Source organism: Eulemur rufifrons, chromosome 30 (assembly GCF_041146395.1).
Source record: "Eulemur rufifrons isolate Redbay chromosome 30, OSU_ERuf_1, whole genome shotgun sequence".
In the NCBI taxonomy this organism is placed as follows: Eukaryota; Metazoa; Chordata; class Mammalia; order Primates; family Lemuridae; genus Eulemur; species Eulemur rufifrons.
In genome coordinates, this window is record NC_091012.1 from 20,247,192 (window position 1) to 20,373,615 (window position 126,424).

A 126,424-nucleotide genomic window follows, 5' to 3' on the forward strand; every position below is an offset into this window, starting at 1 on the left:
ACCCAAAAGCAGCAGGACCATCTCAGCTCGGGTCTGAGCGAGCAAGCCAGGAAGACTGCCTGTCTCGTTTTTCTCTTTTTTCATTGTATTTATTTATTTATTTATTTTTATTACACCACAATAGCTCAAGAGGTCGAACTGCCTGTCTTACAATAGGTGCCCTGGGCGTTTGCGAGCAGGGCCTGCCTTCCCATGGCCGCAGGAAGAAGCTTCGTGTCTCTGCGAACCCCTGGCTGAGAGAGCACCTCGCCTCCCTGGTGTGGTCATGCTGCCGGCGTCCCGGCAGAGCAAACCCGCCCTCCCTAGAGGGGACACTTCACCCCAGGATTGCCACACGGGACTCCCAGAGGTAAAGCTGAAGACGGCCAGCAGCCTCAGGTTGACCGCGCCGGCCACCATGCTCGACGTTCAGCAGGTAGGTCAAAGAGCAAGGGCAGACCGGCCTGTGACACTGCACGGGGACCTGCTGACACGATGCTCGGTGCCGGCCAGGCATGTTTGCTCCGAGCCGGGCCGCTGCCAAGCGCCTCAGCAGCGCTCATCCCCCCGATCCTCACAGCAGCCCGCAGAGCTGGCTGCCAGTTAGTTACCCCGTGTTCCAGATGAGGACACGAGGGAAGTGTGACACAGAAGGCTGAAGTCGCTTGTTCAGAGTCACTAGATGGCAAGTAGCAGAGGCAGGATGTGGGCCAAGGACATTGGCCTCCAGGGCCTGATCCTTTTCCTGACTATGCTTTACTGCCTCCAGCTCCCCCCTTCTCTCCCTGCGAGGTTCCCACGGGGTGTGTGTGTGTGTGTGTGTGTCTGTGTGTGTGTGTCTGTGTAAGGAGTGGGAGGGAGCCTGGCTGAATATCCCCCAGGCCTTGGGCCACCATATGAGAAAGGGAGGAGGGTAGGAAGAGAACCCGTGTTCTCCTATCAAGCTCGACTGGGTGAATTTTGCAAACAGAGATTCACATTGCCTTTGAATTCTCATGAGATCAGAGTGCAGGTCTCATGGACTTTTACAAATTGTGTGCGTAATTGTGATGTCAAGCTACTCGGACTCCTCCGGTTTTTATGTAAAACAAATTTTTTTTTAGACACAAGGTCTCTGTTGTGCCACCCAAGCTGGAGTACAGTGGCAAGATCATAGCTCATGGAAGCCTCAAACTCCTGGGCTCAAGCGACCCTCCTGCCTCAGCCACCGGAGTAGCTGGGACCACAGGCAAGTGCCACCACACCCGGGTAATTTTTTAATGTTTTTTTGTAGAGATGGGGTCTCACTACGTTGTCCAGTCTGGCCTCAAACTCCTGGCCTCAAGCAATCCCTCTGCCTTCCTTCCCAAAGTGCTGGGATTACAGGTGTGAGCTACTGTGCCTGGCCCCTCCTCGAGTCTTTAATAGTCTCTGAGACACAAGAGTATAAAGATAGAAAGGAAGGAAGAATAAAAGGTATAAATAAGTTTAAATGTGCAGGCAGATTTGAAAAAGAAGTGAACAGAACTTTTAGAAGTCAAAAAGCGTAGTCATCCTGTAGCCCCAGCTACTCGGGAGGTTGAGGTAGGAGGATCACTTGAACCCAGGAGTTTGAGGTTGCTGTGAGCTAGGCTGACGCCACGGCACTCTAGCCAGGACAACAGAGTGAGAGTCTGTCTCAAAGAAAAAGAAAAGAAAAGAAAAATTAAAAAAAAAAAAGTGTAGTCATTACGGTGAAAATCTCGACCGATGGAGTCAACAAGAAATAGATGCCAGTGAAGAGAGAATTAGTGATCTGGAAGATGATGCCAAAGAGATTTCCTCCTGGCCTGTTCTCCTTCGTAGCTGATGATAGTGCTTCCTCCTTCCCTGAGAAATGGCAGCAGCCCTTCCTCAGAGATCTGAGCCCTAGGTCTTCAGTGCTCCTCATGCTTGCTTCTAGGCTCCTGATAACCCCAACCTCTTCCCCCGCCCCTTGATCTGGGAGTGGTAGCTTCTTCCTTCATCCAGTTCAGTATCCCTTTTCGCATGTTCAGCCCTCAAAACCCCGAGTAAACAATGCCTTAAATTAAGTCCCCTGTCTTGAGAGTCTTGGTATGTTTTTGTGTCTCCTGAGTGGTCCGTGATTAACCCTGAACTGGTCCTGGGGGAGGTTCCAGAAGACAGGCCTACGTACGTGGAGGTTTGGATGGGTCTGCTCATGCCTTTGGGCTGGAGTGCAGGGCTGAGCATTTTGCCAATGGGGAGCGGGGCGCTAGTCATCCATGGCCTGCAGCAGCTTCACAATTAGTCCAGCTGCCACCTTTGGCTGACGGGGATCATGGGCCAACTGAAGCCAGTGCCTGGGGAGCTCGAGTCACTGCTGCACCCGACTGTCATGGCGGCCATGGAGGGCTGTGAGGACTGGTGTGGGATGACTTCTGGGGGTGGACCTGACTGTGTACAGGAAAGACGTGCTGACCTCGGGTTCCTTAACTCTCAGCTCAAGTCACAGGAAGGGAACCAGAGGGCTTCCAGGACAGCCTTAAACATTCTCTTACTCCTTGTACCTGCAGGGCTGACGGTTCTGACACTCGCACACGAAGTTGAATTGTGTGAGCGCCAGAATCTCAATGTGTTGAACCCCCAGCCTCGCCACATTTCCCATGTGTAACGTAAGCAGTGGTTGGGGAGGATTGGGACCTGGAACCTGGAATGGGGACATCTTGTTGGCTTCGACTGAAGCTGAGACTCAGGAAGCCGCCACTCCCTCTGAGCCTCTCTTGCCAGTGGAAGCGGCTTGACCTCTTGTGTCTGGAGGACTGGTGTTCCTTTGCTGGAGAACTGTCACAACTTTGCCTGGACAGGAGCCTTGTAAGGGAACACGCGTAACCCACGAGACTCTCCGTAACTACAACCTGTTGCCCTCAGACCCGCAAGTCATGTGCAATCTCCCGCGCTCCAGGTGCGCACTAATGGAGGGAGGGCATCTCATGCCTGCCCCTATATAGCACCAGGTCCACACTTGCTTTCATGCCCTGACTAGTTTGTAATTCCGCTTGCCTGTTTTCCTCACCCAAATAGGGAATCACGTGGAGATCATTTCACATTTCCTGAATGCAAAAGCCAGAGATTTTCTAATCCCAGACTCAGCGTGGCAGGGCAAGGTAGCATAGTGGAACGGTAGAAGGAACCTCTCACAATGTTCCCTAGTAAGTCAGGGCACCCCAGGGTGTTGTTGCTCGGGTATGCGTGCCATGCTGGGAGAATTCAGCCTGGGAGAGCTCAGTTGCTTTAGAGCTCTGAGCGTGAGGGATTCACTGCTCTCCAGGGCTTCCCTTCCGCTTTCGGAGTCTAGCAGGGCCTGGGTTGCACACTCCACCCCCTCCCCACCTGCACCTCCATCCGCTTCTCCACCCGCCTCGGGCGTCCCTTCGCTGTGGCCATACCTCTGCCCTTCACTGCCGTTCAGCCCGCCGTTAGGTGCAGTGCCCGCCAGGTAGCGCCCGAGTGGCTGGGCTCCCCAGCGGCGCAGGGACCTCACTGCCAGTCTAGCTGAAGCCCCTTCCCGCGGGCGACGCTGATTGGCTGTGGGTCAGTGAGTGACGGGACAAAAACCCTATGACGTGACCCGGCCGCTGCCCGCGGGTGGTTTGGTCCCGGTCACCCGCAGGGGGGCGGCGCGGCAGGCGCGGGCGGGAGCGAGGCAGCATCAATGGTGGGTATCCAGGCGGCTGGGGCGGGACAGGCGAGCAGCCAGGGCCGCAGAGCAGGAGGAGGGCTGGCAAGGGAGAGGAAAGGCGGGTCGGAGTCGCTGCCAACCCCAATATAATCCCAGTGATGCTGGGAAGGAGCGTGCAGAGAGGCCGATGGGGTGGCACAGCCGGTATCCGCGGCCCCGGGTGTGGCTGCGAAGTAGGAACCTGTGAGGTAGGCAGGGAAGGCCTAAATGGGGACATTTCAACAGCATTTCTAAAATTCTCACCGCAGCCCTGTTAGATAGTAACACCATCATCAGCACCATCATCCCCTTTTGCAGATGAAAAAACGGAGGCAAGAAGGATTTCCTGGTTACCTAAGGCCCCACAGCCAACAAGTAGCAGGTTTGGGGATTAAAGCCAGCCATGGGACACCACCTGGGCACCTGAGTCCCTGCTGGGTGGCTTTTCCATGGGAGGGAATCAGAGCAGTACGTACATGTTAGTTAAGTCTCAGGGGTGAGGAGGCTGGCCCCAGAGGCCAGGGTCCATGGCATCCTTCAGTGAGTGTTCCTGAGTATTCTTACAAGTTTGCAATGTCCCTGCCTGCATCACTGTAGTGTGACACCTTGGCTACTCAGAAGCTACAGCCAGGCCAAGCTGGCAAGAGGGCTCCCTCTCCTCCGGTGATCATGGCTCCTGTGCCCCATTACTTTTAACTTTCCTACCGTTTCTGCTCAGAACCTTCTAGGGGCCTGAGTTGAGGCTTTTGGGCCCTTTCCTGCATTTTTGGATTGCACTTTTATCATGGATATTTGTTGCTCCATTTAGGCTGCCACAGTGCATTTGTGTGCACCGTTTCTGGTGTAGATATCACCAAATTTGGCATTTTACATCTGAATACAAGCAAGCACGGTCACCCATGTTCTGGTTTGTTAATAATGGCTTACCTTATAGTACATGACACTTTACTGATCACAGATCACCTTCACAGTCATTGTCTCGTTTACTCCTCACAAAACTTTAGACAAACCCCACAGGCACTCAAAAGGGTAAACAGAATTGCCATATGACCCAAGAGCAGTGAAAATCTACATCTGCCCACAAACTTGTATGTATGAATATTCAGAGCAGCACTATTCACAAAAGACAAAGTGGAAACAACCCAAATGTCCATCAACTGATGAACAGCTAAAATGTGCTAGATCCATACGATGGAACATATGTGGCCAGAAAAAGGAATGTGGTTCTGAACCTCAAATGCACTCTGCTAAGTGGCATGAGTCCCTTTACATGAACTATGCAGAAGAGGTCAATCCACGGGGACTGAAAATAGATCAGTAAGTGCCAGGGGCTTGAGCAGGGGAGGGAGAATGGGCAGTGACTAATAATGGGCACGGGGTTTCTTTTTGGGGTGATAAAAATGTTCTAAAATTGAATGTGGTGGTGGTTGCACTACTAAAAACCACTGAATTGTACACTTTAAATGAGTGAATTGTAGAGTGTGGGAAACTGATTACCTCAAAATAAATTTTTTGCTTATTTGCATTTTCCCAATTTTCTACACTCAGTATCAACTATTTTTCCAAAGTAATTTTTGAAATCTTATGAAATAAGCAGAGCAGTTATGCTCATTTTACAGGCCAGGACACCTGTAACTTAAATGGGGCAGGAGTAGAATACGTAGGCCCTGAAAACTCCCGAGTCCCAGGCTCGTTCTTCCATCTCTATCCCACACATTCTAGAATAACAGCCCTGAGACAAACCGGTCATGGCTCCAAAGAACCCTGATGACCACTTCATTAAGGCAATAAAAAGGAATGTGACATACCAGGCACATTTAGTATAATTTTCTTTTTTGAGACAGAGTCTCACTGTCACCTGGGCCAGAGTGCTGTGGCGTCAGCCCACCACCACCTCAAACTCCTGGGCTCAAGCGGATCCTCCTGCCTCAGCCCCGACCCCAGTAGCTGGGACTACAGGTGCATGGGCCACCACACCTGGCTAATTTTTTTCTATTTTTGGTAGAGACGGGGTCTCGCTCTTGCTTAGGCTGGTCTTGAACTCCTGAGCTCTAGCAATTCTCCCGCCTCGGCCTCCCAGGGTGCTAGGATTACAGCCATTAGCCACTGTGCCCGGCCTCCAGTGTAATTCTAAATTTAGTTTCGAAGCTCACGTCCACCTTTATCTGGCTGGTACTTTTCTTGTATTCCAGCCACACAATTTATGTGCTCAGATGACAGGAAGGAGTTGGCTCGGGGGTAGCTTTTCGGGCCGTACACTGTTGTCTAGCAAGTGGTCCCTCTGCAGCCCATTATCCTTGTCCAGGCTTACTGCTGGGGCCGTGGCTCTTTCCTTCTGGTTTAGATAGGAGCCCCTTCCCTGTTTTGGACTTTACCCCAGAGAAACTGAATTGCACAGAAGGCACAGACTGAACAAAGTAGCTGGTTTTGAGATGCTTTATTAACACTCAACAGTACAGTGTGGAGACTACAACTAGCTGTGCTCTCATCTCTTCACAGAATGGTCAACACAGGCAGCACGGGACATCCTAACAGCTTTCACTGCTGCCTCACAGCCCCCGAACCATGGATGGGAGATGAGGGCAAACATCGAAGGAAATTCCAGGGCAACTGCAGGCACACATCACCCAGGAAGCTGCAGGTAGGAAGGCAGCGCATGGAATCTCAAACTGGGAACAGCAGTATGTATCATGGCGCTACAGCGCTGTAAAAGTTACGTTTTCTCTGCTTGCAAGGGAAACACACATTTAAGAAACTAGTACCCTACACATTGATCCCTGAACCAGTTACCTGTAGTCTCGTCAGAAAATTTAGTATCAGGTGGTTGCTTTGTTACCTATTTTGTCACTTAAAATCTTATTACTCCCTCTAATGATAAGAAAGCGGTAACATTTGTATATGCAGTTACAGTTTAAAAGAAAAGTAGTTAACTTGAATTTCTGAATTAGGAATGAAGAAAAGTTGTTATCAGGCTTTGCTTTTGAACAGAACAAAACAGTATGTGTTTACAAATGGTGGTTTTGGAACAAGAATAGCTGTTAAGGTAAACGTTTTAGTTTATTACAATGCGTTTCACGGCCGCGGTAATGTGTCTGGCACTGATTCCAAACATATCCAGCAGCTCAGCCGGCTTCCCATTCCGAGGCACTCCCGACACGGCCAGCTGATGAACCAGGATGTCAGGCTCCTTGGAGACGGCCGCACACACAGCTTCCCCAATGCCGCCTGGGGAAGCAAGAGACACTGGGATCTTTTCTGGAAGTGGCTAGTTAGCCTTAAAGCCCCATCATATAGAGGCTTTTGAGTTTGCTGGTTCCCAGGGGAAAATTTTTTCACTAGTCATTGATACATGTAAGCAGTCATTCTCAGACTGGCCTGAAGAGTTCTTACTCTAAAGTGCACGTCTCCAAATTGCTCACCCTCCCCCGCCCCCACCTACAGCAGGTGCTGCTCTCGACCTGGGCTCCATGGATGGGGAGCTTAGGTTCTTAAAGCTGTCAGGGACCTGAAAAGGATTAACACACTGACTGCCACACTAGGAAAAAATGTTTTTCCTTGGGGCCACAGTGTTTTATTTTGAAAAGAGAATAAAAACTTTGAAAACAAAATGATCCTTTCTAATTTAATGAAAAAATTTGTTATTTTTTTAGTTTTCTGTGCGTTGAGTTATGTGCAACTTGAAAAATAGTTATTGAGGTTCCTAAGGTGAAGAGATGTGTGAGTTACATATACTTCACGAGGCCCCACGCTCAAAACTAGTGTGTTAAATACAACTAACATGGCAATTAATGTGTTAAAACCAACAAATGAACTGTGTAGGAGAGAGTCACCAGCAGGCCTGAGGCCGCTGGCTCGCAGGGTTGGCCCTTGGCTGGTGCAAGTTCCCTCCACTGCTGTGACACTTTCTCTACTGATGACGGCGGGCCCTGCACCTGGAATGTTTATACAAACGATGTGTGGTTTATGCCAAGCACCTGCTTTCTTGCTGGGAGTTGGGAATTTTTGGTACGTGCCTGGCCGAAGCTGCCAACATGACCAGACCCTGATAAAAACCTGGGGTCCTGAGTGTCTAGTGGGCATCCCTGGGCAGAACACAGTCCATGTGGGATGTGTTTTTGTTGTGCCCCTCATGTGGGAGGGGGAGGGAGGGGGAAGCCTAAGGCAGGGCTTCTCCAAACTCCACCTGCGGCTCCTGCCCCGACAGGTCCTGCCACGTGCCCTTTCTCTGTGACCGACCTTAGCTGTGGCGTGACTGTGTGCCAGGTCCTGTGAGTCCTTCCAGAGAATCACACACCATGAGTGCGGTCCTGGGGCCCGTGACACAGGATGAAGTTCCTCATTGCATCACACTGTCTGCCCTGCTTAACTTTCTCAGACCCAAACATCACCCAGCTCCCTCTCCCTGGCATCCTCTTTTCCTGTGTTTGCCCTGTTCTCTGCTTGTAAGGCACTATTCCCACTTTTTTTGGTGGGGGCAAACTATTAATCATTCAAAACTCAAACTGTAAAGCTTTTCATGACTCCTTCCTACCCACAATGCTGACTTAGCCACTCCTCTGTGTTGCCACTGACCCCCCTGGGCACCCCCTTGGTGACCAGGCACTGTGCAGTCTGCCGGGGACACACAAATGCATATGAGCGCGGCTCCACACTTAGGGAACCAGTTCAGGCGGGTGCAGAGAGACCCCTAGATCGCTACTCCTGCAGAAAGCAACAATTGAAGGGATGCTGTCTGAGGGGCAGGGCCGCCGCAGGTGATGCCCGAGAGAGCAGGGCACGTCTCCAATCAAGGGAAACACTGTGCCCGATGCCCACACACACCTTCTGGGTAATGATCCTCCACTGTGATGACCCGGCCGCCTGTGGCTTTTGCATTGGAAATGATGGTGGCAGCATCCAGGGGTTTGATGGTAAACAGGTCGATGACACGGATAGAAATATCTGGAGAATAGCAATAACTAGCTTAGTATATGATGCAAACTTAGAATAAAGAATATATAAGGATAAAAATAAAACGACTGATCAACGCACACAAGCTAGCTGAAGTCCGACCTCTCCCCAGCTTGAATTTTAATGTTCAGACATAACCAACTCACCTTGTTTAGAAAGATCATCAGCAGCTGCTAAGGCTTCGTGCAGAGTAATTCCAGCTCCAATAACTGTGACTTTGTCATTGTCACTGTGGCGGACAACCTGGTGTAGCACCAGCAAAACAAAATGCTGTGGTTACTACCTGCTTCATACAGAGCGCATCTCAAAGTAGGGGGCATGGTGCTCTGCTATACTGCTCTTCCCCAATCCTAACAATTTCATCCCTTAATAATTCACTATTAAAAAAATCATGCCAGGTGCGATGGCCCATGCCTGTAATCCTAGCACTCTGGGAGGCCAAGGAGGGAGGATCACATGAACCCAGGACTTTGAGGTTGCAGTGAGGTATGATCACACCACTGCACTCTAGCCTGAGCGACAGAGCAAATCCTGTCTCTGAAAAAAAAAAATCAGATGCATTTAAAAGCCAGGACACACTCTTTTTATAAGACCTATTTTACATCTGCTTTACAAATTCATCTGCCTTTCCTCTTGCTTTAGAGTGAGTTCGAGATTAAATTCTTTTTTTTTTTGAGACAGAGTCTTGCTCTGTTGCCCAGGCTAGAGTGCCGTGGCGTCAGCCTAGCTCACAGCAACCTCAAACTCCTGGGCTCAAGCAATCCTCCTGCCTCAGCCTCCCAAGTAGCTGGGACTACAGGCATGCGCCAACATGCCCACCTAATTTTTTTTCTGTATCTATTTTTAGTTGTCCAGATCTCTTTCTATTTTTAGTAGAGACAGAGTCTTGCTCTTGCTCAGGCTGGTCTTGAACTCCTGACCTTGAGTGATCCTCCCACCTCAGCCTCCCAGAGTGCTAGGATTACAGGCGTGAGCCACTAAATTCTTGTATAACAGAAACACAAAATGACCCTTTAACAAAGAAGGTGGATTTCAAACTAGGCTTAAAAACGCAGAGGGCCAGAAGCAATCGTACCACCCATCTGCCCTGGAGCACAGATAAGTACCCTGCCTCACACCCACCAAGGGGTCTCGGAAATGTACAGCCTCTGGACTGGTTTGAGAGCTTACTGCGACATGCACACAGTTTGGACCCCAACAACTAATAAGTTAATAGAGAACACGCTGGGCATTTGCAGCGTGCTGTGTGCTAAGCGTCTTGCATGCCTAAGCTCTGAGAACCCTCAGTCTCCCTGTAAAATCTATCAGTAGTAGGACCATCCTGTAGCTGAGAAAAGTGAATCTCAGAGCAGGAGGAACTGGCCCAGGACAGGGCTGATGTCAAAGCCCTTGCTCTCAACAACTTACTATGCTGCGAACAAAGACAGTTCCCAGGCTTATTTCATACAGTTTTGTTGTCTTCAAAGCCACCCTGAAGGCATATGCAATTATTCTTCATTTCATCTCTCTCAATAGGTTTCCCTGTAGCTTAAGAACCATTGCTGATCGTATAAACAGTCAGGGTTTCTAAGCCTCTCCACTCTTTGAGAATGTCCTAGCCTTTAAAAATAAACGTAAATGCACATATACATACACACACATCTATGTCCCCTTTGCAAAACCCAGTCCTTAATTATCCATGCCATGCACATTATCACACACATTGAACTCACATCCTTGACATCATCATGAAATTTACTTGTTTTTTCAGGAGAAGGAAAATATGAGGAAAAAGAAGACAAGAGAGAAATGAAAAAGCTCTGCAAACCATATAAATGTCAAGACACTCTCCCCACAGAAATAGAACCTATAGTTAACATTAAAGGTGAACATTAAAGTTTTTGCATTCAGTGTTATTTTCTGGTTACCTAATGGCACACAGCGGACAGTTCCGGAAAATACCTGCTTTTTTGTGGCACTATAGCCATTCAGAGCCACTAGTGACTATGAATTCTGGAGCAGCCTACCCCTTAGCAATCAAGTTGGATGCTGACTGCTGACTCCTTCAAGAGTAGCTATAGGTATTTCACATATTTAAGAAGAATATTAATGGCATTATAAAATGCTTTTAAGATAAAAGCAGGACTTAACACTTTTCCACACAGTATGATCGCAACTGTATAAAATATACATATATGCCTCGGAAAAAGCAGGAGGGAAAATATGCCAAAATGTCTGTAAGTCCCACTCTCTACGTGGTGAGTAGAGTCATTTATTTTCTCCATAGACTTTTCTGGCTTTCCCTACACATGGCCCTGACAAGCAGGCAGAGCAGGAGGGGGACGGTTTGGTGGGCAGGCCCAGAGAGGCTGGGCTCACTACCTGGGCCTGAATCCAGGTTTTGGTGCTCACAAGCTGTAAACCCTTGAGAGAGCTGCTTACCTTCTCTGATCCACACCTACAGGCCAGGCTGACAATATGAGCTTCTCACCAGAGCTTGCAAGTGCCAGCAATGCCAGTTTTTATCAGCAGGCCTGCAGGCGAGTCTATACCCTATGTGCAAGACCAACCTCAGGGCCACAGAATTTCCAGTAGAAAGATGGTCCATGTTCCCTTTTCTGCCTGGCCTTAGATCTGTAAAATCTGAACCTAAGGGATCTTTTATTCATTGAAAACAGCTATGATACATTACAGCCAAGACACTCAAGTGGCTTCCTGTTGTTGTTATTTATCTTTAAGAGTTCAACAAAGGCCGGGCGCGGTGGCTCACGCCTGTAATCCTAGCACTCTGGGAGGCTGAGGCAGGTGGATCATTTGAGTTCAGGAGTTCGAGACCAGCCTGAGCAAGAGCGAGACCCCTGTCTCTACTAAAAAAATAGAAAGAAATTAGCTGGATGACTAAAAATATATATAGAAAAAATTAGGCGGGCATGGTGGCACATGCCTGTAGTCCCAGCTACTCGGGAGGCTGAAGCAGAAGGATCACTTGAGCCCAGGAGTTTGAGGTTGCTGTGAGCTAGGCAGACGCCATGGCACTCTAGCCTGGGCAACAGAGTGAGACTCTGTCTCGGGAAAAAAAAAAAAAAAAAAAAAGGAAGGAAAAAAAAAGAAAAAAGATTTCAATGAAAAGTGACTCCATTCAGAAAGAAGAAAAGTTCAGGCCAAGATGAAATTGGTAGAATGTTCCTTCCTGAGGAAAAGCAAGTAAAGGTCACAGTTTATTTTACTTTTTAAAAAAAGCAGAGCAAAGAATGGACGACACCTCGACTGTGGAGATACCTTCACTGTGATATTTAGAACAGTTCTGTTCGCGTGAAATGATACCAAACAACACTGGAGGACTGAAGCCCTTACCTTGGCCTGTCCGATCTCAAAGGTTTCTTGTGGGTTGTAAATAACTGCCGTTTCGGGACGGGTGGTCCGAATGAAGCACATTCCCTGGGGTAGAAATGAAAACCAGAGCCACAGTTTAGAAAATCAAACTATAAATTTCCAACTAAAGGACCTTAAAACAAGTGGGGGAAAGGAGGACTGAATAGTTCTTTTTACTAAAAACAAAGCGTACACCTTGGAGCAAAGGACAAGCATCTACAACCACTGGCAAACAGGTCACACGTCATCTGATCATGCCAGGCAAAGCCCAAGCAGGAACCTAGCAGATGCCCTCAGTGCGAGGCGCACCGCACTACCACGTCTATTGGCCCGGGAAAGACTTCCCACGTACACACCCACCTGTTCTGTCTCCACAGGACACAACGTCAGGGCAGGAGCACTGACTCATGTTGACTAGAAAGCCCAGAACACAATGTTTAAAAATGAATTTTTACCACAATACCCCGTTGTAATGGTTTATCTTTAGAAAGACTTTAAATATCTAAATACGAAATGACTTGCCCTTTTCCCAATGAGAAGATGTAAATACATTTTGTTATCAACTTGAACACAAACACTTAGTATAAAAGAATATTCAGGTCCTATGTGGAGCACTTCATAAACTCTGACAAAGGCGTCACCACGTCATCATCACCCAAGCCCAGAAGCCTCTTTCAGTCACTGGCCACCCCTAATGAGCAATCTGTACTCTCATTTCTGTATCGTATTTGCCTCCTTTGATCTTTCTAGAAATGAAATCCTGTGGCATGCATGAAATCATAAAACAGAACAAACTCTAAGATGTAGTAAGTAAAAAAGCAAGTACAGAATAATGAGTACAGTTTGAACCTACTTATAAAACAAATCAAAGAAACATCTGTCCGTATGTGTTGCAAATGCTTAGGTTGGGAACTCACAAGAGCTGCCCCAACTGTGCCCAGGGTTACCTGCGCAGGGGCACGGGTGAGGCACAGGGGTGGCGAGGGCGCCACGGCAAACGTTAGCTGGAGAGGCTGGAAAGGCAAAGACTGCGCTCGCTTGTCCCTTGTGGCTAGGTCCTGCATAGGAACTTAATTCTGTCCCTCTGGTGCCCTTGCGTGAGATCTCAGGAGGAAAAGCAAGGCTGAGGCCACACTCTTGCCCTTCTCAGCTGTTTCTGAGGGCGAGCTAGGGCCCGGGCCTGGGCTTTGTCTGCAGTAGCGTCCTGCCACCCACTCTCCAGCTCCCTGGATGTCAAAAGGCAGTGGCAACAGTGGCTTCTTTATCCCTGTCTGCAGCAACCAGGGTGTGTCTTAAGTCTAACACGCCCAGTAAGCAGTGGCCTCAGAAGTGGCTTTTCCACTGGTGGGTTAATACTTTATAGTTTGGGATCCTGCCTGTAGCCCACTACTGCGACTTCATAAGCAACATTTGCTAAACCTCTTCTTGTTTAGAATACCCAGAGTGGTCCTTGTTTCTTGTGCTGAGCCCAGATACAGGCTGTCAGTTTTGTTCAGTATCCTTCTGCTTGAAAGTACTGTTTGATACAAAGCAAATGTGTTTGTGTGCATACTCACCTGTTTTTGCAACGGTTGCATTTTTAAAAAGAATCCTAATGCCAAATTTTCTATAATGAATTCACTTTTGTGCTAAGAAAAAAAATCCAATCATTGCTATCAAACTAGTATCAGAGCCCAGAAGCATTTTCTGTCTGAACCAGTGTCCCCTTAAAAATACCTTGGCATTAGCCGCCAGATAAAGAGCGTGCTCCATCGAGACAGCATCGCTTGGATAGAAAATAATGCAGTTGGGAATGGCTCGGAACATGGCCATATCCTCCAGTGCCATGTGGGATGGGCTGTCTTCACCTGAGAAAGGCACAGTCCAACAAAAACATGAGCATAACCCCACCAGGAACCTGCCCTCCACCTCCCACTCACTCTTGAGAAGCAGTAACTCTTACTGGTGTGGGTGACCCCAACCACGGCACAGTCCTCTGGTACGGTCCAATTGTGGTGCCGACTGAACTGGTTATAATTCATACTGAGCTTTCACAGGCCTACTTCCCTTGAGATCGTACCATAACACCTCAGGTCAGGCTCCTGATTGGCCTTTCAGATCCCTCAGTGCTACTATCCAAGTTCACTGAGCACGGGTGGCCTGAGTCGGCCCTGCTGGGCCGCTGGCCCTGCCCTCCTTTGGAGGGTCCGCTCAGGCTTTGGCCTTCCTTCTCTGCTCTCCATCAAGAGACTGCACTTGGCAGATCCAAGTGGTCTCTTTCATTTCTCCAGGCCTTCAAAGTAGTTGAACATAACACCCTTTTGGGTGCCGCCTTCAGCTTGACCCAGATGGCCGTGACTCCCAGAGCCATCTAGAGCCATCTTCTCCAGCTAATTCTCCCCGGGAGTCGCTCAGGTGGCTCCCTCATGTGCACCTGCAGCATTCCAGTAGCAGGCGTAAGCGGCCATGTCTACCCCGCTGAGCTGCCTACCACAGGCCCGCCAGATGGCTCATCTTTCCCGTGTCCTCACCGCTGTCGCTCACGAACTCAACTCCCTGACATTTCCCAGGTGAGAAAACCCCTGAGACCTGTTTTTGGCTTTTCAAGGCCCTCCATCTGCTAGCGACATTTACTTCTTCCGTCAGACTCTCTCAGGTCCACCCTGGACTTTCTGCCCTGCTGCTGCCACACCCCTTGTTCCCACCCCCTCCCTGGCCTCCCTACTTCCTGTGCTTCTCTTCTAGCCCGCCCGCCAGGTTAGCATTCCTGGAACAGTGCTGCTGTTGGCCTTATTTCCCTTGCATCATGCTCCCCAAGGGTTCCCACTGCCCAAAGCAGGAAGGCACTGGCGGTCACCCTCGCCCCCATGCCATCCGAGCAGGCCCCACACCAGCCGGAATTCTCCTCTCTTCCCTCTGCCCACGCTGCCCACCCCCAGTTAGACTGCCACCAAAGTGAGGGCGGGAGGGGCTGCTGCCCTCATCATCCCCTGTACATGGCCCAGTACGTAAGGACGCTCAGGACAGACTACTTCTTGGTGCAAGGGAGGCACTCTACAGCAGCACCAAAAGATTCACTTCAAAAGCTTCCCAGAGCATCTGACCTTTTAAAATATAACATGGCTTTTGTAAAAAAAAGTCATGAACAATCAAACTTTATGGAACCGTAAGAAGTTCACGGTTCCGCCAACCACATTCGAACCCTTCCTTGTAAAGGCGGAAGGCTATCAAGAGATGGCCCACGGAACTCCTACCGACAGATACTCCACAGTGGGAGCCAATGAGGTTGATGTTGGTTTGAGAGATGACTCCCATCCGGATCTGATCAAATGCTCGGGTCAAAAAGGCACCAAAGTTGCTAGCAAAAGCAATGGTCCGACCACGGGTGGCACAGCCCAGTGCCACGCTCACCTGTAACACAAAGAACATGGATCAGAAAAGCCCTGGGCCCCGCCCGCCCCCTGGTTTAGACTACACGGTCCCCATGATAATAACCCCTGCTCTGCACTGCCACACCGCTCTGCAGCTCCAGTGTGCCTCCCTGCCATTCTCTTTTCTCAGGCCCTCTGTACCCCTTCCTGCCCCCTCCTGCTCAGACGGTACCCTCGCCTCGTATCTCCTGGGGATGGAGTCTTGCCCATCTGCCCCTGTCCACTACTGACCCGCCCTCCCTGCACCTCCCTAAGCCCAATGTGCCCACTGATCATCCTGAATCTCATCCCTCTCTTGCTTTCTCAAAGTTATCTGCAATCGTGCAGTCCCCCTTCCCCTCTCATATTAACTTGGTTTTTCTCCCTTTCTCTTGGATCCTTCTGTTGCCATTTAAATACACGCCAGTACCTTTCATCTGCACTCTCCCACCGCTGCCTTACCTTCTTCCTGAGACTGCCCTGCATCTATGTTCTCTTTCACAGAAAACTTCCCGTTAAGCTGTCTATAGTCATCGTCCTTGTTTTCTCATCCTCCACTCTCTCCCCAGCCTCCTTCATCTAGGCTGCCACCCCATGACGGACCTCAAAGCTGCCAGGCGCAAGAGGTTCCCTGACCTCAGCTGGCATCTTATTTGACCTCTCAGCAGCAGTAAGCACAATAATTCACCCCTTTTTTCTCAAAGCATCTGCTTTTCCAGGTTTCCATGACACTGCAACAGTCTAGTCCTGCTGTCTCACTGGATTTGCTGGACTGCGTGCCTCTTCCCAACAGGCCTTTGGGGTGGGCCCTCAGGGCTCCACGCTCACACTCTTCCCCATTTGCCCTCTGGCTCTGGGAAGTCAAATCTGGCCCAATGCCACTCTGATCTGCATTCTGGTCATGCCTCCCACTTTGTATCTCTATTTCTTACCTTCCCCTACAACTCCAGGCTCATATCTCCAGCAGGTTTCGAACCAGAGTATAAGCCTCTTCAGGGATAAACCAAGACTTTCCAAGGGGGATGTGGCCATGGATGATTTCCAAGTCAAGACCCCCTGCTCCGTCCATATCAACTTGGTTGCATTCGTCTGCCCCAGAGAAGGCCTGTGCTCCTTCCCACTGTCTCCCTAACTTCCAAAGGCACTCTCTCACCCACCCCACTCTCACAGTGCGAAAACGTCCCTGAATGCAAAACCTCCACATGGAACCCAACGGGACAATTTGAAATAATCACGCTGATACTGAGAAAGTGAAGAGGAGAAACCATCAGATGACAAGTACTTTTGCAAGTCAGGTGGTTCCCGATTCTTTCAACAAAATTGAGAAGAGAATCTAATGAAACTGTCTACAAATAATTTTTCTAACCAACTTTAAAGGAAAAAAATCACTATGTGATTTCTGGCTTATAAATGGAAAGGAATTCAAAGAACTGAGTGACATTCCTACAACAAAACTTCCCTTCCCATCGACTTATTACGTGAATAAGTTCTCTTAGCACTTACACCGTTAAACAGGAAAAGAATCTGTTTTGAATCTCATCACATTCAAATTACAAGTTTATTCACTGATACAAAAACTAATAATAGCCATAACAATAAGAAAAAAATTCTAATGCTCAGAGGCCTATGGATATAAGAAAAAAGCTATCAATTTACATGCATATTTTTGTTGCAGAGAAGAAAGTCAGACAATTGATAAAAGGCTTTCATGCATAAAGATATACTGGGGAAATGGAATGGAAATAAGAATTGAAATAGAAAAGGGGATTTAATTTCTGACAAAAGAAGAGTCTTACCATAATCTTTAATTGAATGATTTGAGTATTAATATAAAATATCAAAAATTGGCTGGGCCTGGTGGCACATGCCTATAATCCCAGCACTTTGAGAAGCTGAGGCAGGAGGATCACTCAAGGTCAGGAGTTCAAGACCAGCCTGGCAACATAGGGAGACCTCATCTTTAAACAAATAAAAATAAAAAAATTAGCCAGGCATGGTGGTGCATGCCTATAGTCCCAGTCACTTGGAAGAGGCTGAGGCAGGAGGATCGCTTGAGCCCAGGAGTTTGAGGCTACAATGAGCTGTGATTGCAACACTGCACTCTGGCCTGAATGACAGAGCAAGACCCTTTTTCTTAAAAAAAAAAAAAATTTAGATGTTAGGGGCTGGGTATAGTGTCTCATGCCTGTAATCCTAGCACTTCGGGAGGCCAAGGTGAGAGGACTGCTTGAGGCCAGGAGCTCCAGACCAGCCTGGGCAATGCAATGAGACCATATACCTACAAAAAATTTTTAAAAAGTTAGCTGGGCATGGTAGTACATGCCTGTGGTCCCAGCTACTCCAGAGGCTGAAGGAGGAGGATTGTCTGAGCCCAGGAGTTTGAGGCTGCAGTGAGCTATGATTGTGTCACTGTACTCCAGCCTGGGTGACAGAATGAAACCCTGTCGCTAAAACAAAAAATTAAAAAGAAAATTTAGATATTAGCTTAAAACTAGGCAAAAGGGTGTGTAGCTTAGAAAAACACATTCAGTGATTTGGAGAGCAGACACACTTGAGGACAATTGATCTCTGGCTGACCTACCTGACAGCACTGTACTCTCCTCCTTTGCACACCTAGCAGATACTCTGACCCTCTGGGTCCAAACAGAGCTCCTGATGGTCCTCCCAAACCCACTCCTCCCCCAGTCTTCTCAATCTCAAGAGGTGAGGCCAACCTCACCCAGGCATCCTGGCCCACACCCAGTACCAACCTTGGCTCCTGCCCTTACATCAACTCCTGGGCATCCTGCCAGCTCTCATGCCAAGGAAGTTTGCCATAAGTCTGGTTCTCCCCAAGCTCACAGCTACTGCCCTGGTCCAGGCCACCCTCCTCTCCTTCACCTCCTTCCCTTCCCCGACAAAGCCATTCTCCATATTGCAAGGTTTCCTGGCAAACTGCAAGAGAAGCCGAGATGTGCAAGTGGCCCCTAAGACCCTGTATGATCTGGTCTCTGGAGACGTTTCCAAGCCAATTTCCTTCTGTACTCGTCATACTTCTGCCACTCCGGCCTTCCGTCCGCTCCCTGGACACTCCAAGCTTGGGCCTGCCTCACAGGTAGCTGTGCCCTCTGCTGGGAATGCCAACACCCACATCTGTGCACGACTGACTCCTTGTCACCCGAGTCTCAGCTTAAATGTCACCTCTTCTGAGAGGCTGTCCCTGATTGTCCCTTGTCATGCACTTACTGTAGCTACCTCTTTCGGCATGGCACTAAATATTAGCTGCTGGCCCCCTTTTTACGAGTTTTCTTCCAAGTGTGAGAACACATCAACAGGCACAGAGTATATGGCTGTTGACTAAAGGAGTCGATGACTTGGGGAGCCAACTTTTTGACAGGAGAGTCAGTCCAGAAAATTATGGATTGCATTATTCCCATTCAAAACGAAATGAAACCCACAGAAAAACATATTTTACAACCGTGATGACCCACTTTACTGAACAGGGGTGCTTAAATCTCAACACCAATGAGGCACTGGCTGTGAGTGCCCATCTAAGCAGGGCTGCTGCTTGGCTCCAGTCAACCAGCATTAGGAGGCAATGCCAGCCTGCGGTGGCAGTCCTTCCCATTTTTCAAGACAATCCAGAAATTTGGATTCTATATGCAAATCCCCTAATTTTTAAATGCTGAACTAATTTTTAAAAGATTTTAAATACTACTTGTTCCAAGTAAAGTATTGCTGGACAATAAAGTATTGCAAGCAAAACCAAATGCTTTCCAAGTAGCCACCTAGAAGAAGAGAAAAAGTCAAGTGGCAGAGTTTCTTAGAATGCATTTAGAAGGAAGGTATAATTTTGTAGACCTACAATTTGTCATCTGTCTTGATGATAAATTTGTGACTCACCAGTAATTTCTTCTAGGGTCATAAACAAGGATTGCTAGCCAATCTTAATATCTCAGATCACATGACACCTGCTGGCCTCTGGTTTTCTGGCCAGAAGAAAATCACTGAGGTACCCAGTGCAGTTTTGGCCTCTGTGACATAAAGACAGGAGGCGGGCATCATGCTGGTACAGAGCTTTAGAGGTCAAAGGTTTACTTGCATTAACTCCCTTCTCTCTTGAGGGTCGGACGTGTGTGCACGCACAAGAGCGACTCTCTGCGTTAATACAACTCTGAGGTGAGACTGAGGCACACAAGAGCAGAACAGTTTTATGCAAGGTGCCAGCTCTAACTACTGGTATTCCTGAGACTGCAACTGGTGTGACATTTGCATTTCTATAATGTATTAGGCCCTGTGCTGCAGTAGAGAAAGGAAAAACACATTCCCTGTGGCTCCTCAACCTATTTGCTCTGGGTGGTTGTCAGGTTGCCTAGTTATGGGCTGGACTGGACGGAAAGAGCCACTAGGGAGCTTGGGGCACCTGCTGCCCCCGGCCTGCCTGCGGAGAGAGCTGAGAAGTCTACCATGCCCCTCCTAGCAGACCTGCCTCCTGTTTCCCTGGAGACTTTTTTCCAGTCCCTTTGCTTTGATAAATGGAAAGAAAAAGTGTAATGCAGGGTGGGCCTCCTGTGTCCTGTGGGCCACTGACAGTTAGCAAGAAGACCGGAAAGAGATGCTACACACTCACCATGTTTTGCTCAGCAATAAAACACTCGATGAATCGCTCAGGGTACTCTTTCTTGAATATCTCAGAGAAACTAGCGTTCTTGCTGTCACCATCCAGCACAACGACTCTGTCATTTGCATGGCCCAGCTTAGCCAGAGCAAAACTGCAAGCCTTCAGAGTAGACATCTGGAAGAGAGAAAAAGTCAAGTGGTAGAGTTTCTTTGAATACATTTAGAAGGAAGGTATAATTTTGTACAATTACAAATTGTCATCTGTCTTGATGAAAAAAGTAAATTTGTGACTCACCAGTAATTTCCTTTAGGGTCATAAACATGGATTGCTAGCCAATTTTAAACCCACACTTGGCTCATCTGGTACCAATTTCTCAAAAATGTGTCTCACAAATGGCTGATATCATACCCAACTTTTTCTGGAATTGTGCTCTTTTTAGTTAACATCCTCCTACTCCTACTTCCCAAGCAGGAAAACACCCCATGACCCATCAGTGAGATTTCAGACATTAACAGTCCTTATTGTATTCTTTTAATTACTTTGCTACGTTAATCGGTCTACTGCCTAAAACTTTACAGATGGCATTTTACTTGAAACATTTGCCTCATCTAAATTTATTCTGTCTCATCCATATAGTTTATTTAAAATTTTAAAATTTATTTTCCAAAAATACAAATGCTTCTGTGGCTCTTTAATTATAAAACTAATATTACTCATTGCAAAAAATTAAAATACAGAACTTTAGAATCATGACACCAATGATAAAGAATTCCACTAGAAGGCCGGGCGTGGTGGCTCACGCCTGTAATCCTAGCACTCTGGGAGGCCGAGGCGGGTGGATCGCTCGAGGTCAGGAGTTCAAGACCAGCCTGAGCAAGAGTGAGACCCCATCTCTACTAAAAATAGAAAGAAATTATCTGGCCAACTAAAATATATATTTTATTTTATTTTTTTGAGACAGAGTCTCACTCTGTTGCCCGGGCTAGAGTGAGTGCCGTGGCGTCAGCCTAGCTCACAGCAACCTCAAACTCCTGAGCTCAAGGGATCCTCCTGTCTCAGCCTCCCCAGTAGCTGGGACTACAGGCATGTGCCACCATGCCTGGCTAAATTTTTCTATATATATTTTTAGCTGTCTATATAATTTCTTTCTATTTTTAGTAGAGATGGGGTCTCGCTCTTGCTCAGGCTGGTCTCGAACTCCTGAGCTCAAACGATCCACCCACCTCGGCCTCCCAGAGTGCTAGGATTACAGGCGTGAGCCACCGCGTCCAGCCTTAAAATATATATATAGAAAAAAATTACCCAGGCATGGTGGTGCATGCCTGTAGTCCCAGCTACGCGGGAGGCTGAGGCAGTAGGATCGCTTGAGGCCAGGAGTTTGAGGTTGCTGTGAGCTAGGCTGATGCCATGGCACTCACTCTAGCCCAGGCAACAGAGTGAGACTCTGTCTCAAAAAAAAAAAAAAAAAAAAAAAAAAAGGAATTCCACTAGAATATTACTTGAGATTGGACTGAATTTATAAATTAATTTCGGGAAGAACTGACATCTTTACAATATTGACTTTTTCTATTAAAAAACAAAGTTTGGGCTGGGCATGGTGGCTCACGCCTGTAATCCTAGCACTCTGGGAGGCTGAGGCAGGAGGAATGCTTGAGGCTAGGAGTTCAAGACCAGCATGAGCAACAGCAAGACCCCATCTCTACAAAAAGTAGAAAAATTAGCTGGGCATGGTGGCATGTGCCTATAGTCCCAGCTACTCAGGAGACTGAGGCAGGAGGATCACTTGAGCCCCCGAGTTGGAGGTTTCAGTGAGCTATGATGACATCATTGCACTCTGGCCTGGGTGACAGAACAAGACCCTGTCTAAAAAACAAAAAATCCCACAAGGTTTGGCAGCCCCTCAAACTGTTAAACACAGAATTACCATATGAACCAGCAATACCACCCCTAGGTATATACCCAAGAGAAAACATACATCTATACAAAAACTTGTACACAAATGTTCAAAGCAGCATTATTCACAATAGTCAAAAGGTAGAAACAAACCAAATGCATATCAGCAGGTGAACGGATAAACAAAATGTGGTCTATCTATAAAATGCCTTTTCCGACTACAAAAAGCAATGGGTTACTGGTACATGCTACATATGGATGAATCTCAAAACCATTGTGCTAAGGGAAAGAAGTCAGACACAAAAGATCACTGTACCTCAAACTCCTGGGCTCATGATCTCATTTATGTGAAACGTCCAGAAGACGCAAATCCAGAGAGACAGAAAGTAGGTTAGGTTACCAGGGGTGACAGGTCAGGAATGGGGAGTGACTGCTAATGGGTATGGGGTTTCTTTTGGGGTGATGGAAATGTAAGATTGACTTTTGTGATGGTTTCACAACTCTGTCAACATGCTAAAAACCACTAATTTGTACACTTTAAATGGGTATAAAGCTGTTAAAAAGGCAAACAAGGTTTGCCTCTTCATTTGTCTTTGTTCTTTCATCCAAGCACTCTAAAAAGATACAGCTGGGTGCAGTGGTTCACACCAATAATCCCAGCACTTTGGGAGGGCGATGTGGGAGGATCCCTTGAGGCCAGGAGGACAAGAGCAGCCTGGGCGACAGTGGCGGATTAGCTGGACACAGTGGTGAAAACCTGTAGTCCCAGCTGCTCGGGAGGGTCGCTTGAGCCCAGGAGTTTAGGACTGCAGTGTGCTGTGATCGTGCCACTGCACTCTAGCCGGAGCAACAGAGACCTTGTCTCCAGAAAATAAAATACAGAAATAAATAGGAGGATGTCAAGTGAAGAGGCCATTTTCCTCCTGTTCTTCTCCCGTAGCCACCGAGTTCCCCTCCTCCCCAGAGATAAACATCAACAATAGGTTTGCGAGATGACCTTTCAGAAACAGTCTACACACAAATATTAGGTTGGTGCAAAAGTAACTGTGGTTTTTAGCATTGTTGAAATTTGCCATTTGATACTGGAAAACATTCTTAAAAATAAATGTGGTTATGTTATCCATCACTTAAATGCGTATTTTTCACTGTTTTTTTTTTTTGCTATTGCCTTATTACTTGCTGTTTATATTTATTTTAGACCATGAAAATGATGTTAGACAAAAAGCAAATTCGAGCGATTTTTTTTAAATCCTTCATATTTGGCAATACAGTTAAAACAAAGCACCCTAAAAGTTCCACTGAAGTTGTGTATGTCACAACTACTAAAACTCTTTTAAAATAAAAACTCTCATGGTCTTTAAAGGAAAAGAGAAACAATAACATCTTCCCTACTTCATCTACTTTAATGCCATCCAGGTTTTAGCCACGCTACCTAATGGCTTATTTATTCTTACTGGGGAGACAGTTCCCTGTGAATTTTGGATTAAGACAAACCTGGTAAGTCCAGGTCTTATTATTCACTATTTCTATGACCTGAAGTGGCTCTCTCAGCCTTAATTTTCTCACCTATAAAGTGGGGGTAAAGTAACAGTAGCAATCTCACGGTGTTGTGGTGAGCAGAGACAAGCATGTGAAGTGCTTAGCACATAGTGGAAGCTCGGTAACTGCTTGCTACTAAATACACTACGCGATAAGGCCTTGTGCAAGCCGTACTGTGTACAAGCGCTACTCCAAGAACTTTACGTATACTGACTTTTTCAATCTTAACAACTATGACAGAGATAGATATTACTACTATCCCCATTTAACAGGTGAGAAACTGAAGCAAAGAGGTTGAGAACTTGCCTAAGTTTACCTGGGATTTGAATCCCATCAGTCTAGCTCCAGAGTCCTTACCCTCAACCACTGCACTGCAGTCCGCCTCCTGAATCAACAAGCCTTCTTAGAAAAGGAGAAGGGAGAGGGGCGGCCAGGCCTGGTAATGTTGAATTATTTGAGATGTTAAGGAGCACCCTAATATCTCAGATTAGGGCTCACCCCGCTCTCCCCTGACCCACCCCCATTTAAGATACTCCGAGGAACCTTTATGAATTTCGAAGTTTATGCTCAGCCAGTTTTACATTTGATGTCTTTTTTTTTTTTTTTTGAGACAGAGTCTTACTCTGTTGCCTGGGCTAGAGTGCCATGGCATCAGCCTAGCTCACAGCAACCTCAAACTCCTGGGCTCAAGCGATCCTCCTGCCTCAGCCTCCCAAGTAGCCGGGACTACAGGCATGCGCCACCATGCCCGGCTAATTTTTTCTATATATATTTTTAGCAGTCCATATAATTTCTTTCTATTTTTAGTAAAGACGGGCTCTCGCTCTTGCCCAGGCTGGTCTCGAACTCCTGAGCTCAAACAATCCACCCGCCTCGGCCTCCCAGAATGCTAGGATTACAGGCATGAGCCACTACGCCTGGTCTGATGTCATCTTTTGAAAGTTCTTACTAATCAGTCTCATGCAGAGCGAGGTGGGTAATAGAGGAAAAGGCGGCAGGAAACTGGACACTCAGCAGGCACAGGAGCAGCACCAAATGCCTGACTCACTTGGGGTTTTTTAAAAAGAGAAAGAACATCTTCCGACAAGTAATAAGACGTGGCCTTGACCACATGGGAATGGGATCCATCTCCCACCCCACAAAACCGAGAAAAGGGTAGCAGGAGTTGGTGTGAGCAGGACGTGGGGAGTGCCTCACTCCTGACAGCATGGAAACCTCGTTCGTCCCCCTCAATGCCTCTGACCCACGATTCAGGGTCACCTGTAGGGACTGGACTCCACCACCTCTGGGCTCATCTTCTCGATGTGGGCCGGCCGCACAGTCCATCACTGCTTCCAAGGACCCACTGACTTCTCTCCTGAGCAATTTCCCGCTACAGCTCCTGTACCCACTGCTGCTGCAGCCCCATGCTACGCTGGGCCCCAGAGGGGTAAGTGAGTAGGCACCTACCCACCGCCTTCCTAGCCCAGAGCCCTGGGAAAGTGCTCCCAGCACCTCACAAACAGACACATCTCTGCCACTCCAAGGGCTTTCCCTCGAGCAATTTTCTTGTTGTAAAGCAGCAGAGACAACTCGCAACATCAACAACGCATCTGGCCCAGGAACTGCTAACGAACATACAGTGCAGTCGTGGTTCAAGAAGTTTTGCAGACTGGGCACAGTGGCTCACGCCTGTAATCTTAGCACTCTGGGAGGCCGAGGCGGGTGGATCGCTCGAGGTCAGGAGTTCGAGAGCAGCCTGAGCAAGAGCGAGACCTCGTCTCTACTAAAAAAATAGAAAGAAATTATCTGGCCAACTAAAAATACATATAGAAAAAAGTAGCCGGGCATGGTGGCGCATGACTGTAGTCCCAGCTACTCGGGAGGCTGAGGCAGTAGGATTGCTTAAGCCCAGGAGTTTGAGGTTGCTGTGAGCTAGGCTGACGCCACGGCACTCACTCTAGCCCGGGCAACAAAGCGAGACTCTGGAAAAAAAAAAAAAAAAAAAAGAAGTTTTGCAAAGGAGATGAGAGCCTCGAAGATGAGGAGTACAGTGGCCGGCCATTGGAAGTTGACAACGACCAACTGAGAGAAATCATTGAAGCTGATCCCCTTACAACTACACGAGAAGTTGCCGAAGAACTCGACATCGACCATTCTATGGTCGGGTCATTTGGCATTTGAAGCAAATTGGAAAGGTGAAAAAGCTCGATAAGTGGGTGCCTCATGAGCTCACTGATAATCAAAAAAATGAAATGTCGTTTTCTCTTATTATACGCAACAATGAACCATTTCTCTTTTCCATCAGATTGTGATGTGTGTCGAAAAGTGGATTTTCTATGACAACCTACAACAGGTGACGACCAGCTCAGTGGCTGGACCGAGAAGCTCCAAAGCACTTCCCAAAGCCAAACTTGCACTACAAAAAGGTCATGGTCGCTGTTTGGTGGTCTTCTGCCAGTCTGATCCACTACAGCTTTCTGAATCCGAGCGAAACCATTCTATCTGAGAAGTATGCTTAGCAAATCGATGAGATGAACCAAAAACTGCAACGCCTAGCAGCCGGCATTGGTCAACAGGAAGGGCCCAGTTCTTCCCCATGACAATGTCTGATCACATGTCGCACAACCAACGTTGAACAAACTGGGCTACAGAAGTTTTGCCTCAGACACCATATTCACCTGACCTCTCACCAATCATCACTTCTTCAAGCATCGTGACAACTTTTTGCAGCGAAAATGCTCCCACAACCAGCATGATGCAGAAAATGCTTTCCAAGAGTTCATCAAATCCCAAAGCATAGATTTTTATGCTACGGGAATAAACACTTATTTCTCAATGGCAAAAATGTGTTGATTGTAATGGTTCCTATTTTGATTAATAAAGATGCGTTGGAGCCTAGTTATAATGATTTAAAATTCATGGTCTGAAACTGCAATTATCTTCACACCAACCTAATACTTGGTGAGCATCTCATCTTTTACATATAAGACGTACATAAGTCGGCCGGGAATGGTGGCTCACGCCTGTAATCCTAGCACTTTGGGAGGCTGAGGCGGGTGGATTGTTTGAGCTCAGGAGTTCGAGACCAGCCTGAGCAAGAGCGAGACCCCGTATCTACTAAAAAAAAAAAAAATGGAAAGAAATTATCTGGACAACTAAAAATATATAGAAAAAATTAGCCGGGCATGATGGCACATGCTTGTAGTCCCAGCTACTCGGGAGGCTGAAGCAGCAGGATTGCTTGAGCCCAGGAGTTTGAGGTTGCTGTGAGCTAGGCTGACGCCACGGCACTCTAGCCCAGGCAACAGAGTAAGACTCTGTCTCAAAAAACAAAAACAAACAAACAAACAAAAAAAAACATACAGTCTTGTTTTGGCTTGTAGTTGTATAAGCATCTTAGTATACATAGACTGTATATGATTATTTTTAGATATTTTAATTTCTATTACTATTATCAAAGGGATATCTTACCATTATATCTACTAACTAATTATTTAATATAAGAAAGGAACTGATCTTGTATACTAGTTTTGCTACAAGCTCTCTTACTGGTCAGTCTCTGTTCTTATTTCTAACCATTTCTGGTAGATTCTCTTGGGTTTTTCCAGACATACAACTCTATCACCTGCAAATAAGGATAGACTTGCTGTCTCCTTATTGGTACTGACATGTTTCTTTTTTAAGACAGGGTTCCACTGTCACCCAGGCTAGACATACTGGCATCCTCATAGCTCACTGCAACGTCAAACTCTTGGGTTCAAGTGATCCTCCTGTATCAGCCTCCTGAGTAGCTGGGACTACAAGCACATGTCACCACATCTGGCTTAGGTACTGGTTCTTTTATTCCTTAACTGCAACGACTAATACTTCCAGAGCAGGGCTGATAGGTGCAAAAGGGGCTCCAGATTTAAGATGTCTACATCTAGAGTCAAATTGAGGAAGTATCTCACTGGTCTTATTTTGTTTTACTAAGGTTTTTTCCTAAAAAAACCCAAAACAAAACAAAAAAAAAACACCACCAGAAATGTTGAATTTTATGAATTTCTTTTGTTTAGCATGCATAAATATGATCATAATTTTCCTCCTTCCTTTGATCTAATAATTTGACAATGAATTATATTAGTAAGTCTCCTAATAGTGATGAATCATCTGCATTACTAATTTGAACTTCACTGATTCATACACTTCTTTTAATGTACTAATGGAGTTGAGATTGGTTAATGTTTTATTTAGAATTTTACATTAACATTCATAAATGAGGCTGGTCTACAGTTTTTTTCCCCTTTGGGCTAGCTTTGCAACATTTTTGCTTCATAAATGAATCAAGATGACACTTTCCATCTTCTTCCATATTTGGAAAGGTTTGAAATAGCTTAGGGATTACCCATTCCTTGAAGGTTAAAAATAAATCACTCTTGTAACTTGGTGAGCCCGGTGCTTTTAAGTATAGCTCTTGGACAGTTTCCCAACTTATTTCTATGGCTATTGACCTATTTAAGGTTTTTGTATCTCTTTTAGTCAATTTTGATATTTAATGTACTCCAAAAAATTGTTTAACATGTGTTTATACCAATTAGCATGGAGTTGTTTATGGTTTTCTTATAATTATTTAAATGTTCTTTGTACCTACGGTTATCATCTCTTTCCAATGACTAAGTTTACATATGTTTTTTATCTCCTTGAGTAAGCTAGCTAATGGCTTGTCTATTGTATTAGTAATTCAAAGAGCCAGATTTGCACATTAATGTGATTTATTTTTGAACTCACTGACTTTTTTTTTTTTTGAGACAGAGTCTCACTCTGTCGCCCCGGCTGGAGTGCAGTGGCATCATTACAGTTCACTGCAACCTCCAACTCTTGGGCTGAAGCGATCCTCCTGCCTCAGCCTCCCAGGTAGTTGGAAGAACAGGTGCTCATCACCCCACACCTGGCTAAATTTTTAATTTTTAAAAATTTTTTGTAGAGATGAGGTCTCACTATTGCCCAGGCTGGTCTCGAACTCCTGGCCTCAAGTAATCCTTCTGCCTCAGCCTCTCAAAGGGCTAGGATTATAGGCGTGAGCCACTGTGGCTGGCCCAAAATCATTTATTTTTAACCCTTATCACCAGGCTAAGAAAACAAGCAACTCTCAAAATTTCTCCAAATAAGGAAGGATCAGAAACATGTTCTTCCTCCCAGGCTTGCCACCCTATTTCCTCTAGATCCTGAAGACCCTGCCTATTTCAGTTCTGCTATAATATAGCAGAAGGCAAGATATAAAAATGGTAAAAAACAAGAAAGCTTTATCCTCAGGGTTTCATGCATAATTTGATTCCTTTTCACAGAACTGGTTTTGATGAACTTCCCTGCTGCCCTGTGTAATCCAGAGAGTATGTCCAAAAGATCAGCCCACCTGGGCCACCATCCTTACAGGAGAGACAGAATTGTGGCAGTTTCATGCACAGTAGACTGTCAGCTCACAAACCAAAGTTAGGAAGCAAGAAAAAGCCACAGGCCGGGTGCGGTGGCTCATGCCTATAATCCTAGCACTCTGGGCGGCCAAGGTAGGAGGATCGCTTTTTTTTTTTTATTATTATTTTTATTTTCCCCTCCCCAAGGAGGATCGCTTGAGGTTAGGAGTTCAAGACCAGCCTGAGCAAGAGCGAGTGCCTGTCTCTACTAAAAATAGAAAGAAATTATATGGACAACTAAAAAATAAATACAGAAAAAAAAATTAGCTGGGTATGGTGGTGCATGCCTGTAGTCCCAGCTACTTGGGAGGCCGAGGCAGAAGGATGGCTTGAGCCCAGGAGTTTGAGGTTGCTGTGAGCTAGGCTGACACCACGGCACTCTAGCCCGGGCAACAGAAGTGAGACTGTCTCCACAAAAAAAAAAAAAAGAAAAGAAAAGAAAAAGCCACACAACACCAAGTGCTAATAAATAGCAACTGACCAATAAAAATATTCAGACCTAAGTGTTAAAGCAGAGAATAAAAATCAGAGCTACTAAAAGAGACAGTAAACCCATCTTTGTTGCTTATAACTGCTAATTAAATGTCATACTGTCCAGTAATTCGTTTATCCATGGAGATCAGAATAAATGAAGAATCCTGTGTATTTAGGAACAAAATTGGAGAACAAAGCAGTTGATGTACATGATTTATCCAATTATCCACCTTTTTGCCTACCTTGTCACCAACTTTGTAAGCAGGTGGAGAGGTCATTTCTATACCCACGATGCTGATTTGAGGTGAATCCTCAATAGGGGGTTTTGGTACAGGATTCCTGTTGGTCTGTATCTGGGTCTCAATTAATTTGATAATGGCATCTGCTCTTTCTTTTGACACTGGCTTTCCATACCAATTTTCTGCATCCTCAACATCTGTAACAAAACAAATAAAAGACATTCATTCTATAAATATTTAAAAGGTGCCTATCAGGTCATCTGAAAGACATCCCGATGGAAATGATGTCAGTCTGGGACTCACAGGAGTAAAAACCTGGCACAGGAGGGCCTGCGACAGCATTGAAGTCAGATAGAACAGCCTGGACCAAATCCTGAGGCTCTTGAAGGGGCCACTGGCCCAGGTGCTGTGAATGGAGGGGAGAGTGAGGGAGACAAGGCTGGAGAGACAGGCGGGACAGACTATGGAGGGCGGGTCTCATGGATATGATAAGGAGTTTGAGTTTTATCCCAAGCAAGACGGGAAATCACTGAAGGGTTTGGAGTGAAGAAAGTGACTGATCAGATCCATTTTAGAAAGACCATTGTGGCAGCAGTGTGGGGGCTGGCGTGGAGGGGATGCAAGCTGTACGCGCAAAGACTGCTGGCAAACTGCTACAGTCCGGGAGAAATGAAAGGGTGTGGCAATGGTCATGGGAGTAGAGATGGGGAGGAAGAGTGGATCTGACATGCGCTCTAGGGGACCAGGTATGTGTGTGGGGGCATATCAAGGAGAAATGGAGGCAAGGACAATACCCAGGGTTCTGCCAGGAGCACGCTGGCAAAATTGTCATTTATTGAACTGGAGGTATCAGATAAGACTGTATTTTGGGGTGGAGTCATAGAACGGTTTTATTCTAAAAATTCTATATTTTTAAAAAAAAGGAACCACAACCTTTGTAACTATTTAAACTTGAGATAAACAAGGTCAGATGTCAGCCTTGAAATGTGCAAGGAGTTACTCTTTCAAAACTCCCTCCTTCCCCAGACCCCAGTTCCACAGCTCCACTTCCCAGAGGTGACGCTTTACTAGTTTTGTGTGTGTTCTTCCACACAGTCCAGGCCTAGGTAAGCATGTTTTTACACACAGCACGCTTCCTGACTCTGATTCTATCCTGACCATGGAGATTGTCCCCTGCCAATCCTCTCATGGACTGTTTTCCCAGCTGCTCCCTCACGCAGGTAGAAAGCCACTGTTCACTTCCTGGGGGTTTCAGCTTTCCCTCCCACCCTAGCCAGACACTGTTGGTGAAGGCAAGACAGAGCAGGGGCCTCCAGCACATATTACAGGCATAACCACTGTTCACTAAACAAGCCCTCTCTACTGCCTCCTTCCCTGCTGCGCAGCTTTCTCCAGACTTCTCCATGTGGGTGAGCATTGCTCCGAGAGGCAGCTCGTGCTGACCCTGTAACCCGAAGGAAGAAACAGCTGGATAAGCACAGCCTTGGTAACTGAGTTAAAGACAGACTCCCTTAGAGATTCAGCAAGGAGATTCAGCTGAGGGACTCAGCAGAGCAGGGCCGCTGAGCTGCTGCTCTCAGAAACTCCCGCAAGCTCGGTACAAGGATCCCACAGGTCAGAGCCTGGCGGATTGAAGCCACAGATCCAAGCCATAGGTCAGAGCCAGGAGCTGGAGAAACTCCAACAGAGCAGCCATGATGAAGATTCAAGCAGGTTCCTGAGTCCTCGAGCATGGGAAGAAAGCCCCCCAAATTAGGAGGAGAATATGAAGGAGCAGGATGTTGGCAGAGATCAACCCCCGAGAGGCTTGCTGTCCAGTGAGAAGGGCAGGTGGAGTGGCTTATTTCTCTCTACCCTATATCTCTGGCAGGCAGTGGGCTCCTGAGCTGCTGGAGAGCTCTTCTACCCTCACAAGCCCAAAAGCTGCTGCTGTCAGTGAACTGGGAGCTTCGCAAGGACAAACCATCAGGCAGCTGGCGCCCTTGGGGTCACTTCCCATCACTGCAGACCCGAGCCAAGACAGCAGGCACCATATTGCTTCTCTATGCACCTCGCACCTTTGTCCTTCCCAGGGGGCCTCAGCCCCTTGCTTTTTGTCTCATTCATTCCCACACAAACATTTTCCAACTCCAGCCCAGACTGTGGGAGCCAGAGGGGGCTGGAGGGTCCCAGGGGATCTGTGTGACCCCAGAGTCTGGACATTCTGGGTGGGCTGCCTTCTGGAGAGAGGGACAGAGACGACCAGAGTGCTAGCTTTATTTCACTCACACTCTTTTCTTCCTCTTCCCCTGCCCTGCCCATGGCTGCTGAGAGACGACTGAGCCAGGGCTCTCGGGAACTGCTTCTCCTCTCCTTCCCCTCTCCCACCTGTGGCTGCTTAGAGAGACAATTGAGCCACCATGCCGAGGATTCATTCCACAGACAATGGGGCTCAGTCCTTTCCTCCAGGGATCCTACAGCAGACTGAGGGGTGCTTGGTCTGTGAGCTCTCTGTCTGTTGGCCCTTCCTGGTGCCACTTGCTGGGCGACTCCATCAGTGCAGGGCATGCCCCGAGGCAGATGGACATCAAACCTGCTTGGGAACCTGGTGGACAACTCGGGACCAGCATGCTTCTCCCTGGCACAGTCAGGGATTGATCTTTGGGGACCTGGGGACAGGCCTACAGGCCAGATCCCGTACCTCCAGGTCTCAACTGCATTGCTTGGGGGCAACGAGGGGGGAGATTTGTGACTGGGTGAGGCTACTATAGCCCCTCCCTGGCAGCTTTGCCTAGAAGCTGGGAGCAGATCCTTTGACCCCTGCTGAAACAGATACCTTATCACCTTTGGTGGAGCCTGAGGGCAAGCTCATACAACCCAGCCCTGCCCAGCTGCACTCCTCCACCCGCCTCTGCTGTGGCAGAGAAAAAGGAATCACCTGAAGTTCCAGGGCCCCACACACCACCTGGGGAAATCAAGTGCTTCTCAGGAGGGACTAGAGCTGGTCACAGGACCCAAAAACAACACTGAAGCTTGTTCCTTCCAGCAAGCACCACCTATTGGCAGGGAGGTCAATTTGTACTCCCTTTACAGCATTTACTGAGTCAATCATACAGGGTGTAGTTGAGTCTCACCCATTAAGCACCACCCACTGTCTCAGAGATTAAACTGGGCTTGTCATTATCTAATCAAAAGAAAACCTAAAAATAAGAAGCAAAAGCTGCTCCAGATGAGAAGGAATTAGTAAAAGATCTCTGGATACATGAAAAATCAGAGTGAAAGGACACTCCCTCGAACGAAAACAATAACTCTGTACCCATGCAAACCAACCCAAACGAGAATATTGAAATGACTAATAAAGAATTTTGAATATGAATTTTAAGGAAGGTCAATGAAATACAAGAGAAAATAAAAACTCAACACAAAGAAACCATGAAAACAATTCAAGAAATAAAGGAAAAATTCACTAAAGAAATTGAATTATTAAAAAAAAAATCAAGCAGAGCTTCTGGAAATGAAAAATTCATTCAAGGAAATACAAAACACAGTGGAAAGCCTTAAGAGTAGGCTAGATCAGGCGGAAGAAAGAATCTCAGAGCTGGAAGACAATGCCTTTGAATTAAACAAGTCAATTAAAGAGAAAGAACAGAGTAATAAGAGGAACAATGCAAGCCTACAAGAAATGTGGGATTATGTAAAGAGGCCTAACATAAGAATTATAGACATCCCTGAGGGCGAAGAAAAAAAATACACAAGGGCTGGAAAACCTATTTGAGGGAATACTTCAAGAAAATTTCCCAGGTCTTGCTAGAAATCTGGACATCCAGGTACTAGAAACACAATGGACTCATGGGAAATTCATGGCAAGAGGCAATCACCACAACATATAGCCATCAGACTGGCCAGAGTTAACACGAAAGAGGAACTCCTATGAACCATAAGGTAACTTACAAAGGAAAACCCATCAGACTAACTGCAGACTTCTCAACTGAGACATTATAAGCCACAAGGGACTGGGGCCCCATTCTCAGTCTTCTCAAACAGAATAATGGCCAGCCTAGAATTTTGTATCCTGCATAACTAAGTTTCTTATATGAGGGAGAAATAAAGACTTTTCTCAGACAAGCAAACACTGAGGGAATTTGTCAAGACCAGACCTTCCCTGCAGGAAGTACTCAGATCTGAATTATACATTGATCAACACAATAGATACCCACCAGCATAAAACAATCCAAAAGCTAAAGTTCAGAGCCCAGATACCACAATGGCTGAAGGGGTAAAACAAAACAATAAAGTTCTATGTAACAAGATGAACAGAAATCCACCTCACTTATCACTTCTTTCAATAAATATGTATGGCTTGAACTCCCCACTCAAGAGACAAAGACTGGCTGAATGGACAAAAAAATACAAGCCAAGTATCTGCTGTCTCCAGGAAATGCATCTGACCCACAAGGACTCATTCAGACTCAAAGTGAAAAGATGGAAAACAATATTCCATGCAAATGGAAACCAAAAGAAAGCTGGTGTAGCCATTCTCATATCAGATAGCATAGACTTCGAATCAACAAAAGTAAAGAAAGACAAAGACAGTCATTATATAACGGTGAACAATTCAACAAAAAGACTTAACGATCCTAAATATCTATGCACCTAACACAGGTGCACCCAGATTCACAAAGCAAATCCTACTTGATCTAAACAAAATTATAAACAGTAGCACTGTAGTAGTTGGGGACTTCGACACCCCACTGACAGAACGAGACAGATTCCACAAACAGAAAATAAACAAAGAAACAATGGACTTAAACATGACTCTAGAAGAAATGGGCCTAACAGACATTTACAGAACATTCTACCCCCAAACTACCGAATATATGATGTTCTCATCAGCTCACACAACATTCCCTAAGACTGACCACATCCTAGGCCACAAAACATGTCACAACAAATTAAAAAAAAATAGAAATTATACTATATATCTTCTCAGACCACAGTGGAATAAATGTAGAAATCAATTCGAACAGCAACACTCAACTCTACACAAAGTCATGGAAATTAACCTACCGCTGAACGATTATTAGGTCAAGGTGGAAATTAAGGTGGAAATCAAAAGATTCTTTGAACTAAATGACAAAGAGCACACAAGTTATCCAAATCTGTGGGATTCCGTAAAAGCAGCCCTAAGAGGAAACATCACAGTCTTAAATACCTATGTCCAAAAGACAGAAAGATCACAAATCAACAATCTAATGAATTGTCTCAAGGAATTGGAAAAGGAAGAGCAAACCAATCCCAAACCCAGCAGAAGAAAATAACTAAGTTCAGAGCAGAACTAAATGAAATCGATTCCAAAAGAATTATACAGAAGATTAATAAAACAAAAAGTTGGTTCTTTGAAAAGATAAGCAAAATCAACAGGCCTCTCGCTAGACTAACCAGAGACAGAAAAGGACCCTAAAATAAGCTCAATCAGAAATGAAAAAGGAGATATTACAACTGATACCACAGAAATATAAAATATCATCTCTGAATACTATAAAAATCTCTATGCACACAAACTTGAAAATGTTGAGGAAATGGATGAATTCCTGGAAACACACAACCTCCCTAGACTCAATCAGGAAGAAACAGAACTCTTGAACAGATCGATATCAAATAACAAAATTGAAGCAGCAATAAAAATCTTCCAACAAAAAAAGTCCCAGACCAGATGGTTTCACAGCCAAATTTTACCAGACCTACAAAGAAGAACTGGTACCTATACTGCAAAATTTTTTTCGTACCTTTGAGAAGGAAGGAATCTTCCCCAACTCATTCTATGAAGCCAGTATCACCTTGCTACCAAAGTCAGAAAATGACACAACAAAAAAAAGAAAACTACAGATCAATATCCCACATTAATACAGATGCAAACATTCTCAGTAAAATTCTAGCAAACTGAATTCAGCTGCACATCAAAAAAATAATCCACCATGACCAGGTGGGCTTCATCCCAGAGATGCAAGGATGGTTAAACATACACAAACCCACAGCCAAACATCATACTCAACAGGGAAAAATTGAGAGCATTCCCACTTAGAACTGGAACCAGACAAGGTTGCCCACTGTCATCAATTCTATTCAACATAGTGTTGGAAGTCATAGCCAGGGCAATCAGACAAGAGAAGGAAATCAAGGGTATCTTAATGGGGAAAGAAGAGGTCAAACTATCTTTGCTGATGATATGATCTTATATCTAGAAAACCCCAAAGATTCTGCCAAGAGACTCCTGAAATTGATAAATTCAGCAAAGTTTAAGGTTACAAAATCAATGTACACAAATCAGTAGCATTCCTCTATGCCAACAACAGTCAAGCTGAGAATCAAATCAAAGACTGAATACCTTTCACAATAGCGACAAAGAAAATCATATGCCTAGCACTATATTTAACCAAGGAGGTGAAAGACCTCTACAAGGAGAACTATGAAACACTGAGGAAGGAAATCACAAGGGATGTAAACAAATGGAAAAACATCATGCTCAGCAGAATCAACATTGTTAAAATGTCTATACTGCCCAAAGTAATTTACAGATTCAATGCAATCCCCATTAAAATACCAACGTCATTTTTTACAGATCTAGAAAAAAATAATTCCATGCTTCATATGGAACCAGAAAAAAGACCAAATAACCAATGCAACATTAAGCAAAAAGAACCAATCAGGAGGCATTGGGCTGGGCGAGGTGGCTCACGCCTATAATCCTAGCACTCTGGGAGGCCGAGGCGGGAGGATCACTTGAGGCCAGGAGTTCGAGGAGGCATCACTGTATCAGACTTCAAGCTATACTCAAGGCTATAGTAGCCAAAACAGCATGGTACTGGCAGAAGAACAGACATAGAGCAATGGAACACAACGGAGAACCCAGATATAAAACCATCCTCATATAGCCATCTGATCTTTGACAAAGCAGACAAAAACATACACTGGGGAAAAGAAACCCTATTCAATAAATGGTGCTGGGAAAATTGGATAGCCACATGTATAAAACTGAACAGGATCTGCCCTTCTCACCACTCACAAATATCAACTCATGATGAATAATAGACTTAAACCTAAGGTATGAAACTAAGAATTCTGGAAGAAAATGTTGGAAAAACTCTTATAGATATCAACCTAGGCAAAGAATTTATGAAGACAACCCCAAAAGCAACCACAGCAACAACAAAAATAAATAAATGGGACCTGATCAAATTAAAAAGCTTCTGCACAGCCAAGGAAACAATCAATAAAGTGAACAGACAACCTACAGAATGAGAGAAAATGTTTGCATGCTATATATCTGATAAAGGGCTGACAACAAGAATCTACAAAGAACTCAAGCAAATCAGCAGGAAAAAAAAAATCAAACAATCCCATTAAAAAGTAGGCAAAAGACACGAACAAAAACTTTTTAAAAGAAGATCAACTAATGGTCAACAAACATGAAAAAATGCTCAAAGTCTATAATCATCAGGGAAATGCAAATCAAAACCACAATGGGATATCACCTAACTCCAGTGAGAATGGCTTTTATCAAAAAATCCCAAACAAATGCCCGTGTGGATGTGGAAACATAGGAACAGTTACACACTGCTGGTGGGACTGCAAACAAGTACAACCTCTATGGAAGGTAGTATGGAGATAACTCAAAGAACTAAAAGTAGAGCTACCATTTGATCCAGCAATCCCACTACTGGGTATTTACCCAAAGGAAAAAAGGACATTTTATTAAAAAAAAGACACCTGCACCTGAATGTTTGTTTATAGCAGCACAATTCACAATTGCAAAGATGTGGAAACAACCCAAGTACCCATCAGTATATGAGTGGATGAATAAAACGTGGTATATGTATACCATGAACTACTACTCAGTCATAAAAAATGGTTAACTAATACCTCTTGTATTTACCTGGATGGAACTAGAGACCATTATTCTAAGTGAAATATCACAAGAATGGAAAAAACAAACACCACGTGTACTCACCATTAAATTGGAACTAACTGAAGAACACTTATGTGCACATACGGAAATAAAACTCATCAGAAATCAAGCAGGTCTGAAGGGGAGAAGGGGATGAGTAAATTCACACCTAACAGGTACAATGCACACTGTTTGGGTGATGGGCACACTTACAACTTTGACTCAAACTGTACAGAAGCAATTTATGTAACCAAACATTTGTATCCCCATAGTACTCTGAAATTTAAAAAAAAGTCCTCTCCCTAGGCCAGTTTAGGCCTCCTTCTGCCTCTTCTGTTGTGCAGACAGATGTTTTTAATAACTACAAGCAGGAAAGAAACACTTGCTTACTCGGTAAGCCGCGGCCTTTGAAGGTCTTGGCAACCACAGCAGTGGGCTTGTTCCTCACTTGAGTTGCCTGCCAGAACACCTGGCACAGTGCTGCCACATCACGGCCATCCACCACGTAAGTATTCCACCTGTCAACGGAGAAAGAGGCCAGGTTACAAGAGACAAAGGATGGTGGGACAGAAAGAAGGTAAAGCAAGAGAGGATGTGGTTACCCGAAGGCTTCACAGCGCTTCTGATAGATATCTATGCAGTGCTCAGCGGGCAAGGCGCTACTGTGTCCCAGGCGGTTCACATCAAAGATTGCCACGAGGTTGTCCAGACCATAGTAGGATGCAAAAGCCAATGCTTCCCAGACGGAGCCTTCTGAGGACTCACCATCTCCCATGAGGCAGAATACTCGGTAGCTAGAGCAAGACAAGCGAGGTTTAGGACCTTCTCTTGGGCGGAGGGCTCATCGGGCCACCCAGCAAATGTACTTCACGAAGAGAAACAAAGGAACAGCCTGGAGAAGCTGCTTTAGATCAGGTCCCTAAGACTATTTTCCTCATCAGCTCTGCCCAAACTCAGCAGCTGAGGAAATGAAGCTTTAAAAGCTTGGGCCTCACGAGGCGGGCTTCTCTTTCTGCTAGTTCTCGCATTCTAGCCGTGAGCCTATTTTTAGGTTCTCCTACTACTTCTCCTGATCAACAAGCATGATGACAAGAGGGGAATGGGAAAAAAGCAGTCCCCTTAAATCCCCAAACCATTTACACATACATTTTCTTATATTCTATTTCAAGTTGCATTTTAAAGCACTGCCACCTTTTATTTCTGATCTTACAGCTCATTCACAATAATCCCAACAGTCAAAACATTCTACGCCTCAGGAGCACATGTTCTGTTAAAAACATTAAACTCCCCCACAAAAAAACATGAATGTTTATCTCCCAGACCCCACTCAAGTGTTGGAATGTTTTAAAAAGTTTTTAACCCTAGGATAAGAACTAAGAGAGGCAATAACGGATGAATTTCAACAGACTTGTGGGAAACGGAGCAGAGGGGTTGCCATAGGATGGAATGGGGACTGGCCCTATAGGGCTCTTCTCCACCCCATGGAGCTGGGTACCTGTCCCGAGATCTCCAGAGGGCGCGCGGGTCAGGGCAGGTAAGTGGTTTCTGGGTAAGCACCTTACCTGGCCTTGTCGAAGTACTTGCCAGTATATGCCATCCCGCATGCGGCCCCCAGTCCCTGTCCGAGCCATCCTGTTGCCACATCAACAAATGACAGTCTCTGTGAGAGAGAGAAGGGACCTAATGAACCTAGGCACAGTTGCAGGACAGTTATCGGCTCAACTTCCCACTCTGGGCGCAGGCCGCTCCTGCTGGCCACATAGCAGTATCCCATCAGAACAGCCACCCACACCCTGCTGGGTGAATTCCTCTTCACCGCACCCACATGCACCCCAAGTTTCAGATCAATGTTACAGGTGGACCACGGTCAAGAACAGAGCCCTGCCTGGGCTAGAAACTGGGGTTGACAAAGAAGATGAAGACATCTATTGTCCATGCCCAGGGAGCTATAGGTAATCCACACAGTGTGGTGAGCATGACTGGAGTTTTGGGAACACAGAGGAGGGAGGCTAAGTGTAAAGCAGGAAACATAAGGCATGATTCTTGCCATTTTCACAAGGCCTTTTTCCAGCCACGAACAAATCACACGTTGCATCTTTTAGGGAATACGGGTTCTCAGAATGATGTTCCACTACCATTCTGCCCTCCCCTGAAACATCCTGTTTGTATGCACAGGGTTATCATTGTCCCAAGACAATGTGGCCCTCTGAGGGCCACAAGACCATGCCAAAGGTCTGCTGCACTGATGAGAGAGGCTCCAGTTTGAAGCTTTCAGACACACTGTATTTATTCAACAGCTTCTGCTGCCACTATCTCGGCACGGCCTCTATCATCGCAGGGCCCTCCTTCCCGGCCTCCCTGCCTCACCCATAGCCATGCTCAACCCAGCCACCAGGGGGAGCCTGTTAAAACTTAAGCTGGCTCATGTCTCTGTTAACTATCCCAGGTCTTCCCATCTCCTGTCAAGCAGAGCTCGACTTCTTACACTGGCCTGCCCACTCCAGCCCCCATCACCTCCAAATCCCCCCCCTCCCACTGCTCCAGCATCCGGGCCTCCTTGTTGCCCCTTGAACACAATGGGCGTAGGCCTGCCTCAGGGCCTTAGCACTTGTGGTTTCTTCTACCTGAGTGCTCATGCCTAGATATGTGCACAGCTCACTCTCCGATCACTTCCAAATCTCTGCTCAAATGTCAAAATCAAGATCTTTCTCGGCCGGGCGCAGTGGCTCACGCCTGTAATCCTAGCACTCTGGGAGGCTGAGGCAGGTGGATTGTTTGAGGTCAGGAGTTCGAGACCAGCCTGAGCAAGAGCAAGACCCCATCTCTACTAAAAATAGAAAGAAATTATATGGACAACTAAAAATATATGTAGAAAAATTAGCCAGGCATGGTGGTGCATGCCTGTAGTCCCAGCTACTTGGGAGGCTGAGGCAGGAGGATTGCTTGAGCCCAGGAGTTTGAGGTTGCTGTGAGCTAGGCTGACGCCACGGCACTCTAGCCTGGGCAACAGAGGGAGACTCCGTCTCAGGAAAAAAAAGAAAAAAAAAAAAGATCTTTCTGAATCATTCTTTTACAATTAATGCCTCCTACCCCCTCTACTTTACTTGATTTCAAATGCTCAGCTCCATCTGACATATTATCTATTCATCCATGAGTTTGTTTCTTGTCTATCCCCGTCCTCTGTTCAAACATCAGCTCCATTCAAGCAGAGATTGGTGTGTTCATCACTACCACAGATGAATGAATGGTACTTGTTATTCTCTGATCTCTCTCCCTTCTTGCTTCCTACCCTCGACTCTTTTCTGGGCTCTTCTGAACTTCCCTGGTATTCTCTACATGCTTTGTGTCCTCGGACTCCTTTTCAGTTTTGCATCTCTAGCCTAGCAGAACTGTCCCACTGAAGTCTCTTCTGGCCAAGTCTCTAGCTCCAACTTCCTCCCCATGGCACTGACCTCACTCCTGTAACAAGCTCTGGCTCCCAGCTGCCTTGCACACCCTTGGAGGCCCTACAATACCATGGACCCAGCCTGGGCTCAGCACTCAAACCAACTCTGCCTCCCCCACTGTGAAGCATGGGGCAAGCAAGCCCACCTTCTAAAGGCTTCACCTTATGGGTACAACGGAGACAAGAGCCTCCTTTAGGTGGCAGGAGGATGTAAGGGTACACCAAGAATGGTGGGGGTCAGCATGATGCCCGGCATGGTGGAAGTGCCCCCACATGGGTTCCCTTCTTTCCCCAAAAAACCCACATGCTGTGGGAGAACACAGGGAGGCTGAGGGCTAGAATGTGTGTAAGGTGCTACCGGCACCGAAAAAAGAAAGACTTCTCTCCCAGATGGTACTTCTCATCTTTGTTCCAGCACAAAGTGTGCTTCAAGAACAAGTTTACAAAAAGGCCTTTTGGTTGCTTTCCAGGCCTCCCTGGCTGGAGAAAACAAAAGAGCTGATAAAACCAAAACAAAAGCCTGGGTAGGGGGACAGGGATCACAAGCCCCTCCACCCTGCAAAGTCTGCAGCACCACGACAGCTCTAAGGGAATCCAAGAACCTGATAGTCAGTGACAATGCCGGGCCTTGGCAGTCAGCCTCTTAATGTGATATTCTGCATTAGACACCTGCACCTAAAGAGATGACTGCTTTGGGAGCACCCGCCGTGAAGGCCCTAACTGTTCTCCTGCAGTGTGTCCATTTACTCCATTCCAAGTCGAAACCATGACAGATTGTGCTTCCTGTGCGTTTTCTCTTTTCTTCCCGATTTTATTTGCTGGCTAAATCTGATGAACACATAGATTCTGGCAGCTGAACAGTACCCAGTGTGTTTTTATCCCTCTAAGGCCAATGACTCTGATAGCAGTGGTTATATGATAATCTACACATCCTTCCTTTTTTTAAACCAGAAATCTGAACACCCATATTGTGTTTGTATATCCAAATTTTTTCAATTTTTTTGAGACAGAGTCTCGCTCTGTTGCCTGGGCTAGAGTGAGTGCCATGGCGTCAGCCTAGCTCACAGCAACCTCAAACTCCTGGGCTTAAGCAATCCTACTGCCTCAGCCTCCCCAGTAGCTGGGACTACAGGCATGCGCCCCCATGCCTGGCTAATTTTTTCTATATATATTTTAGTTTGCCAGAAAATTTCTTTCTATTTTTAGTAGAGACGGGGTCTCGCTCTTGCTCGGGCTGGTCTTGAACTCCTGACTTCGAGCGATCCACCCGCCTCGGCCTCCCAGAGTGCTAGGATTACAGGTGTGAGCCACCACGCTCGGTCTCAATTTTTTTTTTTTTTTTTTGTAAAGAAAGTTTAAGGTTATAGACAAGTTGTAAGACTAGTACAATGAATTCCCACACACCCTTTACTCTGATTCACCAACTGTTACCAATGGACCATACTTACTCCATGTCTCTCTTTACACACACATAAAATCTATTTATTTTTTTGCCAAACTGTTTCAGACACCAAGACAAAGGTCACAATTATGACCCCTAGGCTACAGAGCTCTAACCCCCCACCCCCCCCCCCCGCCCCTGGGAAAAACTGCCTTTCATGAAACTTAGGAAGGGGGGCACACAGCAGGAGGTGAGCAGCAGGTGCAAAACTTCACCTGTATTTACAGCTGCTCACCCTCCCCATTGCTTGCGTCACCACCTGAGCTCTGCCTCCCACCTCCCCCATCTGTGGAAAAATTGTCTTCCATGAAACCGGTCCCTGGTGCCAAAAAGGTTGGGGACCGCTGCGCCCCTAGGTACTTCAACCATGCCGACAGTTTGATTTTGTCTTTAAACTACTTCCCACTGCCCTAATCTGGTATTTCTTATTTTAAAATTTTTTATTTTTAATTATTGTAGGTGCGCAATAGTTGTATGTATTTATAGGATACATGTGATGTTTTGATACAGGTATACAATGTGAATTAATCAAATCAGGACAATCGAGGCATCCATCACCTCAAGCATTGATCATTTCTTTGTGTTGGGAACATTCCGATTCCACTCTTTTAGTTAAAGTGACCCCTCACTTATTGTTGATTATAGTCACTTTGTTGTTCTATCAAACATTGTTCATTCTACCTAACTATTTTTGCACTCATTTAACTATCCCTACTTCCTAATCTGGTATTTCTGTTTGGACATGGTGCTGTACCAGCCAGGTTTTAAGTGATTTCCTTCAGGACACAGCACACTTTCAGATGGCGTCAAACCAGCAACACGTTCTCAGATTGACCTTGTTTTTAAGGTCCCTTTTCTTTCTTGTCCCCTAACATCATGAGGTAGCTGGTATTTATACCTAGTCTAATGAGAAGGCGCCCCAGCAACTGCAGGCCAGATCTGCAGAGAAATGGAAGGGAAAGCTGACTGATAGGGACAGGATGTCCTTCCAAATCATACGCACTTTTCCTCAGGCTCAGCAAGTTGGATCCACTGAGGTGGCCCGCCTCTGTCCAGGCAGCCCAGAGGATGGGAGCAGCACAGCCCCACCAAGGGGGGCTTCAGTGTGAGGTGCGGTGAGGCAGGGCACCACCAAAGGAAAGGAAGCACACCTGCTGCCACAAGCCACCCTTCCAGCTACACAAGCCACATGGCTTCAAGTGGTCCTCACTAGAACACCTTTTAGATCTTTACGATGCCAAAAAGGAAGAACCACAATGACAAACAGGGTCCATTCCAGGCCTTGTTCCTACATGGTGGCTTTTAAAAATGGACTTAAGAAGCAACCACTGGAGCAAGCCCTGGGCTCCCCTGCTGGCATACCTTTGAGAGGATGAATCGGTCATTGTCCGGGTTCTCCGGGTCTGATTGTTTATACCGCATCGTGTGGAAGAACAGCACAGACATGATCTCAGCGGCACTGCTGCATGACATGGGGTGGCTGAAAGGCAGGCACGACACAGGTCAGTTCTCACAGCCAAGTGATTTCCCAGGGACCCTGCCTCAGCACATGGTCTCCTCAGACCAGAAGCAGCAGTCATTTCTCCCAGTCCAGGAAGAACCCAGCCAAGGGGAAGGGATGCAGGGCCACAGCTTTCCAAGTTCATGGCTTTGAAGCACACTTTAAAGCACAGTAACCTCATGACCTCCCTCCCTGCACACAGCAAGATGCTCTGAGACCAGCCCCCTTCTATCAGTGGAATATCCTGCACTTGGGGAAAGCTCACTGTGACTCCAACTTGAGTATTCTTTCACTTGTTTGAATTCATTTACAGTGCTTCACCTGCTGAGAAAATTTCGGAAGCATTGCTGATGAGAAACACCATGAAGGTCTCATCCTACTACCTAAAATGCATTTCTTTTAGGAAGTGAATGGTAAAAGACTGAGAAATGTCTCATGGTCAGTTAACTCAGGCCCTTTCTGAATGCCACCAAAATAACTACTGTTCTTAAAAATCAGCCTGCATGTGAGTCCAGCCAGTCCCTAATTAATTAAAAAGGGGGAGGGGACAGGACAAAACCAAATCCCTGGAGTCCTGCCCCAACTGTTAGAAAAATAAGATTTTAGGCCTAGTTCATTCATGTCAATAATCTCATTTCAAATTTCACAATAAAGAGAACAAGGACTTAAACCTTTTACCTTGCAACTGTCCCTCACACAGATGATTTATATTTAAAGGCCATAGAGATCCCTTGAGAAAATGCAACCCTCTGTTATTAATTTTGAGAGTGAAAGGATCAAAATAAACATGTAACAATATTTCAAAAATATATAGGTCTTAACTACATTCACTGTCCTTTTACTATCATAGCCCAGGCTCCAGAGCAAGATTCAAAGAGAGATATACTAAGTATTTCCTCTGACCACAATGGGATGAAGTTAGAAATCATAACAGAAGGAAAACTAGAAAATTCATGCATTTGTGAAAATTAAGCAACACACCACCAGTGGGTCAAACAAAATCACAAGGAAAATTAGAAAACACTTAGAAACAAATGAAAACAAAAGCACAAGATACCTAAACTTCTGGGATGTAGCAAAAGTAGTGCCTAGAGGGATTTTTTTTTTTTTTTGAAACAGAGTTCTGCTCTGTCACCCCGGCTAGAGTGCAGTGGCATCATCATAGCTCACTGCAACCTCAAACTCTTGGGCTCAAGCGATCTTCCTGCCTCAGCCTCCTGAGTAGCTGGGACTACAGGTGTGTACCACCATGCCCCGGTAATTTTTCTATTTTTTGTAGAGATGGGGTCTCACTATGTTGCCCTGGCTGGTCTCTAACAGCTGGGCTCAAGTGATCCTCCCACCTCAACCTCCCAAATAGCTGGGACTATAGGCACATGTCATCACTCCTGGCCCAAGAGGGAAATTTATAGCTGTAAACACATTTTTAAAAAACACCTAAAACCAATAACCTAACTTTACAACTTAAGTAACTAGAAAAAGAGAAAACAAAACCTAAAGGTAGCAGAAGGAAGAAAAAAATAAAGGTTAGAACAGAAATAAATTAGAGAGACTAGGAAAACAATAGAGAAAAAAATCAATGAAATCAAAAGTTGGTTTTTTGGCCAGGAGCGGTGGGCTCATGCCTGTAATCCTAGCACTCTGGGAGGCCAAGGTGGGGGATTGTTTGAGCTCAGGAGTTCCAGACCAGCCTAAGCAAGAGTGAGATCTCATCTCTACTAAAAAAAAAAAAAAAAAAAAAAAAAAAAATAGAAATTAGCTGGACAACTGAAAATATATATAAAAAAAATTAGCCGGGCATGGTGGCGCATGCCTATGGTCCCAGTTACTTGGGAGGCTGAGGCAGGAGGATCACTTGAGCCCAGGAGTTTGAGGTTGCTATGAGCTAGACTGATGCCAAGTCACCCTAGCCCGGGCAACAGAGCAAGACTCTGTCAAAAAAAAAAAAAAAAAAAAAGGTTGGTTTTTCGAAAAAAGATTTTAAAAACTAGCTAGATAAACGAAGTAAAAAACAGAGAAGACAACTGAAATCAGAAATGAAAGTGGGAACATTACTACCTCTTCCACAGAAGTAAAAAGGATAAGAGAGTATCACGGTAACTGTATGCCAACAAAACGGTTAACGTCTAAGAAATGGATAAATTCCAGGAACACAAAACTCCGTATGACTTAATCATGACAATAAAATGTGAATAGACTTACAACTATTAACAGTAAGGAGATTGAAGTGGTAATCAAAAAACTCCAGACATGGCCGGATGCAGTAGCTCACACCTGTAATCCTAGCACTCTGGGAGGCCAGACGATTGCTTGAGGTCAGGAGTTCGAGACCAGCCTGAGCAAGAATGAGACCTCCATCTCTAATAAAAATAGAAAAAAATTAGCTGGGCGTGGTGGTGGCGCCTGCAGTCCCAGCTACTCGGGAGGGGCTATAGGAAGACTGCTTCAGCCCAGGAGTTTAAGGTTGCTGTGAGCTAGGCTGACGCCAGGGCACTCTAGCTCAGGCGACAGACTAAGACTGGTCTCAAAACAAAAACAAACAAACAAAAAAACCACTTCCTACAAAGAAAAGCTCTCCACCTGATGGTCTCAGTGGTGAATTCTACCAAACATTTAAAAAAGAATTAACAATCCTCTTCAAACGCTTACAAAATACTGAGGAATCACTTCAAAACTCATTCTATGAAACCAACATTACCTTGGCACCAAAGCCACTCTACAAAAATTTACAGACCAATATCCCTTATGAATATTGATGCAAAAATCCTCCACAAGATACCAGCAAACCCAACAACTCATTTTTGCTCCGATTCTTATCCGCCGACCGCTTTCTTTTCATTTCTTTTACCCTGAAGTCCTGGGTTAGAGTCACTCATTCGTTCCCTGGCACCCGGTACAAACGCTTACACGGGAAGCCTCGCTTCCCGCTAAGTTGCAAACCACAGCTAGCCCGGTCTGATCCCAGGGACATCGCCAGCCCATCCGACTCAGATCTGAATTCTTCTCTCCTAATGGGTAAGGCTGTGGGGACCTCCAGAGCCTCGGCTGCGGGGGGGAGCAAGGGGCGGGCACCCAAGCACAGGCTGGCCACTTAGGCTGGCGGGGATAGTGCCTCAAGGGCGTCGAAGGGTGGTGGCTGGACCCCAGTGGCCCGAGATAAGTCCTCTACAACCAAGTCCACCGAGCTCCCTTTATTGTATGGCGGCGTCGTCGTCGCCGCCAGGCCCGCTGCCCCACACGACGCGACCTTAGACGAGGGAAGCTTACCCAGAGCTTGAGGCGCACGTGGCCCTGATGGCATGGATGCGCAGGCGGTTGGCCAAGTCTCGCAGCACCTGTACCGTCTTTTCGTCGGGCCTGGCCTCGTCTGCCATGGCACTGCCCGCTTCGGCGCCGGCCATGGCTGCGATCTCCTCGGCAGCCTCAGACCAAATGTGGCTTGGCGTGCTCCGCAGCGGTCACGTGACCTCCGGCCGATCCCTCCGCGCCGCTCCTTCCGCCGCCCACTTCAATGTATTTCAATAGTTATCACTTCCACGTGCAACATCATTCAGAATAATTCCATTTCTTTTTGTCTTTTCTCAGGCTGTCAGTTGTCAAGGGGTTTCCCTCTGCCAGCGAGCACAGAGTCTCCTTTGGGGTGGTAAAAAAGTTCTTCGTGGTCGCGGAGGTGGTCCAACGTACCGAATGTACTCATGGGACGAATTACACACTTGAAAGTAGTTACAACAGTGACGTTTCCATTGTGCTCATTTTATCGCGATATATAAAAAGTCACGGTGGAATTTCAAAGTTGGACAATGGCCACCCCTCCCCCATAGCAACCCACGCTCTAGGTAGCCGCCCCCTCCCCCCAGCATGTTCTAGAAATGTCCTTTCTAGAATATACTTTTTTTTTTTTTTTGACAGAGTCTCGCTCTGTCACCCGGTGTCACCCGGGCTAGAGTGCCGTGGCATCAGCCTAGCTCACAGCAACCTCAAACTCCTGGGCTCAAGCAGTCTTCCCATAGCCCCTCCCTAGTAGCTGGGACTGCAGACACGCAGTGCCAGGCCCGGCTAATTTTTTCTATTTTTAGTAGGGGGGGGGGGTCTTGCTCTTGCTCAGGCTGGTCTCGAAACCCTGAGCTCAAGGGATCCTCCCGCCTCGGCCTCCCAGAGTGCTAGGATTGTGGGCGTGAGCCACTGCGCCCAGCCTCTTTTCTAGAACATTCTATACTGCAAGCTCCGAGCTCCACGTGCCTGTTGAAGTGGCGTTGGCCCAATGCCAGCCTGTAATGTGACCAGCCTGACTGCAGTGAGCTCCTGGAACTGACTTTGCCTTCAAAGATGCCATCTCCACAACAATGTACCCAAGTTCAATCACTTGGGAGCCCAAGTGCTGCATCTTAGTTCAAAAATGCCAAATTTCTGCATGAAATTCCCGGAGTGTCACCTGAATGCCATTAGGTTCCCATGTTCTTGCTGGGTTAAAGGGTATGTACATTTCAAATTTTAATAGATATTGCCTAATTGCTCATCAAAAACCCTGAACCTGTATATACTCCTACTTGCAGAATATGAGAGTGCTCATTTCCCTGCATCATCATCAACACCAGGTATCATTAGACTTTCTCATTTTTGGCTTTCGGATGGATGAAAAAATAGTAATCATTGCTTTCACTTAGCATTTCCCAATCACCTTGCAGTTGTGCAGGTTGTTTTGTATTTCAACCTGTCTGAAGTGTCCATTACTATCCTTTTATGTCTTTATATCAGATTATGTGTTTGTAGTTTACAAATTTGTAGTTCTTTATATATTATGTTGATTATTCACTTATCTATTGGAGATATTCCGAGTCTTTTTTCTCATTCTGTTGCATTTTTCAATGGTAAAGGAAATACTTTATTTTTAAGAAAAAACAAACCCTAAATGTTGCTTCCTTTTAACTTTGGGTTTTCTTCTCCGTGCAGAAGGTTTTGAAATTTTTTATGTAGTAAAATATGTAAATCTTTTCTTTATGGCATTTTGGTTTGAGTCTTGCTTAGAAAGCTCTTCTTTACCCAAAGATTATAAAAACATTTCTTGTTATGTCCTAATAATAATTTTATAGCTTTCTTTTTTATATTTCTTTGTTCTGTCTGCACTTTATTATTGCATAAAATATAAAGTAGCACTGTAACTTAATATTTTTGAAGTAGTCCATTTTCCTAATTCCATGTTTAGTATTCTTTTTCAAAATTTTCGTAGCTATTATTTTGCATTTTCTCTTCTAAATAAACTTTGGAATCAGCTAATTTAAGATTCATGAGACATTCATTCCCCCTGGGTTTTTAATTGGGATTTCATGGAAGGTTATTATGTAGAGGGATAATGTCTTTACACTACTGAGTCTTCTCAAGAATATAGCATATAGCCATTAAAAATCACATCTTTTTGGCATCCTATTTTATATTTTCTGTTTATCCTGAGGTCTTACTTCTCCTTGTTCTTCCTTCTCATCCTTTTGTTGGATTAATCAAGTTCCATTTTCCACCCCCTTGGTTATTTGGATGCTATGTACATATCTGGGTTGTATACTTCTCCTGTTACTTTTAATTTTTTCCACCAATATATTTTCCCTCAATTTTGAGTTTTACATTGTACTTATTAATATAAAATCCCCCCAGAATAAGTCATTAGCAAACTTTTATTTTCCCTGTTTACAACTAGCTTTTTAAAGTTACTTAGATCCTTTTTTGGGGGGGAGGGGTTACATTTTATGTCTTTGCCTCACCCAAGTGAGGTTTAGAGGCATGCCCTCCCCCTCTACAATGCTCACTGTGTCCATTAGTTGTGAGTTTTACTTAGATCTTACATTTATCAATGGTATACATGAATATAGTTTACAGCAGGGGTCAGCAAACTTTTCTGTAAAGGGTGAGATAGTAAATACTTTAGGCCATATGGTCTCTGTTGCAACTAACCAACTCAGCTATTGCTGTAACATGAAAGCAGCCATAGGCAATCCCTAAATGCATGAGTGTGGATGTGTTCCAATAAAACTTTGGTTATAGACATTGAAGTTTAAATCTTACATAGTTTTCACATGTCACAAAATATTCTATTTTTGATTTTTTTCCAACAATTTGAAAGTGTAAAAGCTATTCTTAGGTCATAGGCCATATAAAAACAGGCAGACGGCCTTTGGGGAATACTTTGCTGACCACTGGTTCAAAGAGTTAAGTGGTTCTATAAGGTTTATTATCAAAAAAAGTAGCAATCCTTGGCCTTTAACCACCCAATTATCCACTTCCCAGGATCAACCACTTTCAATGCTTTTAGCTGTTTCTTTTGGTATTTACCTCCAATTCTCTAAATAATTTGTTTATAGTGTTATTTCTTTGTTTTTTAAATATATATTAGCAATTACCAGTTGATTTCTCACTATAAAAGATGATGATGGCTGGATGCCACGGCTCACTCCTGTAATCTCAGCACTTTGGGAGGCTGAGGCGGGAGGATCGCTTGAGGCCAGGAGTTTGAGACCAGCCTGGGCAACATAGCGAAACTCTCTCTATACAAAAATTTTAAAAATTAACCAGGTGTGTTGATAGGGGCCTGTAGTCCTAGCTACCTGGGACGCTGAGGTGGGAGGTTGGCTTGAGCCCAGGAGTTCGGGGTTACAGTGAGCTGTGATGACACCATTGCACTCTAGCCTGGGCAACAGAGTGAGACCTTGTCTCTATTAAAAAAAAAAAAGATGATGATATAGCTCTTTCACCTGCCCCCACCAACACATACTTCCTGTTCCTCATCCTTCTGGTCCTGTGTACGATGATTTTGGTTAGATAGTTCTGTGGTGTTTACATTATCAAATCCATAGAAACATTAGGCACAACTGAATAATGACTATGATGACTCTTTCTTTCTCTCCCAACTTTTTGTTTTCCTTGGAATCACCCCCTTTTTGCTTGTTCTCTATTACTGATCACTAGTTCAAGATTTCCCCCAATTGTCTAAATCTCCTATGCGTAAGTTCAAAGATGTCTGGCATTCTAGTAGTATTCATTCCCTGGAGCTGTCTTGGAGCCTTTTGACTTGCTCTCCAGGACTGCTGCCAAGCCATTAGCCTGGGCTCTCCTATCATCTTGGAGATTGCCTCTCTTTTGGCTTGGGTTCCCTGTTTTCTAGATCCCATCTCCATCTCTTCCTTAGAATACTGCCTGATTTGGTGGCACACTTTCTTGAGTAGCTTCCAGAGGAAGAATGTAGAAGAAGTAAACTATTTGAGTTCTTTCGTGTCTGAAAATGTTTCCAGTCTAACTTCATAAGTTGACAGTTTGGGTGAAGAATTCTAGGTTGGAAAATCATTTTTTCCCTCAGAATTTTGAAGCCATTACTTTATCATCTTCTAGTTCCCCCATGCTGTTGCTTAAAAGTCTGAAGGTACTCTGACTTCTGATTGTGACCTTTTTTCCCCCTCTCTGACAGTTACTCTCTCAGCGTATTGAAGATATTATTCAACTGTCTTCTGGATTTCATTGGTGCTATTGAGAAGTCAGCTTGCAGTCTAAAAATAATGGTTTTAAAGGTAATCAGCTTTTTATCTGTGACTGCTTTTAAGATCTTGTGTCTAGGTATGGACCTATTTCTGTCTTTCCTGCTTGGGATATATTGGGCTTTTTTAATTTGTGGATTTGTGTCTTTCATAAGTTTTGGAAAGTTCTTAGGTAGTATCTTTTATTTTATTTATTTATTTATTTATTTTTTGTTATTGACACAGAGTCTCGCTCTGTTGCCTGGGCTAGGGTGCCATGGCGTCAGCCTAGCTCACAACAACCTCCAACTCCTGGGCTCAAGCAATCCTACTGCCTCAGCTTGGGACTACAGGTGTGCGCCACCATGCCCGGCTAATGTTTTCTCTCTCTCTCTCTCTTTCTCTCTGTGTGTGTGTATGTATGTGTATATATATATATATATATATATATTCTTTTTTTAGTTGTCCAGCTAATTTCTTTCTATTTTTCTAGTAGAGACGGCGTCTCGCTCTTGCTCAGGCTGGTCTCGAACTCCTGAGCTCGAGCGATCCTCCCACCTCGGCCTCCCAGAGTGCTAGGATTACAGGTGTGAGCCACCGCGCCCGGCCGTATTTTTTAAAATTTTGCTGCTATTTCATTCTATCTTCTCTTTCTGTCATGACAATTAGATTTTTGTTAGACCTTCTCACACTTTCTTCCATGTCTTCTATTTTTCAAATTTTCTATTTCTTTGAGCCTCTGTGGTGCATTCTGGATACTTTCTTTAGCTCTGTTGTACAGTTTACTAATAGTCTCTCCAGTCATATCTAATCTGCTACTAAATCCATCTATTGAACATTTAAATTTTTTTTTTTTGAGACAGACTCTCACTCTGTTGTCCGGGCTGAGTGCCGTGGTGTCAGCCTAGCTCACAGCAGCCTCAAACTCCTGGGCTCAAGCAATCCTCCTGCCTCAGCCTCCCTAGTAGCTGGGACTACAGCTATGCGCCACCATGCCCGGCTAATTTTTTTTATTTATATTTTTTAGTTGTCCAGTTAATTTCTTTCTATTTTTAGTAGAGACGGGGTCTCGCTCTTGCTCAGGCTGGTCTTGAACTCCTGAGCTCAAATGATCCTCCCACCTCGGCCTCCCAGAGTGCTAGGATTACAGGCGTGAGCCACCGCGCCCAGCCGAACATTTAAAAAATTTATAAACAGTGAAATCTGACATATGTACATAAAGGTACAGAAAACATCAACATATATTTTAAGAAATAATGATAACATGAACGCATGTTTAACTAGTACTCAAGGCAAGCACCCCAGCCTCCACGTGTTCTCTCCAGTCATAATCCCCTTCTCCCAGCTCAGTGGAAACCATCATCCTGAAGTTTATGTTACAACATCCCTGCTTTTCTGTATAGCTTTACTGCTTGTGTAGGCATCTCTACATAAAATCATTTTGTTTGGCCTGCTTTTGGAATTTATATAAATGGAATCATACACAATATGGATTTTCTGTTTGGCTCCTTCAACATTATGCTTGTGAAATTCATTCGTGCTTTTCAAGGATGTAGTTCATTTTCATTGCTGTACAGTTGTATATTGTTGCATAGATTACAGTTTCCTTACACATTCTACTCTTGATAGGCAGGTGAGTTGTTTCTAGTAGTTGGTTTTTGGGAACATTAGTGTACCTGTCTCCTGGGGATATTGCTGACAAATGCAATTGCTGGATCATTCAGTATGCATATCTTCAACTTTATACTACCAAATGCTTTTCCAAAGTAGTTATACCAATTTACTCTCCCCCCAGTAGTGATTGAGAGTTCCTGTTGCCCCACATCCTTATTCAGCACTTATTATTGTTTGCCTAAATTTGGCCAATCTGCTGGGTGTGTAGTGGTATCACACTGTGTTTTTTAAATCAAGGTATAATTTACTTACAGTAAATAAAATACCCAGAACCAAGGTGTCTATTACATATAATCACTTCTGACTTGCCACCGGGAGAGCATTTTCAGATTGCAAACTGTTGCGAAGGTACTTACAGTTTCAAAGTAGAAACAAGGCTGGGCGAGGTGGTTCATGCCTGTTATCCCAGCACTTTGGGAGACTGAGATGGGAGAATCACTTGAGGCCAGGAGTTCAAGACCAGCTTGGGCAACATAGCAAGACCCCATCTCTACAAAAAAATTTTAAAAAATTAGCGGGGCATGGTGGCACACACCTGTAGTCCCAGCTACTCAGGAGGCAAAGTCAAGAGGATTGTTTGAGCCTGGGAGTTTGAGGTTGCAGTGAGCTATGATCATACCACTGTACTCCAGCCTGGATGACAGAGTGAGCTCCAGTCTCAAAAAAAAAAAAAGAAAAAAGAAAGAAACAGAACAGAGGTTTCACCTGAGCTGGCCCCACCTTCGTCTTCTAGATCCTTGTCCCCTACTCTGCCCTCCTGGTCTACTGGACTCCAGCTATGTTGCTGTTGCCATCTTTATTTTAGAGGTGAGAAAACTGGGCCTCTGAGTGGCTTATTAACTCACTCAGGGTCTCAGGGTGGTGGATCACGGATTTGAACTGGGCTCTATCTCAAAGGCAATGTTATTCCTCACCATGTGTGAGACTCATTATTTTGTGTTACGATAGACTTTTCCATCCTGGGCTGTCAGCTCTACGTGAGCAAGGAATTTATCTGGCTTCTATGCCACATAGTAGGCCCTCAAGAAATATGTGTTGAATAAATGATTGAATGAATGAATGAACCTGGTTAGGATGCAAATTTCTCTGGGAGTCGCATTAGGGCAAGCCATATGGGTTAATGGGAATGAGTTTATTCCATACTTTACAAGAACAGTTCTTTACAAATGAGAATCACATTGGTAAATAATTCTTTTTTTTTTTTTTTTTTTGAGACAGAGTCTCGCTTTGTTGCCGGGGCTAGAGTGAGTGTTGTGGCATCAGCCTAGGTCACAGAAACCTCAAACTCCTGGGCTCAAGCAATCCTCCTGCCTCAGCCTCCCGAGTAGCTGGGACTACAGGCATGCACCACCATGCCCAGCTAATTTTTTCTGTATATATTTTTAGTTGTCCATATAATTTCTTTCTATTTTTAGTAGAGATGGGGTCTTGCTCTTGCTCAGGGTGGTCTCGAACTCCTGAGCTCAAGCAATCCTCCCGCCTCGGCCTCCCAGAGTGTTAGGATTACAGGCGTGAGCCACTGCGCCCAGCCCACAGTGGGTAATTCTTGAAAGGGAAAATAGAGCAAGAGGCAGGGCAGTTGTGGAGGGGAGATTCTAGCCATCTGGGGATCATAGGTAGTAAGGTACACCCATAGAGCAAGGAGTCAGATGCTGAAAAGGAGGGGAGAAGAGCCCAGAAGATGAACTTGACCTCCCAGTGTGCATTGGCCCCATCTTGAATGCACGAATGTTGTATGCATTAGTATTCATGCATATGTATGTTTTCATGAAGTGAAGTCATGATGTGTCCAATTCTCCTGCTATTTGCAGGTCACAGAGTACCTATTTTGTGATTTCTTATTTCCAGATGCAGGCAGAATACAAGAGCTCAAGTGCAACCCTCCCCTCCAATGTGCCTTCATGCAGGTCCCTGTCCAGGGAAGATGGCCCCAGTGGCCACTGCAGCCTCTCGGATAGGGAGTTTCCCCGGAACTTACAGGATGGCATCAAGTACCGCATCTTCTACCTGTCAGAGCAGCTGAGAGTGGAGAAGGCCGTCCGGGACGAGAACACCGTGGGCTACCTCAAGCTGGTGGCCAAAGCAGACCGGCAACAGGCCCTGCATATCCGGCAGGCCTTTGAGAAGGTAAACCAACGTGCCTCTGCTACCATCGCCCAGATCGAGCGAAGGCTCCTCCAGTGTCACCAGCAGCTCCAGGAGCTGGAGGAAGGATGCAGGCCCAAAGGCTTAGCGCTGACAACAGAAAGTAACCTGGACAACTGTGAGCAGCCCAGTGAGGAGGCCCCATTTTCCGAGTCCCCCAAGCCGGGTAGGGAAGACTGCCTGCCCACCAACCTGCCCAATGTCATCAAACCCTTCCCGGGCTTGCAACAGGGGAAGTTGTCAGAGACAAAATGCGTGGCCCGGCAACGAAACCTGCTGTTGCAGAAGGTGAAGGAAGAGCTGAAAGAAGTCAAGAAGTTCCTCATCAGCGTCAAGATATCCTATCAGAGCCTAAAGGACAAGTATCTGACAGACCTGCAGGTGTCGCTGGAGTCCCTTCAGGAGGAGAAATGCAGGTGAGGCGGAGTCCTTTCTCCTGCCTTTGGCTCTGGGGACGGAAGCGGTGGCGGGGGGGGGGGGGGGGGGGGGGGGGGCGGAGCAGCCCCCAGGACCCCTCTGTGGGAGGGTGAAAGGAGCTGAGACTTGGGCTTGGAGAGTCAGGGTGAGGGGTAGTGGGAAGAGAAGGGTCAGCAGGTCCTGCAGTGGAGCGGGCTGGTCCTCTTCCTGTGGTCTCACACCTGCTCTGTCCCTTGCTGGCAAATGAGGCTTCAGCTCTGTGGTTCCTGCCAGGTGGTTGTGGCGGTGGCTGCACAGAGTCACCGGCTCTGGCTCTGCAGGGGCAGGAGACAGTGCAGTGGTGGCGAGAGTCCCTCAGATACCTCTGGTCCTATTCAGCTGGGAAGGTTTGACTCAGGACTGGAGTCACCTTGCCAGCCCTAATCTCTTCACCTGTGCTTGCAGGCGAGCTGGGGTACAAGGTCAAGTATCCGATATTGGTTCTGAAGGTGACTGCCTTCTGATGAATGCTTTGTCCCCACAGTGCAGTGGCTCGGTTTTATTTTCCTCTAAGACAAGACTAGGGCCCACCAATAGGAAAAAAAAAAAGGCAACCCCCATCTCTCCATTCCTAATGGGACCATTCTCTGGGTTCCCACTGCCCTTCAGGGGCACCACACTCTCTCCCCCTCGCCACAGCCAATGGCTAAAGAACGCTGCTCCTTCCGGCTGCCTGGCAAGGGAGTGAGGGATTCCCTTAGGTGAGCCAGGATTCTCAGCATTTTCATGAAAATAAGAACTCTGCAGTCCTTTTAGTGCCTACGTGTACGTGGGAGAAGAGGTGAGCGGGAATCACCCTCTTCAGTTTCCCAGGGAAAGCTTCCCAGCGTTCACGTGGCCTAAGAATTCATAAAGCGCAGCTGAAGAACATTACTTACACTAGCAAGCGAGATAACCAGTCAGAATTACCGGGTTCTTTTTCTTTTTTCTTTCTTTTTGAGACAGAGTTTTGCTCTGTTGCCTGGGCTAGAGTACCGTGGCGTCAGCCTAACTCACAGCAACCTCAAACTCCTGGGCTCAAGCAATCCTCCTGCCTCAGCCTCCTGAGTAGCTGGGACTACAGGCATGCACCACCATGCCCGGCTAATTTTTCTATTTTTAGTAGAGATGGAGTCTTGCTCTTGCTCAGGCTAGTCTCAGACTCCTGAGCTGAAGCGATCCTCCTGCCTCGACCTCCCAGAGTGCTAGGATTGCAGGTATGAGCCATTGCACTCGCCCAAGAATTACAGATTTCTTTTGGAGGTATTTTTTATAGGACATGGCAATCAAGTCTAAAATCTTGAGAACGTTAAAGACTCCTTTGTTGAAATGACATTTACAAGGTTAGATTTGTATTAAGCAAGAGTAGAGCTTGGTGGCAGTTACACATATCCCTGTATGTTTCCATACGGCACAGGCCCATGGGACTGCTGTGCTCAGACGAACTCTTAACTCCTATCAAATCAGAATCTTTCAGCTGGCCTCTTGATGCAGGGGTTGACCACAGGGGAGCAGGGCAATACCTCTCTCTCGATCTCTCTCTCTCTCTCTGTCTCTCAGATTCTACAAACTTGCACTTCTGACCCAGTAGCTCCTGCCAACGACTGCGATATGAGTGTGAAATAAGTTTTATTGTGTTCAGCCCCTGAGATTGCTGGTTGTTTGCTACAGCAGTTAGCCTACCCTGACCAATACATATCCCAAGCAAAAAAGCAGGTCTGCGGGGCTCAAGTTTCCCAGGAGGAATGGACGGAGGCCTGAAGATGATTTTCACTGTTAGCATGTGCTCACAGCTGAGCCAGGGCACAAGGTCAAGTGGCATTGTCCTCCTGTAGTCTTCAGACGTCCACTTTATAGATGAGGAAACAGAGTCTCCGAGAGGCACGTGCGGGCCACCCAACTGGTAAGTGCAGACCGGAGAGCATTTCACAGCACCCTGGCCACGTGGCTCAGTGGGAAAGTTAGATTTGGGTGTGTGTCAGGTGAGATGCAATGAGGAGGTGAAAAGAAAATGCATGAAACCGAAGAAATGTATTATTCACAGATCCCAGAGACATTCAGCTTTCCTGCAGGGCTTGTCGATTAGCTGGTTTAAAGAAAACATATAGGAAGGGGCACTCGCGTGGGACATTCGGTTTTATTGTGGTCAGCAGCTGTGGGGTGTGTTGGACTTTTGGGTCAGTGAGACAGGAACAAGTGGGTTATATGATAAACGGCCACCTGGGGCAGGGGAGTTTTATCTAGGCCAAAGGCGACAGGGTACAGCTGGGTTTCAGGTGACTTAATGGCAGCCTAAAAATGGATGCTGAGGCTGTAACTATATTAAACAAATTTATGACAAGGACTTTCTTTTCTCCAATTGAGATAGAATTCACATAATATTAAATTAACCATTTTAAAGTGTACAATTCAGTGGCGTTACATACAGCCACGATGTTGTACACAACCTTCGCCTCTTTCTAGTTGCAGAACATTTTTGTCACCCCAAAAGGAGACCCCCAGACCCATATGCGGTCAGTCCCCATTGCCTCTCATCCTTAGCTCTAGCCATTCAGTAACCTCTTTTCTATCTCTATGAATTTGCCTATTCTGGGCATTTCATATAAATGGGATCATGCAACATGTGGCCTTTTGTGTCTAACTTCTTTCACTGAACATGATGTTTCCAAGGCTCATCCACGTTGCAGCATGGATTAGTACTTCATTTTTTTATGGCTGAAGAATAGCCCCGTGCATGGATAGACCATATCTTGTTTATCTGTCCATCAGTAGATGGATATTTGCGTTGTTTTCACCTTTTAGCTGTTGTGAAAAGCTTGGCTACGGGCACTCGTGTACGTGCATTTGTTTGAACACTAGTTTTCAATTCTTTGTGGTCTGTACCCAGCAGTGGAATTGCTGGGTCCTCTGGTGACTCCAGGTAAATGTTCAGAGGAACTGCCAGACTGTTTTCCACGGTGGCTGCACCATGTTGCCTTCCCGCCAGCAATGTACAAGGCTTCTAATTTCTTCACGTCCTTACCAACAGTCCTTATTGTCCTTTTTCTCCAATGGATGCGATTGTGAAGTGGTATTTCATTATGAGGGCTTTCTTTCCTTTTTATTTCTCTGAGTCTTTTGATGGGCTGAAATTCTTTTTGTGCATTTTTTATTGTGGTAAAAAAAAACACATAACATAAAATTTACCATGTTAGCCATGATTCTGAGAAGTGCAGGGTCTCTCTCACAGCCTCAGTCAGACTTGGGAGGCTTGGGACTGGCCTAGTGGCCCTGGGGTCCTCCTTCAGGAGATCTGGATTTGTGGGTCCTCCCAGGGGACACTCCTGCTTCCTCTGGAGTTGCTCGAGGTTCCTGCTACACTCTGCGGTCTGTACCGAAGAGAAGCCTCAGCCTGGATGGGGAGTGCGGAAGCCCCTGACTCCTGCAACAGGGTGTCGTGGACTTGAGGATTTGGGACAGAAGGGTCTTTGCCAGGCTTCTCTTCCCTCTTTTTTTTTTTTTTTTGAGACAGAGTCTCACTCTGTTGCCCGGGCTAGAGTGAGTGCCGTGGCGTCTGCCTAGCTCACAGCAACCTCAAACTCCTGAGCTCAAGCGATCCTCCTGTCTCAGCCTCCCGAGTAGTTGGGACTACAGGCATGCACCACCATGCCCGGCTAATTTTTTCTATATATATATTTTTAGCTGTCCATATAATTTCTTTCTATTTTTAGTAGAGATGGGGTCTCGCTCTTGCTCAGGCTGGTCTCGAACTCCTGAGCTCAAACGATCCGCCCACCTCGGCCTCCCAGAGTGCTAGGATTACAGGCGTGAGCCACCTCACCCGGCCTTCTCTTCCCTCTTGTGGAAATAATTAGGGGCTTCAGCTCTCCACGAAGCTAGCAGTGAACAACTGGCTTTGTTGTCTCCTCAGCAAAGCCGGTCTCATGGGGGACCAGAAGGCCCTGCTCCTCAGCGTCTGCACGGGTCAGAAAGGAAGAAGCCTGAGAGATTCAGAAAATGTCCATTTGTAGAAGAGACGGCACCCAGGGAAGGCCTGGGGAGTCTTCAAGTGAAAGTCTTGGCTGACCAGATCTCATCCGGGCACCTCCCGTGAGGGGTTGGGGGAAACCTTCTCGAGCCTCCTAATGAGGGAGCTCTGGGAGGGTCCTGAAGGCCCCATCCCCTCTCTCTAATAGGAGGCTTGATGGTGAAAGAAGTGGCCTCCTGAGACTGCGCATGAATAAGCCCTGGAGTTGGGGGGCGGTGCCAGCAAAACCGTCATTACTCCCCGAGGCCTGCAGCCGGTCCCAGCCGGCCCAGCTCCACAGGCAGCTTGCCTGGTGGCACGCACTTGTCTGGCATCTGCTTTCATGCGGGCAAAGCCCTCCTCTTTCTTCTTCACCCATGCAGCCCAGTGGGTGGGTCAGTGCCTGGGGAAGAGCTATTGTTGGGACATCTTTGTTTTTTTTTTTTTTTGTTTGTTTGTTTTTTTTTTTGAGAAAGAGTCTCACTCTGTTGCCCGGGCTAGGGTGCCGTGGCATCAGCCCAGCTCACAGCAACCTCAAACTCCTGGGCTCAAGCGATCCTCCTGCCTCAGCCTCCCGAGTAGCTGGGACTACAGGCATGCGCCACCATGCCCGGCTAATTTTTCTATATGTATGTGTATATATATATATATATATATATATATTTTTTAAGCTGTCCATATAATTTCTTTCTATTTTTAGTAGAGACGGGCTCTCGCTCTTGCTCAGGCTGGTCTCGAACTCCTGACCTTGAGCGATCCACCCGCCTCAGTCTCCCAGAGTGCTAGGATTACAGGCGTGAGCCACCGTGCCCAGCCTGGGACATCTTTGATGAACGAATAAAATAGTCATAGGAGAAAACCCACCGAGAGGGTGACGTTGCTTCTTACCCTATTCCTGTTTCCCTAGACCTAACCTCGGACTTGGTGATCAATTCATGCCACCGCATCCACTCATTCAAAGCTCCACTTGATGATAGCAAACCAGCTTATTTGGAAATAGCGTTGTTGCAGATGTAGTGAGTTAAATCAATACAAGGTCATACTAGAGTAGGGTGGGCCCCTGATCCAACATGACTAGCGTTCTTATAAAAAGGGCACATTTGGACACAGACACACCCAGAGGGAGAAAGCCACGGGAAGACAGGCAGAAGTCGGGTGAGGCAGCAGAAGCTAAGGGATCCCCAAAGGTTGCCAGCAACCCCATGCCCTGGGAGAGAGGCCTGGAACGCACTCTCCCGCACGGTTCTCGGGAGGAACCCACCCTGCCGGCACCTCAGTCTCAGGCTTCTGGCCTCCCAAACTGGGAGAGTCCGTTTCTGGTGTTCAAGCTGCTCAGAGTCTGTGGTACTTCATTAGGGCAGCCGCAGACTCTGCTCAGCCTCCTCACGGGTCTGCCCAGGCTACTGTGTTCAATGGCCTCTCCATTTATTCTTTGCTAAAAGTTGCTTTTTTAAATTGAGGTGATTTTTAAATGTGAAATTGCATTTAAATTTAGGTGTACAACTTAATATGTTTTGATAAAAGTGTACACCTGGCAACTAAAACCTCAGTAAAGAACTTTTCCGTTGCCTTGGAAAGTTCCCTCCTGCCCCTTCTAGTCAATGCCCACCTCCCATACGCAGCCACTGTCTGGTTCCTGTCTCTCCAGCTCTGTCTATTCTAGAACTTCATATGCATGGAATCATACAGTATGTAGTCTTTTTTTTTTTTTTTCCAAGACAGAGTCTCACTCTGTTGCCCAGGCTAGAGTGCCATGGCGTCAGCCTAGCTCACAGCAACCTCAAACTCCTGGGCTCAAGCGATCCTCCCACCTCGGCCTCCCAAGTAGCTGGGACTACAGGCATGCGCCACCATGCCCGGCTAATTTTTAATACACACACACACACACACACACACACACACACTTTTAGTTGTCCGACTAATTTCTTTCTATTTTTAGTGGAGACGGGGGTCTCACTCTTGCTCAGGCTGGTCTCGAACTCCTGAGCTCAAACGATCCACCCGCCTCGGCCTCCCAGAGTGCTAGGATTACAGGCCTGAGCCACTGCGCCAGGCCTTGACCAAGATCTTGACCGGACCTCACCTTCCTCTTCTTTCCCTCAGGCAGCACCTCCTGGGTTTCTTTCTCCTGCTGCCCTCTCCTCTCCACCAATGTCACGATGCCCCACTGCCCCATTACTGTGGTTCCCTGTCACTTTCTAGCAACTTCTCCAGGACCATCTCCACATACCTGCTGGTCTTGTTACATCTCTCATTCATGAATTGCTGGCAAAGGTTCAGCGATAAGAAGCTGCTCAAGTCAGAAAGCAGATTGGTGGCTTCCAGGCGCTGGGGGGCCAGGGCAATGGGGAGGCTGCTTAATGGATTTGGGGGGGTTGATGAAAATGTCTTGGAACCAACCAGACAGCAGTGGTGGCTGCATAAACAACACTGTGACTGTGCTAAATGCCACTAAATTGTTCACTTTAGAATAATTGTACATTATGTGAATTTTACCTCAATGAAAAATTAAATTAAATAAAAAGAAACTGCTCAAGTGCCATACGCTCAGGAACCTCGTTCTTGCTTTGTGTCTGTGGCTGTGTGTACAGATGGGCATGCACGACACTTTCCCGCAGTCTGTCTTGTACTGAATTCCTCATACAGTGAAAATGTCCTGAAGTGAATCTGCCCGGTCCCTGTGCTTGTCCTTCCCTTCTGGATACCAGGTCTTTGGGGGCATCCAAACTCTAGCCCCTCTGTCCAGCAGTGTTCTGGTACGATTCATTTTGAGACAAGGTTTGGAGAGAAAAGGCTGCGGTTAACAGAGGCTTCACTGTCGCTCTGGGAGTCTTGGCCCCAGGGATCCAGTCTTGGGCTGATGTCTCTCAAGGTATCTGCTCAGGCCTCCTGCAGGCTCAGGTCATGTTGACCAGGTGGCACGAGAGCTTTCATCCCAGACTTCTCCTTCAGGTTGGGGCGTCCCACATCTTTGGGTCTCGGAGGAGGCCTGACCTGAGGTCTGAGCTTCTCTCTGAACTGTTTCCTGCCATCCCTGTCGTGCTGAAGCAAAGGGCAGACATCCTATCAGTTTATCTATAAATATTTCAGTGTGTACCTGAAACATGGATCTTTTTGTTGACATAGCCTAAATACCACACCTAAATTTTTTTTTTACTTTTTTTTTTTTTTTTTGAGGCAGAGTCTCACTCTGTTGCCCGGGCTAGAGTTCCGTGGCGTCAGCCTAGCTCACAGCAACCTCAAATTCCTGGGCTCAAGCGATCCTCCTACCTCAGCCTCCCGAGTAGCTGTGACTACAGGCACGCGCCACATGCCCGGCTGATTTTTTCTATGTATTTGTTTTAGTTGTCCAGCTAATTTCTTTCTATTTTTAGTAGAGACGGGGTCTCGCTCTTGCTCAGGCTGGTCTCGAACTCCTGACCTTGAGTGATCCTCCCACCTCGGCCTCCCAGAGTGCTAAGATTATAGGAGTGAGCCACCACGCACAGCCCACACTAATTTTGTTAAACAATTCCATAGTATTAAATATGCAGTGTCGCTTTACTGCCACATACATGTCATACATTCCCTTTTATTTCTGAAGGATATTTTTGCTGGGCACAGAATTCTCGGTTGGCATTTATTTTCTTTTTGAAATACTAAGCATTTTGAAAAAATTGTTCCCTTTTTGAACTCCTGACCTCGAGCGATCCTCCTGCCTTGGCCTCCCAGAGTGCCAGGATTACAGGCTTGAGCCGCTGCCCTGGCCAGTTGTTCCCTTCTGACTTTCATTGTTTCTGTTAAAAAGGCAGCTGTCATTCTATTGTTGCTCCTTGGGACATAATCAGTCTTATTTTCCTCTGGCTCCTTTTAAGATCCTCTCTTTCTCTTTGGTGTTTAGTGCTTTTGCTCTGATGATGCTTGGTGTGATTTTATTTGCACTTATCTTGCTTGGGGTTTGCATTGCTGCTTGGGTTTGTGACATGATGTCTTTTGTCAGTTTTGGAAATTCTCAGCCATTATTGATTCTACCCTATTCTCTCATTCCTCCCCTTCTAAGACTCTGGTTACATGTGCGTTAGACCTTTTCACCATATGCCTATGTCTCCTAGGTTCCTGTCTGCGTTTTCCAGCCTTTTGTCTCTATGTATTCTGAATACTTTCTTCTGAACTGTCTTCCAGGTCACTAAATTGCGTGGGTCTAATTTGCTTTTAAACCCCTCACTGACTTCTTAAATTAATGTATTTTTTAGTTCTCCGTTGGTTCTTTTTGGAGTTCCTAGGTTGGTTGGTTGTTTGTTTTTGACACAGTGTCTCACTCTGTTGTCCAGGCTAGAGTACAATGGCATCATCACAGCTCACAGCAACCTCAAATTCCTGGGCTCAAGCAATCCTCCTGGCTCACCGTCCCGAGTGGCTGGGGCTACAGGCATGCGCCACCATGCCTGGCTAATTTTTCTATTTTTTGTAGAGATGGGGTCTTGCTATGTTGCTCAGGCTGGTCTTGAACTCCTGACCTCAAACGATCCTCCCTCCTTAGCCTCCCAAATTGCTAGGATGACAGGTGTGAGCCACCCCAACTGGCCTGGAATTCTTAGTTTTCTGCTGAAATTCTTAACATTTTTCATCTTAACAAAAAAAGAAACAAGAAAACCATCCCCACCCAGGCACAGTGACTCACGCCTGTAATCCTAGCACTCTGGGAGGCTGAGGTGGGAGGATTGCTTGAGATCAGGAGTTTGAGACAAGCCCCGTCTCTAATAAAAATAGAAAAAATTAGCCGGGCATGGTGGCGCATGCCTGTAGTCCCAGCTACGCGGGAGGCTCAGGCAGGAGGATCGCTTCAGCCTAGGAGTTGGAAGTTGCTGTGAGCTAGGCTGATGTCACGGCACTCTAGCCCAGGCCACAGACAGAGACTCTGTCAAAAAAAAAAAAAAAAGAAAGGACGGGGAGGGGAGGGGAGGGGAGGGGAGGAGACAGAGGAAAGAAGAAAGGAAGAAAGAAAGAAAACCGTCCTTGGAGCCTGTATCTATCTCCACCACCCCCTCCCCACCAACCCCCACACTGTGGCTGAGACCATAGAAGACCTACATGTTAGAAGTATACTGGACACTTTTCAGGAATTATTTAACCTCACAGGAGCTTTTCTTATAGCTGATCACTTCTTTTTTGAAAAACCCTGTTCTTCCTTAGCTTCTGTGACACCACAATCTCCTGGTTTTACTCTGTCTCTTTTGCTAGTCTCTCCTCCTCTATGTGACCTTTAAATGTGCGAGTGCCTCAGCCTAAGCCTTTTCCTCATTTACACACTCTCCCTGGGCAATCGCCCACAGCGGCAGTTACCATGTGCATGTCAATCCCCACATTTGTGTCTTGCACCCCAGTTCTCTGTCTGTTTTCGCTGGGCTGTTTCACAGGCAGCTCAAACTCAGCCTGTCCCAGGTTGAAGGCAAGCTTCGCTAATGCTCACCGGTCTCGCCTGTCTTCCAGTCTGTCAGCCCAGCTCAGGCCAAAAGCCTGGGAGTTGTTCCCTCCCCTCACCCTTTCCCTCAGCCCCAACCACGAGTCACCAAGTTCTGCTCCTGAGTCTGCTTCAGCCTGACACGAGAGATTTGGGGATTTGGGTCCATGGGGTTTTTACCTGGTGATTGGATCATCTGAGACTCACGTTAGAGAGAGTCATTTGAGGACTCAGGATCCTGGGTGGCTGAACTTCTCTTCAGCCACCAGGCAATGCGGAACATCTTTATGGGGTACATGGAGGTGACATGGTCTGGCTGAGAGATCCTGTCCAAAGCCAGGTGGCCCTGAAGGGCCAAGTACCACTTTGGATTCTCATGTCCAGTGGCCTTGATCTCCACTCCATTTCAGTCATCTGCTCCATAATTACACACCAGACCTTGCCATCCCCTCCACAATATTCCGTATCTCAGACATCTTCAGGTCTACCCTCCTCTGCGGCTCCTGTCTGTCGTCCTTATCTCTCACTGCTATCTTACCTGCTCTTTGCCCTTCATTCACACATTCACATCCTTGGCCCTGCCATTTAATACTATTAACAACAACAACCATCACTTAGTAAGCACTTCTGTCTGCCAGGCAGCACGTCAGTGCTTTATATGCACCCTCTCGTGTAATGCCTGAAACAAACCTAATGGGTCGATGGTATTATTACTGTTGTCATCATTATTCTCAACCTCTCTGAAGCACAAAACGGTTAAATGACTTGTCCAAGCAAGTGCCAGAGAGGAAACTTAAACTTAGGGCAACTTGATCCCAGAACCAACCGCTTTCCTGCAATCCACCTGTAAGGTTATTTTTGGAGTGGCTGGCGCCAGAGAAAGAAAGACAAGTAGAGTTGAAAGGGATAAGTAAAGAGGCTTTATTGGGGTGCTCCCGGGTGAGGGTAACGAGTCCCAAGAGAGGGACCCGGGTGAGTTTCACAGTCCCACAGAGTGGTACCAGAGAAGTCGCCCTGTCCAGAAGTCTGGGTGGGCTTATATACGTTTTTTAGGGCTGGGGGATGGGAGTTTCTCCGGAGGGAAGGTTTTGGCGGGAAGAGTGAGGAATTTCTTTGTTTCAGCTTTAGGGTGGGTATTGAGGAATAGGAGGGGCTTCTTCTTTTTTCATTAGGGAAGGGAGGGGTGCCTGCCACCAGCCTTACACCACCCCTTTCCTCTCGGCCTTGCGTCCTTCCCTTCAGTCGCTCTGACTTCACAGGGCACATAGGGCCAGCAGGTTCCCACCACCCCGCACCACCTCCCTTCAGAATATTTCTCTCTCCCCTTGGCTTGCAGCGGCGACTTCCAGCTTCTACCTGTGCTCTGCTTTCGATCCTTGTCAGTCTCCTCGGGGACTTTGGTCTCTTTCACGTATCCGCCATCCTGCATGCTTTATTGGATTCTTTCTTTCAGCGAATAAATATGATCTCCCCCTTCCCAGTCAGGCTTCTGAAGAGTTGTTTCCATCGACTGTCCCGCACTGCCTGGCCTCCCACTCCCCCTCGGCCCACAGCTGTCTGGCCTCTGTCGCTGCTCACCCCGAGGTCTCAAATGCTTTCCTTCTTAACGTTCAGTCAACACTCTGACGTCCTTACCTTACCAATTACATTTGATGCTGTTTGCCACTCTGCCTTCTTAAACACTTCATAACTTCGGCTCCTGGGTGACCCCACTATTCAGGTTATTTTCCTACCACTTTGGCTTCTCCTTCATTGGCTCTTCCCCCTGCTCCCCAGGACTCCTCACTTCGCACATGTGCTCAGGCCGAGCTCATCCGTCTCTGCCACGTTAACCTGCCATCCCCATGCTACCTGGCCCCTCCTATAGCCATTTCTCCATCTTGGATTTTTCCTCCAAGTTGCAGGCCATTCGGTTCTAGCTCAATTTGCCAAAAGCTGATTCTCAGAAATTATCACGAATACACTCTTTTGGAAAAAAATGATAAAGTTTAGAACCATTCGTATTGGAGAGGGTGGTCTTGACAGCTTTGGAATATTTTGAATTGTTTTGGTTGACTAGCCATCATTTTGTCTTTACAGAGCATTTTCTAGAGTTGTCCATTTCCTTCTGTGACTGTAGGAGCTGGAGGGAGAGGGGTCCTTGACCAAGGAAGCGATAGAGAGAGTCAACCATGTCACAGCCAGGCCACTGCTGCCAGAGGGCAGAGAGGAGAGACTGACTGAGAGAATACCCTTGTGAATATATTGCTTATTAACATCTTATTCAACAATCTGCTCAAGAATGCATTCAAGAATATCTTCATATACTCTTATATTGATGAAGAACCTATTCACCAGCTGCATATTCATGAAGAATATATTCATGCATATATACTTGAGCATAGTTGATATCTTGCATGTTCTTATGGCTGGACCTTTCATGTAGATGGAAAGACACTGATGAGGAAGTGTTTCTGGGGTGGGTACCCTGCTGACCGACTCCCCATCCCTGGGAGCAGCGGCCTAGCCCCTGTTGTTGGCCACCCGTCTTCTCAACAGGGACCTGGGGCAGAGACAAATGGAATATTCCTTGAAATGCTGTTGGGAACTGGCTGTCTAGGGGGTGTCTCCCTGTGGTGTCAGTCAAGCCCTGGCCTTCCCCGTGTGCACGAGCACCACTGTCTACGCCAGGCCTGCGGCCATCCTCCCTCCGTGCGGCGGCGGCTCCTTCGCTCTGCAGCGCCTTCCCTCTTCTCTGGCGTCACCGCCGCTCGCTTGGGTCAAGACCTGCTTGTCTCTGCCCTAACTGACATGCCACATGGCCTCTGTCCTTCTGGCCTGTCCTTCTCGGTGCCCAAATGAGGAACTTCAAAAAAGATTTTAGGTTATGAAATATTTCAAACCCAGGGAAAATGTAGATAATAGCATAATTAACAGCCCCAGCTTCTTCAGCTCTTAACACTGGCCAGATTCATAGCTTCAAGTCTTATTTTTTAAGAAACTTTAAAGGATTCAGTTGAAGTTCTCTCATTACCCCTTCCCACCCCATCTCCCTTCCGCTGGCCTCCCTGTCCTCGTTTGGGTGCTCATTTCCATGCGTACACAACAGGTAGTGATGTTTTGCTTGTGGTTTTTAACAGCTCTATTGAGATATAATTTACGTGTCATAAAATGCACTGTTTTAACTACATTTCAATGGTTTTTAGTAAATTTACTGAGTTGTGCAACTACTACCACAATCCAATTTTTTGTTTTTGTTTAAATAACAGCTTTATTGAGATATAATTCACATCCCATAAAATTCCAGTGGTTTTTAATATATTCACAGAGTTGTGCAATCATCGCTATTATCTAATTCCACAAAATTTCATCATCCCCAAAGGAAACCTTGTCCCCATTACAGTCCCTCTCCACCTCCCTCCTCCAGCCCTGGCACTGTCTCATCTGCTTCTTGTCTCCGTGGGTTGGCTTCTTCTGGACATTTCACAGAGATGGAATCACACACTATGTTGTCTTTTATGATTGCTCAATCTCTATAATCAGCATGTTTTTGTAGAGTAACTACTGCATGCTAAACACTGGTCCTGGGATATTTGTGGAATTTAATAGCATATGCAGAGCGTTTAGGTTTTAGTTTCTACCACTTCTAGTCTATGGCCGTTTTCATAAAGCTGTTACAAAAGAATAACTATATATAAAATATATATGAATATCGGCGTGCGTGTGACTGATCTGTGTGTGGGTGTTCCTAGGCAGACCTGGGGGAGGAGGCAGGCTTTGACTAGAGTCTGGGGAGAGAGGAGGAAGTCAAAATTGGATCCCAAGTCTAGTATAGGTGCAGGACCGCTGTCAGTCAGAGCTCTGGGCGAGGTACTAATGGAATATTACTTTCTCTTTTGCTCCCAAGACAAACACTGATGGAAGAGCATTTGAGTGACCACCTGCAGGGCCACCTGGATGAGATTTACCACCTCAAACAGAATCTGGCCTGCACTGAAGAGAAAATGGCCTATCTGTCCTATGAGAGAGATAAGGAAATATGGGTGAGAACCTCATGGGGGAGCCTTTCAAGAAGTGGCCAGTGAGAGGGATGTAGGGATGAGTGAATCCATTCTGAAACCCCTAAACCAAAGCAAGACCCGGATCTTTGAGCCGTATACCCCTGCCGAGGGTTCAATTGGAACACACATGCTTGTTTTAGAGCTAGCAGCGTCCCGTCTTTATGTGCATGTCTCACTTCCCACCGTCCGGCTTAGTTGCTTTGGGAACTTTGGCGCTGCAGTGCTCAACCTTGAGGGCTCATCAGAAGCACCTGGCAGGCCTGTTCCAAGGCGGTGGCTGGGCCCCAGCCCAGAGCCTCTGACTCAGGAGATCTGGGGCGGGGCTGCTTCTGCTGGTGCCGTGGGTGCAGGGAGTGCCCTCCGAGAACCCCTCCTTTAAACCTGGCTTCCCTCTCCTGACTCTTTTCCATACCCGGAGCTCCTACTCCTGTCCTAGGTTAGCTCTGTCCCCACCAGGCCCTCGGTCTTAGGAGACAATGGACAAGGGAGTGTGGTTGAGTCAGACGAGCCCTGGCTGTTGCTGACGGGCCCTGGCAGCAGCTCTGTCTCTTCACCGGATGTGCTCTAACTTCTCCGCTTCCCTCCTAAGGTGTTCAACTCCATGATACTTGCTGCACCCTCTTTAGGAGCCCAGTTAAATGACCACAGTTCTGTTCTGACTTCTCGTGAGTGCGTGTGTGTTTTTGTCTCCTGCAGGAGGTCATGGAGACTTTCAAGAGCCGAATATCCAAGCTGGAAACTTTACAGCAAGTCACCCAACTGGAGATGACAGAGCACCTCAGAAGCCGTCCCCAGGAGTTTTTCTTCAGATTTTTGAGCCTGCTCCTCACACTGGCCTCCCTCCTCTTGGCCTCTGTGTCCGCCATTTTCTCCCTCCCCTTGCCGCTGTTCAACTCACGCCTGCGCGCTTGCACCGCGCTCGTGCTGCTTGGGCTCGGGGCCCTGGCCTGGCAGAAGCGGCACGCCATCCCCACCTTGGACTGGCAGGTGTGGGTCCCCTCCAGATGGAGACTGTGCTCCAAGGACTCCAATCCTCCATCAGATGGACCTTAAGAGACCTGAGTTTGCTAGTTCTGCCCTGCCCAGACAGCCACTTTGCAGTTCTTGCTTTCTGACTCCGTGACCACCAGCCTAGGGAGACGTGTGCAGACACCTACCTGCCTCGCACTTCCATTTCACCACGATCCTTCCATGCCATCTGTAGACATGAGGCTTGGAGAAAATTAAAGTCTGTGAAGCACTGCTTTCCTCTTTATCCCCCTCATGCCCTCTCGAGACCCAGGGCCTGAACACTCAGAGGCTTAGGTGGCCCCAAACTGCAGTGAAAGCCCCTGTGACTTTGTTGGTTTTGGCAAAGAGAAATTACAGTTATTTCATAGGGATGGAGGAGAAGGGGAGGAAGAGGTAGCCAAAGCCCCAGTGGGTGGAACGGGTAGGAGGCAGACCTCAGGCAGGTGACACCGAAGAGACAGATGAGACCTCTGTTTTGGAGGCGCTGGAGAGTTCAGAGCCATCATCAACCTTCTTCCCAAAAAGCTGCAAGATGCAGTTTCGAAACTGGAAGGACAGAAAGCGTTATTTAGCAGAGCAGGAAGGGCCATTACACTGTGCAAAAGGTAAGGTTTGGGGCATTCATTAAGTGTCACCTTGATGATTTAACATCTTCCCTTCTGCCATTCAGAATCGAATCAGGAGGATCGGGGAAGGCTCAGGTTACCCCTTGCACATGGGTCATCTCAGTCATTTAATTTAGCAGTTGATGGTGACCATTATGAATTGAATTGTGTCCCCCAGAAGGATATGCTCAAGTCCTAACCATTGGAACCTGTGAATGTATCCGTATTTGGAAATAGGGTCTTTGCAGATGTAACGAAGATGTGCATTAAGATGAAGTCATACTGCATTATGGTGGGCCCTGACCTAATGACTGGTGTTCTTACCAGAAGAGGAAACTTTGGACACAGAGACACAGACACAGAGGGAAGAAGGCCATGTGAAGATGAAGGCAGACATTGGAGTAACATGTCTTCAAGTCAAGGTCGACCAGGGATTGCCAGCAAACACCGGAAGCTGGGAGAGAGCCATGGGGCTGATGCTCCCTCGCAGCCTCCAGGAGAGACACCTTCATTTGCCAGCACCTTGATTTCAGACTTCTGGTTTCCAGAACTGTGAGAGAATCACTTTCTGCTGTTTTAGCCACCGAGTTTGTGGTAGTTTGTTATGGCAGCCCCAAGACACTCATACAGTGACCAAACACGATGTCAGCTAAGGGGCGCAGACATACAGTGACCTGTTTCCAGACTGTCTGGCAAGGGGCTTAGAGGCAATTTTGGGAAAAGGAATGTGACTGTTATCTTTCTTCTAGTCGGTCAATTTTGGGGGGAGGCGAAGCCTGGGTAGGCAGTGGTCTAGCCGCCTACCTCATCTCTTCAGCCAAGAGAGTCTTCTGGAACCAGCGGGCTCTGCTCTTCGCTGGTTCATCCCTAAAGAGATCTGGGCCCTATTCATTTCTCAAATTATGTCTCATGTCATCACTGAACTAAGCACAGTGCTTTGAGAACCCAGACCAAAGGTGGTTCCCAAAACTTTCAGGCCTACTCTTGACTACCTCCAGCTCCCTCGGTCTTCAAAATTCTCTAAAATAAAACACATGATTATTGAAATTAATAACGTAAGAAATGGGCTGAACAGCAGAAATCGACTCAGCTGAAGAGCCGGCACATAGGGCTGAGGAATTCATGCGGCTGATTCATCCACATCCACTTACTGAGCAGCCCCTGCATGCCAGACTCTGCTCCAAGGGGACACAGCAGTGAGCACGAAAAGCAAAATTCCCTGTCCTCATGGAATGTCATTCCAGAAAACTCTCAGAATGCAGCAGGACAGGATAACAGTGTGGAAGGGTGAAAGCAAAGTGCAGAGCCATCTGTCTAGGAGGGGAGTTCTGGAAAGGAGAATGGAAAGAATCAAGTAAAGACTGGCCTTGGCAAGATAGTTTAGGATTCCAAACACCAAAACAAGACCTAAAAAAAGATCCTCATGAAAGACAGGAAACAGGGGTCTCTGAGCATCCACATGTCGACGGAGTTCCTGGGACTCGATTGTGGGCCTGGTCCTACTTTTTCGAAGTTACCAGGAAGGATTCATGCCTAATGAACTGTACTGACCTTGTCCCTGGCTTGTGCGAGTCAGGGCCAAGCCAAAGGGGATGGAGCCATCGAGTGAGTCGCTTGGAAGGGATGGATTTGGTCTGGTGAAATGAGAGGCTCCTGTGGACCCTTCTGGTCACCATCAAGTCACATACCAGCTGCACTTTAATGAAGCGTATGAGATGGTTCGAGGAAGGGTAAGGCAACTTGCACTCGGATGATGAACCTCGCAAGGTCACCTGAAACCTACTGGGAGGGATCTAGGAGTCAGGAGCAACTCGCTGCTGAGGCCCAGGGCACCAACTAACGGTGGCTGCCACTGGGCAAGGCCAGAGTAATTCCCCCTGAACTAACCCACGAACTCACGAAAGCTCTTGAACCCTGGGTCAGTGCAGCCAAGAAAGACCTGCTTTTGTTCTTATAGGAAGACAAATTGGAGAAGTCATGGTTTGAAAATGGAAAGCTGAAGGTTGAGAGAAGAGTTGAGTCTGGAAAACCAAGAGGGGCACACCTAGGGTAAACGTAGACATATTCACCAAGTCCTAGAGCGTCTGAATTCCAAGGGAGCCCTTGAAACTCGACAGCCAGAGCTCTAGGGCCACCAGCACGGAGGAGTATATGCAGCGCACACAGACCTTGGCATTACCACCCTCAGGCTGAGACGTTAAGGGACACCAAGCCTTCTGCTAATGGCCAGGTGGAGGTCTGCTGGGGCCGGGGCCATGCTGAGCCTTTTCCCGAGGGATCATTATCAGCCTCCCCCAGATGCTCCATGAGCTCCTCATTAGAGACACGATTCCAGGTGGGAGCCATCACTGCATTGTTCCAGGAGAAACAGTACTTCGAGTTTGATCAATGGCATTACTTACCTGCCGATTCATAAAGACATAGATAATGGGGTTGTAGATGGTGGCACTTTTGGCAAAGTAGGCTGGCAGGGCAGCCATCAGAGGGTGGAAGGCATAGCCAGGGTGGGCAGCGGCGAAGCATGCAAAGAAGGCATAGGGTCCCCAGCAGACACAGTATGCCATAATCATCACCACCACCATGCGTGTCACCTCCTTCTCGGCTTTCTGGGTGGACTCAGATTCTTTCTGCTGCTTTGCCACCTGGGAGATACAGGGACAGTGAGTGGGGGCGTCACCCAGGGCTCTGTATCTGAAAGCACTCCGTGGTGCTATTGCTTGGGTGAGTCAGGCGGGGGGCAGCGATAGGCAGGGACAGGGAGTCGTGAGGGGGAGGAGATGCGCCCACTTGCTACCCAACCCTACCAGCCAGCAGCCACCTTCCACCTCTGAGTCCCAGCACGACCTGCCCCAGGCACACACGACAGAGCCCTGGGCTGGCTCTTCTGGGGCAGTTCTTCTAGGCTTTGAGGTAGCAAGCAGCCGTGCCTGGTCTAAGATGACCCCCAGAGTCTTCAAAGCTCTGGCTTTAGCCGGCAGGAGTTTGGGTGTCGTCTCCTGTGCTCGGGTCTGGGTGTGGAGGCCTCAACTGGTCACCAGAGACAGAGTGAAGAATGAAAGCGCCAACAAGACGAAAAATGGTGGTGGGAGGGTGAAAGCAGTTGGTGTTTCTCTAGCTAAACCAGTGGCTGGTGAGGAGCCCAATGGCAATGCCAGAGCAATAAAGACAATTCCCTTGGGCTTTCTTTCTTTCTTTTTTTTTTTTTTTGTTTTTTTAGAGACAGGGTGTGGCTCTGTTGCCTGGGCTGGAATGCAGTGGCACGATCATGGCTCACTGCAGCTTGGAAATGCCGGGCTCAAGCGATCCTCATGTCTCAGCCTCCTGAGTAGCTGGAACTACAGGTGCGCACCACCATGCCCAGCTAATTAAAAGATTTTTTTTTTTTTTTGGAGAGACAGGGGTCTTGCTATGTTGCCCAGGCTAGTCTCAAAGTCCTAGCCTCAAGTGATCCTCCCCCCTCAGCCTCCCAAAGTGCTGGGATTACAGGCGTTGAGACACCACGCCCGGCCCTCTTGGGCTTTCTGGACCAGGATTGGCCAGTCTGTGGACTGAATCCTGCTCCTGGACTCCTTGTGAGGCATAAATGTTCCTTCCAAGGGAAGCTGAGGGCAGCTGTCTCGGGGCAGAGGGAGGAAGGAGACAAATGGCCTCCAGGCACAGGGACTTGGGGGGAAGTCACAGAGGCCAGCCACTGTCTGCCATGGGCAGGGGACTGATGGCAGGCAGCTGAGTGAGGATGAAAGAGGGACTACGAAGACTGGTATCCTGGGAGGGCTGGGACAGCAAGGCTGGGGAACCCATATGGCCAAAGCCACGGCCAAGCCTCGGCTGGATGCCTGCAGGAGCCTGCGGCCCCAGGCTGTGAGGTGAGGAGAGCTTATCACAAGCTCGTGGACTCCCCTAGCAAGAGCTTGGAAGCACAAGCTGATCCAACTGTGGGCATAGGCCGCTTCAGATAGGAAAGACACCACCCTGAAGGGCCTTCCACCACCTATGCTAGGCAGGTCCTGCCAGTTCACAGATGGCACATCTAATCGAGCTCAGTGTAGGGGAATTGATTGACAAGGGGGTGACTCTGCAGAAGGGGAGCACAGAGCTCTCGGGCCCCGCAGGCCCAGCCTCGCTCTCGTTCCTCACTCTGATTTCCAGCGCAGCCCAGCCTATGGGTGGGGGTGTGTGTGGCGTCCCTGGCTGTGGACAGGATGGGCTTCCCAGGCAGAGGGCCAGACACAGGAGGATGGGGAGTGGGGCTGGGGGGCAAGCAGCACACTGGAGTCCACTCCCTGGCTGCCCCAACAGCCCCATGAAAGGGACAAGGATGCCCCCTTGGCAGCCTTTTAAAAACACCCTTTGAGTTGCAAGTTTCATCTGCTGATCTGCCTGCTCTCCGCACTCCAAGGGAGAGGTAGGCGTTCCCATCCCAGAACCGTCCTGCGTCAGTGGAAAGGCGCCGCCCTGCTGCCTTACCGGGCTCCTCCAGGAAGGGAGTGGGCAGTCCCATCCCATCCCACAGGGCTGGGACAGGGGAGCCTGGGCTGAGGCTGCAGCCAGCACAAGAACCCCAGAGTGCAGCCCCAAAGGAATTGCCTGATTCATGTCACTGGATCTTACTTAATATTTTCTTACAGGGGCAGAATCCTCTTATCTGAGGATTTTTAAAAAATAGTTCAGGAGTCTCAGGGGACTGATTTGGGGGCAGAAGAGCTTGGAGGGAGGAGGGCGCGCTGGTGATCCTCTGGCCCCGCGTAGATGTCCTGCCAGCGGGAGGCTTACCGCTCGGATGGCCAGCCACACCTGCAGGTAGCACAGCATGATGATGCTGAGGGGGATGATGCAGCACGTGACCATGAGCACTATCATGTAAGACTGCACCCCGGGGTACGAGCTGCCGCTGAACACGTCCGGGCCGCACGACGTCTTCAGGCCGTGGGGCCAGTACCTGGAGAGAAGAGCCAGCAGCTGGGCGTGGTTTTTGAATTGAGGTGAAATTCACATTACATGAGGTTAACCATTTTGAAGTGAATAATTTAACAGCATTTAGTCCATCTACTTCCAGGACATTTTCATCACCCCAATCCTGCCCCCTTTGACAAAGGGAGGGTGAGGTTCCTTCTTGCTCCGACCTTCTAAGAACACCGATGAATACCTGAAGCTTTTTTTCTGACTATAGCTAAGGGATTTGCTCACCAGGTGGCCACAAGGATAAAGTGAGATAACCCCGGGTAGCACCGCCACCAGGGCACATGCTTGGTGACCGGCGTGAGGAGGTGGGAGATGAAAACAGCCTTTTGCAAGGCTTGTTTTCCAGAACGATGGAAGCTTCCCGAGAACTTATTCATGAGCTTGTCAGGTAAGACAGCAAAATGCTATCCTGTCCAGTCCCTCTGAGCCAGTTACTCAGAAACGTGGATCCTCCCCCAAAGAATCAGCCTGGCCAGGACGCAGATGACCTACAGGCACAGGTGGGACTGCAACCCAAGTAACCTGTGAAGGCGGGCTGGGGGTGGGCAAAATGTGCAAGAAAGAGCCCTGGAGTCCAAACGTGCCCTGAGTTCGGTCACAGCCGTGTGTGCTCCCACGAGCTGCTCACGCTTAGGAGAAACAAATGTCTCCAGAGCTCGGGGACCGTGGAGCCCATTTCTTTGTTCTATGTTGCAGCCAAACAGGTTCATACATTCACAGACATTGCATGCTCAAAGGGGTCCACAGATAGGAAGGGATTTGCCCCAAAGTCACAAAGTCTGACCCTCCTTGTTCCGTCGCAAACAAGCCACCTTCCTGGCACCCTTGCACCCTTACCTGCTCCAACCAAAGATGGGCGGGGCCGTCCACACAGCAGCCCAGACCCAGGAGAAGGCGATGCCCACGATGGCCAGCTTGGCATCAAATCTCACGTTGCCAAAGGGCTTGCAGACCACCAGCCATCTCTCCCAAGAAATGATGGCCAGGGACCAGAGACCCGTGATCCCTATAGGGGAGAGCAGACAGATGAGGACTTTGAGCCGGAGCAAAGGAGGAACAGCTTCCAACATCACCTCTTCCTTCCCGGACTAGCTGACAGCTTTCAAGATAGAGAGGTGTCCCCCCCATGTGGCTGCAAGACCTAATTCTCTAAAAAGTGTTGCTGGGTACAGGGTGCAGTGGGCCTCTTGGCCGGCGGCCGGCTCGTCAGTTTACTTCTCTTTCCTTCCCCATCTCATTCTGCCTCTTCTCCCACCTTGCTCCCCACTGACCCCAGTGGCTTAATTTCTCCTACTTTCCGCTTCTCTTTCCCCTTTCTTTCTTTCCTCTTGACCTCAATTGCTTTCTCTCTGGAGCAGGAGCTCCGAGCTCCTGGTTTGGCCACGGAGTTTCTTGCTGACTCAGTCATGGAATCTTGAAGCTGCAAACCTCAAACTCACTGAGCTCGGTCCTCACCGTCCGCACATCCATCCCCACGGAGGGAGCAAGCAAGAGCCACGAGGCCCTGCGCCTGCTCACCTGCCAGCCCTTCCTCTGACGCCATCCACAGAACTCTTGATGGCCACCTCTACACCAGCGTGACCACACTGAGGTGCTGTTGTCCCAGCCAAGAACAAGGAGACAGGATGTGTCTAGTAACCTGTGCCCCTCGTTCCAGCCCATGCCCACATTCCTGATCCACACCCCTCCCACTCTGTCCTGCTTAGCTGCCCAGGGTCTGTGTGTGGCATTCAGGGCTCCATGGACTGGAGACATCTTCCTTTCTGCTAACTTCTCGTGGACACTTGGAATTTCCTTCCATTATGAACATAGCAGTGTTAGCAGTACCCGTGACTCAGTCGGCAAGAGAAGTCACAGATGTCATATCAATTTACAGAGGTGGCAGACATTCTGAAATATCATTTTTGCTCATCCCTACTTTGAAATCTCAGCAGTTTTGTTAGGCCAGATCCTGTTATTTAACACTTTAGTACAGAATGGTGTCATGAATACTTTTAATAAATGCTTTAATACTAATACTTTTCATGAAAGACTGTTACTAATTAATATTTAATACTTTGATAACTATTTTTCAAGATAATTGGCTGCCTCTGTAGCCTATAGATCTCATTTCATGCACTTGCAAGCATTCTTCTGAGATGGGGTCTGCAGGCTTCCCACAGGGCCAAGGGCGTCTGTGACACCAAAACTGGCACAGAAGCACTGGCTGCTTGGCACCCGAGTGCCCCAAGAACAGACCATGAACAGAGGCAAAGGCGAGTGGGAGACCCTGGCACAGGCAGAATCAGACATGGGCACAGATGTAGGGAAGGGCTGAGTGACACTGAGGCCACGCCCACTGCAGAGCACTTGGACTTGGGGCACGGCCTTTCCCTGCCTGAGCTTCCCTGGCTTCAGCAAGTGCGCTGTCTGGTCCGGGCCGTCATCCGCACAGGGAGGGGCAGTCACGTGAGGTGGGGGCGGGGCCGGCAAGAGCAGGAGCTGCTTCTGTGGATGTTGAGTGCCAGGCAAGGCAAGTGGGGCCTCCCACCTCCAGTCTCCTTCCCCTGAAATAAAGTCCCAGCTCCTCAGCATGACATCCAAGGCCTCCCCTCTCCCCCTGACTGGACCACCAACTGCTCCCGGCCTCTCCTCAGCCACCCTGACCCAGCCCACTTCCTGCCCAAGAGCACTGCGGGCGGCACTGTGTGGTCACTATGTGGGCATGAGGCCCTCCTCAGCACAGAGCCCGGCACACGGGCACTTAGCCACTGTTCATCGAGCTGAGCGGAATGGTGGCCCAGAGAGGTATCAGTGATGCGGACGGGGAAAGGGATCTGGGCTCTCATTGCAATGTCCTGAGAGCTCTAACGGGAATCGTGTCTTTTGCAGAGGAAGAGCAGACACAGGGGAGCTGAAAGGACGTGTGTCCCTGGTTTGGGTGGGGGTTCTGTCCAGGGCGCCCCCATACCGTGCTGGGATTATCTGGCTCCACATCTGTGTTCTCCCACGCCAGCCCCACAGCCCCAGACTGGCTGTCCCTGGGCAGAGCCTGACTCGAAAGTAGGAACTCAGGGTGTGTTGGACTCAAGCAAGCCAAATTTAAAGTGGGTGCTCAGATGGAAGCCTCCAGAACCCTGTGAGCCCCTCCTCCCGCCCCTCTGATGACCCTGTGGGTCTGTCTCCCTTTGCATTTGTGCCTCACACGCATGCACTGCCGGCTCGGGAGTTGCTGTGTGAATGTTGTCTTTACGTGCACCAGGCTGGGTCTCCCCTGAGCCTGGGCCCTGACCCGCTTACCACACAGGGAGACAGTGTAGCCCTCCAAGACACACAGAGGGTGGCCCAGCACGAAGTAGCCATAGATCTGGTTCACAACACTGATAGTGCTGGCGATGATGGTCTCTGCTAGGTCAGCGATTGCCAAGTTCACCAGGATCCAGTTCAGAGGGTGGCGTAGCTTCTTGAACCTCATGGTGGCCACCAGCACGAGCCCGTTAGTGAAGACGGATGCGATGACCACAAAGATCATCCAGGCGCTGGTGAGGTGGTACACCCACCTGGGAGCAATGTGGTAATTGGGGCCTTCAAAGGGGCCTGGAGGCAGGAGGCACAGAGTAGAGAGGAGCTGGGCAGCAGCGTCACCCACCCGGCCCACCCTGATCTCGCCCTGCCCCGCTCTGTCAGAGCCTCTCCGCAGCCCTCTCCACCCTCCTGCCCGACACCCTCATTTGTGCAACTGGCTCTTTCCCTCTAGCTTTGCCCATCCTCAACCTCCCCTCCATCCTGTCTCTTGTGCCAGAGGCTGTTGCCTGCTGGTCATCCGCACTGGCATCTTGAATCTGACAGAACTCTCCCGCACTCCTGCCCCCTCCTTTCCCCCAGCCCCACTTCCTGCGCTGCTTCCGGGAATGCTCCGCAGCGTTCTGTCGTCACGTTTTTGCTCCCAGAGTCCTCTGCCTTCACAACGACAAACCCTTTCGGACTGTGAAGCCCAGCTCAGAAGCCTTTGCCTTCTGGAAGCCTTTCTATTTCCCCAGCTGCTGTCAACTCAGCCCCTTGGGAAACCCGAGCATCTGCCACACTCTGCCAGGTACTGTAGCACCCCCATGAGTCCCTGTGTTCAAACCCTAACCCCCAAGGCCATTGGATTAGGAGATGGAGCCTTTGGGCGGTGATTTAGGTCATGCAAGTGGAGCGGGTTGGGGCCCTCATGAATGCGATTAGTGTCCATGTTGAAGAAGCCCCAGAGCGCTCTCTAGTTCTCCAGCTCTCTTTCTACCACGTAAGGACACCGTGAGAAGCTGACAGTCTGCAACTGGGAAGAGGGCCCTTGCCAGGACCCAACCATGGTGGCACCCTGACTTTCGGCTTCCAGAACTGTGAGGGATAAGTTTCTGTTGTTTAAGAGCCACCCAATCCATGATTTTTTTTTTTTTTTTGAGACAGAGTCTCACTCTGTTGCCTGGGCTAGAGTGAGTGCCATGGCATCAACCTAGCTCACAGCAACCTCAAACTCCTGGGCTCAAGTGATCCTCCTGCCTCAGCCTCCCAAGTAGCTGGGACTACAGGCATGCACCACCATGCCTGGCTAATATATATATATATATATATATAATTTTTTTTTTAGTTGTCCAGCTAATTTCTTTCTATTTTTAGTAGAGACAGGGTCTCACTCTTGCTCAGGCTGGTCTTGAACTTCTGAGCTCAAACGATCCGCCCGCCTCGGCCTCCCAGAGTGCTAGGATTACAGACATGAGCCACCGTGCCCGGGCTATGGTAATTTCTTATGGCAACTGGTACTAAGACACAAATACAAGTCTTGTCTCCCTCACCAGAGACTGTGCCTCAGGCATGGTCACATATAGCGTCCAGCATACAACAGATGCTCAGGAAATGAATGAATGAGTGAATTAGTGAAATTCATATACTGGAGCCCTAAGCCCCAGCACCTCAGAACGTGACTGTTTTTGGAGATAGGGTCTTTATGGAGGTGACCAAATTAAAACAAGGTCATTAGTATGGTCCCCAATCCAATATGATTGGTGTCCCCTTATAAAAAGGGGACATTTGCACACACACAGGACATCACTTGGAGACGAAGGCAGAGAGCGGGATGATGCTTCCACAAGCCACGGGCTGCCACAGATTGCTGACAACCCCGGACGCTGGGGAGAGGCGTGGAATGGATTCTCCCTCAGAGTCACTAGTGGGGACCAACCCTGCTGACACCTTGGTCTCAGACTTCTGGCCTCCAGAACTGGGAGACAATAAATTCTTGTTGTTTAAGCCACTCAGATGCCAGTATTTTGTCATGACAGCCCTAAGAAATTCATACAGAATAAAAAGGGCCGGGCACGGTGGCTCACGCCTGTAATCGTAGCACTCTGGGAGGCCGAGGCGGGTGGATCGCTCTAGGTCAGGAGTTCAAGACCAGCCTGAGCAAGAGCGAGACCCCGTCTCTACTAAAAAAATAGGAAGAAATTATCTGGCCAACTAAAATATATATATAGAAAAAAAATTAGCTGAGCATGGTGGCACATGCCTGTGGTCCCCGCTACTCGGGAGGCTGAGGCAGGAGGATCCCTTGAGCTCAGGAGTTTGAGGTTGCTGTGAGCTAGGCTGACACCACGGCACTCACTCTAGCCCGGGCAACAGAGTGAGACTCTGTCTCAAAAAAAAAAAAGAAAAAAAAAAGGAGGGGTAACACATCTTGATTGTAATACAGTGGCTCTACACCTTTTCGTGTTGGAAAGACCTTTTCCGCCACCATCGTTTCTGGCAGAACACAGTCCTCGCTGCCATATTAGACCCCTTGGCACACCTGTGAAAGCATCCACGGAGAGTCTCCTGGATTTGTCAAGATTCTCTGGTTGTGTGTCACAAAACTCCAACTCGAACTAGCTTAAGAAAAACGGGGACTTCCTGGCTGTGGCTAGGAGAGACAGGTAAATCTCACCCCTAGTACAGCCAGGCCCCATGACACCTCTTCTTCCTGCTGTGCCTGGGCCCCATTTGTGCCTAACATGGGGAGCACCCAGAAACCCGTTAACAATATCTGCAGCCACGCCAGGCGGCCCAGGACCCCGGAACCCCCAATGTGAACAACAGGGACAGACTGTTGACATCTCAAGACCAGCGTGGGGTCGGTGTCTGTGCAGAAGGGAGCGGAGAAGAGCGATGGGGCTGCTGATGGACCCAGGAACAGAGAACCCGTAACCTGCCAACAGATTGTTCCCAGAAAGCGCAGCAGGTTAATTTGAGAAGAGCAGCTGCAACTGAGAGGTGTTCGGGATCCTCCAGTTGCAGGAAAGTGCAGAGGAGTAGAACAATCCAGGTGCTACCACCTCTCAAAACAAGGCAGCCAGCAGAGTCCCTGACAGGTCCCTGGCAACCGATGGAGTCCAGACTGGGACCAGACGGGCAAAGGAGGGTCCACGCAGGAGTCGGGGAGGGGAGAGGAGCTTCTAGCAACCCTCCCGTTTGCGCCCTTCCTTTGGCTCTCCCTTTGCTGTGACAATGGGGCCGGTTGTCATCTGTGGCGTATGTACCACGCTCTGTTAACCTATGTCATGCTCTTGCCCTATAATCCTATCTTTCTTTCCTCAATAAACTTCATTTCTGTGCTTCCAGAAAAAAAAAAAAAAAAAAGAGGCACTTCTAGCCACCAGAGCAGTGTCCCAGCCTGCTCCTCCCTCCTGAAAGTTCCAGAACTGGGCCGGGCGCGGTGGCTCACGCCTGTAATCCTAGCACTCTGGGAGGCCGAGGTGGGCAGATCGTTTGAGCTCAGGACCTCCAGACCAGCCTGAGCAAGAGCGAGACCCCGTCTCTACTAAAAATAGAAAGAAATTATATAGACAGCTAAATATATATATAGAAAAAAAAATTAACCGGGCATGGTGGCGCATGCCTGTAGTCCCAGCTACTCGGGAGGCTGAGACAGGAGGATTGCTTGAGCCCAGGAGTTTGAGGTTGCTGTGAGCTAGGCTGACGCCACGGCACTCACTCTAGCCTGGGCAACAGAGTGAGACTCTGTCTCGGAAAAAAAAAAAAAAAAGAAAGTTCCAGAACTGATTTCATGAAGAAATGAGCAAGAGAATCAAAGTCAACTTCTAGGCAAAGTGATTCTAAGAAATACAGGAAGGGAGGGAATCGGGTCAGGGGTGGGCAGGCAGAGACGCTAGACTTCTTCAAATACACTCTCTTTGCTAGATTTCAATTTGGACACTTCAAGCTATTTTATTACAGAATTATAAAACAAAATTAAAATTTAAAAAGCAATCCCTGAAAATCAAAAACAAATGTACCTAAATGCATCTCCACTCAGTGGCATACCCACACGGAGAGAGGCCTGACTACATGACCTAGTGGCGTATACCCTAAGGATAAAAAGACCTGTAAAAATGTTACGTTTTTTGGTAATCACGTTATTGCTGGTAGTGCTGGTATCGTTATTTCGAGACTATTGTGTGTGTGTGCTGTGAGATAAACAAATGAGTAAGTATTTGACATTCTAATTCTAATTGTACCCAAAATCCTTGAGAACAGGACTCACAGATGTAAAACCCATTGGCAGCTACAGGGGAGGGAGGTCATTATTTTGAAAACAGAGAAATAGAAGGGAAGAATCAAGCATTTATCTCACCTCTAGTACACACCGTACCCCTGGGGAACCCAAGAGGAGAAATGAGAGCAGTTTCTCCTTATCAAAGTAGACAGCTAATAGATTTAGACAGAGTTAGGTGTCAGAACGTCATCATTTTGCATCCCCAGTGGTTTAATTGGTCTGGGCATTGAGTGTCAGTAGCTGCCAACACTCCAGAAAAGAGACGATCTCCTAATAAATTGGTCTTGCCAAAACACACCAACAAATCTGCTCTCTGTCGGGCCTAGGCCTCTCTCCCACGACTGCCCTGGGCGCTGAGCAAACCTCTTCTCCGCAGAAGGGTGCAGCCAAAGGCTGCATGCCCCAGGCTGGAGTTGGACCAGATGACTGCTACAGTCTCTTTGGACCCTAAGGTTCTAGAACTTTCTTGCTCTCTGATGCTGTCTTCCCCAGCTTCCCCCTATGGGGCAAGGCAGGCCTTCAGGACACCCCCTCAGCCCCTAGGTGTTTGTAAAGACAGACCCGCTCCTCCCCCAGGAAGCTCAGGGTGTTTTCACGTAACTGGAGCTCACTAGCAATGCACACAGCGATCTCGGGGCCACCCTCGAGTTTATGAACTCTTCCCTGGCCCTGCATTCTCAAAGGGTTTGGGAAGCCTATGTGGTCTGAAATGCATATTCGATATTAGGGTGTCCTTTTGTATTAGGAAAGGAACCCCCATTGATGTCATCATAAAAGGTAAGGAGACGACCTTCGCCGCGAGTTGGGGTGTGCAGAAGAGACATTCCCTCGGGTGGGGCGGGTGCCTGCTCGCTCACCTCTGGTGGCGTTGCTGTTGGTGTAGGTGAAGATGCTCGACTGGGTGCTGTCCTCATGGCTGTCCTGGGGCTGCCCGCCTGCGAACCTGTGGGGTCCCCATTGCTGGGCCATGGCTGCGGAAAGCCCTGTCCCTGACGCCCTCCAGCCCTGGCGCATTGCCTGGGGGTCACAGCACTTTATACCAGCCTGTGGGATCAGCCCGGGCCTCCTCACCTTAGAAGCTCCCAAACCCTACACCATCTGATCTCTTAATTGGGCCTGGGACTTAGACCTTCTCCTCCCAGCTCCTTTGAGGGCAGCTCAGAGGGATAAACCCCCAACTGCCTCAGGTGCCCGTGGAAGCCACTGTGGCCCTTGCTTATGTTTATGTGTCCTCTGTTCCCTTCCACTGTCCAGCGCCTGATTTTAGGTCACACAGACCCAAGGGGCAGGATTTGCAGGTTGGGGTGTAGCAGGGGAAGCAGCCCAAAGCCTACAGCTGCCTTTCTCATCTGGTTCTTTTGAAAGCCCCAGGAGACTATTCGGGGCTGAGGCCTGGAACTAGAGCCTCCTTGTGGGGCAGACCGTTTCTGTGGGCCCAGATGGGTGCAACGTGTGCCAATGGGGCTCCTCTTCCCCCGGGGTGGGGGGAATAGTCTGGCAGTGTGGGCCTGGGGGTTCCCTTTCAGCTCCCCCCCAACTCCCCACGAGCTGCAGGTGCCTGTGGGGAGCTCAGCTCCTGCCTGCCCAAGTCCCCCTTCCCCTGAGGCCATGACCCTTCCTTGGGCTGCCCAGCCACAGCCTCCCTCTTGACGGTCTGGTTGCTGCCGGCTCCGCGCTTGGCAGGGGCGCTGATTACCTGTTATTGCCCAATCCGTTAGTCGCACCTCAGTTTCCAACCCGAGACCCTGTTCCCCCTCCACAGGCTGTCCTTAGGAAGCACATCCTCTCTCGGGGCTTCCAGCAGCTCCCCGCCACTCAGTCCCCAAATTCAGCTGCCTTCGGGTACCTCCCCTGGCTTTGCTCCTTACGCTCAGTGAAGCCAGGACGTGGGCTCGTGGCCTTTGCGTCTCCTTTCTAGAGGCCGTGACCCTTCAGCACTCCTGGCTCCACGCCTAGGGCTCCTGGCAACACGGCCCCTCCTGCAGGCACACGGGAAACCCTGGCTGCCAAGCTGAAGGCCAGAGCTGTGTGCAGCCCCAGCGTGGCTACCTGTAGCACGAGTGGCTTTTAGCATTGGTCGGTGCCTGCCACATGCCAGGCGCTGGGCTGGGGGCTCTGTGTGGAATGGAAGGAAAGAGTCCTGGCCACAGCCTAGAAAGCTGGGCTCGATGGCCAATGGCACCTGGTAAGCTGTGTTTTCACTGACTACAAGAGAAGGTACACCTGGCACTGCTACTCCTGTACACCCGAGAGAATCGAAAACGTATGCCCACACAGAAACTTGTACAGAAATATTCCCAGCAGCACGATTCACAATAGGCCAAAAAGTAGAAACAACCCAAAAGTTCATGAACAGATGAATGAATAAACAATACATGATCTATCTGTGCAATGGAATATTATGTGTCCATAACAAGGAATGCAGTACCGAATCTTGAAGACATCACGCTCAGTGACAGAAGCCAGACACAAAAGGCCACACAGCGCACAAGTCTGCGTCTACGAAATGTCCAGAATAGGCAAATCCACAGAGACAGAAAGCAGAGTAGTGGCTGCCAGGACGGGGAGGGGAGGAAATGGAGAGTGACTCCTTAATGGGTATAGGAAATCCTTTGTGGGTGATAAAAAATGTTCTAAAATTAGATTGTGATGGCGCAGCCACTGGGAAAAAATAGTTGGGCAGCTCCTCAAAAAATTAAACATAGAATTATCATGAGAGGCAGCAATTCCCCTTTTGGGTATATACCTAAAGGACTTGCAAACAGGGTCTCCGGGAGATACCCGCACACCGTGATCACGGCAGTGTTCACAGTAGCCAAAGGGTGGAAGCAATCTGAGCGTGCGCTGATGGACGAGCGGCTAGACAAAGTGCGCTCTGTCCAGATAACAGACTCTAATCCAGCCTTAAAAAGGAAGGAAATTCTGAGACACGCTCCAACATGGCTGACCCTTAAGGACATTGTGCTCAGCGACATGAGCCAGTCACGAAAGGACAAATACTGTGGGATTCCACTTGTGAGAGACCTAGAGTAGTCAAATCCGTAGACAGAAAGTAGAAGGGTGGGTGCCAGGGGCCGGGGAGGGGCACAGGGAGTAGGTGTTTCATGGGGACAGAGTTTGGGTTTGGGAAGGTGAACAAGGTCTGCGGATGGACACTGGGGATGGCTGCGCAGCACCGGGAATGTGCTTAATGCCACTCAACTGTACCTGTTAAAGTGATTTAAAACATGAGATAGTGGTAGTGGCTGCACAACTCTGCAAATAGACTAAAAACCACCAAATGTCTTTCCTCTTCTCGTCTTTCAGCTAAGTGCTTTTTTAGGGCCTAGCCAGGTACCCCCCCGGCAGGAAGACCTCCCTGAAAACCCCAGCCTCACAGCCCCTTCCCTGAAGTCCCCAACCTGCAGCCATAGTTGCCCTGAGGTTTTGCTCCACCTGGGACCCCCTAAATTGACTTTGCTCTCTGCCTGTGAGCAGCACAGTCCCCTGCAGTAGCTTACAGGGGGCCCGGCATGCGATGGATGCTCAGTAGAGACTTGTGAATGCTTAATGACAAGGACATCACCCACCTGCTGGAACTGTTCAGTGACATAGCACTCACTTATCTCCACTAGCATGTTCGAGACCGTGGAGGGCCCACTACAGCGGGACCGTGCTTGTGGGGTGAGCTCCCAGGTCACTGTGCGTGCCCGCCACCTCCTTGCAAGGTGAGTGTGGTGGTTGTCCCTGTTTTACAGATGAGATGCCTGAGGTGTGTCCAAGGCCACGGACTTCACAATGTAGCTTGACGTAACAAGGTGAACTCCCTAGAACTCAACCCCAGGTCGTTGTGATTTCCAAGTCCATGCTTCTCCCTCCTCCTGGGTCCCAGAGAGCTTTATCTGCCTGTCCCCACCAGGGTCAAAGAATCAGAGGCTATGACACTGTGAGGCCCAGAAATGGGCCTCCTCTGAGATCACCTGCCCAACCAGGTCCATTCTGAGCATGGGACGGCTGGTCAGCCTTGTCCCAGCACTACCACCAACTGGCTAGGTGGCCTTGGACAGGGCGACCCCTTCCTCTCAGCAGGGATTCCCCTTCTGCGTACAGGGAGATAACCAGTTCTGCCTGGCCTCCCCCAGGAGGCTGCTGTGGGCCTTCAGGGCTGCCACATCTTTGGAAAACCTTTGAGGCGGTGACGTGCTGTCCAGGTGGGACTCCAGCAGAACAGGAGCCATGGAGCTGGCCCCCTGCTGCCCCCTGCCTGCCCTTGTCCGGGATTACGCTAATGCCCGAGCCCAGCGCCATCCCACCGTGTCCTGGGGAAGGAGACTAGAGGCGGCAGCGGTGGGTGGAGGCCGGGAAGGCAGGAAGTCCTGGACCGTCGGGGGCCCATGCACAGTTGGGCGCTAATCGAGGATTAGGGCTAACAGAAGATCAAGTCCCATTTTAGCCTAAAGCAGATTACTGCCCTAGAAAGTCAGCCAGCACCCGTGAGGGCACGTGTGTCCCCAGGCACAGTGCGAGCTCATTTGGGGTCCCACACCCTTGCGAAGGAGGAGGGACAAAGGACGAGTGGAAGCGGAGGGAGCTAGAGAGGGAAGCGGAGAGCAGGGTGCGGCGCGAGCTGGGCGAAGAGGCGCCGGAGCGGCGGCCGGAACGGAGCTGGAGAGAGCCGAGGGCTCGGCCCCCAAGCAAAGGCAGGGCGGATCTGTCCCCGTGTCTCCCACCGTCGCTGCCAGCTGGGGCCCTGGCCAGGCTGGAAGATTAGATGTTGGACTCGCCTCTAATCCGACTACTCCTAAGCGCCTCCCCGCGGAGAGCCGATTAGGCGCTAGAGGAGCCGCCGCGTCCTGAGTCCGCTCAGCTCGGCGCCACGGCTACAGACAAGGAGCCAGCTGCTCATTTGCCTTTGACACTTTTTAAGTTGTGATCGAATATACATAGCATAAAAGGTACCACGGCAATCGTTTTTAAGCGTACAGTTCAGTGGCGTTAAGCACATTCACAGTGTTGGGCAACCGTCACCACCGTCCATCTGCAGAACTTGTTCATCTTCCCAAACCCAAACTCCGTGGCCTTCAACGCTAATTCCCAATTTCCCCCTCCCCAGCCACTGACACCCACCATTCTGCTTTCTATGAATTTGGCTACTCTAGGGACCTCGTATGAGTGGAAGCCTACGGTATTTGTCCTTTCACTTAGCATATTGTCATTTCACTTAGCATAATGTCTTCAAGAATCATTCATTGCCTTTGATTTTGTATTAGGAATAGATTTACATCCACTGGATTTTAGCTTTTTTTTTTTTTCTTTGAGACACTCTGTCACCCCAGGTACAGTACAGTGGCGTGATCATACCTCACTGCAACCTCAACTCCTGGGTTCAAGGGATCCTTCTGCCTCAGCCTCCTGAGTAGCTGGGACTGTAGGCATGCACCACCATGCCCGGCGAATTGTTTCTACTTTGGGTACAGATGGGGTCTTGCTCTTGCTCAGGCTGGTCTCGAACTCCTGAGCTCAAATGATCCTACTGCCTCGGCCTCCCAGAGTGCTGGGAGTATAGGCATGAGCCACCGTGCCCGGCCGGATTTTAATTTTTACATGGTTAAGGATGACTACGTTTCTTTTTTGGTTTCTGGCCCTCCTACATTGTTTGAAAACGTCTCCTCACCCTAAGTTCCTCAGAAATCTGTAAACACTTTGCACCATATGTAAAGTCAAAAGACAAGAGTAGACTGTTTCCCCACTTCTGTTGAATGTCCCCATGTCCTGACTCACTCACCTCAGAACCTGACAACATTCCGATTTTCCTCACCCTTCCCAGCTGTTGGGTTCCCCAACACTCTCTCCTCGATGTGGTCTCCACGTTCTCAACTCGGCCCCATAATCTCACCCTGTGGGCTGCAGGCCTCCTAAGTCCCTGTCCTTCCAGCTGCTCAAGGTCTCAGAGTGTGTGTCACATCCACCTCTAGAGTGTCTTGTCCTCATCAGGACATTTACTTGCTGTAAGGCTTAAATGAGCTCATCCTTTTGAAGAGTCTTAGCACAGTCTTTGGTACAGAAAATTCAGTCAACAAATCATTCAGTGGATACTTATTAAGTACCTTTTGTGGGCCAGGCACTGTTCTAGCTCCCTGGGATACATCTGTGAACAGACAGAGATCCCTGTCCTCTTGCAGCTGCAGCCGCTATTCCAGTAGGGGGAGCCAGACACAATAAATAAGTAGAGATAAGTAGGATGGGGAACAGGAAAAGGAAAACAGGATGCAGACATTGGGGGTGCCAGGGTGGAAGGGGGATGGATGCCCATCAGGTTGGGCCTCCCTAAGAAAGGGCCATGTGAACCAATACTCGAGGGAGAGAGGGAGGGAAGGAGGGAGGCAGGAAGCCATGCAGAGATCGAGGAGGGCATCTCAGGAGACGGACCAGCAAGTGCAAAGGCCCTGGGGCAGGAGCGTGCCTGGCCTGTTCAAGGACAGCAAGGAGACCAGGGTGGCTGGAGCAGAATGAGAGATCGGTGAGGAGGAGGAGGAAAGGTTGGAGGGGATGGGGGCCAGATCATGTGTGACCTGGAGGCCATTTTCAGCACATAAGCTTTCACTCTGAATGAAATGGGGAGCACTGTATGATTTTGAATGAAAAGTGACACGATCTGACTTAGATTCTAACAGACCCACTCTGGTTGCTGCCAGGGAGCTGTAGGGGCCGGGGCAGAAGCAGGGGAGACCAGCCGGGGGCTGCTGCAGTGCTCCAGGTGACAGACAATGACAGCTCCCATCAGGGAGGGGCCCGTAGGGTAGTAAGAGGTGGTAGACCCAGGAGAGCTGTTAGAGATAGAGCTAACGGGATTTCCTGGTGGCTTAGGTGGAAGTAGTTAGAGGAAGGGAGGCGTCAAGGCCAACCCCAAGGATGGAGAAGGCAAGGCTTCAGGCAGTGTGGGTTTGCGTCGTGGAAGGAGGGTGTGAACGTCAGGAACCCAGACGTAAATAACCAACACGGGGAATGGCAAGCTGCCCTCACCTTAGGTCCACAGACATTACTCAAAGAGAATATTATGAACAACTTTATTCCAATCAATGTGAAAATTTGGGTGAAATGGACAAACTCTTAGAAAAACACAATATAGGACAGGCATGGTGGCTCACACCTGTAATCCCAGCACTTTGGGAGGCTGAGATGGGAGGATCGCTTGAGGCCAGGAGTTCCAGACCAGCCTAGCAACATATGGAGGCCCTGTTTCTACAAAAAAAATAGAAAAATTAGCTGATCATGGTGGTGCACACCTGTAGTCCCAGCTACTTGGGAGGCTGAGGTGGGAGAATTCCTCAAGCCCGGGAGTTCAAGACTGCAGTGAGGGCCAGGCACGGTGGCTCACGCCTGTAATCCTAGCACTCTGGGAGGCCGAGGTGGGTGGATCGCTGGAGGTCAGGAGTTCGAGACCAGCCTGAGCAAGAGTGAGACCCCGTCTCTACTAAAAATAGAAAGAAATTAGCTGGACAACTAAAATATATATATACACAAAAAATTAGCCGGGCATGGTGGCACATGCCTGTAGTCCCAGCTACTCGGGAGGCTGAGGCAGTAGGATCACTTAAGCCCAGGAGTTTGAGGTTGCTGTGAGCTAGGCTGACGCCACGGCACTCACTGTAGCCCGGGCAACAGAGTGAGACTCTGTCTCCAAAAAAAAAAAAAAAAAAAAAAAGACTGCAGTGAGCTATGAATCCTGCCACTGTATTCCAGCCTGGGGCGACAGAGCAAGACCATTTCTCAAAAAAAAAAAAAAAAAAAAAAAAAAAAAAGAAAGATACAACTTACCAAAATGGTCTCAAGAAGAAAATTGGAAGAGTTCTGTATCTATTAACATCATTGAACCTGCCACAAAGAGAATGTCTCTGTTCCATTTCTGACCAAGATTCAAATTGGTTTTGAGCCTAGATATGCCTTTTTTGGACCATCTTCATCAGTAATTCTCAGAAGTCTTGATTCCTACACAAACAAACAGAATCGATGGGTGACAGCTGGAAAGTTTTGGTACGCAATGGCCAAAATTTGAATGGGTTAAAATTTGTCGTGCCTCCACCCCCTAAATCAGCTAGTCACATGGTCACCACGGAGCAAAAACACAAATTTTGTTAGTTTACAGTATTGTGAAATTTTACTCCAGAAAAACCTGTTGGGCTTTGGTTGCTTTGTTTTCTTTCTTGATTTCTTCTCCTTTGTATTTTTAAATCAATTTTTCTTCTTTGACTTGGAAAAAATGCTGTATTTCCAAATCTGATCCATATTTACAATCTAGCTCAGAGCTCTTCCTTAAACCGGACAGAATTTTCACTACAATTAAACCATTTAGTGTTTGTTTAGTTATAAAGAGCCTTCAAAATGATATGCTCCCAAACGCCCATCATAAAAAGACAGGTACTGTATGATTCCACTTCTAGGAGGTCCCTAGAGTAGCCCAGTCCATAAAGACAGACAGTAGAGTAGTGGGCGCCAGAGACTGGGGAAGGGGACAATGGGGACTTGGCGTTTAATGGGGACAGAGTTTCAGTTTGGGAAGATGAAAACATTTCGGAGATGGATGGTGGTGATGGTTGCAGGACACTGTGAATGTACTTAATGCCACTGAACTGTACACTTAAAAATGGTTAAGATGGTAAAGTTTACATTATATGTATTTTACCACAATTAAACATTTAAAAATTTTTTTAATGTATTCTCCATTACACTTTCAACTGCATCGCAGCCCGTGCTGCGTGTATGTCCCTGCACAGTGAAATAAAACGGGAAAGGTGCACCCCACGGAGCAGGGAGAGCCCTGTCCACCCCCCCCCCCCACACACACGCCTGACGGAGAATCTGAGGGACAAAAGGTTGTTACGCAGTTGGCACTGAGGTGTCTGATAGGGGAAAGTGTGGATGTGTGCCAGCCAGTGGTACTGCCACTTCCCAAGTATTGGTGTCCTTGTTGTCACTGCTCAATGAACACAAAGTCAAAAAGTAGCTACAGGCCGGGCGCGGTGGCTCACGCCAGTAATCTTAGCACTTGGGGAGGCCAAGGCGGGCAGATCGTTTGAGCTCAGGAGTTCGAGACCAGCCTGAGCAAGAGCGAGACCCCCGTCTCTACTAAAAAGAGAAAGAAATTATCTGGCCAACTAAAAATATTTACAGAAAAAATTAGCCGGGCATGGTGGCGCATGCCTGTAGTCCCAGCTACTCAGGAGGCTGAGGCAGGAGGATCACTTGAGCCCAGGAGTTTGAGGTTGCTGTGAGCTAGGCTGATGCCACGGCACTCACTCTAGCCGGGGCAACAGAGTGAGACTCTGTCTCAAAAAGAAAAAAAGGGGGGGGGGCATGTTCACGGGAAATTTCCTTATGGACTTATTACATTGAATGTGCATTTATAGGTGTCTTTATTATATGTATATTTCCTTCTATCACCTGGCAAAAGAGATACAAGGTGAGCCAGGAACATCTCTGTTGTGTCAGAAACTGGTGGGAAAACGGCAAAAGGACGCGCGAGCCAGCTTGAAGTGGCTCCTACTGGCCACACTGGTGACAAATTGAGCATCAATACGAGTTTAGGACAGGAAGGGATCGAAACACGCTGAGTCTGGGAAAGCCTCTGACTCCACGTTTGAAAACCTTTTTCTGGTGAGCTGCTGCTGCTAAGACCTTTTGCATTGTGGGGTCTTTTCCTTCTTACGAACGCAGCACTTTGATTTTTGTGTACACGTGTTTGTGCTGCGGGCTTTCCTCTCTGCCAGCCACCAGCACAGGGACCCTTGGGGCTCCGGGACGGCGGGCGCCCTGGCGCTTTCTCGGCTCCCGGGCGCCCTCTCCTGGCGCCGCCGCGCAGCTCGCGCCTCCGGGCCCCCGGGCGCGGCCGCCGAGGGCCGCCTGCGAGCTCCGCGCCGGCTCCGTCCCTCCCCGCTCGCCTGCGGTCCCTCCCGCTGTGATCTGCCCGCCGCGGCCGCGTCCCCTGGGGCTGGATCCCTTCGTCCCCCGCCCCCGCGCTGCCTCGCCACACCCTGGCGGTTTCGGAACGTACAGGTTCTTCTGGCCCCTGCTCCTCCCGGGGGTACTGGGAGTCACGGTCGTCTCTGCTTCCTGGTTTCACGGAACAAGGGCCCGGGGCGTTCTTTCTTTTTGTGTTTTTATGGCTTTTAGGAGTGGGAGAATATGGGTTTTTGCTGCCTTCCCACTCCCGCCTGCACCCAGAAATCTCATTATTTTTTTTTTCTTTAAAATTTTTTTTTCAATTGTGGTAAAATACGCATAACAAAGTTTTCCAGCTTAAGCGGTTTTAAGTGAGCGTTAGTACATTCACGGTGTCTTCATTATCATTTTTCTATTAAGATCATTAATTCAGTTTGTGGGCCGGTGTATTTTTATTTTAACTCCCGCAGACAGTGGAAGTCGGACGAAAGCTTAATTTATCCAATACATGTGCAATTAAAATATCAAGACTTAAACACACAATGACGTGATCCCTTTTAACTGTTTTCGACTGTTAGGGAAGAAACTTCTAACAGAACCCCAAGACAAACCCGTTCGAACGGTACCTATTTCTGGTAGTTCAGGGCCGCAGGTGATTTTTGTGTGTGTATTTCCTTTGTCTGTTATTGTGTGTATGCCATTTGTCCCGTCTTTTGTACACAGTGCAACAAGAAGCATTTTTTGCTTCCATTGTTCTAGAATTGTGTCCTCTGCCTTTGTTTCAGGGAGACAGAATAGAAAACTTGGCCCCACTAGGTCCGGCGCAGCCCCTATCCGTCTGGGGGTGCCTCTCCCAGGCTGCTCCTTCCTAGGGCCGTGACCCTCCAGGTGGTCAGGGCAGGCTGCAGCCCATGTCCTCCTCTTCAGTTGAGTCCTTGCTCTGTAAGACTGGGTGTCTTGCATCTGGTTATTTGAGAGTTACCTTTACAAGTGACATTTTTGATAAGCTGGCAATTCCAGATTCAAAGTCTCCAATTATAGCGTGGGAGGCAAGAGGACGGGGCTAGGACTGACTGCTGCAAAGAAACTCTTTGCCCTGAAGCCAAGCGGCCCCTGGGGAGAGGCACAGCACGTGCTTTGGCACCGCAGTGCTGAGGGATGAGCTGTGCCAACCCACATCGGTCCAGTTCCCAGCCAACTTGTTATAAAACTCCACCTGAGGTTAGTTATAAATGTATTATAATTCGAATGAATAAAAGTCGAGATGAATATGCTCTCAACCCAAATTCCTTTCTCGAAGGCAGTTGTGGTTGTCTGAAGCTTAACCCGTGGGTTACACGAGCACTCTCTGAATTGCAGTCTGTGGTCATTGTCTTCAGCTTTTCTGAGCATTTTCTGCATTGTGATACTTCCTCGTGCCATGGTGGCATGTAGGAAATCTAAGGTGGTCCTAGATATCAGTGACTTGTGCCATCAGTCTGCACAGGTCTAACCTGTTCAATGGAGAAATAGAGAAAGAACAAGAAGAAAAGTTTTCATTGTATGGCTATTAGAACACTACAGACAATGCCAAAAAATATTCCAGAACAGATAACAACAGCTGGCTCTCCCTGGTCGGTCCCACTCATTCCCTGAAGGTCCTTTTATTATTATTTCTTGTTCCACTGGTCTTGGGCCAGCAGTCATCTGCCTCTGGATGGGATTTGTCATAGGAATTTTGAGCTTTAGGTCCTCTACAAATGAGTCTGCCTCAAAAAAACCTAAGTTTTGCAGGTAGTTGCAAGCGATTCCCAGGAGTTTACCATACGCTCTGCCATTTTGCCACCCCAAAAGTTAGTGGCTTAAAATAACAACAATTTGTTATTTCTTATGAGTTTGTGTGTTGACTGACCTATGAGGAGTGGTTCTTCTGCTCCACACCGTGTTGATTAGGGTCACTCACGTGACTTCATTCAGCTGGGAGCTTAGCCAAGGCTGGAACATCCAAGATGGTCTCAGTCCCATGGCCGACAGTTGGTGCTGGCTATTAATTGGGCTGTCTTATTCTCTTCCACGTGGAATCTCCCCCTCCAGGGCCTCGCTCTCCGTGTGGCCTCTCAAGCAGGGCAGCCCAAACTTCTTTCCGTGGTGCTGGCTTCCAAGAGGGCAAATACAGAAATGGTGAAACTTCTTAGGGCCTGGGCCTGGAAGTCACCCAGTGTCAATTCTGCCACATTCTATTAGTATAACAACTCACAGAGCCAGCTCTGATTCCAGAGAAGGAGGAATATACTCCGCCCCTTGTTGGGAAGAGTGCCAAGTAATATTGCAAAAGAATGTGCAGAGTGGGAGCAATTGTGGCCTCATCAAGTGAGAGGTGTTCTGTCCATCTTGACATTTAAGGGAAAACCCAAGGAATAGGAAGATGCTCTTGCACCATTGGTACTGGGCTCTCTGATAGGGGAAAGTGTGGGTCTATGACAGTGGCACTGCCACTTTCCAAGTGTGGGTATCCACATTGTCACAACTTGATAAGCCTTGGTGTGGATGCAGTGGCTATGCTGTACACCGTGACGCTGTCCTTCTGGGTCATTTATTTCCAGCTACCTTGAGCCTGACAAGCTCCATTTTGTGGGTCACCAAAACTATTAACAGACATGGAGATTTTAAACCTCGGAATACAATCTTTCAGAAGGTAAAAAGTTGGCTGGATGCGGTGGCTCACACCTGTGATCCCAGCACTTTGGGAGACTGAGGTGGGAGGATTGCCTGAAGCCAGGAGTTCAAGACCAGCCTGGGCAACATAATGAGACCTCATATATACAAAAAATAAAGAGTGAACCGGATGTGGTGGTACACGCCTGTAGTCCCAGCTACTCGGGAGGCTGAGGCAGGAGGATCACTTGAGCCCAGGAGTTTGAGGTTGCTGTGAGCTATGATGACGCCACTGCATTCCAGCCTAGGTGACAGAGTGAGACCCTATCTCAAAAAAAAAAAAAAAAGTCATTGTGCTGAGAGTGCTTGTGCTAGCTCTTGCATAAAAATATAAACATTTTAAAATTCATCCCAAGAAATTATGCAATTACCAAAGCATACTGTGTTTTTTAATTGAAGTGAAATTCACATGACATAAAATTACCATCTTAAAGTGTACAATTCAGTGGCATTTAGTACATTTGCAATGTTGTACGACCATCAGCACTATCTAGTTCCAGAATATTTTCATCATCCCAAACGTAAACCATATATCCGTTAAGCAGTCACTCCCGTTCCTCACTCCCCCTGGCCCCTGGCAACCCCAATCTGCTTTCTGTAATCTATGAATTTACCGATCCTGGATTATTTCATATAAAACCAATCATACGATATGTGACTTTTTGTATCTGACTTCTTTCACTGAGCATATTTTATTTTTGTTTTGTTTGTGAGATGAGGTCTCACTCTGTCGCCCAGGCTGTGCAGTGGCATAGTGCACTGCAACCTCCGACTCCCGGGCTCAAGCGATGCTCCTGCCTCAGCCTCCCGAGTAGCTGGGACTACAGGCATGCGCCACCATGCCCAGCTACAGAGCATGATGTTTTTGAGACTTATCTAAATTGTAGCATGTATCAGTACTTCATTCCTTTTTACCAAAACGTATCTAAATTAATGACATTTTAATACATTTACAGGGTAGCTTTTATAATCCCTTTGAGTCGTTTTTAATAACTGTAGAGCATTCTGATCATGCCTCATTATTTCCGACATCCTCCCTTTATTTCCACGCACCATACAGTAGGTTACCCAGGCCAGGCAAAGGGGCAAACCCTGATGCTCCCAAGCAGCCGTCCACCCAAGATGGTGGCGTGAGGACGCTTGTCAGTGCTGTTATTAATTTGAGGACTGATCTTGGAGAAGGCCAGTATCAAAGAGAGTTGCCAGAGACTGGTCAGTTGCTTAAGTTAAGAGCACAGGTGCCCTAGAACAAGAAATGCCCATGGCCTTGACAGTGTAACCAGAGTCCCAATATTTGATAACAACCGACAGGAGAAAGTAACATGATAACCAGTAGGAATATTCGCTCCTCCACGGAGGAAGAGCCTTTGCTCCTGTTTTGTTTGATTGCTTGTTTTCTTGTAATTGGCAGCAGCTAAGAATTAACCATGCCGAGGGGCAGCAAAAAAGCACCTCCGTGAACAGAATTCGGGGAGCTGTGATTTCCTAGTAGGGTGAAAAGAAAACCCCTGGCTCTAGGTAGAATATGTGGTATTGATCACTTAAAGGACTTTTTTATTCTGCACACCCAGGCCTCTCCACTCTGTTATACGGAAGCTTTTAAAGCATTTCTGTGTATTTATGTATTAATAAATATGCACATATACAGTCAGAGTAAAAGATGTTCAGGCAGTAATATTATTTAAAACTTTAAGACTTTAGGTTTTAAGGTAAAATTTTAAAAGTCAAGCATAGCACAAAACAATGTTTATACTACAGTGACTTTCTGGATTTAATTTGAATTCTATGAGGGACAATTGTGTTTATACTTTTCAGTTTTTAATTCCATTTGTCTATTTTTGCTATTGTTGTCTGTGCTTTTTAGGTTTATTTCAAAAATCCTTGCTTAGCCCAATGCCATAAAACATTTCCCCTATGTTTTCTTCTAGTAGTTTCATAGTTTCGGGTTTTATATTTAAGTCTTTAATCCATTTTGAATTGATTTTTCTGTATGGTGAGAGACAGTGGTCTAGGTTCATTCTTCTGCGTGTGGATATCCAGTTTTCCCAGCACCATTTATTGAAGAGACTGTCTTTTACCCAATGTGTGTTCTTGGCACCTTTGTCAAAAATCAGTTGGCTGTAGATTCATGAATTTATTTCTGTGCACTCTATTCTGTTCCATTGGTCTATGTCTCTCTCTCTGTCTCTCTCTCTCTTTTTTTTTTTTTTTTTTGAAACAGAGTCTTACTCCGTTGCCCAGGCTAGAGTGCGGTGGCATCATCATAGTTCACAGCAACCTCAAACTTCTGGGCTCAAGCAATTCTCTTGCCTCAGCCTCCTGAGTAGCTGGGACTACAGGTGCGCGCCACCATGCCCGGCTAATTTTTTCTGTCTTTAGTAGAGACGGGGTCTCGCTCTTCCTTAGGCTGGTCTCAAACTCCTGAGCTCAAGCGATCCTCCTGCCTTGACCTCCTAGAGTGCTAGGATTACAGGCACGAGCCACCGCGCTCTGCCTATGTGCCTGTTTTTTATTCCAACACCGTGCTGTTTTGGTTACTATAGCCTTGTAGTATGTTTTGAAGTCAAGTAGTGTGATGCCTCCTTTGTTCTTTTTGCTCAGGATGGCCTTGGCTATTCAGGTCTTTTGTGGTTCTGTATGAATTTTAGGATTTGATTTTCTATTTCTGTAAAGAATGTCATTGATATTTTGATAGAGATTGCATTAAATCTGAAGATCTCTTTGGGTAGTTGGGCCATTTTAATAATATTAATTCTTCCAATTCATGAACATGGGATATCTTTCCATTTGTTTGTGTCTTCTTCAAAATTTCTTTCATAAATGTTTTATGGTTTTCAGTATAGAGATTTTTTCTCCTTCTTGGTTAAGTTTATTCCTATGTATCTTATTTTTTGTAGTGATTATAAATGGAATTGTTTTCTTTTTCTTCTTTTTGTGTTTTAGAGATAGAGTCTCACTATGTTGCCTAGGCCAGCTTTGAACTCCTGGGCTCCAGCAATCCTCCTGCTTCAGCCTCCCGAGTAGCTGGGACTACAGGCACGGGCCACTGTGCCCAGCTTGGGAATTGTTTTCTTGATTTCTTTTTCAGATAGTTTACTATAAGTGTATAGAAACACCACTAATTTTTGTATATTGATTTTGTATCCTATGACTATACTGAATTTGTTTATTATTATTGAGTTCTAACAGTTTTTGGGTGAATTCTTTAGGGTTCTGTCTATATAAGAACATGTGATCTGCAAACAGGGACAATTAACAGGGACAATTGGACTTCTTCCTTTCCAATTTGGATGCCTTTTATTTCTTTCTCTTGCCTAATTGCTCTGGCTAGGACTTCCAGTATTATGCTGAATAGAAGCTGTAAAAGGGGGCATCCTTGCCTTGTTCCTGAGCTTAGAGGAAAAGCCTTCAGTTTTTCCCCATGCAGTATGATGTTAGCTGTGGGTTTATCATATATGGCCTTCATTATATTGAGGTACATACCTTCTATATCTAATTTGTTGAGAGTTTTTATCATGAAGGGATGTTGAATTTTGTCAAATGCTTTTTCTGCATCTATTGAAATGATCATTTCGTTTTTGTTTTTTTTTTTCTTTTTTTTTAAGTTCTCTCACGAGGTTGCATTCTTTTTGTTAATGTGATGTATAACATTTATTGATTTGTGTATGTTGAACCATCCTTACATCCCTGAGATGATTCCTACTTGATCATAGTGGATGATGTTTTTAATGTGTTGTTGAATTTGGTTTGCTAGTGTCTCATTGAGAATTTTTGCATATATGTTCATTAGGGATATTGGCCTATAGTTTTCTTTTTTTATTGTGTCCTTGTCTGGTTTAGGAATAATGGTAATGCTGGCCTTGTAAAATAGGTTTGGAAGTATTCCTTCCTCTTAAATTTTCTGGAATAGTTTAAGGAGAATTAGTAGAAATTGTTCTTTAAATGTTTGGTAGAAGTCAGCAGTGAAGCCATCAGGACCTAGGCTTTTTCTTGATGGAAGATTTTTATTACTGATTCAATTTCCTCACTCACTACTGGTATGTTCAGATTTCCTATTTCTTCATAATTTAATCTTGGTAGGTTGTATGTGTCCAGGAATTTATCCATTTCTTCCATGTTCTCAAATTCATTGGCATATAGTTGTTTATAATAGTGTCTTACGATGCTTTGTATTTCTGTGATGTCAGTTGTGATGTCTCCTTTTTTTTTTTTTTTTTTTTTTGAGACAGAATCTCCCTCTGTTGCCTGGGCGAGAGTGTCATGGCATCAGCCTAGCTCACAGCAACCTCCAACTCCTGGGCTTAAGCGATCCTCCTGCCTCAGCCTCCCAATAGCTGGGACTATAGGCATGCGCCACCATGCTCAGCTAATATTTTCTATATATATTTTTAGCTGTCCATATAATTTCTTTCTATTTTTAGTAGAGACGGGGTCTCGCTCTTGCTCAGGCTGGTCTTAAACTCCTGAGCTCAAATGATCTTCCCGCCTCGGCCTCTCAGAGTGCTAGGATTATAGGCGTGAGCCACCATGCCTGGCCTGATGTCTCCTTTTTAATCTCTGATTTTACTTATTTGGGTCTTTTCTCTTTTTTTCTTTCTTAGTCTAGCTAAAGGTCTGTCAATTTTGTATTATCTTTTCAAAAAACCAACTGTTTGTTTCGTTGATCTTTCAAATTTTTTTAGGCTATATTTTGTTTATTTCTGCTCTGAGTTTTATGATTTCCTTCCTTCTACCAATTTTGGGCTTAGCTTGTTCTTGTTTTTCTAGTTCTTGAGGTGCATGGTTAGGGTTTATTGGAAATCTTTCTTCTTTTTTGATGTAGGCACACATTGGTATGAACTTCCCTCTTAGAACTACTTTTGCTGTGTCCCATAGGTTTGGGTATAATGTGTTTCCATTCTCATTTGTCTCAAGGAACTGTTAAATTTCCCTTTTAATATCTTCATTCACCCATTGGTTATTAAGAATTGTGTTGTTTTGTGGCCTGATATATGATCTATCCCAGAGAATGTTCTATGTGCTGATGAGAGGAATGTGTATTCCGCTGTTGGATGGAATGTTCTGTAAATGTCTATTAGGTCCATTTGGTCTATGGTGCAGTTTAAGTGCAATGTTCTTTTGTTGATTTTCTGTCTAGATGATCTTTCCATTATTGAAAGTGAGGTATTGGAGTCCACTACTATTATTGTATTTCAGTCTATCTCTCCCTATAGATCTAATAATCTTTGTTTTATATACTTGGGTACTCCAGTGTTGGATGCATATATATTTATAATTGTTACATCTTCTTGCTGAAACAATCCATTTGTCACTATATAATTACCGCTTTGTCTCTTTTTGTACAGTTTTTGACTTAAAGTCTATTTCATCTGATATGAGTATAGCTACTCCTGCTCACTTTTGGTGCCAGTTCACATGGAATAATTTTTTGCATCTCTTCATTTGCAGTCTGTGTTCATTTTGAACAGTGAGATGCATCTCTTCTAAACAACACATACTTAGGCCTTGCTTCTCTATCTATTCTACCACTCTCTATCTTTTAATGGAGAATTTAATCCATTTACACTCAAGGTTATTACTGATAGTAAGGACTTACTCCTGGCTATTTTGTTAATTGTTTTCTAGTTATTTTGTAGATCATCTGTTGCATTCTTTCTCTCTTGTTGACCTGTGTGGTTTGGTGGTTTTCTGTAATGCTATGCTTTGTTTCCTTTTTCTTTCTCATTTGTGTATCTACTGTAATTTCTCTCTTTTTGTGTGTGGTTACCATGAGGCTAACATAAAGAGCCTTGTAGTTATAATAGACTATTTTAAGCTGATAATGACTTCACTTCTTGGTTGCATAAAAATACTCTGGACTTTTTTCCATCTCCTGCACAATTTTTATTTTGATTGCCTTAATTTATACCTTTATCTTTCATATGTTTCTTAGCCACTAATTGTAGCTATTGATGTTTTTGACCTTTTTGACTTTAAACCTTCATACTAGAGGATCGAAGGACTTACATAGTACATTACGGCACTGGGGTATTCTGAGTATGGTTATGGATTTATCTATATTGGTGAGTTTTATACTTTCATATATTTTCAGGATATTAATTATCATCCTTTAGTTTCCTGTTGTAGCACTCCTTTAAGCATTTCTTTTAAGGCTGGTTTATGGTGATGAATTCCCTCAGTTTTTGTTTATCTGGGAAGGTCTTTATTTCTCCTTCATTTCTGAAGGATGGCTTTGCCAATGTAGTAGTCTTGGCTGACAGGGGTTTTTTGTGTGTTTTTTTTTTTCCTCTCTGAATATGTCATCCCATTCTGTTTTGGCCTGCAAGGCTTCTGCTGAGAAATTTGCTGATAGTCTAATAGAAATTTTCTTATATGTGACTTGACATTTTTTCTCTTGCAGCTTTTAGGATTCTCTCTGTCTTTGACTTTTGACAGTTTAGTTATAGTGTGCCTGGGAAAGGATTTTTTTTTTTTAGTTGAATCTTATTGGAAACTTTTGAGATCCCTGGGTGTGGATGTCCATATCTCTACCAAGATTTGGGGAGTTTTCAGTTATTATTTGGTTAAATAAGTTTTCCAGTCATTTTTCCATTTCTTCTTTCTCTAGCACTCCTAAAATGGAAATGTTTGTTTGCTTAATGGTGCCCCATGACTCCCATAGGCGTTCTTCATTCTTTTTTAGTGTTATTTCTTTTTGTCCTCTGACTTGGTAATTTAAAAAAACCTGTCCTCAAGTTCAGAAATTTTTGCTTCTGCTTGATCTAGTCTGTCGTTGAAGCTCTCAACTGTATTTTTTTTATTTTATTCATTGAATTCTTAAGCTCCAACATTTCTGTTTGGTTGTTTTTTGTATCTATCTCCTGTTGAATTTCTCATTGAGATCATGAATTACTTTCCTGATTTAGTTGAATTGTTTGTATTCTCTTGTATCTTGCTGAGTTTCTTTAAGATCATTATTTTGAATTCTTTTTCAGGCATTTTAAAAATATCCTTTTCTTTGGGATCTGTTACTGAAAATTTATTGTGTTCATTTGGGGGTGTCGTGTTTTCTTCCTTTTTCACATTTCTTGTGTACCTACGTTGATATAAAAATATGGAACACTTCATAAATTTGCATGTCATCCTTGCACAGGGCCCATGCTAATCTTCTCTGTTTTATTCCAATTTTGGTATATGTGCTGCCAAAGTGAGCACTTCTTGGCTTTATTTTACCAAGTGAAGTACAACTACTGCCACAACTTGATAAGTAAGATCCGCTTTTTTTAGAGACAGGGTCTCACTATGTTGCCCAGGATGGCCTAAAACTCTTAGGCTCAAGCGATTCTCCTGCCTCAGCCTCCCAAGTAGTTGGGACTACAGACATGCATCATTGCACCTGGCTCCAAAAATTTTAATCACAAAAATGGGGGGGGGTTATAATTTGGAGATGAATGCGATGACCAGGGCCTTTGCGATCCAAAGCCACCAGCTCCTGGCTTAAATGTCCATGGAATTCCAAGACTGGTGGGGACTTGTGGAGTCTTGCCAACTGTTGGCACCTGTCCATTGTCCCAGTGTAGGCAGAAGAGGCTGGATGAACCCTAGGGATCAAGGGACTTCTTTGCTTTCCCAGTCCCATCAAGGTCACAGGCCACTTCCCCATTTGTGTCTCCTATGTTGTTAAGCCCCTTTAAATATTGGGAACCATATTTAACACAGTAGGGATTCCTGAAGCTTCTTCATAACTGTTCAGTTATGCTATATTGCCTGATAACGATATATGTTTCCTTGTTTCTTATCCTGTGAGTTAGCAATCAGGACATTGCAGCAATGGAAGGAATTTCCAGTTTTCCATTTCCTCTCATCCAAAAACATTTTTATAGACAGGGTATATTTAGGAAACAGGACTACTGTTTAGATTTTTGCTAATAGCCTAATTAGTTTTATATGGTTATTTGTATTTTAATTTTACTTATTAGAGTGTAAAATCAAAACTTCTATGATTTGATTGATTAATTTTTCTTTTCCCGGCCGGGCGCGGTGGCTCACGCCTGTAATCCTAGCACTCTGGGAGGCCGAGGCAGGAGGATCGCTTGAGCTCAGGAGTTCGAGACCAGCCTGAGCAAGAGCAAGACCCCATCTCTACTAAAAATAGAAAGAAATTATATGGACAACTAAAAATATAGAAAAAATTAGCTGGGCATGGTGGCACATGCCTGTAGTCCCAGCTACTCGAGAGGCTGAGGCAGGAGGATCGCTTGAGCTCAGGAGTTTGAGGTTGCTGTGAGCTAGGCTGACGCCACGGCCCTCACTCTAGCCTGGGCAACAGAGTGAGACTCTGTCTCAAAAAAAAAAAAAAATTTTTCTTTTCCCACTTGAGTATTTAGAAATTACCTTTGTGCACAGGAAAAAAAAAATAATGGTTTTGTTCGCAGAAGATCAATTTCTTTAATTTATTTAAAATATCTAAACAGGTTACCATGTATATAGGAGGGTGGATCCACATTATATAGAGACTGAAGTTTATACAATGTCGTGTCCCTCTTTAAAGAAAAATAATTCAAAATTAGTTGCAAACGTGTATTTACTTAGAAAACGACGAGAAATCACAACAAATTACAAATTTTAAAAACCTGACAAATATAACAAAAGCCAGCAAAATGTTATTATTGTTGCTGTTAGCATATTTGGAATTGATCTATCTGTATTATCTTTTTTCCCTGCGCTTTTGCTGCATAATCTTTGACCACATCTTCATATGACAATGATTTTGTTACATATCTCTCTCTGGAGGGAATAGAAAGATAAGGCAGTCTTTCTTCTGCTCTGGTGGATTGGAATGTAGCTGTTGGTGGTATAGCGCAATCTCTTTCCTTTTCACGTACAACTGCCTCAGAAACTTCCTCTGCAGTTTCTTGCTTAGGAGAGCTCCCTGCCCCAGGACCAGCTCTTTGGGTGTGGCCTGTGCTGTGGCCCATCAGCTCACCCAGGGCTCAGTGTGCCCTCTCCCTCTGTGTGGCTGCTGGGTTGCTGTCCCTGCAGCAGCTGGCCTTCCCTGACCAGATCCTTGGTGTCCCCAGTTCTTTCCATCCAGGACTATCCTAATGACCTTGAAGCCTGGTTGCAGAGTCCCCTACCCCACTCATCCTCAACCAAGCAGGGAGTGGCACGGTGTCTTATGGTTCCTTTTCCCAGAGGTCAGAGAAGTCAAGCTACGTGATGAGGTCCACCAGCCCCGGTACTACCACTGACCAGGCTGTGGGGTGGCCAAGGCCTCTGGCACCCTGCTGGGGTAGCTGCCTCCTCCTCCACTTCGTGGAGAGAGTTTGGAGAAACGCTAACTTTGAGAGTTTCTCTTAAGGTGCCAGTACTATTATAGCATCAGAGTTTGGGGCTTACATTTTAAAATGTTTTACTCCTAGGAGTCGTTGAAATCAATCAAAATACGAGTTGCATCAGCTGTGAGAGCTTCAGCATCCTCATTTGTTCATTTCCTCTAGAAGTAGGCGAGGGCGTCTATCAAAGGAAACTCCTCCCCTTTAGTATTGTTACAGTCACACTGATATATATATACACACACAGAGAAAAAAGAAACCTTTGCCTCACCTAGCAGAAGAATCTTATTGAACACCCCGGCATGCTGGAGACTGTCAAGGATGCCTCCTTAAGGACATAAGTCCCTCCCCTGTGACTGTGCCCAGCCTGAGGATCTTCTATGGGTACAGTTTCATGGTGTCCCCTGGGTACAGAGTTCATCAACTTGGGAAGCCCTGGGTGAAGACTGACAGGTGGAAGTGTGGTCTTTATTGGAGCGGACGGAGGGCAAGCTGGGACTCAGTGCTGAGGTTTGAGCCTCCTGCTGGCACCTGCAGCTTCTCCCGCCATCCTGCAGCCTTAGTCCCATTTATGTGTTTTCCTGGGGTTCCTCTGGTTCTTCAGAGGGGAGGAAAGAAAGACAGACAGGACCAGCCTTAAGCAGCTCGGTAGAGGTCAGGCTCATAGGGGCTCCAGGCAGGCCGAGTTGTCGTGACTCATTGCTTCCCTCCCAGTATGAGACTCAGATGGCACAGATGCCCTGGACTCCCCCCAGAGCCAGACTCTTCCCCAGGAGTCCATTCTTCTGGGGGTGGCTCTCCTGTGAGATCCTGTTCCGCTTCTCCAGCTACTTGCACGTGTTTTCCCTAGAGAACACACACATGCAAAACAGCCCCGGTCCCTGATGCTGGTGACTCAGGAGTGTGCACAGCCATAAGACCACAGAAAACAGGCAGAGCCAGGTCTCCAGCTATAGCTACACCTTAACTGCAAACAGACCCCTGGGTCCATGGAGAACGGCTGCTCAGCTGGCTCTGGCCCAGGCAGAAAGCACTGGCCCTCAGGCGTAGTTATTGTGGCCTCCAACTCAAAGTACAAAGAACACACCTGATGGTGTTAGGAACAGATTTTCTAAGACTTCAATCTGGCAGAAAGGACACCTCACCCAGGCTTCCAGTTTCTAAATTGTAAGACAAATGTCCTAAAGGGTCTTGTCAGTTTTGTATGCTGGAACATAGCCATGATTCACAGAAACAGGACTTTTGGTCACTCACCCTAAAAGATCAGAGGAACTCTGCCGGGCGCGGTGGCTCACGCCTGTAATCCTAGCACTCTGGGAGGCCGAGGCGGGAGGATCACTCGAGATCAGGAGTTCGAGACCAGCCTGAGCAAGAGCGAGACCCCCGTCTCTACTAAAAATAGAAAGAAATTATATGGACAACTAAACAATAAATACAGAAAAAAAAATTAGCCGGGCATGGTGGCACATGCCTGTAGTCCCAGCTACTCGGGAGGCCGAGGCAGAAGGATTGCTTGAGCCCAGGAGTTTGAGGTTGCTGTGAGCTGGGTTGATGCTACGGCACTCTAGCCTGGCCAACAGAGTGAGACTCTGTCTCAAAAAAAAAAAAAAAATCAGAGGAAATAATGAAAACAGACCAGAGGACCAAAAACTTCACGTGGCCACCAGACTTTGACAGATGAGAGCTCACAAGCTAGTTTGATCGCTGCCACCAAGGTTCAACTCCCCCGTCAGTAGCAGCTCTCCTGGGAAGGAGGGTGAGAGACTTGAGGACACTCACAGTGCACCTCTGGGACTGCCCAGGCCAGGGCTCTGCTCCGATGGCAGCTATCCTGAGGCCAGTGACCTTGGGGAAGACCGATAAACAGTGAAAGTGGCAATCTCAGCCAAGAAGATGATGAGCATACGTCCAAGTGCAGCGAGGCAGCCAGCAAAAGAGAAAGCTGGCTGAAGATGCAGTTCTCAGGGACAGACTTCAGAGGAAGAGGAGTGTTCAGATGAGTTTTTGCACCTATTAAAAGGTGCAAAGCAGATCAGCTTCCCAAGGGCTAAACATCTGCCACATCTTTGAGTCGTGTGGGTTAAACCTGGGTCACGTTGTCCTAGATACATCTCCAAGAAACACCAAATCCGGCAACCTTAATAAGAGATAACGAGCAGCAGGCTTGTGATCTCCAATCAGAAATACAGTGCAAAAAAAGTCTGGTTTTTTATCATGACAAAGTTCTGCTTACGTTTGGAGAAAATGCGCTTTTCCTTAAGTTTGAAATACAGTTTATCTATTTGTGGATGGGATCTCTGTGTCATTCCCACTTCAGATACCAGTCGATACTGTTGCCAGGAGGATGGTGACATGATTGATGACAAAAGGAAAAACTTCATACAGATGTCTCCATAGAGCAGGGGGCAAAGCAGTGCTGCCTGTCAGAGGCAGAAGCTTCCCTAGCAGGACTAGTGACATTTAAAGACCTCATCAAGAGAAGCAAACAGGCCGGGCGCGGTGGCTCACGCCTGTAATCCTAGCACTCTGGGAGGCCGAGGTGGACGGATCGTTTGAGCTCAGGAGTTTGAGACCAGCCTGAGCAAGAGCGAGACCCCATCTCTACTAAAAATAGAAAGAAATTATATGGACAGCTAAAAATATATATAGAAAAAATTAGCCGGGCATGGTGGTGCATGCCTGTAGTCCCAACTACTCGGGAGGCTGAGACAGGAGGATCCCTTGAGCTCAGGAGTTTGAGGTTGCTGTGAGCTAGGCTGACGCCACGGCACTCACTCTAGCCTGGGCAACAAAGTGAGACTCTGTCTCAAAAAAAAAAAAAAAAGAGAAGCAAACAAACAAAAAGGCACATATAAACCCTATTATGAATGGAAACGGGCATATAATCACAGATGCAGTAAAGATTTTTAAATAATGGATACTGTGAATAACTTCATGCCAATACATTTGAAAATGCAGTTGAAATGAACAAATTCCTAGCAAAAAAATCACCAATATTGACTCAAGAAAAATCAGAGACTCTCAGTAGTCATATAATCATAAAATATTTTTATTGGTATTTAATAATCAAAATCTTCCCTCCAGGCTGGGCGTGGTGGCTCATACCTGTAATCCTAGCACTCTGGGAGGCTAAGGTGGGAGCATTGCTTGAGCTCAGGAGTTCGAGACCAGCCTGAGCAAGAGTGAGAACCCGTCTCTACTAAAAATAGAAAAATCAGCTGGGTGTGGTGGCACATGCCTGTAGTCCCAGCTACTTGGGAGGCTGAGGCAGGAGGATCACTTGAGCCCAGGAGTTTGAGGTTGCTGTGAGCTAGGCTGATGCCACGGCACTCTGGCCCGGGCAACAGAGTGAGATTCTGTCTCAAAAAGAAAATGAAGACCCAAATAAATGAGATATATTACATGTCTATGGATTGGAAGACTCAATATTGTAAAGATGTCAATTTCCCCCAGATTGATTCACAGATTCTGTGTAATGCCTGTCAAAATCATAACATAACAAGCTGATTCTAAACTCTACATGGAAATGCAGAGCCCCAAGAATAGGAGGTAATGAACAAGGGGAGGACTTGCTTCCCCAAATATGGAGCTTAATTTTAGAGTTATGGCAGTTAGTATGTGGTTTGGGGGCAGGGATAGACTGGATGGAGCGCCCAGAAGTAGCCCCTTGCTTATGTGTACACTTGGCACACGACAGAGAGGTGGCAAAATGCACAGAGAGGTTACTTCCAGGTGGAAATGGCAGCTTGAACATCTGCATCTAATTCTGCACCCCGGTAAAGCCGAAGTGAAGCAATGTTTTGGAGAAGAATGGCATAAATGGCATAAACCTACGTGAGAGGGGAGGGCAGGAGATGAGACCCCAGCAACAAGGCTTTGGGAGCCAGGCAAACACCTCCCAGAAAGCCAGGTGGCAAGCTGGCAGACAGGGAACTGAGGGCCCGGGGAACTGGAGCTGGGGCGCAAGGGGCGCTGGGTGACAGCCATGTAATAAGCACTTAGAGTGCCAGGGGCTAGGACCGCTTCTAGCACCGCCAGTCACATGTCCTCTGAAACCCCTCAATCCCAGGCAAACCTCCCTGCCCTGTACCACTGGGCAACTGCGCCTCCTCCATCCTAGACTTTATTCTCTGGAGAGGGCAAAACAAGGGCTCAGTGGACTGTGGGACATGAGTGAAGTTCTCTCAGGAACAGGGCGATGCTGTGAACGTTGTGCAGAGCAGAGACCCCTCCACTCAGCCCCCCAGAACTCTGCAGCGGGGTCCCTGCCGTCGGCATCTTCTCTGGGGAATGAAGGAGGCTGACCGCCCCCACCCCTCCCCGCCCCGCGGAGTCCAGTGGGCAGAACCCCACTGACTGTGCCCAGAGCTTCCTGTCACTCTCCCAGACGGGAAAGGCCCACAGCATGCCCCCAACGTGGATGAAAACAGACCCTCTCCAAGGTCCGTCATCATGACATTTGAGAGCACTGAGGACAAAGGGAAGACTCGATAAGCTTCCAGAGGGAGTTTACTAGAGAGTCAGGAATCAGCATGGCCGTTTTGTATTTTTTTTTTAACGAGATAGTCAAGTGCTGCCACGAGACGAGAGCCTCAGGAGAGGCTCAGGAGAAATCCAAGTGTATCATCCCCACGGGGCCCGGAGATGGGAGGCGAGGCGCGCCACACAGGGCCACAGGCGGAAGGAAGGCAGAGGCCAGTGGAGGATTAGGCTTTGTCGGGGTTTCCATGGGCAAGGCAAGGCAGGGCGTGATGAACATTCAGGACTGGCTAGTTTGAATGATTTCAGGAAGTTTAGGGCTCTGGGGTGGTCCCTAGTTGTCTGGCACCTGGCTCTGGGATGGTTAAGGCAGAGGAATGTTGCCTCCCGGGGTGTGTGCCAGGTAGACAAGGAGGCTCTGGACGGGTTAGTTTGCATACCAAAGGCTCGCTCCTGGCTGGGGCTGCCACTACGTAAGGATTGGCTAGCCCTGGGAGGGGCAGTCTCTCCCCAGCCAGAAAGGTTTTCTTGTTTCTGTTTCTTGAGGGTTTTTTTTTTTTTTTTTTTTTGAGACACAGTCTCACTCTGTTGCCCGGGCTAGAGTGCCATGGCGTCAGCCTAGCTCACAGCAACCTCAAACTCCTGGGCTCAAGTGATCCTTCTGCCTCAGCCTCCCGAGTAGCTGGGACTACAGGCATGTGCCACCATGTCCCGCTAATTTTTTCTATATGTATTTTTAGTTGGCCAGCTAATTTCTTTCTATTTTTTCAGTAGAGACGGGGCTCTCGCTCTTGCTCAGGCTGGTCTCAAACTCCTGATCAACGATCAGCTCAAACGATCCACCCGCCTCGGCCTCCCAGAGTGCTAGGATTACAGGCGTGAGCCACCGTGCCCGGCCAAAGTTTTTAAAAGATGTCAAAACATCATAATATATGGATAATTTATATATATACACATACACGCATGCACATGCACACAAATACAGCAGCAACACCTGGGACAAGGAGCAATTCCTTCCAAATGCTGGAATAAAATAGTTTCCAACCTAGAATTCTATATGCAGCCAAATTATCAATGGCATCAATAATAGACAGAATAGAAACATTGTCGTACATGCAAGTTCTAAAAAATGTATCTCCCACACACTCTTGGGGAGCGGCTGGGGCAGACAAGCATGAGGAAGACAAGGGCTGCAGGGACAGCAGCTCCAGCGGGGAGAGAGGTGAAGCAGACCCCAGGCGGCGGATTTGCCTGCCTGCAGGTCCCGGGCTTGAGGGCAGCCAGTCTGGATCAGAAAAGTGTGGCATAAGAGACAGATATGTGCAGTTTCTGGTCCCCATCCCAGCCGTGTCAGATGCGTGACTGGGGACCCCTGTTTCCCAGGAGTCGCTCGAGACCTTGCCCATTGGCTTCCCCAGAAGGGAACTGTCAGGAAAGCCGAGGCCAGACCACAACCCGGAAACTCCGTCCAGCTTCCTTCTCCTGCTCACCTTGACCCTAGAGCCACGGGCTGGCCCTGTCCTAACTCACCGCTCGCATTTTCTATTCATCACCTTTCCCGTGCATTTCTACAAAGTGAGCTTCTCCGTCACCCTGTCTAAACTTGCAACCCTCCCACTGCCTGTCACTCTAGACTCTGGAGCTAGAACAGTGAAGAAATCCGACAAAGATGCTATTTGCTTCTTAACGCTGACAACAAAGGTGGTAGAGGTGCAAGTGAGTCTGGAGAATTTATCTGTTCAGTCAACTGGCATCTGAGTGCTGACGATGGGCCAGGCACTTTCCAGCCCCCTGCTCCTGTGGCACCCGCCTTTTAGTGGAGGAGACAAAAGCGAACACACCTCTGGAACCTGTACCATTCGAATCAGTGATAGGAGCCTGGAACGGAGGCAGAGCCAGGGTGTAGAGCAGCGCAGCGCAGCGGGGGCAGCGGGGGCTGCAGGGACAGCTGCTGTTCCAGGCGCAGTGGGCAGGGTGGGCTCTGCAGACATTTCAGTAATTGATTCTGACTTCCTTTGCAGCTTAATATATTATCACTTTTTGTAAATTTCTCATTGGAACTAAACATGTATTCTCTGTAGTGTACACAGTTTAATACATCATTAGAAAGCCACAGTCATGGATTAGAGTTTTAGCCAGCTTGCTTCCTTCTCTTGGTTTTGCCCCATGAATAAGACTGTTATATTTCTGATTTCTACACATTTCTTCTTCACGTTTCCAGCAAATTGTGCTTTCTCTAATGAAATGCCACTCAGTTCATAAAGATTCATTATAGTTATCTATTTATGGTAAAGCAGTCTCCTCATTGACATAAAATTATACTTTTTCAATACCATTTAATGTTCTTTGAGTTTTCCTTTGTCAGACACTATTATTGCTTTTTCCATTAATTTACAGCTATTCACCAAACCGAAGGAGGTTGCTGAGAGCAGACAGTTCTCTGAAGAGTTCAGACAATTGTTCAATTAACTGGCACTTCTGAGAGACAATCCAGCGACCCTTTACTTGTAATGGGAGGTCCATAGGGTATAGGTAGGCTGAGGGGGTGTCTTCAGTAACTGGTTCACTTGTAATCATTTCCATTTTAGAAATAAGTGATTATGTGAAAGGGAACATTCTAGAACCTGTGCCAAGATGCTTGATGACAAAGTCTAGCAAACCCAGAAGCATGGAGCAACAGCAGTGTGCAAAGAATGGTGGCGAGCAGTAACTCCTAGTAGATGTGAGAAAGTCAAGCATCTGTAGAGCTGCTATTCTAAAATGGAACATAAAAGTCTAAAACTGTGAGGGTACAGAAATAATAATTCAAAGAATACAATCAGAGATGGGGGAGAGGAAGTGGGAGAAAGTTTAAGTGAGCTGATTTCCTTATCTTTCAAGAAAAATCAATCTTATCAATAGATTGCCCAATGTTCCCTAATGTTGATCAGTCAAGATTTGAATTAGGTGGGCACGGTGGCTCACGCCTGTAGTCCTAGCACTGTGGGAGGCCGAGGCGGGAGGATCGCTTGAGCTCAGGAGTTCGAGACCAGCCTGAGCAAGAGTGAGACCCCATCTCTACTAAAAATAGAAAGAAATTATATGGACAGCTAAAAATATATATATTTAGAAAAATTAGCTGGGCATGATGGCGCATGCCTGTAGTCCCAGCTAGTCAGGAGGCTGAGGCAGGAGGATTGCTTGAGCCCAGGAGTTTGAGGTTTCTGTGAGCTAGGCTGACGCCACGGCACTCTAGTCTGGGCAACAGAGCGAGACTCTGTCTCAAAAAAAAAAAAAAAGAAGTTCTTTAGAGAGAAGAAAAGTGACATAGGTTGGAAACTCAGATCTACATAAAGAAAGGAAGAGCATCAAAGAAAGAATAAGTGAAAGTAAAATTAAAAACTATTATTTTCTTATTACTAATTGATCTAACAGATAAAAGTTTGTTAGGGTGCAAGGGCAATATACATAACCTAAACATTTGTACCCCCATAATATGCTGAAATAAAAAAAGGTTTCTTAGAAATAATAATTATAACACAATAATGTATTTGATTATGTATGCTTATATATATAATCACATATATATGCTTATGTATGCTTATATATAGGTAGAATGAATGACAGCAATGATACAAGGCATGAGAGGGAGGAATTAGTATTATTTTGTTATTATAAGATACCTACACTACCTGTGAAGTGGTACAGTGCCATTTGAAAGTGGCCTTGGATTAGTTGTAAATGTAAAATTAACATGTAATGAATGTATAGCAAACTCTAGGGCAACTGCTTAAAAAATGGAAAAAAAAAGTATAACTGATATGCTAAGAAAGGACAGAAAATAGAATCATATAAAATGTTCAATTAAAACCACAAAAGACAGAAAAAGAGTGGAAAACAAAAATAGGAGCAAAGGTAGATATTAATCCAACTATAACAATAATCACTTTAAACACGAATAGTCTAAATACACCAATTAAAAGGGATTTTCAGAGAGGGTCAAAAAACATAACCCAACTATGTGTTGTCTATAAGAAACTCACTTTAAATATAAAGACACATATAGATTAAAAATAAATGGATGGAGAAAGACATACTATGCTAACACTAATGAAAAGCAGGCAGGAGTAGCTATATTAATTTCAGGCAGAGTAGACTTCAAAGCAAAGTAGAATTATTGGGGATAAAGAAGGGCATTACATAATGATAAAGAAATCAGTTCTTTGGAAGACATAATGATCCTTAATGCATAATCACCTAATAACAAAGTGTTAAAATATGTGAGGCAACAACTGATAAAACTATAAGGAAAGCTAAATGAAACCATTATCATAATTGGAAATGTCAACACCCTCTATCAGAAATGGACAGATCCAGCAGGCAGAAAATCAGGAATGACATAGTTGAACTCAACAGCACCATCAATCAAATGAATATAATTGGCATCGATAGACTATTAATACTTCATCCAATAATGGCAGAACATACATTCTTCTTAAGCTCATATAGAAGATTCACCAAGATAGACCACATTCTGGGCCATAAAGCACACCTTAACAAATCTAAAAGAACAGAATCATACAATGTCTTCTCTCAGACCACAGTGGAATTAAACTAGAAATCAATAACAGAAAGATAACTGGAAGATCCCCAAATACTTGATGATTAAACAACATGCTTCTGAATAACACGTGGGTCAAATAAATCTCAAGAGAAATTTAAAAGTATTTTGAACTAAATGAAAATGAAAACACAGCATACCAAAATTTGTGGGATGCAGTGAAAGCAATGCTTAGAGGGAAATTTATAGCATTGGACACACATATTAGAAAAGAAGAAAGATCTAAAATGAATAATCTAAACTTCCACCTAGGGAACTAGAAAAAGAAGAACAAGTTAAATCCAAAGTAAGCAGAAGAAAATAAATAATAAAAATTATAGCAGAAATCCATGTAACTGAAAAGAGGAAATGAATAGAAAAAATCAATGAAATCAAAAGCTGATTATCTGAAAAGATAAATAAAACTTATATGGCTCTAGCTAGTTAAGAAAAAAGAGAGGGCCGGGCGCGGTGGCTCACGCCTGTAATCCTAGCACTCTGGGAGGCCGAGGCGGGTGGATCGCTCGAGGTCAGGAGTTCGAGACCAGCCTGAGCAAGAGTGAGACCCCGTCTCTACTAAAAATAGACAGAAATTATCTGGCCAACTAAAAATATATGTAGAAAAAATTAGCCGGGCATGGTGGCGCATGCCTGTAGTCCCAGCTACTCGGGAGGCTGAGGCAGTAGGATCGCTTAAGCCCAGGAGTTAGAGGTTGCTGTGAGCTAGACTGACGCCACAGCACTCACTCTAGCCCGGGCAACAGAGTGAGACTCTGTCTCAAAAAAAAAAAAAAAAAGAAAAGAAAAAAGAGAGAACATAAATTACTAATACCAGAAATGGAAGAAGGGACATCACTACAGATCCCATGGACATTAAAAGGCCAATAAAGGAATACTATAAACAACTCTATGCCCACAAATTTGATAACTTACATGAAATGGACCCATTCCTTGAAAGACACAATCTTCTAAAACTCACACAAGAAGAAATAAACAATCTGAATAGTCTTATATGTATTAAAGAAATGAAATCAACAATTTACCTTCCAAAACACAAAGCACCAGATCCAGATGAGTTCATTGTTGAATTCTACCAAACACTTAAGGAAGAAATTACAGTTACGTGCTGTATAATGACCTTTCAGTCAATGATGGACCTCATATACGATGGTGATTATAATACTGTATTTTTACTATACCTTTTCCATGCTTAGATATGTTTAGATACACAAATACCATTGTGTTATAATTGCTTACAGTATTCAGTACAGTAATAGGCTGTACAGGTTTGTAGCATAGGAGCAATAAGCTATACCATATAGCCTAGGTGTATAGTAGGCTATACCATCTAGGTTTGTGTAAATACACACTATGACAAACTCTCCTGACAATGCATTTCTGACAACATATCCCTGTCAATAAGCAATGCATCACTGTGTGCCAATTCTCTATAATCTCTTTCAGAAGACAGAAGCTGAGAGAATACTTTCTAACTCATTTTATGAGGCCAGCATCACCTTAATAACAAAACCAGAAAAAGACATTATAAGAAAACTACAGACCAATATCTCTCATGAACATTGATGCAAAAATACTCAACACAATATTAGCAAATCGAATCCAACAATGTATAAAAAGAAATATACAATATGACCAAGTGGGATTTATCCCAGGTATACAAGGCTGTTTCAACATTCAAAAATCAATTAATGTAACCCATCACATCAACAGGCTACACAAGAAAAAAATCACACAATTATATCAATAGATTCAGAACAAGCATTTGATAAAATTCAGCACCCATTCATGATTAAAGGCTTTCATTAAACTAGGAATAGAGGGGAACATCCTCAACTTAATAAAGAATATCTACAAAAACCCTACAGCCAACATCGTACTTAATGGTGAGAAACTAGAAGCTTTCCCACTAAGATCAGGAGGAAGGCAAGGATGTCTTCCCACTACACCTTTTCAAAACCATACTGGACGTCCTAGCTAATGCAATAAGACAAGAAGAGAAAATAAAAGGGTTACTGACTGGGAAGGAAGAAATAAAGCTATTTTTGTTCACAGATGACATGATCATCTATATAGAAAATCTGAAGGAATTGACAAAAAGCTCCTGGTATTAATAAGTGATTATAGTAAGGTGGCAGAATATAAAGTCAATATACAAAAGTCAATCACTTTCCCATATACCAGCAATGAACAAGTGGAATTTAAAATTAAAAATGCAATATTATTTACATTAGCACCCCCCCAAAATGAAATAGATTTATTTAGATATAATTCTAACAAAATATGTATAAGAACTATATGAGGAAAACTAAAAAACTCTGACAAAATAAATCAAAGAAAAACTAAATAAATAGATAGAGATTCCATGTCCATGGATAGGAAGACTCAATATTGTCAAGATGTCAGTTCTTCCCAACTTGACATATAGATTCAATGCAATCCCAACCAAAATCCCAGAAAGTTATTTTGTGGATATCATCAAACTGATTCTAAAGCATATTTGGACAGGGAAAAGATCCAGAATGGCCAACACAATATTGAAGGAGAAAAACAAAGTTGGAGGACTGACACTACTAAACTTCAAGCCTTACTATAAAGCTACAGTAATCAAGACAGTGTGGTATTGGCAAAAGAACAGACGAATAGATCAGTGGAACAGAATAGAGAGCCCAGAAATAGACCTGCATAAATATAGTCAACTGATCTTTTGCAAAGGATCAAAGGCAATACAATAGAGAAAAATAGTCTTTTAGCAAACGGTGCTGGACAACTGGACATCCACATGCAGAAAAATGAATCTAGACACAGATCTTATGCCCTTCACAAAAACTAACTCAAAATGGATCACAAACCTAAATGTAAAACACAAAAGTATAAAATACTAGAAGATAACATAGGAGAAAATCTAGATGACTATGCGTTTGGTGAAGACTTTTTAGATATGACATCAAATGCATGGTCCATGAAAGAAAGAATTGATAAACTGGACTTCACTAAAATAAAAAATGTCTGCTCTGTGAATGACACTGTCAAGAGAATGAAAAGACAAGCCACTGACTGGGAGAAAATATTTCCAAAAGACATATCTGATAAAGAACTGTTATCCAAAATACACAAAGAACTCTTAAAACTCAACAATAACAAAACAAACAACCTGATTGAAATATGGGCCAAAAATCTTTACAAAATCATCCCTAAAGAAGATATACAGATGACAAAAAAATATGAGAAGATACTCCACATCATATGTCATCAGGGAAATGCAAATTAAAACAATGAGATACTACTACATACCGACTAAAATGGCCAAAATCCAGAATACTGACAACACCAAATGCTGGTGAGGATGAAGAGAAACAGGAAATCTCATTCATTCCTGGTGGGAATGCAACATGGTATAGGCACTCTGGAAGACAGTTCAGCGGTTTCTTATAAAACTAAACATACTCTTATCATACATCCAGCAGGAGTTGAAAACTTATGTCCACACAAACACCTGCACGTGATGTTTATGGCAGCTTTATTCATAACTGCCAAAACTTGGAAGCAACCAAGTACTTCAGTAGGTGAGTGGATAAATAAATTGTAATATTCCATTGACTGGATGTCCCAATAAGTGATAACATTGTATGGTCAAGACTCACCTCAGGAACAGCCAGGGCCACTGAGTTAACTCATTCCGCACATAAGGGGAAGAGAGGTGTGTCCCATCCAACAACAAAACCTATCTTTCCATGTTTTGTGCATAGGTTGACTCACTGGTGTCATTTCATAGCGTGCTTGGATATCTTAAAGTAAGTTTTCTATAGTTTGTAGAGTGTGATAATATGATCTTTAGCATACATGCACAAAGATTGGCCAAGAAAATGTTGACAACATGTTGCCCAGGCTGGTCTCTTTATGAGAACCTTCTCTGTGGTTAACCTCCCTCCCCCCAATAACTACTTTTTCTGTCTCTTTGATCACAAGTTGCTTGAGATCCATGGGGGCTTATGGTTGAGCTACTGTCACTATTCAATGTCACCTTTAGACCTAACTCTGTCCAGGTGGAGCAAAGGGCTACAGCTTCCCAGAAGTCCCTGGTAGACTTGCCTACACTTCTCATTGGCCATAACTAGGTCACTGGCCACCATAGTTCATATGAGGATTTCTTCCTGAAGCACACAGAGAAAAGAGTGGGTGCCAGACTATAACCGGGGCTCTACCAACAAGGCAGAAGGAGGATCTACCCCTACTGTATCTGCTTTTCTTTGAGGCTTGATTCAGTTCCATTGATCATTCATCTGTTTTGGCACCGAAGCTGCACTATTTTCAAATGCCAGGTCAAGAAGAGGAATGTTAGGATTATGTTTCCTTCTTGTAAGTCTAATTTGATGACCGCTGAGACATTTGAAAAGAGAACTTTCCTACCATCAAGGTCCCAATGGATTCTCTTTTCTTGCTATCAGTTGGTGAAATTATGATATATTTTACTTTGCTTCTTATTTTGACCATAACTTTCTTGCACAGTTCTTTTTTTCTTGGTATTTCTAATTGCTTTTCCTTATTTTTTGTATTATTTACCATCATCATATCCAACTTCTTCAAACTCCCAATCACATCATCTGTATGTTCAGTTCACATATATACTTTTTCAAAAAAAATTCTTGGAGTCCTCTCTCCCAGAGCCTACCATTCCCCTACTCCAACCTGGTGTTTCCTATCACTGTTCTCCTGGGGTAGATCCACTGTCTTGTGGATCCCACATCTTCCTTTGTCTTGGCTTGCCCCCTTGTTTTGCTGCAGAACATCCTCAAGTAGCTTCCTAAGAAAGTATATTTGTGAGGAAAACTATGTTAACTATTGCATATCTGAAAATATATATATTTTTTGAGACAGGGTCTCACTCTGTTGCCTGGACTACAGTGCAGCAGCATGATCATAGCTCACTGCAAACTCAAACTCTTGGGCTCAGGTAATGCTCATGCCTCAGCCTCCTGAGTAGCTGGAACTACAGGTGTTCACCAGCTAAGTTTTGTAGAGATAGGGTCTCGTTATGTTGACCAGGCTGGTCTCCAACTTCTGGTGTCAAGAGATCCTCCCGCCTTGGCCTCCCAAAGTGCTAGGATTACAGGTGTGAGCCACTGTGCCCAGCTAAAAATTCTTCTTCATTGTTTGCTGGACTTCCTAGATCACTCTTCAAAGTCATTATATTTTCTCTCATATATTTTGTCTCTGCTGTTTGGTTCTATTTTCTGGGAGACCTCTTCAGTTTTATCTTTCAATATTTCTACTGAAATGTGAACTTCGATAATCATATTTTAATTTATGACAATTCCTTCTTGTTCCCTGATTGCTCTTTTTAGAAAATATTCTGTTCTTGTTTTATGGTTACAATGATTTCTTGTCATTCTCTAAATGTGCTAATTAAATTACAGTGATTTTTCTCATATATTCCCGAATTTTCTGGGATTTCAATTCATTTATTTTCTATATGTCTATCTTGACTGTTTTTCATGTTGAAGGCTTTCTTCAAATTTCTGATGACAGTGGTTGGTTTACATTTAATAAGGAGGGCTGCATAATTATCGTGGATTTAATCTGCTGTTGGGCAAATAGGTATGTTTTCCTACTCTGTCTCTCCTCTGGGTAGGGCAGGGAGCTGAAGAATAGAGATCATATACCCCAAATGTTAGAATGGGAAAAAAAATTGTTTAGGGGTAGTCAACATCCATGCTGGAAGCCTTAGCTTCCATAGCCATTTCAAGTGATTTCTTTAGAGAGAACTCTCAGGTGCTTTCCCTGTAGGCCTGTGCTAGCTTCCAGCTCAGCTTTCTGGTGGGGAGAGGAGGTTCCAACTGGTATAGTCATTCTGTATTAGAGCCATCAATTAATCCCCATGTGTTCAGTCCTATTTAATTCTATCATTTCTACCACATGCCCATTGACTCCAGCAAACTGGCTCCCACTTCCTCTGTATCTCCCTCGTCAAATATTTTTGCCTGGATTTTTCCTGCCTATTTTATCCATCCAATTAATTTCCATTTGCCTTCTAAAAAATTGTTGAACTCTGTCCCTTGATGATAACCTCCCATCCTCACCACATTCTCTTCACTCTGATGGGTCTATTCCTTTCTGTTCCTTTTAGTGAGCTTCTAAGAGTAAAGAAGGAAAACTGTGTGTGCACACACATAAATGCATGCTCATGAGTGCAAGTGCAAGATGTCTTATATCAGAATTAATTCATTTCATATATATTTTTCTATTTTCTAATAAATGTAGTTAAGACTATTAATTTTGCTAGATGAGCACATTTCCATATCTCCTAGGTTTCAATATGTCGGACTCTCATTGTTGGCTGTTTCTGAAGAGTTTATAATTTTAGTTTTTGTTTCCTCTTTAACCAAAGAGTTATTTTGAAGCCTGTTCTAAAACTTCCAAGTGGAGAGTGGTTTGGTTTTGTTTCGTTTTACTTTTGCCCATCCTTTTGTTCCTCATTTTTAATTTTATTGTATTATTGCCAGAGACTGTGCTCTACATGAATTCTACATTTTGGAAATTACTTAGATCATTTTTTGGTGGGTCTAATGCATGAACAACTTTAGGAGATGTTCCATAAATGTTTGAGCACATTTGTGTTTCTATTTTTTGTGGTATCATTTGGAATGTTAGTTCCAAAATTTTGGACTGTTTTACCCTTCTCATTTTCATTGTCATTTTGGATTTACTCTTATAAAATATATTTTTTTCCTATCAGTTCAAGAGATTTTTTTTTTAGACAAATGGAGTAGATGTTTGTGCTCTGCCATATATTTTTTTTTTTTTGAGACAGAGTCTCACTCTGTTACCCAGGCTAGAGTGCCATGGCGTCAGCCTAGCTCACAGCAACCTCAAACTCCTGGGCTCAAGCAATCCTTCTGCCTCAGCCTCCCGACTAGCTGGGATTACAGGCATGCGCCACCATGCCTGGCTAAATTTTTTTTTCTATATATTTTTAGTTGTTCAGTTAATTTCTTTCTATTTTTAGTAGAGACAGGGTCTTGCTCTTGCTCAGGCTGGTCTCGAACTCCTGAGCTCAAACGATCCACCCACCTCAGCCTCCCAGAGTGCTAGGATTACAGGCGTGAGCCACCGCCCCCGGCCTGTGCTCTGCCATATTGATAAAAATCCTTCTGGTTGTGAGTTTCCTGCCAATTGCCATCCATACTATATTTTCCTGGTTTTTATCTTCTACAGTCCCATTATTAAGGGGACCTTAAAATGTTATAGTCCCATTTTTAATGGCCCATTTTTAGTTATACTAGTAAATACTTTTGATTACAGTATATTTTTATACTGTTCAATGACAAGCATGAAATTGTATCAGTTAAGTCCCATTTATTCAGCCTAAAAAATTTAGCAAAACCCTTTCATTGTTTTAATCTTTCAAGAATTTCTTGATTTCTAGTCTTGTATACTACTCTTCCCAATCTAGAGTTAACTTGCTACAGTCTATAAAAACTCTTGGATTTTGACTGGGGCAAAGAATTCCAGATTAATTTATGAAGAATTGACATTTTTATTATGGTCACTCTTCCCTTCCAGGAATATGGTAGTTTCTATTTTTCTATTTTTTTCAGATCTTCTTTTATGTTTTTCAGTAAAGTTTTATAGTTTTTTATATATGTTTTGGCATTTCTTATTAAGTTTATTCCCAGCTGTTTTATAATTTTTGCAGTGAGAGTGAGTTGAATCTTTTTTTCCTCATTACATTTTGCAGCTTTTTATTACTGGTTGGGTTTATATGTCTGCATCCTAACACCAGGGAATTGACTTGGGATTAATGAGCCTTTCTCCTCACAGTGCCATGGATGAGGTTTAAAAGAGAATGAAAGAAGGATGTATGTGGGTTTTAAAAAATTTTTTTATTAACACATTGTACATATTTCTGGGGTACAATTTGATGTTTCAATACATATCTATGTTGTATGATGATCCAATCATGGTAGTTACGGGATTCATCACCTCATGCATTTATCATTTTTTGTGGGGAGAACTTTTAAAAGCCTCTCTAGCATAATATTTTACTGTTAACCATAGTAACCCTACTGTATAATGAAAGCACAGAATTTATTCCTCCTATCTAATTGTAACTTAGTAGCCATTGACCAACCTCTCCTCATCCTCCCTTCCTCATACCCCTCCCCAGTTTCTGTAATCTGTGATATCAACTCTTTTATTTTTTTATTTTTATTTATTTATTTTTTTTTGAGACAGAGTCTCACTCTGTTGCCCAGGCTAGAGTGAGTGCTGTGGCATCAGCCTAGCTCACAGCAACCTCAAACTCCTGAGCTCAAGGGATCCTCCTGCCTCAGCCTCCCAAGTAGCTGGGACTACAGGCATGCACCACCATGCCCGGCTAATTTTTTCTATATATATTTTTAGCTGTCCATATAATTTCTTTCTATTTTTAGTAGAGATGGGGTCTCGCTCTTGCTCAGGCTGGTCTCGAACTCCTGAGCTCAAACGATCCGCCCACCTTGGCCTCCCAGAGTGCTAGGATTACAGGCGTGAGCCACCGCGCCTGGCCAACTCTTTTATTTTTAACTACACATATGAATGAGATCATGTGGTATTTGTCTTTCTGTGTCTGACTTATTTCACTTAACATGACGTCCTCCAGGTCCATCCATGTTGTTGTAAATGACAGCATTTCGTTCTTTTTCATGGCTGAATAGTATTCCATTGCATATATATACCACATTTTCTCTATCCATTCATCTGTTGATAGACTCTTGGGTTGATTCCATATCTTGGCTATTATGAATAGTGATGCAACGAACATAGGAGTGCAGATAGATATCTTCAACACACTGATTTCATTTCCTTTGGATGTACATCCAGTAATGGAATTGCTGGATTGTACAGTAGTTTTATTTTTAATTTTTTGAGGAACCTCTATAGTGTTTTCTATAGAGGCTGTGTTAATTTACAATCCCACCAACAGTGTGTTAGTGTTCCCTTTTCTCCATATCCTCACCAACACTTGTTTTCTTTTGTCATTTTGGTTACAGCTGTCATTTTGGTTCTAACTGGAGTGAGATGTTATCTCACTGTGGTTTTGATTTGCATTTCCCTGGTGAAAAGTGATGTTGAGCATTTTTTCATGTACCTGTTGGCCATTTCAGTGTTTTCTTTTGAGAAATGTCTATTAAGGTCTTGTATCCATTTTTAAATTGGATTATTTGGTTTTTGCTGTTCAGTTGTTTAAGTTCCCTATGTATTCTGGATATTAACTCGTTGTCAGATGTATTGTGTTTTATTTTACATGAACGATAGTGCACAATAGATCTTGTTCTGTTTCTTGCTTTGTTCCCATTTAATGCTACCATTAAATATGATGTTTGCTCTAAGTTTTTTATAGATAACTTTGATGAGATTAGGAAAGTTTTCTTCTATTCACAGTTCTCTAAGGTTTTTTTAATCATAAATAGGTGTTGAATTTTGTCAAATGCTTTTTCTGCATTTATTGAAATAATCATAGGATTTGTCCCCCTTAAATCTGTTAAGGTTGATTTTTAAATTTTGAACCATCCTTGCATTCTTAGGATAAAATGCAATTTGGTTATGATATATCTCATCATACACTACTGGACTCAGTTTATTTGTCTATAATTTTTGAACTTATTTCCACATCCTGTGTCATACTTTCTTTGGCTCATTATAGTAGTTATATTAGTCTAATAAATAAGTTTGGAGAAATTTCCTTCCTGTGTGTGTTTGGAATTGCTCTCTCTTTGAAGATTTGGTAGAAGTCATCTGTAAAGCTGTCTTGGCTGTTTTGTGTGTATGTGGGGTGGGTAAATTTTAAAATTCATAGTCAATTTCTTTGTGGTTATAGGGAGTCAACCCAGGTTTTCTATTTCTAGAGTCAGTTTTGATAAGCTGTGCTTTTCTAGGAATTTACTCATTTTGCTTATGTTTTAAAATTTACTGGCATATATTAATAGTTCATAATATCCTTTTTAAAAAATAAATCCCCCACTCAATTCTAATATAATTTACTCATCTCTTTTCTCTTTATATCCAGCTTGTTAGAGGGTTAGCTTTTGTTTTTCAGCTTTTCAAAGAACCAGCTTTTTTATTTTCTCAATCCTATCCTTTGTTTCTATTTCATGAATTTTTTAATAATTTTTATTTCATAATATTAGGTGTTACAAGTGTTCTTGTTATCTGGATGAATTGTATTATGCTCGAGTCAGGGCTTTTAGTGTGCCTATCACCAGAATAGTGTACATTTTTATATACATAGGTAAGTTTTATCCTATTTCATTAATTTTTGCTCATCCTTATTTTTCTTTCTACTTTCTCCAGGTTTATTCTGCTGTTTCTTTCTGTGTGTGTGTGTGTGTGTGTGTGTGTGTGTGTGTTGAGACAGGGTCTCACCCTGTCACCCATGCTGGAGTACAGTAGCATCATCATAGATCACTGCAACCTCAAACTCCTGGGCTCAAGCAATTCCCTCACCTCAGCCTCCTGAGTAGCTGGGATCATAGGTGCATGTACACACTTAGCTAATTTTTTTTTTTATTTTCCCACCCACCCACTCAGCTAATATTTAAATTTTTTTTTTTGTAGAAATGGGGTCTCACTATGTTGCCAGGCTGGTCTCGGACTCCTAGCCTCAAGTGATCCTCCCACCTTGGCCTCCCAAAGTGCTGGAATTACAACCATGAGCTATTGCCACTGGCCTTTGCTGTTTCTTTTACAGTTTCTTTTTTTTTTTTTTTTTTTGAGACAGAGTCTCTCTCTGTTGCCCAGGCTAGAGTGAGTGCTGTGGCGTCAGCCTAGCTCACAGCAACCTCAAACTCCTGAGCTCAAGGGATCCTCCTGTCTCAGCCTCCCGAGTAGCTGGGACTACAGGCATGCGTCACCATGCCCGGCTAATTTTTTTTCTATATATAGTTTTAGCTGTCCATATAATTTCTTTCTATTTTAGTAGAGATGGGGTCTCGCTCTTGCTCAGGCTGGTCTCGAACTCCTGAGCTCAAACGATCCGCCCACCTCGGCCTCCCAGAGTGCTAGGATTACAGGCGTGAGCCACCACGCCCGGTCTCTTTTACAGTTTCTTGAATTGGATATTCAGCTTGTTGACTTGTTGACTTGTTGACTGCTTTAGCTGTACCTCTAGATTTCAACATCACATGCACAAATGCCACATCTCCACTTTCACACCACTGGGCACCCCAAGCTTAATATGGCCAAAACAGAATGCTTGATCTGCACCTCTGAAAAAGTGCTTTTCCTGTAGTTTTCCTCATCATGGTGAAAGGCACCCCTATTCACTCAGTTGCTCAAGCCCCAACCTCAGGAATCATCCTTCTTTCTTCTCTTTCTCTATATCCTACCTCCAGTCCTTTTGCTCAATTTTGAAAATATATCTTGAATCTCACAACTTCTCAAAACTCCACTGCTACCATCCTAATTAAAGCCACATCGTCTCTCTTTCCTAGATTGTTGCCAGGGCCTCCTAACTGGCCTCCTGTTCCTAGTTTTGTCCCACTGTAGCCTGTTCTCCACTCTGAACCTACACATAGATCTAATAATGTCAGCTTCCAGCTCGAAATCCTCCAAGGACTTCTCATGTCAGAATAAGCTCCTAGTTCTCCTGGTGGGCCCGGCTGCCTCTCCAACCACATTTCCTACCACTCACCAGCAACATTGGCCTCCTTGTTCTTCCTCAACATGCCAGACATAGTCTCTCCTTAGGACCTTTGAACTTGCTTGGAATGTTCTTTCCCCACATATACATATGGGGGCATAAAATGAGGGCAAAAGCCAGTGAATATGTAAATAGAACCCCCTTCACTCTCGCTTTACCTATCTCAAAGCTCTTATCACAATGTGAAATTATATACTTATTTGTATGGTTAGTACGAATCCTCCCCACAAGACTGTTAGCTTATTATCTTGTTCAGTACTGTGCCTGGCACATAGCAGGGGAGCCAAATCAAAATCAGAAGGTTCCTTGTTAAGTATAGAATTGGCACAAGGAACATTGGATGGATTGGATGAGTCGCCTTATAAGGGTATGGTCACATTAAAACAAACACTCCTGTCCTGAACAGGAGTTGGCTAAAACTTTTCTCATATTCTCAAATATTTTCCTGAAACAGAATTTCTGGATCAAAGCTCCAAATCACCTCTTCCAGGAAGAAGAGGAAGTGCTGGATCTCAGCTCCCAAATCCCGTCTTCCAGGAACAGCTA

General features: G+C 46.1%; 3 protein-coding genes and 1 non-coding gene across 5 annotated transcripts; 1 reads left to right on the top strand and 3 right to left on the bottom strand.

The window, feature by feature from the left end:
• Positions 1-6,710: 6,710 nt before the first annotated feature.
• On the bottom strand, positions 6,711-47,237 carry TKTL1 (transketolase like 1). Of its 2 annotated transcripts, none has more exons than XM_069463500.1 (13): positions 47,104-47,237; positions 43,698-43,797; positions 39,012-39,109; positions 38,052-38,243; positions 37,840-37,967; positions 29,529-29,722; positions 19,958-20,122; positions 15,193-15,349; positions 13,676-13,806; positions 11,942-12,025; positions 8,755-8,851; positions 8,480-8,599; positions 6,711-6,883 (listed from the first exon to the last, which is right to left on the bottom strand). In XM_069463500.1, exons 1-13 carry the CDS (start codon positions 47,235-47,237, stop codon positions 6,711-6,713), a joined length of 1,773 nt encoding a protein of 590 aa, XP_069319601.1. The 2 variants fall into 2 exon arrangements, with proteins under 2 accessions (XP_069319601.1, XP_069319600.1); XM_069463499.1 differs by having other exon boundaries at positions 43,698-43,815.
• Positions 47,238-51,374: 4,137 nt separating this feature from the next.
• On the top strand, positions 51,375-70,125 carry TEX28 (testis expressed 28). Its single transcript, XM_069464110.1, has 4 exons — positions 51,375-51,386; positions 54,861-55,567; positions 68,919-69,054; positions 69,769-70,125. Exons 1-4 carry the CDS (start codon positions 51,375-51,377, stop codon positions 70,123-70,125), a joined length of 1,212 nt encoding a protein of 403 aa, XP_069320211.1.
• Positions 70,126-70,414: 289 nt separating this feature from the next.
• Positions 70,415-84,224, bottom strand: LOC138378181 (long-wave-sensitive opsin 1). Its single transcript, XM_069463501.1, has 6 exons — positions 84,054-84,224; positions 78,930-79,226; positions 76,488-76,656; positions 75,462-75,627; positions 73,091-73,330; positions 70,415-70,629 (listed from the first exon to the last, which is right to left on the bottom strand). The coding sequence occupies exons 1-6, from the start codon at positions 84,208-84,210 to the stop codon at positions 70,519-70,521; spliced, it is 1,140 nt and encodes a 379-aa protein (XP_069319602.1). The 5' UTR covers positions 84,211-84,224; the 3' UTR covers positions 70,415-70,518.
• Positions 84,225-102,895: 18,671 nt separating this feature from the next.
• LOC138379247 (U6 spliceosomal RNA) lies at positions 102,896-103,002 on the bottom strand. The gene has a single exon (XR_011232029.1). It is a non-coding gene; the product is annotated as a U6 spliceosomal RNA (small nuclear RNA).
• Positions 103,003-126,424: the final 23,422 nt, after the last annotated feature.

What these genes read in the sequence shown, in the direction of transcription:
- TEX28 (XM_069464110.1), top strand. An exon ending in CTTCAGGAGGAGAAATGCAG is followed by an intron (nt 55,568 to 68,918) that starts GTGAGGCGGAGT and finishes TTTGCTCCCAAG; the next exon opens with ACAAACACTGATGGAAGAGC. An exon ending in AGAGAGATAAGGAAATATGG is followed by an intron (nt 69,055 to 69,768) that starts GTGAGAACCTCA and finishes TGTCTCCTGCAG; the next exon opens with GAGGTCATGGAGACTTTCAA.
- LOC138378181 (XM_069463501.1), bottom strand. Translation starts at nt 84,210, where the DNA reads ATGCGCCAGGGCTGGAGGGCGTCAGGGACAGGGCTTTCCGCAGCCATG. An exon ending in CTACACTGTCTCCCTGTGTG is followed by an intron (nt 76,657 to 78,929) that starts GTAAGCGGGTCA and finishes TCTCCCCTATAG; the next exon opens with GGATCACGGGTCTCTGGTCC. An exon ending in CCCATCTTTGGTTGGAGCAG is followed by an intron (nt 75,628 to 76,487) that starts GTAAGGGTGCAA and finishes TCTTCTCTCCAG; the next exon opens with GTACTGGCCCCACGGCCTGA.
- TKTL1 (XM_069463499.1), bottom strand. Translation starts at nt 47,237, where the DNA reads ATGGCCGGCGCCGAAGCGGGCAGTGCCATGGCAGACGAGGCCAGGCCC. An exon ending in AAGCGCTGTGAAGCCTTCGG is followed by an intron (nt 37,968 to 38,051) that starts GTAACCACATCC and finishes CTCCGTTGACAG; the next exon opens with GTGGAATACTTACGTGGTGG. An exon ending in CAAAGGCCGCGGCTTACCGA is followed by an intron (nt 29,723 to 37,839) that starts GTAAGCAAGTGT and finishes GTTTTGTTACAG; the next exon opens with ATGTTGAGGATGCAGAAAAT.